This window comes from Pseudoliparis swirei, chromosome 20 (assembly GCF_029220125.1).
Source record: "Pseudoliparis swirei isolate HS2019 ecotype Mariana Trench chromosome 20, NWPU_hadal_v1, whole genome shotgun sequence".
NCBI classification, from domain to species: Eukaryota; Metazoa; Chordata; class Actinopteri; order Perciformes; family Liparidae; genus Pseudoliparis; species Pseudoliparis swirei.
The window spans coordinates 25,141,713-25,256,971 of NC_079407.1; the positions used below are offsets into that span (position 1 = coordinate 25,141,713).

Genomic DNA, 115,259 nt, shown 5'->3' on the forward strand with positions numbered 1-115,259 from the left:
CTAAGAGGCAGTTGTTCACAATCCTGATGGCCTAAGAAACTCCGTCTCAGTCTCTCTGTTAAACAGTCTGTTGGGGTGGTGAGGATCCTTCATGATCCTGCGGCTCTGGTTCTGCACCTCCTGGTGTACAAGTCCTGCAGGGTGGAATAGTGCGTTCAGCTTGCCAAACCAGGCTGCTTCCTGTCAGGGATCCTCTGAAATTTCCTCAGCTGCCTGGCCTTTCTCACCAGAGTGTCTGTGTTGTCAGATCCCCTCTCCACAGTAGTCCCGTTAATCCCCAGTGGTGTCCTCTGTTGTTGTACCCTCCTAAGTCACAATCAGCTCCTTAGTTTTGGTGACATTCATGAGGAGGCTGTTGTCCCGGCGTGACAGATCAGCCTGTGGCGGTCAGGCCACAGGTGGTCACTGTGCTATGCAAGCTACTGAAGGTATAAGCAATGTACACACACTGCTTTGGCTTTTTAATGATTATTAAGTTGCAGTAAGTAATCCTCCAGTTCCCTAATTTGTTTAACTTTTGTCTTGATCACCGTTATCTGTTTTATCTGTAACAGAGTTTCTTCATTTTTGGGCTAGTTTTTATGTAGTTTTAGCTAAAAATGCTACATTTTCCAAGTAAAAGCCTTTTTTTAAGCTAACGTTCGTTGAGAAGTTAGCACATTAAGAACTAGCGTTAGCACTATGCTATGCAAGCTACTGAAGGTATAATCAATGTATACACACTCTGCTTTGGCTTTTTAATGATTATAACATGCAGTGAGTAAACCCCCACTTCCACTAGTGTTTTCACTACTCGAAACTCACACACACACACGACAAGAAACCCAGCCTGAGGTTTGGTAAACGCAAAGTTCTCCTAACGTTGCTCTAAAAGAACACTTCCAGAGCGCCCGTCAGTCTAGAGGGAGCAGCAACGAGACTCCACAGGAAATAGTCTGGCACATCTTGTGCTCTCACACTCAGTAGGAGACATAGCTCCGTGTCTTTGAGCTGAAGCCGCAGGGGCAGTAACAACGCATCCGTGTGTGTGTGTGTGTGTGTGTTACCCAGACACTTGCATACCTGTAACCTAACATTACACACTCAGAAATATCAAATAACACCTTTTTTGTGTGTGCTGCGAATTGGGATTTCTTGTTATTTCAACTCTGTTCAATTAATTTAACATGATGTGTTGGGATCAAATGTATTTTTCACATTGAATGCGGTGTACAGTATTGAAGCTACAGTGTGGTCAAGATGTAGTAAAGCTGACGGATTGTAGTTTGGGCCTAAAAAAAAAAAAAGTACTCATCGTTTCAAACTTTCACTTTAGCATGAAAGTCCGACGGGCTCATCCACTACGCTGATGTAGGCATTGTGCATACATCATGTACTGCAGGGGTCGGGAACCTATGGCTCGCGAGCCATATATGGCTCTTCCGGTGACGGCATATGGCTCCCAGACAATTTTGAGTTGGAAAAAAAAAATCTCCGCCCGCCCCCCTGTAATTTTCTCTATCGCGCCAGATGACAGCAAAAGTAATTTAAGGTCCTTTTCTTAAAGACGTCTTTGTTCTTTTATGAAACTAAACGTCTGTTATTGATCGTCTCTACACAACAGCATGTCATTTCTGTCTCTACGTGTCACGTGAACACTTCTCGGCTCGCCGTCTCGCAAAAAAAAGAGTCACCTGCACCCCCCCCCCCCATAGCATCATGCAGCACCAGAAGTCGCATTGAAAACAAGACATATTTAATTTATTATACGTTAAAAATACTATATGGCTCTCAATGAAATATATTTAGAGATATTTCTCTTTTATGGCTCTCCCAGTCATAAAGGTTCCTGACCCCTGATGTACTGTGTATCATCCAGTATGAGTATAATGTCTAGGGAGGCTGGGCTGTCCTTAGTGTGTCTGGTCACTCGGTGTGTGTGTGTGTGTGGGGGGGGAGGAGTTTAAGCCCACAATGCTGAGCATGAGCACACTGTTAATTCCCTCAACCCCACATGCACACTCACTGTGACTCCTTGAGGTCAGCTGCTGGATCCACCACGGCTGAGTCATCGCGCCTCCAGTCAGGTTGGCTTTGTCCTTAAATACTCTTGACTTCAGCCGACGTCTATGAACCCATTTAACTCACTGTCACTCGAAGAACAGGGGAGGACGGCGGTGTTGGAGAGGATAAGAGTAGAGTACTGCGAGGGAACGTGTTGTTTTGAATTGTTTTGACGTTCCCCCCCCCGTATCTTACGAACGGAGGCGAAAGTAAAGACGTACGGCCGCCTGGGAGCCGTGTGAGTCGGCTTGGTGGTTAATCCACCTGCTCGTGGTTGTGTAGCGCAGGTCATTAGGTTAATTAATAAGCACTCAGACATGTGAATGCACAAGCTGCAGGGCACATCGGAGCTGCAGCTTTTAGGTGACCCCCCCCCCCCCGTTACATGAGCCGACTGCCCCGTTATCTCTGCTACACTAAGATGCCCGAAAATCTAATGTAATAAGGAATTATGAGGACAAAAATGGAGCTTACTTCAATTACCAGGGTTCGTACGGTCGTGGAAAACCTGGAAAAGTCATGGAATTTTGAAATGGTTATTCCCAGGCCTGGAAAAGTCATGGAAAAAACTTAAATCATAAAAGTTTGGGAAAAGTCATGAAAATGTGTTATGGTCACCTGTTCATTTACGCCGAGTTTGAAATAATGAATACGTTTTTTAAAGAAAGACGCTCAAAATATAAGCCGGCGTACGCTCTCAATATGCACAATTTTCAAAAATGTTCATGTTTATACCGAGATTTCAGTTTGGTCATGGAAATTTGGTTTAAAGTCCTGGAAAAGTCCTGGAAATCCATTGGTCAAAATGTGTAAGAACCCTGAATAACAGTGTGTGTGTGTGTGTCCTTTGTCATCCAGGTTGAATGGTTGCTCTGGACTTGATGGGAGGACATTGTACTGATTGAGTCAAATGGAGCACATGTAGAGGCAAATCTCTACTCCGGCATCATCGGAGATCATCACATTCAATTCAATTAAATTCAGTATATTTTATACAGCCCAATATCATAAATTATGGATTTGCCTCAGTGGGTTTTACAATCTATACACATACATGCACGGCAGGAGGCATCAGACACCGCCAGGTCCAATGGACCCTCTGAGACGTGAAGTCACAAAGACTCCTGGGAGGAAGCAGAGTTAATGAGTGATGGAGAGATGAAAATTCACACATAAAGAGAGAGAGAGAAGAGGAGAGAGGTGCTCAGTGTATCCTAAAACGTCCCCCAGCAGCCTATAAGCCTATAGCAGCATCTCTAGGGGCGGGACCAGGTGAACCTGATTCAGAACTAACTATAAGCAGAATTAATAATGTGTGATGAAGAGATGTAAATTCATCTATAAGAAGAGAGAGAAGAGGAGAGAGGTCAGGGTTTTTCCTGCATAGAGAACATTTGGGCGCGCGCCTACGCCGTTTTCCCGAGCGCCTAAGGCAAAAAAAGTCCGCGATGGGAAAAAACAGAAAAAACAAAAACTGTGTTCATCACGTGCATGTCAGCGAATATGTTCTCAATAGTATGTTTCAAGTCGGCTACAGCCGAACCCTCGTTCTGTTTTGATCAATAGTAATCGAGTTAATAAGCGTGTCTTCTTGTCTGGTCAATACGCAACTGTGAGGTGCGCGAATGGACAGAGCGGCCAGCTGTTGATCACTCAACAGCCCGACCTGCACGAATACACCTGGACTATATAGGGATGCACCGATCTGATCGGCGCCGATCCATATCGGCCAATATTCCCATTATCGGTTTTTTTCGGCGCTCTCAAAACGGCGTATCAACCTTGGCCGATCAGATGACGTAACATCTGCGAGAAAAACTATCAGAGACGTTTCAATCGCGGCGCACCGCAACGGAGACGATGCGCCCGGCGAGGGCCGCAGAGTGAGAGGTCCAGGAGGGGATCCTCACCACCGAGCGGCGTCCCCGTCCCCCGAGTTGAATCTCTGGGTCAACTCAGCCGACTCTCACATGTCTGAGCCCCTATAGACTGATGTTGACGGTAAACACATTCGATCGGGAGCGAGCGAGGGTTTTGATAAAGTTAGCGGAAGGATTTATGTGACAACATCCGGTTTTGCAAAGTTAGCGGAAAGAACCACGTGAAACAACATCCGTTTGTCAAAATAAGATGTCGACAAATCATACACAAACTTATAAAAGTAAACAATGAACTGATTTTGTATCTTTAGAGATCGTTTCTGAGATTTAGCTTAAATTATGCTAACATTAAAACATTTTTACTGGACCAAGGAAGAGTTTATAAAAATAAGTCAGACTTTTGTATGTTAAGAAAAGTCCTGTATATAGATCACCCCAAGAGTTCCAGGAAATGAATGATGCAGATGTGTTCCATACATATCTGAAATCCCCTACAATAGCAATCAAACAATTTTAATGTATCAATTTGGAAATTTTTCAAAGTAAAAGTCCTAAAAGTTTAAAGAAATCTGTAATTTCTTTAATGTTTGAGGTGCTTTATATATGTATTTCCTCATATTCCTAGGCAATAATGCTACACAATAAATAGAATGCTTCAATCAACACCGTGATCGGTATTATCGGATCGGCAGATACTGATTTCAGTGATCGGCACCAAAAAACCTGATCGGTGCATCTAATTGTCAATCTATTAGCCTATCTATTTTAGCAAAATGATTTCCTCAAGCATTGCTTCCATAATTTATGGGGAAAAAAAAAAAGACATAGATGTCTGCTAATTACGGTGAAACGGCAACACAGACCGTGCGCGCATAGCGCGCGAAATTTTTTTTTGGGGAGCACCGAAGACCGATTTTGACCCAGGAAAAACCCTGGAGGTGCTCAGTGTATCCTAAACATCCCCCAGCAGCCTATCAGCCTATAGCAGCATCTCTAGGGGCGGGACCAGGTGAACCTGATCCTATAACTATAAGACTATCAAGAGGAAACTCTCTACTCTTAAACGAGGGGACTGTGTCGGCCTCCCGGACTGATTTTTTTGCCTCAGAAACATTTGACCGGCGGGTCCGAGTGTCGGATCCCTTCCCCTCTCTCCAGATGGAGAACTCCGATGTGACTCGGGCCCGTCGACCTCAGAGGAACATCGTGACTTGTGCATTCACTCCACATCCCTCGGATGCTTTTAAGACCCTCGCTGAGGCAACGCATTCATACTCCGCCCCCGCATTGAAGAAGCGGGGAAGGTTTTTCCTCCGTTTGTTGATTATTAATCGTTCCACATTTGCATCTCGCAACACTGCATCACCCGTGACAGGGACATCGATCCGCCCCTAGCAGGAGTTGCTTTCGTGCAGCTGATCTCGCCGCTCCTCGTCCATTACAGTCGGCGCATCGTGGAGCGAGCGACGCTCTTAAAAGGAATTAGAGGAGATGATTTGATCAGTCGTGATTGATGCCAAACAAACACCGGTAATGTATTTCCCCCCGTCGAACCATTTTACACCTGCAAGCGTGCGTGTGCACCGCTGCCGTCAACAACATCTTTTCGTCTCAAAATAACTAAATACGCGTTGCCACGGCCAACCGCGCAAACTCCATGAACTTGCGTCAACACATCTCTATTAATGCTGAAAATGCTGTGTTGTTTTTCTTTTCCTGCACACAGAACACTTAACGTGCCACCTGGAACCGAAAATGGTTCTTCAGAGTGATGCCAGAGAAGAACCATTTCTGGTTCCACAAAGAACCTTTCAAACCAGGGTTCTTTAAAGAACCATTTCCTTGAAGAGTTCTTCAAAGAACCTATAAAGGTGCCTCAAAGAACTTTCAAAAAAATTGTTCTTTAAGGCACCATTTGTGGTTCTACAAAGAACCTCTCAAACCAGGGTTCTTTAAAGAACCATTTCCTTAAAGAGTTATTCTAAAGAACCTATAAAGGTGCCTCAAATAACGTTTAAAAATTGTTCTTTAAGGCACCATTTCTGGTTCCACAAAGAACCTTTCAAACCAGGGTTCTTTAAAGAACCATTTCCTTGAAGAGTTCTTCTAAAGAACCTATAAAGGTGCCTCAAAGAACCTTAAAAAATAGTTCTTTAAGGCACCATTTCTGGTTCCACAAAGAACCTTTCAAACCAGGGTTCTTTAAAGAACCATCTCCTTCAAGAGTTCTTCCAAGAACCTCTAAAGGTGCCTCAAAGAACCTTGAAGAAATTCTTATTTAAGGCACCATTTGTGGTTCCACAAAGAACCTTTCAAATTAAAGTTTTTTGAAGAACCATTTCCTTAAAGAGTTCTTCTAAAGACCCTATAAAGGTGCCTCAAATAACGTTAACAAATTGTTCTTTAAGGCACCATTTCTGGTTCCACAAAGCACCTTTCAAACCAGGGTTCTTTAAAGAACCATTTCCCTAAAGAGTTCTTCAAAGAACCTCTAAAGGTGTCTCAAACGAAAGAATGGTTCTTCAGGATGTTTTTTCCCCGTAGAAACCACAAAGCCTTTTAAAGAACCATCTAAGAACCATTTTTTTCCTGTGTGTGTGGAGAACAGTTTCCGTTGACTGTGTTTTGATGAGAGCAGAACGACGCCACATCAACGGCTTCTAGACGAATGCCCTCGCTCGTGAACCCTCTCTCATGCATGGGCAGCAACATCAACGGGTACTTTCTCTATCGGTATATTTTCAACATGTGTTTCAAGTAAACAGAAGACACGTCTGCTGATGCGGCCGCTCGTTACGGCGCCGTGAACCTTTTGATTCGGCGGCTGCATCATTAGCGACGGTTCCTCTGTGTTCTGCGTCGCTTGAACACAACATTACTTCTTGAAAAGCAGAACGTGGACATCGTCATATATACGGCATTGGGTTTGAAGAAAGCTAGAATAGAACCGATTCATGTTCACATAATGTCACTAACATCAATAAAACAAGAGATATATGTATTTCCTATTCAGAAACAACAACAAAAACATAGCATTTCATGTGTTTTAATGGAGAAAATAGCAAATAGCAATGCACCATTTTTACCTTTGCATTGAAAATGCGGAAGGTTATGTTTTGATCGGCGTGTATTGTATGCGTGCGTGTTATTGGCATAAGTCAAAAAGTATTAAACCGAATCGCATGAAATTTGGTGGGATGATTGGTTATTATCCGGGGACCATCTGATTAGATTTTGGGATTGATCGGGTCAAAGGTCAATGTCAAGGTCATGATAAGGTCAACATCTTCTTTTTACCATAGCACGTTCAATTTTTATCCAATTGGTATGAAACTAATGCCAACATGTTCATAATTCAATGCCCAATCTTGTGATATGCGAAGGTATGCGCTCTACCGAGTGCCCATTCTAGTTTTAAATGTTTTCATTCAATTCAATTTACTTTGAAATGTCAGTGTGGTCCTGCTCACCCAACATTTCTCAAAAGCAAAGGTTTTTTTTTTTAACACCTTTTTGGCATTTGTAGAATTGTAGGTGATGATGATATTGCGGGTGGTTCTGTTCAGGGATGACAGGGGGGCAGGTTGGTCACATACGTATTTTAAACTAAATTAATAGCCTTTCGCCCTTTGAGATCGGAGATGTTCACGACTCAATGCATTAGTGGAGTGTAGGGCAATTATAGAAGCCGCATGTGGGCTCTAATGATGTCATCTTATTGAGTTAACTGGGACTCTGACACATGGTGGACATTACGGGGAACCAGCTCTGTCCAATTCATTCTAGCGAGCGGTCTTCTCACACACACACACACACACACACTTGCAGCGCATGCACACATTGTCCACGTACGGCTTTATGGCTCCATTTGATGGCAGCAGGCTGGGAGCAGCACAGACACTTTGTATGGGATTTGCTCCATTAGTGCAGAAAACCCCCGGTAACGGTTGAGATTAAAGCACCGGGGCCAAGCAGTATCATTCAACTATCATCATGGATGTTGTTTTTCTCTGAGGGGGGGGGGGGGCTGGGAGCAGGTGCACGGATGGGAATTGTTATTATTTATCTCTGAAGTGAAGCCATTTTGTTTGTTTTCTTGCTTCCTTCTCCCAATTTTTGTGTTTGCAGTGTCTCTCTCGTGCTCCGCTTGACCTGCAGAGGGTCAAGATGGTCAAGTCTCTCCTCCAGTTCATCTGACGTGGAGCTTTACAGAGATTCATTGTTCCCCCCCCCCCCCCCGGGTCCCAGGCACCCTGACCAAAAATCAATTTTGCTTCCAGCTGGGTGTCTTCAGGTGGGGTCAGATACTGTGGGCCATGTCCAATATCCGCCGGCTGTGTTTTTACAAACTTCAATAACTTAGAAGACAACGGACAGAACGAAAAGATACGTTCTACGACGGATAAACGCGGCAATATGAAGACGACTTGTGTCAGTTGAGAGTACAAAACTATCCGATTAAAAAGCAAAGGCTTCATATTGAGGAGATGCAGGGTGCATTACAATTTTTAAATGCCAAGGCCGTTCTCTTCATGTATTACAGTCGCCTGAGGCTAGCTCAGTGTTTCGTAAACGGGTGTTGGCTCAACAACAAAAACAACAAAAACTGTCTTCTGGAGCATTATGTTTATTGCTGGTAGCACAACCTCTGAATTCAGCCCGCTACTCTGGCGCTTTACTAAATTCGATTACATTCTCCATCTCGGGACCTTTGTTTGGTAACTTACAATCGATCGCGCACGAGCGGAGTTCACAATTTACATTCATAATCAACATTTTATCAAAGCATTCCTGCTGGATTTAACATTTCCTCAAACATCTATCATCAGAAGAGATATCCTCGCAGTGCGTCGGCCCTTTGAGTCCGTTATTGCCGACCTCCTAATAACCAGTCGGCTGATTTGATTTGCTGGGCTCTGCTGTCAAATGGCTTTTCTTATCTCATCCATCCATTTTGTACCTGCATGAGCAAATTACCACACACACACACACACACACACACACACACACATGGAGACCCCTCTCCCACACACTGCTCCCTCGACGCCACCGTTCTGCCATTCCCACTCCATTGCGCCACATCTTTCATCGTGGCGAGCGGCGAGTCCTCGGAGCGACCCGAACCAGCTGTCGCCGGGGCCCTCTGCCATTACCCAGCATGCCCCAGCTCGCGGGGCCGATGCCAGCCCTTTGCTCTCGAAACACCAGCCCTGTCGAACACGGATGCCTGTTTGTGCGCCTCGCCGCTCGCCTCCATCCGTCTTTGTACCCGCGTGCCCGTCGATGGCGTCGGCCTGCTGTTTTATTTGAAATTAATCTGCCAGGTGCTGACGGTTAATTCATCAGACTCTTTGCCCTGGAGGCGGGACGGCAGCTCGCTTGATGGTTTACTCACTTTTAGTTTTTCCACCGGATATGTTTCTGTCTGTGGGGTAAACAGGAGACGGCACTGAGCTCACAGAAACATCGGGAAGCGGAAAAGCCGGAAAAGCTTCAAGATAAAAGGACCTAAAACATACAAATGCATTTACAAAATAAAGGCTGACGGGAAATAGTCACCAGATTAACAGAACATTTTCAGAGTCATTTACAAAGCGTACTGGTGTTTCCAGATGTGCCTTTATTCATGTTCAACCATGAGTCTTGTTGACAACATACATTTAAACATTCTCTTTAAACATTTTAATTTCCAGATATCACTGTAAGAGCTAATGGAACAAATACAACAGAAATGAGCTCTTATGAGTGTAAACATTAATTAGATGACATTCATACATACATGTGGACATTAATCACATCTTAATCTATTTCTTAAAGGGAACATAGAGCTAAGATCTAGCATTAGCATCTTATCACAATGCATTTTATGAGTTAATTAAAGAATAAAGTCACTAAACATGAAGTCAAAGCCCAAATAAAACACAAAGTACCTTGTTCCTGTTCCAGCTCGGTCACTTATCTACTTCAGAAGAATACTCATGAACACTTTTTCCTTCAGTACACCGTCAGCTAACGTACTTTTAGCGAAGTCAAGTTACGAGATTTACATCTACTTCCTGTCTCGCCGGAAAAGCTTCAAAATAAAAGGACCTAAACCATACAAAGGCACTTACAAAATAAAGGCTTGCTGGAAAACGTCACCATATTAACAGAACATGTTCATAATAATTTGTACTGATCAATAAGACTCCCGCCATGAGGGACGATGGTCGTGAGTTGTCAGAAACAATCGGTGGTTTATGAAAAGGCGAAACATCTCCTGTTGTGGTGTCAATGCTTTTGTCACCGTTGCCTGGCAACTACATCCAAGTCTGTTTAGTGTTCATATTGTACATTAATAACATAAGATTGTTCAAACTCACAATAGAAATGACTGAATGATCCATCGGATTTCAAATTCAATATAGTTTCCGTAAGTATTTAAGGTTATAAGTAAAAAGGATGGAGATGTATGAAGAATATGAATGTGTTAAAGGGACTCAGGGTTAGGCCTCGACGTTTGAATACAGGAAGAACAAAATAAACATGAATAAAGGACGCAGTGGATAACAAATCAAAGGAAAGGAAAACAATAGCAAGACTAAAAAAAGACGTAGATTGCGATGAACTCGGTGTGACGTGGACCAGAGTGCAACTCGAGTTGCATGCTTCAGTTTAATTATGGATATTTTTAGCTGACGTGGGCTTATCCTGTTGTTCATAAACATTGTTTCGTGAGTTGTTTTGCCTCGGCAGTAAATACAGTAAAGACGAGTAGGTATTTTTATGAAAATAAACTTAAAGTAGGGAGGACTTTTTTCTCGTCCCATTTTATTTTCCATTCTTTTTGGCCGTAACATTTTACAGTCAAAACAATATGAAGAGTGAAAAATGTCATTAAGCTTTACATTAAGTTCTTTGCTAAATCTGCTCATTTTAATTATATTAAGTGCATATAGTACTTTATGCTGCGTTCACAGCAAAAAAATGTAACATCTATTCGCAGCACTTTACTCGCTTGACTATTTGTTTATTTTCGTAATTCGCGCCTCAGAGGGGGCGGGGCTTATCTCTGTCGCTTTACTCCGTGGAAACGGTTATCATTCCCTTCATCCACCACGGAAGAACTGACCACGATTTGTGCTTTATACTTGTTGTGGACATCTAATAACATTAATATCATATCTGTTTATATATATTTATACATAACATCTCTTTTGGTGTGAATGCAGCATTAGTCATCATACTTAAATAGTGATGAGCTCGGATCAGAAAACAGCAAAGAACTAGAACGGGCACTCGGTAGAGCGCATACCTTCGCATATCACAAGATTGGGCATTGAATTATGAACATGTTGGCATTAGTTGTATGCCAATTGGATATAAATTGACCGCGCTATGGTAAAAAGAAGATGTTGACCTTTTCATGACCTTGACCTTTGACCCGATCAATCCCAAAATCTAAACAAATGGTCCCCGGAAAATAACCAATCACCCCACCAAATTTCATGCGATTCGGTTTAATACTTTTTGAGTTATGCGAGTAACACGCATACAAATAAATAAATACACGGCGATCAAAACACAACCTTCCACATTTTCAATGTGAAGGTAAACAGATGGAGTATACGGAACAGGTGCCGGAGGAATGACAAATGACATGGCAGGACATCATGGACACTGTTGGATAAGATAACACAATTAAACACACACACACACACACTCGACTGGGACCGTGTCGCAGTGTGTTGGCTGTGTCCAGGCAGGATGTGTCCACCGGGCAGCCGGCTGTGTCATTAACTGGCTCTGCACTGAGTCCACTGACAGGTCTCCAGGTGTCACAGTGCGTTAGCGTTGCTTGTTTGCGTCGCTCTCCTCTTCCCCTCTTTTCCTCTTCTCCTCTCCGGTCTCTCCATCACCGGCTCTCTGACCGCTCAGGGTCAGTGGATGATATCGTCCCTCTTGTATTTTTCTGCTCTCTCCTCATCTGTGATTACACAGCAGCGCTGCACTGCCGGGAGCGCCGTGGATTACCGTCCACTCCCACTCACTTGTGTCCTCTGTCCTTGTCCCTTGGCTCCTCACCTCATCAGCTGCATACACACCGGCCCACTGGTCCTCTTACAACATTGTAATAATCGCATTATGCCCGTCTTGAACTTTGTTTTTCAGGCTTTTTTCAGACTTTCTTTTGGGGTCGTTAAGAGACTCGGGGGACGGCCGGGAATTAAACGCTGCACGGTGGTGTAGTGGCTAGCGCTGTCGCCTCACAGCCAGAGGGCCGTGGGTTCAATTCCCGGTCGGGGCGGTCCTTCTGTGTGGAGCATGTTCTCCCCGTGGCAGCGTGGGTTCCCTCCGGGTTCTCCGGCTTCCTCCCAAAGGCACTCAGGTTAATTGATCTCTAAATTGCCCATAGGTGTGAATGTGAGAATGAACATGGTTGTCTGTCTCTATGTGTGCCCTGAGATGGACTGGCGACATGTCCAGGGTGTCCCTGCCTTCGGCTCCAGCGCCCCGCGACCCTAATGAGGATAAATTTAAATGTAATAATAACATTTGGTGTCCCTAATTGACTGTTTTGGTTTCTTTTGGGTCAGCAGGGACTCAACACTCACTGTCAGATCAGCCCATTCCCCTTAGCTTTAGGTAGGAGGGAGACTTGTTACACCCGTCTTACTCCTACACTGACGCAGATCTACACACAGACACACACACAGTGTGTTTACCCTCACATATTTACACTGTCAACTCTCGTCTCTTCGCCAGGGAAACCTCTGTAGATGACATCTGACCGCGGGTCAGTGATTCAGTCAGAGGGTTGGCGGTTCAATCCCTGCCCTCGTCGATGTGTCCTCGAGCGAGACACTTTTGTATTATTGTGTTTTTTACCGCACCATCTTTTACTGTGTATTGTACTTTTGGTCTTTTAACTGTTGAAATCTTTACTGAAGTGCACTGTGTGTGACGCGTTGTCTGTGATAAGTCCAATGTATGAACTAGAACGGGCACTCGGTAGAGCGCATACCTTCACATATCACAAGATTGGGCATTGAATTATGAACATGTTGGCATTAGTTGCATGCCAATTGGATACAAATTGCGATGGTAAAAAGAAGATTTTTACCTTTTCATGACCTTGACCTTTGACCCGATCGATCCCAAAATCTAATCAAATGGTCCCCGCATAATAACCAATCATCCCACCAAATTGCATGCGATTCGGTTTAATACTTTTTGACTTATGCGAATAACACGCATACAAATAAATAAATACACGGCGATCAAAACATAACCTTAGGTAATAAACTTTACTTACTTACTTAACCCTGAATGTGTCCCTGTGGCTGTGTGTGCGGTGTATGGCTGTAACATGTAAGTGGCGTTGGACAAATGCATCCGCTAAATGAAATGTCATGTAAATCCGACCCCGACTTTCAGGACTCGTTTGTGGAGCCGCTCGTGTTCACGTGTGAGCGATGGGGAGGCGCCGCGGTGACCCGCCCGGCCATCTGGGTCCCGGGAACTGTTGCAGATATAATGAGGCTCGACGTGTCGCTCGCGGTTGAAGAAGCAGGTAGCGGTAACAGGAAGAGAGAGAGAGAGAACCGGTGGTTACAGTTTCTCGGGGGCGGGGGGGGTATAGAGGTGGGGGGGGGGACACGGAGCCCAAGGGCGGTTCTCCTAGGAGCTTGATTAAGAGTGAACTTTGGATGCCCTCAGATGCATCCTTGGGATGTCATTTTAGTCGATTCACTTGAACTGCATGTTGATTCCTCTCATTTCGTTCAAGATATCCGAAATCCTAACCCGAGTGCGACCCTGGCCTCTTCTCAATCTGACATTGGGTTGTTTTTAACGTGTGAAACATATGTTTTTGTCTCCAGCCAACGACTTTACCATAAATCGCTTCATGTTTATCGATCGGGTCAGGTGGTAAATGGCAAATTGGCGACGAAGCATATTTTCTTTTGTCTCCTTGAAAAAGCAAAAAGGAAACGAGAGGAAGAGGGGAAGAGGGCAGAGATGTATGACGGTGAGCTAGTGTCAGGGCATATCCAGTGTGATGCTGCTGAAGGTCTAAAGGAGCTCTGGTTTTGTCTCTGCAGGTGATGGATACTCACAGAGTCACATGACTTAAGCGTCCGATTGCAATGGTGAGACAAAAAGCTCCTTTTCAAAGCCAGAGGATGAGCGTTGACCCCCCCCCCCCCCGGGGGCTCTTAACCCACTGGAGTTGGTCCATCTTAAACCAGACTGTCACATTAAAGGCTCAAAGGTACAGGAAACATCTGTATGGCAGGAACGGAGAACTGGAGACTGGTCCAGCATCTTCTTCCCCCTTTGAGAAGGTCACCAGACTTTAGGTGTACCTGTTTGATTCAAATCACAATATAGAGAACATCTTTCTCATCTCACAAGACATTGTTGGCATATAATATATATATATATATGTATGTGTGTGTGTATATGTATATACACTACCGTTCAAAAGTTTGGGGTCACTTAGAAATGTCTTTATTTTTCAAAGAAAAGCACTGTTTTTTCAATAAAGATAACATTAATCAAAAATACACTCTATAGCCTACATTGTTAATGTGGTAAATGACTATTCTAGGTGGAAACGTCTGGTTTCTAATGAAATATCTCCAGAGGTGTATAGAGGCCCATTTCCATCAACGATCACTCCAGTGTTCTAATGGTACATTGTGTTTGCTAATCGCCTTAGAAGACTAATATCTGATTAGAAAACGCTTGTGCAATTATGTTAGCACAGCTGAAAACAGTTATGCTGGTGATATAAGCTATACAACTGGCCTTCCTTTGAGCTTGAAGTTTGAAGAACAAAATTAATACTTCAAATATTAATCATTATTTCTAACCTTGTCAATGTCTTGACTATATTTTCTATTCAATTTTCAATTCATTTAATAAATAAAAGTGAGTTTTCATGGAAGACACGAAATTGTTTGGATGACCCCAAACTTTTGAACGGTAGTGTATATATATATATGTATATATATATAAATACATATATATGTATATATATGTACATATGTACGTATGTACAAATATATGTATATATATATATGTACATATATACGTATGTATATATATATATATATACACATGGCAAGTTGCAGGTCCTTCAGCACAGTGTAAAAGTTTGATTCAGGCTAATTAAACAAACACTGAAACATTATCTTAAATCTCACAGTTGAGTTCAAATGTACCGTTTCCTGCCGACGTCTGAATCTGCCCAACCAGTGGTCGAGGAAGATGCCGGTGGGCTGAGCATGGACTAGAACATACCGTGACCTATCACATGGGTGATCGTCTCGTTAAACACTCGCCTCCCTTAAACAGGGAAAAGTCTGCACACAGCTGTGTGCCTTCATGAGTTGGGGAGCAGCTGCTTTCAGAGAATGTTTCACCATCTTGTCATTTGGCGTCCTGCAGCTCAGTGATCGGGGCCGCTCCGTGAATCAGAGTTCTGTGAGGTCTTATGAATCAGGTGCTTCCGTCATCCCCCGTACGTCATCAAGGATAAAGGTCACATGGCTGCAGGTTAGAACCCCAGAAGCTCTTCTCCGCCTGCACCTCGCCTATTTGTGCCTCTGAGGTTACATCAGATAATACATGCTTTTACAGTCCATGCACCAACTTGTTACTTCAGGCTGTGACTGTATATATATATATATATAAAAAGTATAGTCTAGAAGTTTCTATGGAGTTGAGAAGCACTTACTGACTTTCTGGATAACAAGAGCCGATGTCTAACAATAGAAATCTCTTTTCATCATCATCGTGCTCTTATTTTCTCTCTCTCTCTCTCTCTCTTCAAACTGACCGCTGGTCTCCCTTGACCTTCCACACGATTGCATGCCAGTGGCTCTATCAGCGGGCCTGTTGAGGGAAGATATGCCGACTGACGTCCGTCCTCCGCCCCCGTCGGCTCCGGAAGTCGAGCCGCCGCCATCACGCGCTTTCTTTTAATCGTAATGACCATCCTCTTCCTCTTCCTCATCCTCATCATCCTCGCCGAGATTGCCCCAGTGCCGTCGCACGCCCGACGGCGCGTCTTTCTCGGTCGTTTGTCTTTTCGTCTTTTTGTCTTCTTCACCTCTCTCCATCAGCATCTCCGTCACCACGGCTCTCCTTTTCTATCCATTTCGGCCTCTTAAGTATCCCCCTAAATGTCTCGTTCTGCTCCCGAATCCGTCGCTCTGACTCCTCCGGCCCAAACCGTCGTTCATCTCCACTAATTTAGACCGACGGGCCGATTTAAAAGGAACTCTCGCCGCTCCTCATCTCTTTCATTTTAGTCACAAAAGGTCCATTACGTTGACTTTAATTCCTCCTATTGGCACCAAGACTGAGGAGGTGTGTGTGGGGGGGGGGGGGTTAAAAGGACCAGAAAGTAAATGTATGTGTGAGTTGTATGAGCCTGAGAGATGTGGAAGGCGTGTCCTCTCTGATTGAAGATGCCCTGAGACCACGCCGATGCGTTCTGCCGCATCGTGAGAGCCGAAGGAGTGAAGGTTTTCCGTCTCTTCCGGGTCTATAAATCCTGAAGGTTCAATAACGCCACCACGCAATAAGTAGATATCCTTTTTACACCTTCGCGGTCGTACTGTTTGTCATGCGTTGCCGGCGCTGTCGGGGGTTCAGCGATAACTTTTTCTTCCCGAGGCCACAATTGGACCATCGCTCAGGCAGCTGTTACGATTAATGTTCCCAAAAAAAGCCGTTTCCCCGACTTGTTGTTTTTTTTGCACCAAAAAGTGTGGAGACTTTTTTTCTTTCTTTTTTCGTTACCAGCTGTTGTTTGTGTTGTCAGTTGTCAATTGTTAGCGTGGCGAACGGGATTTCAAAAACGTTATTGTTGCAGAAAGTCTCAATCTGTCTAATTAAATGAAGCTTAAAGGTAATTTCTTCTAAATTTTTAAATGAAAGAAGCAGTGGCCCCGGCCTTCGTTTTCAATTATTACAAAAAAGACGCATACTAAAGTTACAAAGTTCCTCTACTCGTCGATTCTAATGCTGCGTTCACACCAAAGGAGTTCAGAATTTAGTAGATCTCACAAAGTCAACGCACGGACGGCAATGGTTGCGATTGACGTGAATTTTCGCCGGGCGGCACGAATGATGAAAATTGAGCGAAGTGAAAAATGTGCGTCATTCGCCAAAGTTGAAATATTTGAACTCATATATATATATATACTGTATATATATATATTTATATATATACTGTATATATATATATTTATATATATACTGTATATATATATTTTTATATATATGATATTAATGTTATGAACCTGAACACCAGGGCGTTAGATGTTCTGACGTCTGTAGGATGTCGTCAACGAGTATAAAGCAGAACTCGCGGTTAGTTCTCCCGTGGTGGATAGCGGAAATGATAACTGTTTCCACGGAGACAAGCCACTGAGATAAGCCCCGCCCCCTTTAAGGTGCAAATGACGCGAATAAACCACAAATAGTCATGCGAGTAGACTAGACGCCCCGTGCGTTTGAGCTCTTGGAGACGAATCACACGTGCGCCCCGTGAATCACACAAATCCCCTGCCCCTCCCCCGCTGTCCTCCCAGGATAACCGTTACTCATTCTCTATCACCGCGCCCGGCAGAAATAACTCATTCCTCCTCGTTGAACCGTTTGCCGTACAGTACTCAGAAGGGATGTCCATGAAGACGTCGACGGTGTTCGGCTCAGCTGATTCCAGAGAGTAGAAATAAGTGGGCCGTGCGCTGATGAATTGCTTTTTCCGAGTTGTTCAACCCCCCCCCCCCCCCCCCCCGGTGGGAGCGAAGCGGAATTGGACAAAATCGCAGCATCAGTCTGTCAGCGGATGAGATAAAGAGATGAGACTGCACTCCTCTCTAAATGGGTGAATCTGTAGCCCCCACCAAAAAAATAATATATTAATGCGATTCCCACCGCGGTAGCTTTTTATCTTCTTTTTTTCCCACCATCGTTTTTTTTGTCATCATTTGGCAAACCGCCACTCCCTAACCCACCTCGCCACGTCGGCGTTCATCAATCCGAGCGCTCCGCTGACACGAGTCACTCGTCGTGGACGTCCTGTAATGGAGAAGAGAAAAAAAACTTCGGAAAAACTTCGGTACTTTCGGTTGATCAGAAGTCATTGTGCGGCGAGACTTGGGAAACACTCTGCTGCTAATGTAGGAACGACAACAACAACAGGCGGGGAATCTTAGCGGTGTGCGTCCATGGGTCTGTCGTACTCCGTGAACATCTGCAGCGCGTGAGACCATCTGCAGAGTCTCTGAGTTGGTGCCAAATACAACCGTTGCCAAATATTTCATTTTTTTTTGTCTTTCATCTGTGAGCTAACAAGCTCAAGCCCTTAGCGTGCGGCATCGCTCCATCTTTGTGCGTATTTAGTGAAGAATAGCTGCTTTTTAAAATACTGCTTTTGCAAAAAAAAATATCGCGATCGAGAAATGATTACCTGAGCTGCTCCTGAACGCATCATCTCGCTCTTCCGGTAAGACATTGCACCTCCTCTGTTGCTCTCCTGAAGGTTTCTTCCCTTTTTTCCCCCCGTGAAGGGTTGTTTGGGAGTTTTTCCTGATCCGATGTGAGGTCAAAGGTCAAAGGTCAGGGATGTCTATGTGTACAGATTGTAAAGCACTCCGAGACAAATGTGTAATTTGTGAAAAGGGGCTATACAAATAAACTGAATTGAAACTGATTATATGACGTGACTTGATTATTCACCGCTCATTAAAATGATATTTCGCATTATGCTGATGTCAGAGGTTTTATCGAAAACACAAATGATCTCAATGAGGAAATCTTCCATAAGTTATCCACTAATCTTTGATCATGCGCTCTACAACCAACGTATTGGCGTGATCCTCAGTTTCATTTGATTTTGGGTTGAATAATAAATAGTGAGTCGGTAAAACAGTTTTCTGCATGAACCTCCTGGAGTCTCCGTGTAGTTGCACTTATCTGGCTGTTATTATATGATTATAAAGCTACGTGCCAGGTAATGAGGTGAAGAGGAGCAGAAATTAAATGGTGAGCATTATATAAACAACTATTCCCTAGACACAAATGCATTCAATACACACACACACACACACACACACACGGCCTCACACACACATGCTGGATAAAAACTTTTGCTTATTATTGCCGACTGTAATGAGCCTCCAACTCGGATCATAAATACATAACCTGTATTTAGATACACTTCATTTGAAAATTTGCAAAACACAACATAAAACATGAGCAGATATCATTATGATTCATGACCGTCTCTCTCATCCACAACCACGTTGCCGTGTATTCAGGCTTACTGCATGCTTTTTTTGTGGAGAATTTGAGAAATACAGTAGAGACCACTGATGCTTTTAAAAGTTGTCTTGATTTTTAAAAATAAATATCATGTTGGGGTTCGTACAGTCATGGAATTTTGAAATTATTCATTTTCAAGCCTGGAAAAGTCACTGAAGAAAGAAAAAAAATCACAAAAGTTTTGGAAAAGTCATAGAAATGTGTTATATTCATTATTCATTTACACGGTATATATACTGTATGCTTTGGAATTTTTATTGTTAGTTTAAATACGAAATTTTCTCACTTTTTAATGTCTACACCTGAGATTTCACAACATTTTTGGTCATGGAAAAATCCTGGAAATCCATTAGTCAACATGCGTATGAACCCTGTTCTTTTTACAGCCACATTAATGATGATTTAGTCTTTAAAAATCAACTATATTTCCCGCGCTACTCATGTTGGTGTGAGGGTGTGATTGCGTGATGGTGACATGACCCGGCTACTGTGAGCGCAACACGAGACGCTTTGATTCTCTGATTGTCCCTCTTGTCTCAGACAATGTGGAGAAGAAGTCTGCTGAGACGCTGTCACAAACCATCAGGAAGAGAATACAGCTTTATAATCGGCATCTCTTTATTTCACTCTTTTTATCGTCGGCCTTTGAAAGTTCTTTTGTTCAAGGACGTCGGAAAACAAAAGGCTTCTTCGCGCTCATAGGCCCAGAGGGACTCTATGAAAAGTCTTCTCCTTTATTCACAGGAATTGTGATTTCAACATCTATTATCATAATTACCTTCGCGTTGAAAATGCGGAAGGTTATGTTTTGATCGCTGTGTATTTATTTATTTATTTGTATGCGTGTTATTCGCATAAGCCAAAAAGTATTAAACCGAAACGCATGAAATTTGGTGGGATGATTGGTTATTATCCGGGGACCATTTGATTCGATTTTGGGATCGATCGGGTCAAAGGTCAAGCTCAAGGTCATGAAAAGGTCAACATCTTCTTTTTACCAATTGTTTTCCAATTGGCATGCAACTAATGCCAAAATGTTCATAATTCAATGCCCAATCTTGTGAAATGCGAAGGTATGCGCTCTACCGAGTGCCCGTTCTAGTTATCGACTGCGTATCATTGTATTAGATGCTTATGGATTTAACTATTTCTCCTATTCACCTCCGGTCACAACACACGATGAATAAACTGCATTAAGTGACATGTCAGACGTTGTAGAGTCGGCCTGAAGTTAATGAGACCCGATATATACGTCCATATTATTATGATAGGTGTGTGTGTGGGCTGTAATTACATTGTCACATCAGGAAAAAATCAGTTTCTTTTCGACGGGTCCTCTGTGAGAAAAGGTTTTTATAATGTGTGAGAGCACCTCTGCGTCCTCGGAGTGCACGCGGCGGGGTTGCAGGATGAGATTGATTAAAGTGTGGAAAATAGCAATCGTGTTCGCCAGGCAGTAACACAAGCCGGCGGATCGGCCGCGGCGTAGTTCACAGTCACGCTGCTGCGAGTGAATCAAAAAACATCTGTTAGACGAGCGTGATGCACGGCACAGTGATCCTCTGATGAATGCATGGGTGTTAAGGTCAACATACACACACACACACACACACACACACACACTCAAGTAAACAGGCTGCACTGGCTGTGTAGAGTTTCTACTAATTAATGTCAAAGCAATCAAATAAATGAGAAATGTTGTTTTCTAGAATGTTGAAAATAAGACGTTAGTTGAGTTTTTGATGTATAATCGTTATTTTCCGTGGATAAAAAAAAAGAAAATCACATTTGAAGTCATGCCCCGAGAATGTCTTTGACATTAAAGGGAAGTCGGTGATTTTATAATCTGTGAATTTCAACAGTGGTGTTAGTAAAGCGCGTGTTTTTTAGTGGATAACTTTCATGACCTGCGTGTAACTGCTGAAGGAGAGAATCCCCCCCCCCCCCCCCCCGACTCCTTTAACATCCCTCAATGAAAAGAGGGCCACATGTACAGACTCACTCAATTAATAGGTAGACTTCTACTTTAAATTGAGGTCTTTTCATTTGATTGCCTCCTTAAATTGAGCAGAATAGTGACAGTTTAAATCAGACACGGTAGCACCTGTAGGATGAATGTTTAGTTACATCAACCAGTGAATGGAATCTGGTACTTTAACAGCAAGAAGATGGAAACGCTGGCGTTGGTGATGATGATGGGCAGAGGTGAAGTAATGGGTCAACGTGCTACGTGAGGGGTTGATTAGCTGATGAGCTGCTGTGTTATTTAAAGACATGGGCCACAGGAGCTTCTTTGTGATTTTATTCTTTAAGCCCTATAAATGAAACCTGCGCTCTGTTTCTGTGTGTTGGCGCGAGTCCAGTAAAAACACATCTAGACACATGACAGGAAGGAGTAATCAGACACAACAAAACAAGCCGACTTCTAATGAAGTAGAAGTCGATGCCAGGAGACGGGGAAGGAGCGTTTAATCCAGTTTGTCACGTTTACAGATTCAAAATGAATTTGTCTGCTCCTCGTCCAATCAGATTACTCACCTAAAGTAGCACCACATTAAAGGGAGGGTTTTGACAAATAAAATGAAATATTTTGACAAAGAAAATAATAATTTATAATATATATATATAATTATAATTGTTTGAATTATTGAAAATATTTTTGGAAAAAACTTTTTTGGGAAATAAGTTTTTTTGAAAATAATAATTTTCTTCATAAAATGTTTTGACCCCCAAAAAAAATAATTTATTATTTTTGAATATAACAAAATAAACAAACACTAAAACAACTTTAACCTGACAAACAGATTTGAAAATGAAATAAAATTGCATCTTCATTATTTTACGGCTGAAGAGGCTCGGAGTGCACACGTCTCTCTCTCTGTCTCTCTCTCATTCACAGAAAGAAAACACACACAGGAAATAGACTCAATTAACGAATTATAACTTATAAGGAGGATTGTTATTTAAAGATTATTATATTGTTTTCGATAGTTTTGGTTGAATTCTCATAACATTCGAAAATATGATGTTTTGATGTTCTAAAAAAAATATAGCGAAAATAATAATGTTTTGATCCCCCAAAAATGTGATTCTATTATTTTAGAATATAACGAAAAAAACGAACACAAAAAAAACTTTAACCTGACGAACAGATTCGAAAATAAATCAAAATTGCGATTTCGTTTTTTTAAGGTTGGAGAGAAACTGTCCGGGACGTCCAGCTGCTGGAGGACGTTCAACTATTCAAGAAGAAAAAAATCAATCAATATATATATATATATATACACACACACACACACACAACAGTGGACCTGCTCTCACTGTCATGGGGGGATTAGGGTGGACCCAAATGGACGACTCGGGAGACAATAATGCAAATAAAGATCCTTTACTGAGAGCGTCGTCAGTAACGGAACAGACAGAATAATCAAACACACTGTGGAACGCTCGAGGGCTCGGTCTGAGAAACACAAGACAATCTGGCAGAGGACAAGTGAGGGAACCTAAGTAGACAGGGACTAATGAGGGAATGGGCAACAGGTGAGACGGGCATGAAGACCAGGTGAAGGTAATGAGGGACTAACGAGGGAGTGACCAGAGGCAGGTGAAGGGAGTTGGACTGACGAGATGGGAAGCAGGATGTGGAATGACGTGATAGTTAGTGAGACAGGATGAAAACTACTACTACAAAAAGGAAGGTGTGGAGCTAAACTGTTACACTCACGCTAGAGTTAGCAACTTTTGAGCGAGCGCTGCTTCCATTGGTAAAGAGTTGACGACACTGGGCTGGTGTTGTCGGGTTGAATACTTGTTTGAGTCTTACTCAAAACGAAAAGAGGAAATAATGTCACCATTCAAAGGAGCTTTACTCAACATTCTGAACATTAATAAAGCAGCAAACAACTTTGTGTGATGTAAATGTCTCATGGAGTGCTGTCTGCCTGAGTAAAGAATGAAGTCGCTCTCCCTCTCCGTGTTTTGTTATGCCAGCTTTTCCTTTCTTTCTGGCGTTTTAGTGCCCGATGGTGCGTGTGCGCGAGCCCCACTGGCTGCCTCACGCTCCGCACGCGGCTCATTAAAGCCGCCCGACCGACTGCATCGACACGGAAAACGTGGCACCCGTCCTCCGGCTCCCCCCTCAAGTAAACACTGATCGCCCCGTCAGCACTTTTTAACGTAGATATGTACCGTTAACGCCGCCGTGAGCCACGGACGCGCCATTGCCGCGTCGAGAGGCAATCGAATCCCTCCCGATCTGCTTACCTTGCACCTTTTTTATGTCCTTCAAGGGATTCTGGAAATATGCTTTCAAATCTAAACCGTCTCGTCTCTTCACTGATCACGTTTGGAAGAGGAAGGCGCGGTCACGGCCTTTGCGGCTTCCGGCTGGTTTTGGGGTTCGGACGGTTAACGAATCAGATCGTGTTTGAGATCTCTTTAAACGCGTCTCTTCGTTATGATCATCATAAATTAAAAAAACACACACACTCACACGGAGACACACACTTCTTGTCGAGCTGAGAGGAGAAAAGCGAGGAGGCGCTGGGCAGGAAGTCTCCATTAACGGGCAGGAAAGCCGATTGGATGACGGATGTTCTTAAGCCCCGCCCCTTTTTCTAGAGCAGAAGAAAGCGAGGAAATAAAGAGGATTAAAGTAGTGTAATTAATCTTTATACATCTGTTTTTAAGGGCCAGGGTATGATGTGAGAATGGCACCGAAAGGTCTTATAAACGCAACAAGACACTGGATGGAGCATCCTTGGCCGACATGCATGTTGGGCTTTGGTATCAACATCATCTTCTCACAATGATTTTTAGAAGGCCTCATATTTCCTCGAGGGTCTGGTTTTGAAAAGAAAGTTGATATATCATCGAATACTATAGAAAAAAACTAAAGAACAAAGAGGCTACGGCGTGGAATAAAACATGAATTTGTCTTTGTCACGGCATGATAACTCATCCCTCTACTTCATGTCGATGGATGAGTTATTTCACCTTTAGACAAGAGAAGCCGCCACAAAAGGTTATAATAGTCATTGAGAACACGTATACATTAATTTTCAATTAAAATGACTGCGATTCCAAATGACTTAATTGCTTCCGTACAGCTCGACTTGATCAAAGGTCCCTTGTCCCCATGAACTATTTGCCCCCACTTCTCCTATCAGATTACTTTTTTTCACCCCAATTAAATCCCTGACGTAGTCGGGGAGAACATTACCATTAATTACCTTGTACAGTGGGAGAAGCACACTAGTTCATTTGATCTGCGTTTAGCACCCGGGCTGATGGAAAGAGAGACGCGGCCATTTAATTAATAGAGAAGCCGGCAGATCTTTAAAAAAAAAAAAAAGAAAGGATGATGAGTTTTTTACCCTTGGCTGCCTCTTTTCAGAGACGTTTCAAACTGCTATCACACAAAAAAAACATCTCTCGCTCAGTAAGTCACTGCGAGCCTCTGGACCTGTAATAGTTCTCCATTACCAACGCCCACGGAGCAGAGACCCTTGACACAGGTGGTGGTCCGAGTGCTTTGATTCTGACGGCAATAGCAATTCTTTCTTCTGTCCCACATACCTCAAATACCTCACATACCTTACATACCTAAAATACCTCGCATACCTCGCATCCTTCACATACCTCACAGACCTCACATACCTAAAATACCTCATATACTGTACCTCACATACCGTGGCGTCCATTTATACAATTTTTAACCAGGGGCGTCTCTAGGATTTTGATACATCTGGGGCTTAGCCAGTGCAGCTGCTCGCCATGTTGGTGCCCTAAGCATAACTCCTTCATGATGCCCCCCTGAGATAGGAAAGTGACCCATGGCGAGCGTTGTCGACGGGGGGGGGGGGGGGGGGGAGAGAAAGGTCACGGCATACATTTAGTCTTTTATTATTGTCTAGGAAGTGCATACAAATGTACCAGTGCATAGTTATCATGCATCATTTAGGGATTTAAATAGTTTTTTTGAATGAAGAAGGAATGGAAATACTTATTAACTACATCCAGTCTATTTATGATTGTCATGGCAACACATGACCGGCATCAGATTCCCCCATGATCATACTACATTGAACAGAATCATCATTTCATACAGAATGTGGATGACTCACATCTAACTGTCATCAGGGTTCGTACGGGCATGGAAAACCTGGAAAAGTCCTGGAATTTAAAAATATTTATTTCCAGGCCTGAAAAAAAAAAATCACAAACGTTTTGGAAAAGTCATGGAAATGTGTTATATTCACGTGTTAATTCACGCTGTGTATATTCTGTATGCTTTGGAATTCTCATTGTTAGTATAAAATACGACATGTTCTCACTTTTTCATGTATACACCGAGATTTCACACAATGTTTGGTCATGGAAATTTGGTTTAAAGTCCTAAAAAAGTTATGGAAAAGTAAGGCTTGATTTTGACGTTATTGTCGTCTCAGACGAGCGCGTCCTCTCGGTGCCGTCGCGTCTGGAGCTTCCAGACATGTTTGAGTGCTTTCACTGCAGTGAATGTTATGAAAGTATATTCATGCTGCGCTCTTGAGAATAAAGCAGTCTGTTAGGAATTCATATTTGTGCAGCACTTATGATATTTCGAAGCTTTTTTTTAGTTTTCTGGCTTTTTTTTTTCTTTTTTTGGGAAATTAAATAAGCACTCACCTTTTAAAAGATAAATGTAGATTCGACCCACTAAAAGCCGTATGTATTTATTATCAACAATTCATGCCACGGGGAGCAATCTAGTGTAATGGAGGGGAGTGAGCACAAAAATCTATTAATATTATTAAATCTATGCAATTTAGGAGAAGCTTTCAGACTAACTTTTGTTGAAGATATATAAACCCAAAAAAAGGCTTTAAATGTTAGATTTTATGTGCGTATCAGCTTTTTGTCTTCCTTTTTGTAATTTAAAACTACATACCAGCACCTTCCTTGTTCTTGTACATATGTCGACCTTCTAGTGATTTCTTTATATTTCTTATTATAGTGTTATTTCTAAACCGCTGACTCGGGAGAGCCGTGCACCAGATGTCCAATGTGTCTGGACCGTTGGTCCAAAGGCACAAATGACAAATAAAAACTTGAATATTTAATCCCCTCACACGCATCGCTCCTTTCCTACGCCCCTCCCTCCTCTCTCCTCAGCCGCCATCCTCGACGACCCGATGGAGTGCAGCCGGGGCGAGCGTCTCGCCATCACGCTCGCCAAGGACAGGATCAACAGGAGCAGCAACCGCTCCACCACCGGCAAGCTGGAGGTGGACATCTTCGAACTGCTGAGAGACAGCGAATACGAGATGGGGGAAACCAGTAAGTAGGGAGGAGGGGGGGGGGGAGTGAATTAGTCAATGTGTGCAATGGAGAGATGAAAAGTCATCCATAAGCAGAGAGGTGGACTCGGTTTGCGATGGTGTCACGACGGGATTAGGATGGACCCAAATGCACGACTCAGGAGACAGATAATTCAAATAAAGAATATTTACTGAAGGCGTTTGTCAAGATCGGACCAGACAGAATAATCAAACAATGGAACGCTTGAGGGCTTCGTCGGAAAAATACAAGACAATCTGGCAGAGGACACGTGGACGTGAGGGAGCTAAATAGTGAGGGACTAATGAGGGGATGGGCTGCAGGTGAGAAGGGCGTGAGGACCAGGTGAAGGGAATGAGGGACTAACGAGGTGATCAGAGGCAGGTGAGGGGAGTTGGACTGACGAGATGGGAAGCAGGATCTGGAATGACATGATAGTTAGAGACAGGATGAAAACAACTACTACAAAAAGGAAGGCGTGGAGCTAAACTGTTACAGATGGAAAGGGAGGCATTCATCTCGACACCCGTTACAATCAACACAAACAACGCCACGAGTCAGTGTTCTCATTCTAATGTGTTCACCTGAAAGAGGACTGCTGGAGCAAAAGCTGTTTTTTATTTAACGCTTTTGTTCCGCACCGTGGTCCTAAATACCTCGTCTTCACCGTGGGCCACATCGGCATCAAAGGGTTAAAACTGAAACATATAAACTAATCCCCGACATGTTAAATAACTATTTGCATTTAATTATTGTTTATTTGAGTGTAGAAATTTTGTAGATAAGAACATTTCTCTTATAGTATAACATACATCCATTTCATTTGAAACCTTCAAAATAAGAGCACAGGGTATTTTTCTTACATTTCTTGAAGAAAGGGTGATCGTGTGTCTTTCAAGATGTCAGGGGCCACATGAAATGACGCGGCGGGCCCGGATTCGGCCCCCGGGCCTCGTGTTTGACACCTGTGGTCTAGAGGGAAAGAGGCTGAATCTCCCTGTGTAAAGAGGTGGGAGTCGACCTGTAACTGTGTTGTGTTCAGGGACTCTGAGCTCAGCTGGGACTCTCCACTCAGACCACAATCTGAAGTGGAGAGTTTATGTCCTTTGCAGACGGGCCTCCAAACCGCGACCCAAAGAAGGATTCAACAAAAGCATAAAATAAGGAAATATCATGTGGAAAGACGACAAAACAACGCCGGCGCCCCTTTTTGCACACGGCTTCACAGTTTGCGTCAAAACTCAGTTTTGGGGTCAATAGTTGTCCCAAAATATTTGTAGGATTCCACACATTCCACACACTGTCCCTTTAATGGAGACAACCTCATGTGTGCAGGGCACGCTCTCTAAAAATCAATCATCACGTCTTTTAGTTTGGGATATGTTGAATTTAAGAGAAGACTCAAAGTTTGTGAGATGAGACAAACTCAAGATGGAGAAAGAAATGTCTTTTTTTTAAACAACCAGCTTGTCACCCCCTCCCCCCCCCCTTCTTCCCTCAAGTGCACCGAGATAAGAGTCTCTGCTTTAACATTTCTATGGTCAAGAAGAAATAATTGCATAATAGATGAGATTCAAGATTCAAGATGTTTTATTTGTCACATACACACACAGGGTGTGCAGTGAAATGAAAGTGGCAATGCTCAGCAGGAATGTGCAAGGGCAACAAGTACACACTATTTACAATAAAAAACAACACAATATTTACAGTAAGTGTGTGTGTGTGTGTGTGTGTGTGTGTGTGCCTAAGAGGGGCAGTTGTGTGGGTCTATGTGGGGGTCCTGGTGAGGTCGGAGTTCACAGTCCTGATGGCCTGAGGAAAGAAACTCCGTCTCAGTCTCTCTGTTCTTGCAGCGTGACTACGGAGGCGCCTGCCTGACCGCAGCAGCTGAAACAGTCTGTTGTTGGGGTGGTGAGGATCCTTCATGATCCTGCCGGCTCTGGTTCTGCACCTCCTGGTGTACAAGTCCTGCAGGGTGGGAGTGTAGTTCCAATAGTGCGTTCAGCCGAACGCACTACTCTCTGCAGAGCCTTCCTGTCCTGAGCGGAGCAGTTGCCAAACCAGGCTGTGATGCTTCCTGTCAGGACGCTCTCTACAGCTCCAGAGTAGAAGGACTGAAGGATCCTCTGGGAAACTTTAAATTTCCTCAGCTGCCTGAGGTGGTAGGCGCTGCCTTGCCTTTCTCACCAGAGTGTCTGTGTTCGTTGACCATGTCAGATCCTCGGTGATGTGGACTCCCAGGTATTTATACCCGCTCACCCTCTCCACAGTAGTCCCGTTAATCCCCAGTGGTGAGTACGTCCTCTGTTGTTGTACCTCCTAAAGTCCACAATCAGCTCCTTAGTTTTGGTGACATTCATGATGAGGCTGTTGTCCTGGCACCAGAGTGACAGATCAGCAACTTCCTCCAGGTAGGCCTTCTCGTCGTTGTCGGAGATCAGGCCCACCACCACTGTGTCATCCGCAAACTTGATGATGGTGTTGGAGCTGAACCTGGCCACACAGTCATGTGTGTACAGGGAGTACAGTAGGGGCTGAGGACGCAACCCTGGGGGGATCCTGTGTTCAGGGTGAGGGATTTGGAGGTGTGTCTGCCCACCCTGACCACCTGTGGCCTGGCGGTCAGGAAGTCCAGGATCCAAGCACACAGGGGTGTTCAGTCCCAGCTCAATCAGCTTGCCGGCCAGTCTGGAGGGACTATGGTGTTGAAAGCTGAACTATAATCAATGAACAGCAGTCTCACATAGCCCCCCCTCTGGCTGTCCAGATGAGAGAGTGTGGTGTGCAGTACCTGGGAGACAGCATCATCTGTGGATCTGTTTGGGCGATAAGCAAACTGCAGCGGGTCCATGGAGGAAGGGAGGAAGGCGCAGATGTAGTCCTTTATCAGCCTCTCAAAGCATTTCATGACCACCGAGGTGAGGGCCACCGGTCGGTAGTCATTCATACATGCTGGAGAAGCATTCTTGGGCACAGGGACAATAGTGGACTGGGGATGCAAAATTAGCGTCATCTTCGTGTTGAGAGCTGAAGTGAAATGATTTGGTTGTGTGTGTGTGTCTACTGGGTTGTGTGTGTGTGTGTGTCTACTGGGTTGTGTGTGTTTGTGTGTTTTGTTCTCTTTGACTGTATAGTGGATACTTTGACTCACACACACACGTTGTTTCTCCTGAGGAGGATTCGACGTACAGTTTGTCGGAGCGGGCGACCTTCAGGGGACGAGGTGGTCGGAGCTTTTTAATAAGTGGGTTATGACAGGAAGAGGTTCCGAGTCACGTGACCCTGGCTTCACTGAGGGCGACTCCATTAACAACACAAGTCTATATATATTTAATATCTATCGACGCTCCCACTTCACTGTCCAGCGTCGGTGTGCCGGTCGATGACTTGTCGCCTCACACACACCTCGCGGCGGTGGTTGTGTTTGGTTGTTTGATTTTTTATGAAAACGATCCACGATCAATACAGAAAACAACCGATACCGACCGGTTATGACAAAGAAGTGTGAGCATTGGTTTTCAATCCGACAAACTCCCACAAAAGCCGAGAGCTCCAGCGCCGCTTCACTTCCCCCCCCCCCCCCCCGACTGAATTCAATTCAATTCAATTCAGTTTATTTGTATAGCCCAATTTCACAAATTACAAATTTGTCTCGGAGTGCTTTACAATCTGTACACATAGACATCCCTGCCCCAAAACCTCACATCGGACCAGGAAAAACTCCCAAATAACCCTTCAGGGGAAAAAAGGAAGAAACCTGGAGGAGAGCAACAGAGGAGGATCCCTCTCCTAGGATGGACAGATGCAATAGATGTAATGTGTACAGAAGGACAGATTTAGAGTTAAAATACATTCAATGAATATGACAGAGTGTATGAATAGTTCATAGTAGGCATATTCCACGATGGAGACCTCCACGATCCATCAGGCAGATGGCGGTGGGGAGGAGGAGTGGGCGGAGTCTCAACAGGACAGTGGCGTAGTCATGAGCAGGAATTCCACCCAGACGATCCATCAGGCAGATAGATCTATGCTGCTCATAGGGTCCGATGACCCCATGAGACGTAAAGTCAAAAGGACTTCCGGGGAGAAAGCAGAGTTAGTAACGTGTGATTGAGAGATGAAAATTCATCCTTAAGGAGAGAAAAGAGGAGATAGGTACTCAGTGCATCCTAAAACGTCCCCGGCAGCTATAAGCCTATAGCAGCATATCAAGGGGCTGGACCAGGGCAAACCTGATTCAGCCCTAACTATAAGCTCTGTCAAAGAGGAAGGTCTTAAGTCTACTCTTAAACGAGGTGACTGTGTCTGCCTCCCGGACTGAAATTGGAAGCTGGTTCCATAAAAGAGGAGCTTGATAACCAAAGGCTCTGGCTCCCATTCTACTTTTAAGACTCTAGGAACTACAAGTAGTCCCGCATTTAGTGAGCGTAGCTCTCTAGTGGGGCAATATGGTACGACAAGCTCCTTAAGATATGATGGAGCATCACCAATCAAGGCTTTGTAGGTTAAGAGAAGAATTTTAAAAGTGATTCTTGATTTTACTGGGAGCCAGTGCAGAGCAGCTAGTGCAGGAGTGATGTGATCTCTTTTCTTAGTTTTAGTGAGAACACGAGCTGCAGCATTCTGGATCAACTGGAGGGACCTAAGAGATTTATTAGAGCAGCCTGCTAATAAGGAGTTGCAGTAATCCAGTCTCGAAGTAACGAACGCGTGAACCAACTGAAGGCGCTTCCCCCCTCTGTCTGAAGGCGCTTCCCCCTCCCGTGTCCGTTTCTCTGGCTTCCTGCAGACCTTTCATGTGGGTCCTGTGTGTGAGAGTGTGTGTGTTTGTATGTGCGAGAGGGAATGTGTGTGTGTGTGAGAGAAAATGTGTGTGTGTGTGCGAGAGAAAATGTGTGTGTGCGAGTGTGTGTGTGTGTACGAGAGAAAATGTGTGTGTGTGTGCGAGAGTGTGTGCGAGAGAAAAATGTTTGTGTGTGCGAGAGAAAATGTGTGTGTGTGTGTGTGCGAGAGAAAATGTGTGTGTGTGTGCGAGAGAAATGTGTGTGTGCGAGAGAAAATGTGTGTGTGTGCGAGAGAAAAATGTGTGTGTGCGAGAGAAAATGTGTGTGTGCGAGAGAGTGTGTGTGTGCGTGCGAGAGAAAATGTGTGTGTGCGAGAGAAAAATGTGTGTGCGAGAGAGTGTGTGTGTGTGTGTGAAAATGTGAATGTTCAGCTTTAATGGACACCGTGAACATGCGTGTCCAGGTAGTACCAACTAAATGTGGCCGTGTCGATGCGTGCACATTCTCTCACACACGGCAGCTGTGCAGAGGGGGGGGGGGGGGGGCATGTCGGCCGGCTCATCATTCAGCGTTATAATTTAGTGAAGCCATGCAGACAGGTGCACGTGTGTGTGTGCGTGCACTCTACACATGTGTGTGTGTGTGTGTGTACAATGTCAGCGAGACCACGGGATTACTTATTAATCATTCGACTCACTGCCCCTGGATCCACCCCCCCCCCCCCAATAACACACACTCACCGAGGTATCGTCGCGCGCTAGTCGTGTGCACACGAGAGCCGCTCGTCTCGTCTGAACTCGTGTCTCTGGCCTCGCGTCACTTGACTGTCGCGGTTTAATTAGAATCCGGGGGATGAATAAAGTCACAATGCAGTCGCAGTGTGGGACATATTAATGCAGACGGCTGCATGAGTCACAGGCCCTGAAACGTCTACAGATATGCGTCGGTACTCGAGGGGTGAAGCTTCCAAATCACTTGTAAATGTAGAATGTGAAAAACAAGGATGTGTGTGAGTGTCATTATGGCATTCTCCTTCATGTTTTAAGCCTCCGGTTATTGCCGTCTGTCACTATTTACTCTGTTCATCTCTTCCCATGTTGGTATCTTATATAAAAGTACGTTATATGAATATCAGGTCCTCCCGCAAAGCTTTCTAAACCCTCTCTAGACGATGTTGTCACGGTGCTATTAGAGTGGACCCAAAAGCACGACTCAGACAGGAGTAACAAAGAATACTGTCTTTGGTTGGAAACAGGCTGGGTCAAAACCGGGAGATCAGTCGAAGAAGCAAACAAGTCCAAAAAGGGGCGGGGCAGAGAATCAGAGGTCAGGGCAGGCAGGTCAGGAATATACTCTAATAACGCTGGAGAACTTGGCACGAAAACACAAGACAATCTGGCAGAGGACACATGGAAGTGAGGGAGCTAAATAGTGAGGGACTAACGAGGGGATGGGCTGCAGGTGAGAAGGGCGTGAGGACCAGGTGAAGGGAATGAGGGACTAACGAGGGAGTGATCAGAGGCAGGTGAGGGGAGTTGGATTGACGAGATGGTGTGACAGGATGAAAACAACTATTACAAAAAGGAAGGCGTGGCGCTAAACTGTTACAGATGTTTTGTATTTTCGTTCTATGTGAGGCTTATTAAACGCGTTTCGTTGAGGCGTGTCGACTCGGTTCCCCCGAGGCGGTGGAGGCTGCTCTCGGTGCATCAGCGTGTGCATCATCACCAGCTGGCTGAGGATGACTCACATTCTCTAATTACTGTTATTATTATCTGCGCTCATCAGGGCTCGAACACGGTCATGGAAAACATGCAGAAGTCGAGACATTTGTAAAAGGTTCTGGAGAAAATAAAAAAAATAAAAAGTTTTGGAAAAGTCATGTCAATGTGTCGTATTCATACGTGCTCACGCTGAATTTTAAATAATTAGAATGCTTTTAAAAGAATGACGCTTACAAATATAAGCCGGCGTACGCTCTAAGTAAACGCAGCGCGCAATTTTCATCACTGAAAAGACATAAATGTGTTATTCTTTTAATCCAAACTATTGTCTCTCATTCATTTGAGTCATTTAAGGTTATACACTTTATGCTTCTCAATTCTCAGAATTAGTTTAAATACTAAATGTTCTTAAATATTTGTGTATATACCAAGATTTCACAAAATGTCATGGAAATTTGGTTTAAAGTCCTGGAAAAGTCTAAATCCACTGGTCAACATATGTAGGAACCCTGTTTGATCTTTTCTGGGTGGAACTGGCGGACTGACCCTCCTCTCTTGCCGTCTCTTCTCAATCCTCGCGTTAACTCTTCATCCCTCTCTCTCTCTCTGTTTTCCATCAGTGTGCCAGATCATGTCCAAAGGCGTGGTGGCGGTCCTCGGTCCCTCCGCCAGTCCGGCCTCCAACTCCATCATCAGCAACATCTGCGGGGAGAAGGAGGTGAGGTTCACGCACACAGCTGGCAACCAGGCGGGGCAACGTGCTGCTGGGCAACCACACCGACGCAGTGCTGGGAGGAGGATTATGAAAAAGGGGGATGACCGCCTCCCTTTTCACTCGGCCCCCGTTTTCAGAACCTGTAGAAGGCTTTGTAATTCAGCTCTCTGTGTCGAGCTGCAGCTTCTCATACCACACACACACACACACTCTTACGCACACTCTCACACACACACAAGCTCACAAACACACACTCTCACACGCGCACACAAACACACTCTTACGAACACACCCCCTCTCACACACATACTCTCACACAAACACACACACAAACACATACACACAGACATGCACACACACAAACACGCGCACACACACGCACACACACACTCACTCTCTTACTAACAAACACCCAAACACACACACAAATACACAAACACACACACACTCATACACAGACATGCACACATTCTCACTCTCACACACACACTCTCACACATCCCCCCACACGCACGCACACACACACACTCTCTCTCACACAGACACGCACGCACTCTCACACACACACACACACACACTCTCACACACACACACACACACACACACACACACTCACACACTCACTCTCTTACACAAACACACTCACAAATACACACACACAAAAATAGACAAACACACTCACACACAGACACGCATTCTCACACACACACTCACACACACACACTCACACACAGACACAAACCCTTGTGTGAATTGAGAAGTAGATATGACACAAGTGTGTTTATATACTTTGTTGTTGTTGTTGACGGAGTGGATTTGACTCCACAGCTTGACTCCCAGTCGAAGCCTGATTGGCTCGTCTGACGTCAGGAGACGAGAGCGCCTTTTGAATTAAGAGAAAAACAGAAACCAGACAAAACATCGATTAGGAATCAGAAACAAACATCTGAGATGTTTCTACTGCAGCGCGTTGGGATGTTTACTACATCTGATACACGGTGTTTACACCACTTAGAAAATAACTCTTATGATTCTGAAAGTCAACGCCTATTGAGATCGATTATATTTATATATATATATATATATATTTATATATATTATCGACCATGTGCTAACTTCTGCAGGTTTGAAAGACGACCTGCCAGCTTTCTCTCAGTCCATCGATCATTTAGTTTTCACTAGTGTGTTGTTCCATCTGCATTAAATACCATTAAATAATTCCATTATTTAATTCAATTAATTAATACCATTAATCAATAACATTATTTAATTCCATTAATGAATACCAATAATGAATACCATTATTTAATTTCATTAATTAATACCAATAATTAATAGCATCATTTAATACCATTAATTAATACCATCATTTAATACCATTAAATAATACAATTCATTAATACCATTAATTCATACCATTATTTCATACCATTAATTAATACCATTATTTAATTCCATTAATTAATACCATTATTTAATAACATTCACTAATATCATTATTTAATACCATTATTTAATACTATTAATTAATACCATTAATTCATACCATTAATTAATATGATTATTTAATACCATTAATTCATACCATTAATTAATACCATTATTTAATTCCATTAATTAATACCATTCATTAATACCCTCATTTAATACCATTATTTAATACCATTAATGAATAGCATTACCCTTCCAGTCTCTAAAGTCTTCTTCTGAGACACCAGGCGGTGGGACTCGTACACAGACCAGGACTCCATGCTGCTAAAGGTCTCCGGTGCCTTGTGTGGCTGACTGCTTCTGATTATACCTCCATAAGAATAGAAAAGACTCATAAAGAGAAAGAAAAATGAAGTTTTGAGTCGTGAGTATAAGTGATGGATCCCGCCTGGTCATACATTCCTCTCAGGAGTTGATAAACGGACCCGAAGGATTTGCAATTTCCCCAAACGTTCTTTTATATCTATGAATATCTATCTCCAAACTGTCAAATCTCAGCCCGTCTTCCTTATGTTCCACAGATAGAAGTATTATAACGTCTGTCGTCATGGTGTTGAATCACTCGTCGTCCTTTCCCCACGCATCACTTCTATAAGCAGTCGTTTCCATCTTCCATCTCGTTCGTGTTTAACTCTTAATAATCAAGAACTGCTGCAACGTCTGGAGAAAAGTCTGCACTGTCGTTCCCACTCATAACCGCACAGAAACATTGAACCAGGGCGTTTGATATTACTTAATATTTAGTTCAAGACGTTGACCTCTGAGAGTCCTTCACTGAAGTATATGCCTTTTCAATGATATGATTTATGATTGAATAACTCGTGTCTGATATGAAAGTATCATTTAACTGCTGTAATGGTCACAGCGGAACTATTTCGAACAATTTACAGTCGTCAACATATTAAAACATATGAGGTATAACTTCAAAATAACTGACTCTCCTAAATGTTTGTGACTCATATTTTGCAATCACTTTCAATTCAACCACATTGCTCCATCAGACAAAAAAACGAATCTGTTTTCAATCACTTTAATAGAATACCAAGACCGTATGTGCAAAAAATAACATATTTGGCAAAAAATAGCTTATTTTGCCTTCAATTAACCTGTTTTGCACTGAATATATTTTCAAGATAATAACAATAAAGTTCAACCTGTGAAAAACTTAGACAAAACAAGTTCAAATACTTGGCAATAAAAAGTTTTACTGAGTTTTACACTGCATATCTTTTCAAAACAATAATGTGCAACCTTTGCAAAACAAAACCAGTGCAGCTATGTGCGAGTCATCACGTGTTATCATTATTATATGTTGCAATGAGCTTTCCACTACACCGCTTTTTAAAACGGGGTTTCTGGCTTGATAGGCGACTCTCAATAAAGCTCAATGTTGAGCTCTTATTTTGAAGGGGAAGAGCAGGAAAGCCAAACTCACGGAGATTCTTGGCAAATCATTTACACTAAAGTACATGCATTTCGTTCTTTATTTATTAATGACTTATTTTTATGTCCGTGTACTTTGTAATATGTGAAGTTCTCAATGAAGTTCTCGGACTAAAAAAAATCTGCATTAGTAATAAATAGTTAAACGAATACTTGGTAAAGTACCTCAAAAGTCTACTGCAGTAAATGTTCTTCCATATTCCATCACTGCCTTTCGCGTATAAAAAAAGAAGAAGAAAGTCCTCTGTGCGCCGACCTCCCGTCTGCTGCAGCCGCGCTTCTCTTTGAGGCGTCGCTATCGGACGTGTCGAGGTGTAGAGCTGCAGCCGAGCAGGTTCTGGGGAACGTGTCTGAGAGAAGTGTGAAACGGTGGAGAAGTGTTTCTCCTTTGATGTGATTTAGTTGGACAGCGTAAAGTTGAATGTGCCATGTGACACGTCTCTCACCTCCAGAACACAACTTTAACGCGCTTTAGAGTTGGAGAAGGACGACACTCACTGCACGTCTGAGCCTTTTGCAAGTGGAGAGAATATTATATATATGTATGTATATATATATGTGTGTATATATGTATATATATATGTATATGTATATATATGTGTGTATGTATATATATATGTGTATATATAGTATATATATACATAAATATATATATATACATACATATATAATATATACATATATATGTATATATATGTGTGTATATGTGTATATATATGTGTATATATTTATATATGTGTATATATTTATATATGTATATATATGTGTGTATATATATATAAGTGTATGTATATATATGTATATATATAGTATATATATATATATATATATATATATGTGTGTATATATAGAAGTATTGAAATATGTTGGGAGGGAATGTGTTGCCAACATCCCAATATGCTATAAATATATATATATATATATAGCATATCATATGTACATTATATATATGTGTGAACAAATATATATATATATATATTATATATGTGTGTATGTATGTATATATATGTGTATATATATATACATATACTGTATATATAGAATATCAGGATGTTGGCAACACATTCCCTCCCGACATAATTCAATGCTTCTCGTGTTGTTTACTAGGTCTGCAGCTTGTAAACATACACAGAGTCGGTGGTGTTGCCCCCAACAACCATCATCTCACAGTGTTAGATGAGTCATGAAAGATAACAAGTCACTTTACAGGAAGAAATGTGGGATTTTGATATGAAAAAAACCCACACGAATGCATATTTGGACACATAATTGTCTTGACGATAGAAAACAAATGAAAACGCCCGGAGGAAGAACAACAAGGCGTCCGGTAATCCTCTGAGCTGGTTCTGAGTCGTGTGACGCGCACAAGAACTATTTCTAGGTCGGCAGGTAATTCACGGATGTAATGAAGCCCGATGGGCGGCGGCGCCCTGCCGCCTTTAATTATATACGCCGAGTCGACGGCGACCTGGAGGCCTGGAAGAGCAGAAGGAAAACAAGCAGCAGAAGTTTAATGAAGGATTAAAAACCGACGCTTTGAGTGTGACGCTTTCTATTCCAGACGAAACGCAGCAGCAGCTGATTCACTGATTGGCTCCACGCCTGAGACCCGAGGGTCTGCAATCAGGGAAGTCAGCTGCTGTGTGTGTGTGTGCGTGTGTGTGCATGCATGTGTGTGTGTGTGTGTGAGCATCTGCGTGTGTTCACTTGCGAATGAGTGAGTGTGTGTGCATCTGCGTGTGTGTATACTTGCGTGTGTGTGAGTGTGCGCCTGCGTGTGTGTGTTCACTTGCGTGCGTGTGAGTGTGTGTTCACTTGCGAGTGAGTGTGTGTGTGCACTTGTGAGTGTGTGAACCTGTGTGTGTGCACTTGTGAATGAGTGTGTGCACTTGTGAGTGAGTGTGTGTGCACTTGTGAATGTGTGTGTGTGTGTGTGTGCACTTGTGTGTGCGTGTGTGTGTGTTGCGCACATCCTCATTGTTATTCGAGCTCTCTCATTGGTCGGGTGTTTCTAACAGAGCAGCACGACTGCGACACGTTACGATAACTGTGACGTTACGATAACTGTGACGTTACGATAAGTGTGACGTTACGATAACTGTGACGTTACGATAAGTGTGACGTTACAATAAGTGTGACGTTACGATAACTGACGTTACGATAAGTGTGACGTTACGATAACTGTGACGTTACGATAAGTGTGACGTTACGATAACTGTGACGTTACGATAACTGTGACGTTACGATAAGTGTGACGTTACGATAACTGTGACGTTACGATAACTGTGACGTTACGATAAGTGTGACGTTACGATAACTGTGACGTTACGATAACTGTGACGTTACGATGGAGGAGATCCTCTCGAACAATTAATCTGACACTGCAGATATTCATAACGACAATCAGCGTTATCTATTTATTTATTTAATGCATTTGAATCATTTTTAAGAGGAAAAAAACAAAATGTATTGACAAAGTGTGTTGAAGACTTTATTCAAGTCTTTGGTCCAGCAATCATAATCAAAACAGACGTTTGTATTCGTGCACATTTAGAAAGAAGTCTCTTAAAAAAGAACCATAGATCTTTCATTTGGCTCATTTGTGATAGAAGTTTGTCTTCATCAGTACGAAGTGTAACTGTGACTTTGATATCACATCCGTCCATAAATGACGAAAACGTGTCACCCTGAACTGCAAGAGCCTGAGAAAGTGTGCGTGTGTGTGTGTCTCTGTGTGTGTCTCTGTGTGTGTGTGTGTGTCTCTGTGTGTGTGTGTGTGTGTGTGTGGACGCACAATCCTCTGACCGTCTCATCGCTCACTCTGAGGGCCACAGATGCTGGATCTCCGGTGGACGGTTGCCCGGGACATTGGCAGCAATATTGCGGCTGACAGACCCGACGAGGCGATCAGCGCATCGTCCACCAGTCCCGATCAATCACTCCCCGAGCTCCTTCCACCGGTGGGGGGGGGGGGGGGGGGCCTCATCTGGGTTCCACACTAACGGTGACTAGTATGAAAACAGCCACTACGGAGAAGGTTTGACAACGTGTGTCATCTCAGTCGTCTGTTTCCAAGGATGAGGAGGAAGGATGAGAAGGAAGGATAAGGAGGAAGGATGAGGAGGAAGGATGTAGATGAATATGGACTAGTGGGAAATATTGACTGAATCAGGTGCTCGTCTTCTTTTTGCTTTGTTTCCTGTGAAGAAATAGGACTTATTAGTGACTTAGATATGAGGGAATAGACCAAGGGAATGTTACCCCCCCCCCCCCCCCCCCACACACACACACACACACATGTATATTGGTTAAATTGACAATCTACTTCTTCTTATTTCCATACGGAGCTTTCAAACTGAATTGAATAAACGTCAGTGATATTTTAATTGTCTTTCTCTTTTTTTTCATTCTTTTTTAAAATTATGATTGAAAGTAGGCATCAATTAGACATTTACAGATGCGCGTGCATATTTTTTTCAGATGATGCTCATTTTAGTTTCCGGTACATACATTTTTAGAGCAAGAAGTGTAAAACATAGGATGTACAGATGAAAAATAGCCTCTTGGCTAACTAGCACATTTACCGAAATGTTTTTATCAATGTGCACTGTCCCTTATTAAACTAGAACGGGCACTCGGTAGAGCGCATACCTTCGCATATCACAAGATTGGGTATTGAATTTTGAACATTTTGGCATTAGTTGCATGCCAATTGGATAGAAATTGACCGCGTTATGGTAGAAAGAAGATTTTGACCTTTTCATGACCTTGACCTTGACCTTTGACCCGATCAATCCTAAAATGTAATCAAATGGTCCCCGGATAATAACCAATCATCCCACCAAATTTCATGCGATTCGGTTTAATACTTTTTGAGTTATGCGAGTAACACGCATACAAATAAATAAATAAATAAATACACGGCGATCAAAACATAACCTTCCGCATTTTCAATGCGAAGGTAACAAACCCAGTTTAAAAAAAACACACACAAAAAACACAAAAGAGACAAACACACATGTTCATGTTCATGTGTCAAACATTTCATCTGAATCCCGTTTTCTTTCTTCCCGCTGCTCTTCAGCTCCGTTTAATTTTCCGGTCACTTCTTGTTTCCCAGCATAACTTCCTCTCCATCCACAAAGGATGAAGCGGTCGCTCCGTGTGCCTCCGCCAGAGACGGGGAACGCGGTCCTCCGCGATTCAAACCCGGCAGAAAGCGATCGTGAATATTAACGTCGGGTGTGATGTCGCGGGGGTTTGCTTTGGGCTCGTGGAGCCAAGATTACAAACGTGGATTTGAGTGAATGTGGTGTGCAGGTTGGATTTGGAGGTGAACTCGGGCTCCACTAGGCAAACAAAGAGCATGTTGGATTGAGGTCGGGGGTCACCGGCGGAGCTCAAGCCCTGCAGACCGGCAATAATGAGACGTGTGCTTTCACACACACACACACACACAAACACAAGTCCTACCCACCTTTCCCGTGAAAATATATTTTAACAATCTAAAAAAGCTGGGGCAAACATATTTTTGCTTTTAAGGTTCTCCATGTTGTTCTCCTCTCTCCATCCTGTGCTCCGCCTCTTTCTCTCCTCTGACACAGTGTTCTGCTGAGTGCTTGAGGTCACGCTGACGAGGGTCATTCACGCCCACGAGAAAATGCATCCGCCGCCTTCCTCTCAGAGTTTGAGTTGACTTCCTAGATAACTCGGGAGGTAAACATATTTCCTTTTATTAGTAGGTTTGATCTCTGCGAGACTCCTCCGCACGGTCAGACCGAAGCAACAGAGCCGCGGAGTCGATCTGCTCGTGAGATGGATGCCGCGTTCGTGAGCTCGCCCACTTCACGGCGCCCATAGATCTGTGTTCATTAGCGAGTCCATTCACATGTCCAGACGCTCGGCCTGCTGGGTTTGTGTGTGTGTGTGTGTGTGGAGCTGTGCGAGCTGATTTAAATGGGTTAGTTGTCCAGCAGCTCAGTGCTACGCATGGTGTGGAATTGTATTTTGCCAAACCAGCCAATACTCTCCAGGGAGAACCCATTAGCACGGTTGCTATGCTACCTGTCGACCAGCTCCCTGTCAGATGCTGCACTGTGGTTGCTATGATACCTGTAGAAAAGCTCCGTCAGACTGTAGACCAGCTACCTGTAGACCAGCTACATGTCAGACTGCTGCACCGCGGTTGCTATGGTACCTGTAGACCAGCTCCATGTCGGATATTGGTCACGGCACATCTCCTTTTTCATGGTCAACCAACACACCATTATCATCTCCATGTTGCACCTGGAAGGATAAAAAGAAAGTACACAAAGCATAGTCTTATTTTTTTTACCTTGATGACCTTGCTTTCATCTCATTGAGAAAAAAAACTTAACATTGATGGAAAAAATGAAATAAAAATGAACGAATCGTTTCACGGTTGAATGAAAATTGCTGCAGTGAAGGAAAACACTGCATCTATAAATTGTGATATGATAGTAAATAAATAATTCATAAATCCTTTGATTCTTGATTGGTTGATGATGTCATGAGTTTCAAATGCCATGCAGCGTTACACATCATTGCATGAGATGTAGTTGTCGTTTTTTTTAATCATGTATAGCAATCGTTGCGCTTAACGTTTAATCAGTTTCAGAATAGCTTTATTTGACTGGAGGCAATGCAATCTCTAGCAATTCAAGTGAGTTTGTTTAAAATAAACCAAAATGATCCCTTAACACCGCCTGTGTGTTTGAATTTCTAACATATTGCTCCATGGATTATTTTCTGACTGATGTTCTTTTCCTTCAGCTTTTAACGATGTCTCATCTTTTCATTATAACGAGCGGCGGCATATGAAAAATGCTACTCAGTGGACCTTAAATTGAAATTTCTTATTATATATATATATAGTCTATATTTTAAAATGTGTAATGTCCATATTATTTGCGGTAAAAAAAACTACTATTAAGAATAATTGTCTTTGTCTTCATCTCTAATAAATATTCTGCAGGCTTGTGATTTGACATCCTTTTATTAAGTTGTCACGATGGTTAGTTACGGTACATCAAAAACAAATGGGACAAAACTAAAAAGTAACCCTTGTCAAGAGTCACCACTCAGGTGGCACATTGGTCACTCGCTAGTGAAGATGTATATATTAGTTTGACGTTAAGTACATAGAACTGGGAGGGAGCAGGTAAAGGTGGAAACCAAAATATGCAAGGAATTAAGATGTGGAATAAAATCAGGACAGAGTGCAAAATAAAAATAAATATGTTCCAAATAATTGCGCCATAGTCGAGAAAGAATTATTTAACTAGAATTTAAATTACAACACAAAACATGGCGCTCTATGGGTCAAGAGCCACTGCCCCGATCCATCATCACAATGCAGGAGATATTACGGGCTGGGTAAGTCCATAGTTAATTGAAGGGGAGACAAGTCCTCTGTCCTTAGTGGTATAGGTAGACTGCTGTAGAGGACACCCCTCTGGTTGTGGGAACATGGTATAGTCCACTTTCCCAGCCATCCCAATCAACCATGCTCTTTCCCTTAAATTAACTAAGTTCTCCAAACCGAACTCCTTGGGAAGTTTACCTTAAGAACAACTCGCATGAAACAAGGGTCCATTGACACGTTAGAAACTTACCGCTAGAGGGCCAACGGCTTTAAAACCTCTCCAAGCTTTCACAGCAACAAGTATCCGTCTCACGGAACCTTTTATACCTCGAGAACTCTTCTTGGGTAACGGAGAACTGTTATAATTTCGTTATAATCTAGTTTTCTTCCCAATGCGAATGAACCCGATCCAAGAGATTTACGGAAATTAATTGAGGATTTTTACACCCGTTTTCTTCAGACGCCCCTAAACCAGTTGGTAGTCTGACTATAAAACAACGTGACACGCTGAGATGGATGTGGGCCGTCTTCCGTCGCGTGCTTGTCTTGTGTTCGCACTTCCACTGGCAGCCAGAGTCGTGGATTTCCACCGGTCGAATGACCACGCGACCCTCGACGAGTTGGGAGTGAGAATCTGTTGGAAACTCAACCAGACGAGCCAAAGACCACAACAATGGGTCTGACGCCCGTTTATTATCTCTTAAGAGATAATTCCCATGTTGGAAATTTCATTTTCTTAAACCGGGCACGATCTTGATACGGCGTCAACGGACAACCTTCATTCTTCAGTCGATATTACAACCACCTGTCCTTTAAATTTACACTATTCTCCTCTTTCTCCTTCCCTTTCACCCTGAACCAATTTCCACCCCTCTAGCTCCTGTCCCTCCTCTAATATCTGTTATTACTGCCCTTACACGAGCCTCTCATCACTCTCGTTATCCTTATTCTAACCTCTCTCTCCTGTCGCCTCATGTTCCTTATTTTCTCATTTCACCTCCTCCACCTGTCTCTTTACTGCCATTGTCCAACTTTTACCCAGACACTCAGCTATAGACGACTAACGGGAGGGTCAAGATCTGCCATTGTTAGGAAAACTAATAGGAAAAAAAAATAGTCTTCAGAAACCTGCTCCATTCTCTCTCTCTCTCTCTCTCTCTCTCTCTCTACCACTCCCTACAAATAACCCTCCATCATGCTGGATCTCTCCGTCTGAGTGCTTGGTGGTATTAGTTCTGCTCCGGGGGGTCGGCATGCAGCCCTCCGCTGTAATTGGGCTTTAAAGCCACTATATGGAGAAGAAAATGCTCTTACAGGCCAGAGAAACGTGTTGTCAGCAAGTGGCGTGTCTTTGATTCAGCCGAGATGATTGCATTCATTTTCTCTGGAAGAGCCACATTAGCATGTGATGGAAATTTAAGTTGCAACTCGCTTATTCGTACAGTAGCAGGACCTCGGAAAATCTCGATTTTTGCATTTGTTAGACGGCTTAGTCGGCTTCGAGGTTCCTCACTCGAAGACTTGAGATGCAAATGAGCTTTTCATTTCTACTCCCATCACCAAATGAAGCGGCTCACGTCCCAACACTCACGCTTTCCTTCGTTCAGTTACACTTCTCTTAAAGCTTCCACTCAACGTGCGTTATCATTCGGATTCATTAGGATCGATCAAATGTGTCCTCCAGTGTTGAAAGAAGAAAAATGGTACAAAGACGTTCTCCATTTAAAACCAATTGCTATTTTATCGTTGTGCGTTTGTCTCCACTTGAGGTTGAACGTCTTCAGAATTAAATTTTAAGACTGGAGTGAAATAAAAAGCGTTTTTAATGGCGAGTACTCACACATTTACATCGCTTGTACATGTCTAGTGCTGCTTAATGACCGGTCAGTGGAGTTTATACGTCTGCTCCCATTAGCGTCATTAAAACATTCTCACTGTGTCATCTTCCTGGGAAAAAGGACGACATGGAGAGTGGTTGAGAAAAATTAGAAGATAAATAAAAGCCGTTTATATATCATTCGTCTTCGGGGTCACATTGACGCCACGTCCTCGATACTTATTTAAAAATGCAACCCAGATGTTGTGAGAGCGCGTGTTGATCTCGTACAGCGCTTACCTTTATGAGACATCGTCCAGGAGATTACGACGAGACCCAGCGCTGCATTAATATTGCAAGAGCGAGCGCCCGGATCAAGGCTGGCAACAGAAAGAGACGCCGCACACAGATCTTTTATCCATAAACAGTTTAATCACAGCTCTACAACTTCAATCAGTAGACGTAGAACGAGGAAGTGCTGCCTTTAATGCCTTCTGGGAGCCTCCAATCAGCAGGTGAAGGTCCTTTAGCTCCTCCCACCAGGAAGCCGTCTCATAGGGTCGTCACACGAGTTAAAATAACTCTTTGGATAAAGTTGAGAATGCTTTTGATTTTTTACTTTGATATCGATATTCGATCCAACAAGAAAAATCAGCTGTCATGCAGTTTAATTTACTCAATCGGACAACAATCGTTCCTTGATGATAACAAAATTCTTTAAATGTGCAGATTTTTAAAATTGTGACCAATTTACATAGTAAGCGGGACATTCTTACAATTAAAATAAAATAACTTCTGTCCGTCTATGTAATGACAATTGTTGGAAAATTATCATCTTTGACATTTTCTGTACTGCAGTTACTTACTGATTGGCAGAAATGTGCATATTATTTATAATATTATGTTTGTGATAAGCCAATTGGTAAATGTACGTTAAGATTGTTGGAAAAGTCATGCACCCTTTTTTGCACATATATTAAAAGACATGCACCCTTTATTGCACATTTATTAAAAAGTCATGCACCCTTTATTGCACATTTATTAAAAAGTCATGCACCCTTTATTGCACAGATATTAAAAGACATGCACCCTTTATTGCACATTTATTAAAAGACATGCTTTATTGCACATTTATTAAAAGACATGCACCCTTTATTGCACATTTATTAAAAAGTCATGCACCCTTTATTGCACATTTATTAAAAGACATGCTTTATTGCACATTTATTAAAAGACATGCATCCTTTATTGCACATTTATTAAGACATGCACCCTTTATTGCACATTTATTAAAAGACATGCATCCTTTATTGCACATTTATTAAAAGACATGCACCCTTTATTAAAAAGTCATGCACCCTTTATTGCATATTTATTAAAAGACATGCTTTATTGCACATTTATTAAAAGACATGCACCCTTTATTGCACATTTATTAAAAAGTCATGCACCCTTTATTGCACATTAAAAGACATGCACACTTTATTGCACATTTATTAAAAGACATGCATCCTTTATTGCACATTTCTTAACAGACATGCACCTTTCATTGCACATTTATTCAAAGTCATGCACCCTTTAATTTCTTAAAAGACATGCACACTTTATTGCACATTTCTTAAAACACATGCACCCTTTATTGCACATTTATTAAAAGACATGCTTTATTGCACATTTATTAAAAGACATGCACCCTTTATTGCACATTTATTAAAAAGTCATGCACCCTTTATTGCACATTTATTAAAAGCTTTGTCGAAGTGTTTTTTCGACACAGCACCTTCAGGCATGAAATGACACATAATTAATTAAAGTTTATTTCAGGTGATGACTCATTCAGAATGGCACCATGACCTTGTTTTTACAGGTCTGTGTCGTGGCTGTGCAAACAAGCGGCGACATCTGAATGTGCATTTGATTTACAGAACGTGGGCGTGAAGTTGAGTCTCAATCTGTGCAGGATTTCTCCGTTCAGTCTGCTTGCAAACAAAACGCAGGTGCCCTCGTCTCCGCCTGATCGTAATGAGACGAGCGCAGCTGTCGTCCGCATCTCCGCCGACGCTCGTCTCACGACAACGCTGTTGACCCCGCCTCCTCAAAGGCCGCGCCGGCCAGTGTTGCCAGTTCCGCGGTTTTCCCGCGGAATTGGGCGACTTTTGAAGTGTTGCCACGGGTTGAATTTGTTGTCCGCTGGTTCGGGTAGACCTATTTTGCATGCAAATTACATGAATATCTTTAAATAAAAATCCATATTTTAAATGAAATAATTAATTTATACCCAAATCTTACCAAACTGACTCCAGATCAGCACGTACACACATGGACATGGACTTTAAAAGCAGTGTATATGGTTTGGCACGGGCATATTTTGAGTTCTGATATTGGGCTGGTTTTGTCACACAGAACCGCCGCGTGCGTATCCAAACCCACCGTCTTGTCGTCGGGAAGCCGTCTCTGGATTTGATCAGTGAGATGAAAGCGTGGAGGAAAAAAAGAATAACAAAACGACTTCAGCTGATAGTCGCCGTGAAAAGGTCCGCGCGTTGCTTTTGCTTCATGTGGGTCAGCTCCGTGGAGAGTTGTCCTCTTTTGTGGAAGGGGACAATACTCACATCAGCTGACTTTGCTCATCTCCTTTCTTCCTGCCAGCTGCTCACTGAATTAATTTTCTGCCATTCTTCAGTCTTTGAAGTGAAACATATTTCAGTCTGTGTGTAAAGTTCAGCTTTGCTTTGTTTGGGGGAGTGTAAGTCCAATATTTCGCTATATTCCCAGATCTGGACTCAACCCACTGTTGAATTAAAAGAAGAAATAAATCTCTCTCTATATACTGTATATGTATATATATATATATATATATATATATATATATATATATATATATATATATATATGTATATATATATATATATATATATATATGTGTATATATATATATATATATATATATATTTATATATATATGTATATATATATATGTTTATATATATATGTATATATATATATTTATATATTTCTGTATATATATATATATATATTTATATGTATATATATATATATATATATATGTTAAAAAAAGACTTAAATTAAAGCTCCCAATTAAATATTGCGGTTGCAACAATAGAAACAAATACAAACGGTTTTTCCACGCTTGATGAGCCCAGATAGCATATATTCGCAGAATATTTATGTTTATGATTAATTGTTTCTTAATTTAATCAGAAAGGAGGCTCGAGTCAACTCGCCAAATCAAATGAGTGGCTGCTGTCCTCACCCCCTTCACTGCAATAAATACACGACAGTAAAACCAGCACAGCTGGTCGTCAAACGGGGGAGTTGTAAAAAGAAAGTGTTTCTTTTTATCACGGAGACATTTGGTCTGGAATAGGACCGTGGGGCGGGGAACCGGCTTTTGTCTCCGTCCCTGAACCGGCCGATCAATGAGATAGAGATCTCGAGGTCAATGTTCCACTCTCCTAAAAAAAGGCACCGTGGGATCCGCAGCACCACTTCATCTTTTATCACTCGTCCGCTACAGCGGGGACCGGATGAAGGGTCATTACCACCGCTAATAGAGATCTGTCTCCAACGGGCAGGGACCGGCACGGAGACCGCTGGGCGGTCCGTGTTGACGCTCTCGTATCTCTGGTGTCTCTTTCCCTTACTCTCCCAAAAAGATGTTCCTGTTCCTTCTCTGAATGCCAACAGCTGGTCTCCCAAATCCCCCAATAAACCCTTTTTGGTTTTGAACGGGTTGGGATCAGGTCGACGTAATAAGACGGCCACCTGCCCTCCTCCGTCTCCCGCCACCCGGCAACACTTTGCCAACCCTTGGCATCGCCGCTTGCTGACGGATGGACGATGTCTCCGACAGCATCTGCTCTCCGACGCTCAGCGGCCAACACAATCATTTGGTTGTGCGGTGCCATCCGGCCGTGTTTCATACGACGGGTTTTTCCACAGCTGACGGCGTCCAAACAAATACGCCACGTCTACCTTCTGATGGTAAGCAAGCGGTCCTCCGTCTGGCCGTCTGGCCCCTGCATTCGGCTCACGGGGACTAAGTGGCCCTTCACCGTCCCTGCTTCCCAAGGACAGTTAAAAGTCTCTCTGCCAAACGAGCTAATTAATCGCCATGTCAATGTGCGTTAATGTAAATGAGTCTCTTCAAACGGCGCCGATGGCGATTCCCTCCGCCGGGCCGATCGCGTTCCGAAGCCGACAGACGCGGTTGCTCGTTACGCCTCCGCCCTCCACGTGGAAGAGTGTCGCACATCCGCCCCGCCGGCGCCTCCTCCGGAGACCCCCGTTGGGGTCACAGGGAGCGGATCGACTCGGGCTTGTCAGATCGGCGACCCGGAGCTCGTTGTGCCGGACGGAAAGGAAACGAGCTTTCACCTTCCAGCTCGGAGCAGAGGCTCCTCCCTCACCACGCTGCTCCGACGCAACCTTGACTTCCCCCATTGAAGAGAGGTTATCTGAAGTTATTGGTTCGGCTTCTAGAATGCAATGAAATAAATGCCACGTTTCTCCCAGCCGTGCTTCTCCGTCGTGGCGGTTTGAGAATGTGCCGGTTACTTTGAATTCACTTTTTTTAACGGCTAATCAGATCAGAGTTCAGTCTCAGGGTAATTAAGGAAAGTATATGATAAGCACATTAAAAATGAATGCTCCTCCTTTCCCCCCCCCAATGCTCAATATCTGTGAGTGAGTGTGTATTTGTGTGTGTGTGTGTGTGTTGTGCAAAGCCGATGTCCTGTGAGAGCTTCCTCATTAAACGCCTGTCAAACTTCTGTTTGCCGACCTGCCAGCCTTTCTGTCATACTGCAGCAGGACACACACACACACACACACACACACACACACACACAGTATACGGACAAGAGTGAGCAGACCTCTTTTAGGCCACGTTTACACAGAGCCGGGTATTTACAGAAACGAAGATTTCTGCCCCTCCGTTTTCAAAAATAACGTCGTACACACAAGGTCGTTTTCAAAAAAGTTTCTGTTGATATGAACCCGCATAAACGCCCGGCGCTCATAACTCTGCCAAACCTGTAGTCGGCAGTGTAACGAGAAGGATAAACACATGCAAACCAATCAGAATTCTCAAGACTCGAGACCTCCGAGGAGTATCCTCATGTCAAGGAGGAAATAACTCGGGCGCACCTGACAACGAAAATGAAGGCAGTCGACACTGGACGTAGGAGCCAGTGTTGCCAGGTCGTGGTTTTCCGCGGAATTGGGCTACTTTTGAAGTGTTGCCGCGGGTTGAATTTTTTGTCCGCTGGTTCGGGTAGACCTATTCTGCATGCAAATTACATGAATATCTTTAAATTAAAATCCATATTTTAAATGAAATAATTTATTTATACACAAATCCTACCAAACTGACTCCAGATCAGCACGTACACACATGGACATTGGACACGTCCACATACACACACACTTTAAAAGCAGTGTATATGGTTTGGCACGGGCATATTTTGAATTCTGATATTGGGCTGGTTTTGTCACAGACCTGGCAACCCTGGTAGGAGCGGCCAAACTAACTGTAAACAGGACGCTCACATGACGTGAAGCATTTTTAGTCGCATACTGTGACGTTTGACAACCTAAAACTCCGTTTGACCTCGTTCACACGCAAACACAAAAACTGAGTTTTCAGAAATCTCCACTTTGCCCGGAGTTTTGAGAAATGATCGTTTTCCGTGATAAAACCTCCGTTTTTGTGTAAATGAAAGGCCAAAACGCATGAAAATATATGCGTTTTCCCATCGTGTAAACGGGGCCTTAGTGTCATACACACACTCTGTTGACTCCAAGCACAGAGTTGTACCTTTGTGTTTTGGGCTCGACAAAAAAAATACAACGCTGTCCCTTTAATTCTTCGTCATTACGCTCCTTATGGGGTATCGTTAGAAAAGTTTCACGGCCGGTGACAACATGCTTCCGATGTACATCAGATTCCTACTGTTTACCGTATGATGGGAATGATAAAACATGATCGGATTGCTGCCTCGATGCTCTGCAGCGTCTCGGAAAGACTTCCTGCCGGGGCCATAAGTCATAGACTGTGACGCAATTGTTCTAATGTTGCCGATAGTAACGAGACTGCAATTCATTTCTCTGAAGTAAGTGAAAAGCACGCTCACTTGGGTTGAGATGACTTAGCTATCGAAAAATATTTTCATTCCTTTAGCCTTGAGAAGTTCTCGGGCCGTCTCCGCGGTGCGTCTCGGGTCATTAGCCGTCAGCACTCTGAAGCGCCAACCCATCGGTTTTGTAGCATTAGGCGGAGTTTGAGCAGATAATAAAACCCAAAACCTCATCAAGGAACGCCAGTGACCCAGTTCCATACGAGCCCACGCCATAGCGCCACCCCCACCATGTTAAAGAGGTGACGTGGTTCCTTTCCTTCTCCACACTCCTCAGTGTTCATCCTACGAGGGTTTGTTCTGCTACGTCTACTTCACATGTCTTCCGTGGTCTTCCGGGCCTTGTTGGTGTCGGTGAGCTTGCCACTAGATGACATATTTCTTTCAGGAATGTACCAAACTGTTGATTTGGTCCATCCTCATGTTTCTGCTATCTGCCTGAGAGGTTTGTGTAGCTTATCAAACCTTTTAATGGCCTCCTTCACTTTGCATCGACACCTCTCTGGTCCTCATAATGAGAGACGAGCTATCATGCAAATTCAATATATTGAATCCTCTCCAGACTTTTTTTATCTGCTTTAATTTGTCATGAAATAACGAGGGAACGCCAAACCACAATTGTTCGATTACTATTAAGCCTCTGAAAATGTGGGGGACTGGCTGAAAATGGTTTTAATGCAAGAGTTTTATCCTATCCATTGAATTAGAGTTAAAAGTCTACACTTCAACCACATATTGACTGCGCCATTTCAAATCTATGCAAAGAAGAAAACATAAATATCCAAATACTTATGGGCCTGACTGCATTTCAATGTCTACTTACCGGTACCCAGAAACCGCCACCACCAATGCAGCACCTTGCTCCAGATACACACAGTGGGTACGGGAAGTATTCAGAACCCCTTTAAAATGTTCACTCTTTGTTTCATTGCAGCCATTTGCTAAAATCAAAAAAAGTTCATTTTATTTCTCATTAATGTTCACTCAGCGCCCCATCTGGACAGAAAAAAACAGAAATCTTTGCAAATTTATTAAAAAATAAAAACTGATACTTCTGACCATGTGATATTTCAGTTTTTCTTTTTTAATAAATTTTCAAAAATGTCTACATTTCTATTTTTTTCTGTCCAGATGGGGCGCTGAGTGAACATTAATGAGAAATAAAATGAACTTTTTTTGATTTTAGCAAATGGCTGCAATGAAACAAAGAGTGAAACATTTTAAAGGGGTCTGAGTACTTCATGTACCCACTGTATATCCAGTTAGCATCCAAAAAGTCCAGTGCTCATCATTACTTAACGACTACAGCCTGTAGAACTGTTATGAAGCAAATAAGTGCTGCATCTTCTAAATAATAAATGAGAGAGCCACACTATTTGTTGCTTTAACTTTAAATGTATTAGTCGCCCCACAGAGACCCCGAAAATCATGCTGATGTTGTTATTAAATCCCTCTGAAACAACTTGAGCAAAAAGACAATGAAGTGTTGGGGGGGGGGGGGGGGGGGGTTAAGACAGATTGCTTTTGACAACAGGATCAAATTTCATAGCGGACGAATTCAATGAGACCATTTTAGATAGATAGATAGAGATAGATAAATACTTTATTAATCCCCAAGGGGAAATTTGTCGTAGCAGAAGCAGCACCAATAAACTAAACACACGAGAATACAAATATTTAAAAAATATATAAAAAACTAGGGTGAAAGATATAGATGTATACAAGAAGTATACAAAGTAAAATATAAAATAAAATATATATGTATATATACAACATATATGCATACACAATACAATACTAATGACTCAAATTAAATATAAAATATAAAAATATTAAATATAGACAGTGTGCAAAATGCAAAGTGTGTGTATGTGTGTAGTGTAAATAAATGAAATGTGTGAAGTGCAGATCATTTTAATGAGCGCCGATTGTCGTCCGTTGCCACTCCTCCCTCGTCGTCGATGTCCATCGTGTGTTTGACCTTTTCCCATTCCCCCCGTCTCAGCCTCTCTGGCGCTCACTTCATTGCTCTCTTCTTCTGTCAGTTTATCTCTGTCTTTTTCTCTGTTCCCTCTCTTTATTTGTCCTTTTCGTTCCCCCTGGCACACGCCCGTCCTTTTCCACAGCCGTAACCATAATTTAGTTATATTTACAGCGGGAGCGGACCAAATTATTAAACGAGGAGCAAGTTACCTTGGGCTTTTGTTTTGTTTTGTTTGCCTGAGAATGTCCTCCCCTCACACTTTTCAGATGTAATTAGTTTCACCCCGACGCCGACAGAAGCCCTGAGCAGACTCTCCCATCTCATTTTGAATTAAAGCTCGTTCACTGAAGTATCTACAAGTTGTGGAGAGGAATCCTCTTCTGGGCTTTAGTCAAATAGATTCACCCTAGAAAAACATACCTGACTTTAACTGCTGTTTCTCCTGATAATGAAGTAATGTAATACTATTTGTGAAGCACGGAATGGAGGGTATATTTATATTCTGAGCACCTTTAACTGCTTCACATGAATGTAGAATAACACTAACACAATGTGTGTACAAAGTAATTATGGAAACCTGTTACTGGTGTTAGACCTCCTGAAGATTTCATGGGGAAAGGTTCACTGTAGATGTTAATTGTAGGAAAATAAAGCACTGAAGCATGAAGAAATACTGGCGGTTAGAACCTTTTTTTTCAACGGCAATTATTGTTAAAACAAGCAAGTGAACACAACATTGACATATCGTCACTTTTGAAAGGTGTTATGATGGAAGTGTTAGAAAAAGGTTATTTTAACACCAAGTAAGCACGAAGCAATATTCACACGTTTCTGGCTCAATGATTTTACGTCCAATATTCACTCTTCTTTCCGGTTGCCAACTCCTGATGATAATAAAAAAAGGCGTATTATCTACTAATGTGTCACATTTTCCAGCCAGTTGCTAACATTGTCTGCCTTTTTGTGCTGGGCAGGTCACACACACATTTGTGGGTGACTTTAAAAAAAAATCAAACAGATGCTGTGATGTTGTGTTGGAAACGAGACGGATGAGAGCTGTGAGGCTGGAAAAAAACGTGTGGCTGGAAAATTGCGAAACTCGGATAATAATATTTTAGTTTAATGCAAATCATAGTTAATTTGATCCATTCTTGGGCGACTGGGTCAGTGGTGGTGGTTCAATCCCCGCCCGCCCTAGTCTATGTGTCCTTGAGCAAGGCACTTAACCCTGAATCGCTCCCTGTAGCTGTGTCTACGGTGTATGAATTGGAAAAATTAAATGCATTTATTCATAAACAACACTGATGACCGCAGCTTTATAAAATTACCACAAACCGAGAGCTATATTGTCCAGAACAGTGAATCAAAAAGTCGTAATTTGAGATCAGATGTGCCAGTTTGCCCATTTAATTGATTCTCTGATTCGCACCTAGGATTCCTGGCAGAGCAAATGTGTGAATCTCCTGCAAAGCTGAACAGCTGTTCAGAGTCTTTCAAACGGTGGCGCACAGGAAAGATTCTTCTCTTTTTATTTTTGTGAAAATTGACCAGCAGAGTGACTTACACTCGCTGTCGGCTGCAGATAGGAATACGTCTGCCGAGCGCCTTTGATGTGGCAGAGAACTCGCCGTTGGTAATGCGGAGATTGATTCTCTTTGCTTCAAGCGCAAAGTCTTTGCTTTCTAACTCAAGCCTCGACTCCAAACACTTTGTCACTTCACCACACAAGGAGCAGCGACTGCAACAGTTTAACAAGCAATTAATCATACCGCCGCAACCGAGGGGGAACTGTGTTAAGACGTGATCTATAGATACCGTCCTCTCTTTCCCGAGCCTCGCCGTCGGCTACATTGAGCTCCCTTGTTGATGCTAAAAGTCGGGCGGAATGGGAAAGGACAAAGAGTGTGTGTGTGTCTGTGAATTTGTGTAAGCTGCTTTCTAAGCCCCCTGCTGCCTCAGATACAGCCTATCGAAGCGTGTCAGGGTTCTAAGTGAAAAGGCGGTCGGGTAGCGCTCGTCTGCTGAGCTGAAAGGGAAGGAAGGAATGCATCGGGAAAATGGCACAGGTGGAAATAAAGAGTAAACAATCTAGGAAACCCACAGAAACGCCAGAGGAAAAGGGGGCAGAAATGAGAGAAGGAAATGGTCTTGAGAAATTGTACGAATGTCAAAGGGAAGACGAAGGACATACCTGAAGATGGACACATTTCCCTGGTGGGCTGTACGGCTGTCACAAAGGTTGGAGAACTCCTTGAGGAGACTGACCGGTGGTCCGGCGGGGCCTGTCGGTCGTGTCCTCGCCTCTCATCTGTCCAGACACCTATAGGGACTCCATTACACCCGGATGGGCAGGGATGGAAAACCAACCGAGGGGATATGGGGACGAAGTGGGGGGGGGGGGGGACCACTGTACGGTACACTGGGAACCGCGCAGACAGGCAATCTGCACCGTGATGAAGAGGCTCCTTCCTCCTGGACCCAGCACGTCGTCCCGCATCCCCTTCAAGCCCCACTGCGCCGTACTGCATTGGGCGGCTGACCGGCCTGACCGCTACCACGCCCCCTCTCCCCGTGAGCACCGGCACACGGTTCACCTCATCCCGACGGAGAACCGGAGCACGGATGGATTTCATCGGAGGGGAATAGATCGGAGACGTGTTTGAACGTTGGCGTGTTCGGTCCGGATTGTGTTGCCGTGGTTACCTTGACCTTAACCAGTGCTCGACGTCCCTGTTTAGCACCGTGAGGGTTGCTATGATGAATTCATTCGACGTGGCTAAGGACGACGGATATTCGTACCGCTACGCAAAATCTACGCTGTGAAAGCGCGGCAATCGATCCGACCGAAGCTTCTCTGCCTCCTCAACGAGGCTCGGAGAGCAGTACTTTGCGTATTCATGGGTTCTTACTTAAGGCTTGGCTGGCTTTCTTTTTAACTTGGTTCTGTGTCTGATCTTTGCTGAACCCGTGAACCTGATGACAGACGGTTCTGCTCTTTGTCCCATTTTAAAAGACCTGTGTTCAACATTCTAGATTCATGTTGCAGCAAACAATGAAACGTTGAGTATAGATATAGTGGAGTAATGTCTACCCGAGCATAGCATCAATTCTCACTGGTTAGCATGACCCACTGGTTAGCGTGGCCCACTGGTTAGTGCCCCACTGGTTAGCGTGACCCACTGGTTAGCGTCATCTTTAATAGTTTATATTGAGTTTAAATTGTATGTTGAGGATGTTTTTGGACTGCAATCCATTAGAGACTCGTTGCCCCCTTTTTGATTGTAACAAGGACTCTGAGGATGAGATGCCGACTTTCACCTTTTTACAATCATTTAAATATTGACCACACATGATAGGACCAAAGTTACTAAATGTGATACCTTCATGGACTTATAACATGAGGGGATATAATGTATGTTTGTGAGTCCAATAATGTTCGTCCGATATGGACTAGCAGCTACCAGATGTACATAGTATTGACTTTCTAGCTAAGTGGGACGAACAGGAAGTTCTTGGACCCATTTAGTGATAATATTGACATCCCCAATGGGACTGTGTTGTGTAATATTCTAACAGCGCCAGTATTAACAGTGTTGATGTCACAACTGTTGCAGCCAGAGAGAGAGAGAGGACCCAGACGCCGACAACTGTGCAAAACAGACTTTATTCCTGGGCCGACAATCACAGAGACAGGAAGTGCAGGGAAACAGAAGACACCAGAGGCAAGGACTTCAAAATAAAACCGGGGGAAAAAACACAAAAACTCAAGACCGTGACAATTATTTCCGAAAATATGACAGATATTGTGTTACTGTGATTGTGTGTGTGTGTGTGTGTGTGTTATCAAAGTTCCATCAGCAACAGACTGAGCCGGGGAAACAAATGTTGTGTACCAGCGGGTGAGGGGGTGTTGTACTGAAGATGTATCTAACAAGGGCTTGTTCATGTGGGTGGAACAAAAGTACGTTTTTAGATCCATTTTCATACATAATATATTCCTCTATTCATACTTCACATGAGCTTCACTGTCTCAGCCACTGTGTATTCTGAATATGCGCATCGCTACAGGCGGCTGAGGTTATCCTCGCTTGTTATTCATTACACAAGGTTACACACAAAAAAAAAAGTCTGGCTTCTCTTGATCTATTTTTACGGTCAGTTGTTTAAAAAAAAAAAACGTGAACATGAATGCAAAAAATGTCAACCTCCTGCATTTCGTGGTCGTCTGACCATCGGCGTCTCTCCGTGCGCAGGTGCCCTACATCAAGGTGGCCCCGGAGGACATCCTGAAGGTTCAGTTCCCCCGGTTCACCACGCTGGACCTGAGGCCCACCAACACCGACATCAGCCTGGCCGTGGCCGGCCTGCTCACCTTCTTCAACAGCACCACGGCGTGCCTCATCTGTGCACAGGCTGACTGTGAGTAGAGGACACACACACACACCTGGGGAGGATGTGCAAAAAAAAAATTTTTTAATGTCTGCTCTCCTTTAACACGTGTTTTCACACGCACACAACAAACGCATCGCTCGCCACGCCGCCCGCGCTCCGACAGATACGTCGCTCACCGGCGTCTCACCCGGCGACCTCCTCCCTCCCGAAGCAGCTGCCGCTCTCCTCGGTCGGAACTCCCTCTCGCGGCAACACAAAAGGCTGCGTCCCCAAAAGGCTGCGTCCCCAAAAATAAATCGCATTCGCCTCACTCTTCTTCCAACATCTCGTCCGTAAATTAAACAGGGTTCGTACGGTCACGGAAAACCTGGAAAAGTCATGGAGTTTTAAAATGGTCATTTCCAGGCCTGGAAAAGTCATGGAAAAAACTTAAAATCATAAAAGTTTTGGAAAAGTCATGGAAATGTGTTATAATCACACGTTCATTTCCGCAGTTTTTTCTTTTGTCACTTAATTTTTTTTATTTGTTTCGTGATATAAACATAAAACAAGTACAAAAATGTCAGACATAAACATAAACATACATATACACACATATACATACCCATACACACACACATACATACATACACATATACACACAGACATATACACAAGCATACATACACACACATATATACACGTACACACACACATACCCTCCCCCCCTCCAAAAAAACCTCAACAACAATAAAAAACAACAAAAAGACAACAACAACAACAAAAAACAACCCTGGCACCCCCTTAATTATCTTTTACTTGTAAGTGTGTTTACACCACCCTGCATCTGTGTTTGCAATCCCCTCAAAATCCAAATCTTACCCCCGAGTATTTGACCCCTCCTCTATTTTGTAATAAACGCCGAGTTTGAAATAATTCATATATATTTTAAAGAAAGACGCTCAAAATATAAGCCGGCGTACACTCTCAATACGCAACATGTTCTACATGTTTCATGTTTATACCGAGATTTCAGTTTGGTCATGGAAATTTGGTTTAAAGTCCTGGAAAAGTCATGGAAAAGTCATGGAAATCCATCGGTCAACATGTGTAAGAACCCTGATTAAAATAACGACGCAGCGTGTTACGCCGCGTGATGTACGATCTTTCTTTAACCTCCGATCTCTTAAAATACAACTCGTACGTGATCAAAACGCATCTTTAACGACGATGAAGCTCGATCCGACGGCCTCCGTGGCAAACGCACTCGCTAGATTCTAAAAATGCTAAAACCGGACGACCTTGAAGCTTGAAGAATCTCCCGCGGGAGGTTATTTTTCGTAAACAGAGTAGAAGATTCCAATCACGGCCGGTTCCCACCCTCTCGCAGTCCAGCGACGACTAATTACAACTTCCCAGACAAAGGCGGCGTGACCCCGAGCGGCACCGGCCGACCTTCTTTTTTTTTTCTTAATCAGCACACGGCTTTGAAGAGAGGAAATCGACTCGAGACATCAACCGTGTGAGTCAGACGGCCAGAGAGGGACAAGGGGCCACCGCCTATCTCAGTGCTTAGTTCTCCTGCCTTTCAACCTCCTCTTTGATTGGCTCTTGCTCTTTTCACTTTGGAGTCTCATTTCATTCATAACATTCAAGAAGAGATTTATTTGATTCAAGTTTTGTATTTTAAACCTCAACTCGTGGGTGTTTGAGGACGGAAAAAAAGTATGTTCCGGTAAGTTTTTCTGCAGATGTGAGGCTTCCTTTGTTTTAGACCAGTGGTTCTCAAACTGTGGGGCGTGTCCCTCTAGTGGGGCGCAGTGGTACTACAGGTGGGGCGCAAGAGGAAATGCAGAAAGACCGTTTTTGAGAACGTCACATATTACATAAGTTCAAAATACACGGACATACATAAATACATGACTCGCTGATTATTGCCGTTTCTTTTACCAAAAGCCAGATCGGCTTTTCTGCTGTTGCCCTTCAAAATAAAAGCTCAACATTGAGTGTGAATTGAGGTGGGCTTTTCTGCTGTTGCCCTTCAAAACAAAAGCTCAACATTGAGCGTGAATTGAGATGGGATTTTCTGCTGTTGCCCTTCAAAACAAAAGCTCAACATTGAGCGTGAATTGAGGTGGGCTTTTCTGCTGTTGCCCTTCAAAACAAAAGCTCAACATTGAGCGTGAATTGAGGTGGGCTTTTCTGCTGTTGCCCTTCAAAACAAAAGCTCAACATTGAGCGTGAATTGAGATGGGCTTTTCTGCTGTTGCCCTTCAAAACAAAAGCTCAACATTGAGCGTGAATTGAGATGGGCTTTTCTGCTGTTACCCTTCAAAACAAAAGCTCCACATTGAGCGTGAATTGAGATGGGCTTTTCTGCTGTTGCCCTTCAAAACAAAAGCTCAACATTGAGCGTGAATTTAAAAAAAACAGAATAAAATATTTCTTTGCCTGTGTGAAACAAAGTTGTGCGGGATGGAAGAACTAACTTACGAAAGTAAAGATTTGTAAGTAATGATCAAATGAAAAGTTCAACTAAACCCTACTGCCCTACATTATAACTGCAAGGATCAAACACAAAGCATGAGTCGACTTCCCTCTCGGTGCTTCTTTACCTGCCAGTCATTGTTCCAATTCAAGGCCTCAGATCTCATTTCTATATTTGTCCCACGAGAGTCGTTTAATAAAGTCTGGAGAAAATAAATATGATTTTGGAGGGAAAAGAAACTGATTTTAACATTCCTTTCTTTATTTTTCCCTCTGGATGTGTGTGGGTGTCCGGGTGACTGATTAGAGGTTCTTGCTTTAGTGTGAGAGGGCTTAAGAGAGGACTGGAAAGGAAATGAAATGAGGGGAGATGAGAGGTATCGATCGAAGAAACGAGTAAGAAGAAGGGAGGGAGTGTGATTCGCTGCAGGCGAAACATAGAGATTGGGGTGAGTGGGGGGAGGGGAATGCTGGAATTATACATCGGCAACGAGACGGTCCAGGAAATGAAGCGGTCGTATTGGTCGCACCCTCTCATGTGACCCTTCTTCATTCAATAGAAAATGCGGCAAAGTGGCAACATGCCTGGATTTGTGTGTGTGTGTGTGTGTGTGTGTGTGTGTCTTTGTGTGTGTGTGTAAAGGTTTGTATTTGGCAATATCATCAGCTTGAAGCCCCGGCTCAGCTCCGCCCTCCCCGTCAAGCGTGCCGGCGGGCAGCCCGCTGCTTGTCGGCGGCTCGTCCGCATGCGCCGGCCTCATTAATCACCCGAGTCCGGCGACAGCCTAATAGAGCGTGGCCGATTTCATGAATATGTTCCAAGCCACGGACTGAGGAGGCGAGAGAGAGCGGAGGGGGAGCCGTGCCCCGGAGGCGCAACCCGGGGACGGACATTAATCCAGCTAACCCTCCACTATCCACGGCGTGTGCAGTCCGTGCGGTTGAATTTAATAGCACCGCTGCGTGTTGCATGGTGTAGAGTTGAAGTGTGTTTTATATATACTTGCACATGTGAATAAGAAAGTCTGGTTTAAATTAATACATAAAGAAAGATACGATAATTAGTAAGGGATATTATGAGGAATACATTGTAGAGCATGAGAGAATGAGATTATCATTGTCACGGTGTGATGCATGAGAGTGAATGAGATTATAATTCAATTCAATTTCACAAATTACAAATTTGTCTCGGAGTGCTTTACAATCTGTACACGCAGACATCCCTGTCCCTGAACCTCACATCGGAAACCTCACATTATAATGCTTCGAGATGATAGTTTGATTGAAAACCCGAGAGTTTTATTTTGAAGGCAAGATATGAAGTTTTATTCTGAAGGAACTTCCGCTCCTTGATCGGAAGTGTGGCGTTTGACGCCGCCATCTTGACAATAATTAGCTTCGCGAAAGAGAACGTCTGCATTGTTTGCATGAGCCCAATAAGTTTATCATCTTTTACATTCAATATTGTTAAACTCTAAATCATTGGATCCTGAATGTTCCTGCGGCCACGAGAGGTCTGAATTATTCTTTCAGCGGCTGCGGCCTTTTTGTAAATTAAATGACATGCGCACACTCGCCTGCGTGCACACACACGTGCACTGTGTGCAAACCACGTGCACTCTCACGTGCACTTTCCTCCGTGAGGTGACGGTGCCGCCGTCAGCGATCTGAAAGGAAACATCCCAGTGAAGGTGCACTCTCTCTCTCTTTTGCTTTTTTTTCCTGCCGATAATTCCCTTCACGCCATCACATGAATTACAACCCTCCATTACTCGCTATTTCTCTGCGTATTGACGTGGAATCGCCGTCTCTAACCTTTATTCAGTGGCAGTCAGAAGAGAGAAGAGACTTCTCAGCGACTCGTGGCCAGATGTTTGGACACACAGGTGAACCGATGACAGAAACATAATAATTGCAGTGGGTGGGAGGAATACTATATCATTATATTGATGATTGTAATTACGCCATGGCTGCAAATGATCCTGATGTGGAGGCCATCGATGATGGTGGGATTCTAGTAGGAGCCGCACTCCGTAGTTTTAAAAAGCTTTTCACTGGAAAGACGTGGGCCGGTCGACTCCGCTGCTGCCGCTTTATAAAAAGCAAATAATACGCTTGACGTCGTAAATTTGACAGTTTGGATTTGTGGGTGGATTTTTTGGGGGGGAGTTTTATGAGCAGGTGTGCAGTATTTTTCTTTAAAGTCAAATGCAAAAGCCTGTAACTATGCTGCCAAAAGGGATACAGGATGATTTCTGGATCAATAACATGTGGTTGTTTTCATCAAGAGAGACATCTCCTTATAATAATCCCGTACGTTGGTCAAGAGGAGAGTGATGTAATACTGACAGCCGTGATGACCTCATCTTGTTTACCACGCTCGCTTGTCATTTTTCTAAATTATCGCTGTTTAAATCTATTCAACCAATGTTTTTATGATTACATTTTTTTATTTTAACACAACATTATATACATGAGCAACACATTTCTTCAAAGATGTAGTTTCTCTCAGCATTTAACTTTAAAATGTACAACATTTTAATCCGGGGGTCAGCGGAACCTCCAGATACCCCTAGTGGAGACATGCGTGTATTAGTATTAGTGGCTGCAATGAGCCTGCTTTCCACTATAAATCTTTTTAAAACGGGCTTCATACGACCACTCTCAATTCTTGCTCAATGTGGAGCTCTTATTTTGAAGGGAAAGAGCAAAAAAGATGATCTCACTGAGTTGTTGTTTTGGCAAAAACGCCAAGAATCAGCAAGTCGGCAATAATCTACATGTACAGAAAGGTACAGGTATTCCACCGTGTATTTATAAATACTTATACTCAGACTTAATGTTATGTCTGTGTACGTTGAACTTGTGTAATACTTGAAGTTCTCAGTAAACGTCTTTCTGCATTTCCTCCTGTGCCCCACCTGCAGTACCACTGCGCACCACTAGAGTTTGAGAACCACTGCTCTAGAAGGTCAAGCTCCGCCCACCAGTCTGACAACATCCTCTGGGACAACAAGCGTGTCGCTCTCATTTGATGCAGAGGAGTCGTGTTAATAATTAATAATCAGGCTAATAATCAAGAGCAGCAACAGTGAAGTGGTGATTATCAAAACCTCAACATAAATCTGAGGCCATGTGACAGCTGGGATTATAGTCGGAATTGATGTCGGTGGTTGTGTGTTATTTATAGACTCAGCCACACTGTGAATGTTCGACGACACATGTTCTCGCCATACAACATATGCAAAAAATGCCCCCAATGGTCTAAGAGTCATAAAATAAGCTTTTACTCTCAGCTCAAGGTTAACTGTTGACTCGTAATAATGTCGAGCCGCCGTCCAGCTGCTGTGAAAAGATTGGTTTCATTCTACATAATCCATAATAATTCACCGACTGTTCACCTTCATTCATATTCCACGGCCGTGTTTTCACAGGTTGATGTGTTTAGATGCTGGTGTGTCTCCGTGTTGTGGCAGTATTCGCTTTGAGGTACTTTGTGTGTCTGCAAAACAACTGTGTGTGTGTGTTTCCGTGTGTGTGTGTGTGTGTGTTTCCGTGTGTGTGTGTGTGTGTGTGTGTGTGTGTGTGTTTGACCTCGCATTACATCGTGGTCACAGTGTGTGAAGTGTATATGAGGAGTTACCGGACCTGATTGACAGTCCTCACGGTTCTCTATGTGGCTGAAAGAGTCAGAGCTACACACGGAAACATGAAGGTGCCACGTGGAACCGAAAATGGTTCTTCAGATTGATGCCACAGAAGAACCATGTTTGGTTCTACAAAGAACCTTTCAAACCAGGGTTCTTTAAAGAACCGTTTCCTTAAATAGTTTCTCAAAGAACCTATAAAGGTGTTTTAAAGAACCTTAAAAAATGGTTCTTGAAGGCATCATTTCTGGTTCCACAAAGAACCTTTCAAACCAGGGTTCTTCAAAGAACCGTTTCCTTAAATAGTTCCTCAAAGAACCTATAAAGGTGTTTTAAAGAACCTTAAAAAATGGTTCTTTAAGGCACCATTTCTGGTTTCTCAAAGAACCTTTCAAACCAGGGTTCTTTAAAGAACCATTTCCTTAAAGAGTTCTTCAAAGAACCTATAGTAGTGCTTCAAACGAAAAGAAAAAAAATCTTCAGTAGGTGATGGTTCTTCATAGAACCACAAAGCCTTTTAAAGAACCATTGAAGAACCATTATTGTTCTGTGTGTATGAACACACACGTTTGCGTTAACCGTAACTCTAACTATTGTGTTAAAGGTCCTTAAAGAGTGACCTCATACCTGGCAGTCATGTGATAAGGTCCTGGGCTCCATCTAAGTTGTGAGGAGTTAACCAGCTTCATATTGTTCTTCTTCACCTCTGGAAGGTTCCTTTGGTTCTCGCCCAGTGTGACGCTCCCATCTCCCCACGTGGAGAACAGAATTAGAAACACCTGACTAAGAAGTTAATAAACCCGGCCCTGTGTTAGGAACGCTGCAGCAGGTGTCTCTGAGACGAAGGACTCACACGCCGACTAACAAGGCTAACTACAACACGGAAATGGAACCGATGCAGGATTTAAAATCCCAACAAGAATTGAATTTGCAAAATGATTTATGAAGAAAGGGAAATTCATTCGACGCGTTTGTTAGGCCTCGCGGATAATAACTCGATGTAATTAAAACCTGAAAGGTGCAAAGCGGGGAACGTTTCTCTTGCCTCTCAACAGCTCTCAACGTGTTTACGGCTACCGGGGGGCTCGTAACTAACGCCGCTAACAGCCTTCACGGCGCCGAGCACGCCGAGGGTTTACCGGAGGGAGAACCGGGAGGGAGAACCGGGAGGGAGAACCCGGAGGGCGGGATGCCGTTGCTCGAGATGGCTGTATCTGCTGTGACTGTGATGGATCGACTATGCAAAGCCAATCTGACAGTCGACCTGAAGAAGACGAGATTCTGCGTACAAGAAATCTGATTTTCTTGGACATATTGTCTCTGGAAAAACAGTCGGTGTCAATTCGTTCATAGCCTGAAAGAAGTTCCGAGGTTCTTGGGCCTCGCTGCTGGATGGCGACAGAAGGATGTACCCGATTCCTACAAAGATTGCTCAGCCTCTGAATGACCTAAAGAAAAAGAGGAAGACCTTTTTCTCTGGAATCGACCACGTCGGCAGGACTTTGACCGACTGAAGTCTTGCTTGATCTCGCCCCCTATCTTGGGTCGCCCACATCCTGATTGACCATTTCCTGGTCGACTCGGATGCAAGTGATGTGGCACTTGGAGCTGTATCGACCCAGAGAACAGGAAGTGGAAGTGGAACGAGTTCTCGCTCATGCCAGTCGGACACGAAGCAGAGCTGAAAGGAATTACTCCGCAACCGAAAAGGAACGTCTCGCCATCATTTGTGCTCGAGTGACCGGCTGCGAGCTAACCAATCGCCTTCAAGTCTTCAAAGAGTCCCGTGAAGTGAGGACTAGCCGGAAAATATCGCAATTTGGTCCAAAGTTGTCCAAATTCTCAAGGCTTTTAAAACGTCATAGAAGAAGAGTTACCTCACATTCTGTGGTCAAGGAAGAGACAACAAGTACACACAACAAGTACACAACCCCACATGACTGGTTTTTCCTCGGCACAGGTGCAACATAAGTTATTTTTATTCATTCAGCTGCCCGTTTTTTTAAATTTGATTGTAGTACCCCAGTGGGAAAAATACGGATTCTGACTCCCTTTTTGAATCCTGTGCAGCCAAAACTCAAAAAGGGAATACAAGCATTTCGTATGTCTGTCACTCTATTTGTGTGTGTGTGTGTTGTTAAGCCAGCTGCATCTTGTGCAGTATCTCACGTCACGAACGAGAGAGTGGATGCAGGAGGCTGGCGAGGATGGCGGCGGCGGCAGAAGCTACTTCAAACCCATGGGAAGTTATCCCTCGTTTCTCATACAGAGGAAGCCGATCTCACAGGTCGGGGGTCGCACAGCCAGGAGAGCCAGTGGCGGTGATGTCATCACTGTAGAGACACAGGAAGCCCGTCACAGGAAGGGAAGTCACACCGCCGTGCAGACAGATTCAACAACAGGCCGGCATTGAGACGTGATGACAGAAGCTATTAGACCCGACGCAGGTGACTCGTGGCAGCGCCGTCGCTCGTGTTAATGTGAAGCAAAACCAATCGGCTCGATGGCTGCGCCCCAAATCGGTCCTCCGTGTGATGGATGAACTACGTCATGGCAAAAAACTCCCCATCAAAAAGCTGTTGACGATCAAAAGTCCGAAGTGCAATTTCCGTATTGCTCTATAATGGTGGGAAAGCACGTAAAGGCTGAGCTAACGCTCATAAAAGCCTGCAACGTTAAGTCCTTTTCTCATGACTTTCCATGTCATTATATATATATATCTATATGTTATACGAGTGTGATAAGATGTGCCAAATTGCCAAAGTGAGGCCAATGTAACTATCGCATCCATTACCACGAGGTTTACTTCTCAAGAGTCTCATTTCGGGTTGTAGTTTTCTTCCTTTGACACACCTCACAAATTAGTTTAATAACTCCGATGTGGAAAATCAGTCCAATCACCTCCTAGGGCCTTTTTAAAATGATGAATGCCGAGTGATTTGTAAAAATGCTGCCGGGATCCTTTTGATGCTTTAATTAGGGCCAATGCCACTTAGCTCAGTGGAGTCAAATGGTCTGTCACCATGGAGACGTCACTGTGAGATGTCCCCTTGTGTTTGATGGCTTTGCAATTATTGTAATAAAAGGGGAATATTTCCACTTGTTCTGTAGGGAACGTTGTTATGATTCATTGTTGTTAAAAAAAACTAAAAACAGAGGCACGTGTGTTTCAACCTGATGACGTCCTTTTATGTGGCCCCTGACGGCTTGAAAGATATATGATCATTTAATGAGTCCCTAAAGAAATGTAAGAGAAATATCCCGTGCTTTTATTTTGAAGGTTTTGAATGAAATAGAATAGAATAGAATAGAATAGAATCAGCTTTAATGGCCATGTAGGTTTGCACATACATGGAATTTGACTCCGGTTTCACTTTGCTCTAACGTACTTATACACACACACAATATACAATAAGCGGGATAAATATAAAAAAGACATTAAAGACAGTAGTCAAAAAGTGCAGATGGAAGAGTCTGATTAATTGTTCATCATGGTGACGGCCAGTGGAAAGAAGCTATTTCTGTGTCTGGTGGTTTTGGCGTACAGTGCTCTGTAGCGCCTACCAGAGGGCAGGAGTTGGAACAGCTTGTGTCCAGGGTGTGAAGGGTCTGCAGTGATCTTTCCTGCCCGCTTCCTGACTCTGGCGGTGTACAAGTCCAGAATGGAGGGGAGGCTGGAACCAATGGTTCTTTCTGCAGACCTGACGATCCGCTGTAGTCTGACTCTGTCCTGTTTGGTGGCCGATCCAAACCACACAGTGATGGAAGAGCAGAGGACAGACTGGATGATGGCGGAGCAAAAAAGGATCAGCAGCTCCTGAGGCAGGTTGAACTTCCTGAGCTGGCGCAGAAAGTACAGCCTCTGCTGGGCCTTTTTGCGGATGGTGTTAATGTTGGAGGCCCACTTCAGGTCCCGGGAGATTGTGGATCCCAGAAACTTGAAGGTCTCCACCGCAGAAACAGTGCTATTTTGAATGGTGAGCGGGGATAGTGTTGGGGGGCTCCTCCTGAAGTCCACTGTCATCTCCACAGTCTTGAGCTTGTTCAGCTCCAGGTGGTTCTGTCCACACCAGAGGACCAGCCGTTCAACCTCCTGTCTGTACGCAGACTCGTCACCGTTCCTGATGAGGCCGATGACCGTTGTGTCGTCTGCGAACTTCAAGAGCTTAACATTTGGAAATGGATTTATGTTATATTATTTGAGAAATGTGCTCATGTACAATATTTCTACACTCAAATAAACAATAATCCAATGCAAAGAGAGTTATTTAACATGTTGGGGAGAAGTTTATACGTTTACGTGTTTTAGTTTCAACCCTTTGAGGGCGGCCATGATGCCGAAATGAGTTTGACACCCCTGACATAAATCATCATTTTCTGAATGCACTTGCCTTTTCTGTAACTTTTAAACTTAAAGTCATGCGTCTCATGTGCTGCGTTTTTTTTCTGTCTTCTTACCGACAGGCTTACTGAACCTGGAGCAGCTCCTGAGGCAGTTCCTCATCTCCAAGGAGACGCTGTCGGTGCGCATGCTCGACGACAGCAACGACCCGACGCCGCTCCTCAAAGAGATCCGGGACGACAAGACGGCCACCATCATCGTGGACGCCAACGCCACCATGTCGCACGTCATTTTGGAACGGGTCAGTTCGGCTCCTTGTTATCCACGCTCACAGAGACATGGAGGTGGCATCTGGAACCGAAAATGGTTCTTCAGGGTGATGCCAGAGAAGAACCATTTCTGGTTCCACAAAGAACCTTTCAAACCAGAGTTCTTTAAATAAACATTTCCTTAAATAGTTCTTCAAAGAACCTATAGAGGTGTCTCAAAGAACCTTCAAGAAATGGTTCTTCAAGGTACCATTTTTGGTTCTTCAAAGAACCTTTCAAACCAGGGTTCTTTAAAGAACCATGTCCTTAAATAGTTCTTCAAAGAACCTATAAAGGTGTCTCAAAGAACCTTCAAAAGATGGTTCTTTAAGGCACCATTTCTGATTCCACAAAGAACCTTCTAAACCAGAGAACCAAATACTTAAAGAGTTCTTCAAAGAACCTTTAATGGTGTCTCAAAGAACCTTTTAAAATGGTTCTTAAGGCACCATTTCTGGTTCCACAAAGAACCTTTCAAACCAGGGTTCTTTAAAGAACCATTTCCTTCAAGCGTTCTTCAAAGAACCTATAAAGGTGTCTCAAAGAACCTTCAAAATATGGTTCTTTAAGGCACCATTTCTGGTTCCACTAAGAACCTTTTAAACCAGAGAACCATATCCATAAAGAGTTCTTCAAACAACCTTTAAAGGTGTCTCAAAGAACCTTTTGAAATGGTTCTTAAGGCACCATTTCTGGTTCCACAAAGAACCTTCCAACCCAGGGTTCTTTAAAGTACCAGTTCTTCAAATAACCTATAATGGAGCCTCAAACGCCAAAATGGTTCTCCAGTAGGTGATGGTTCTTCCTAGAACCTCAAAGCCTTTTAAAGAACCATTTAAGAACCATTACATAACTTCATTTCATCTGCTTCGTGGCTTTGAACCGATCTCCAACATCCATCCATTTCCAAAAGAAGAAAGAACTTGAAAAATGCCGACCGGCAAGAAGCGTTGAAGGCTTCAACGTAATTTAATCCACGGAGAATGATTTATTTAACTGGAAGAAGAAGTTGCAGAGTCATCAGTTTTCACCTGTAAAAGGAAACGTGTTGTATTCACCAGACGATAGAAAATGTGCGGAACGTATACAACATTTTATTATTCCATTTTCTGTTTTGAATGAGAAGACAGGTTATGGGAAATCATCGAATTTTTTGACACCGTTACAGAATTTAGGAATTGAGGCAATCTTGTCGAACTCACCTGTTGCGTCACATGATATGGATGAGAGCAATAAGTGGAGTTTCCCTCCAATGATTCATCTCCCGTGTGGAGAGCTAAGTGGATTAATAAGAGTGAGATGACTCATAACATGAAGGAGCCCATTTCGTCTAGTTTATAGTTCGTGTTGTGGAACTCAAGAGCAGGATGGCGTGTGTCATATTCTTTGTGTGAATCGAGGACTTAGGCGGCGTCATTTCTCTCTGCAGCATAAAGTACCTGTCCCTGTCTGCCAATGGCTCATATGAATACTAAACATTACTAAAACCGCCATGCGCCTCCTGAGTGGAGCCGTATGTTCCTAACGAGCCTCGATGACATCATGAAGGATGATTTTGGGAGCGTGGACGGTGAGGGTGTGAAGGCGGCGGCATATGGCGTCTCGGTAATCAGGACGCGCCTCATTTATTTCTGGAGGACGGTGGACGGATGGCGGGAGCGGAGGGGACAATAGACGGAGACGGAGGGATGGAGGGCTGGAGGCATGGAGGGATGGAGGCATGGAGCGATGGAGGGATGAAGGGATGGAGGGATGTTATAGTCTCTGGCTCACAGTGGCCTCAATCTCTCACCTCAATCAAGTGTGCAGGCTGCCATCAGTGGCCATTCAGTCGCCATGGCAACCATGGCAACCCTGGGCTAGAGAGCAACGGGAGCCCTCAGTGGGAAGTCTTTTTTGTCTTTCTTTCTATTCTTTTCTCTCTCTCTCTCTCTCTCTCGTCTGTCTCTTAAGGCTGAATATGGAGTTGCTCTCTGATCTCTGGCCTCAGAAGAAGCGTTCACTTTGTTTCCTCACACCTGCCTCCTCGCCTGGCCTCGTACGCCCTCCTCTCTCCCTCTCTCTCTCGCTCTCTCGCTTTCGCTCTCTTGCTCTCTTTCTCTATCTCTCTCTCTTTCTCTCTTTCTCTAGCTCTCTCGCTCTCTCGCTTTTGCTCTCTCTCCCGCTCGCTCTCGTTCTCTCTTTCTCTCTCGTTCTTTGTCTCTCGCTCTCTGTCTCTCTCATTCTCTCTCTCTCTCTCTCTCTCTACCTCTCTTTCTCTAGCTCTCTCGCTTTCGCTCTCTCCCGTGCTCTCTTGCTCTTTCTCTCTCTCGCGCTCTCTCTCACGCTCGCTCTCGTTCTCTCTCTCGTGTTCTGTCTCTCGCTCTCTATATATGTCTCTCTCTCGCCCTCTTTCGCTCTCTCGCTCTCTCTCCCGCTCGCTCTCGTTCTCTCTTTCTCTCTCGTTCTTTGTCTCTCTCTCTCTGTCTCTCTCGTTCTCTCTCTCTCTCTCTACCTCTCTTTCTCTAGCTCTCTCGCTTTCGCTCTCTCCCGTGCTCTCTTGCTCTTTCTCTCGCTCTCTCTCGCGCTCTCTCTCTCGCTCTCTGTCTCTCTCATTCTCTCTCTCTCTCTATATATATGTCTCTCTCTCTCGCCCTCTTTCGCTCTCTCGCTCTCTCTCCCGCTCGCTCTCGCGCTCGCGCTCGCTCTCGCGCTCGCTCTCTATCCCGCTCGCTCTCGCTCTCTCTCTCGCTCTCTCTCCCGCTCGCTCTCGCGCTCGCTCTCGTTCTCTCTTTCTCTCTCGTTCTTTGTCTCTCGCTCTCTGTCTCTCTCGTTCTCTCTCTCTCTCTCTACCTCTCTTTCTCTAGCTCTCTCGCTTTCGCTCTCTCCCGTGCTCTCTTGCTCTTTCTCGCTTTCGCTCTCTCGCTCGCTCTCGTTCTCTCTCTCTCTCGTGTTCTGTCTCTCGCTCTCATTTCTCTCTCTCTCTCTATATATGTCTCTCTCTCTCGCCCTCTTTTGCCCTCTCTCTCTCTCTCTCTTGTCTCCTTTTATGTCTCTCTCTCTCCTCCTCGCCGTGACCCCCCCCCCCCCCCCCCATCAGTCGTCTGTTTACAGCAAACATCCAAAGCGGCGTCGGATGAAAGCTCTCGCCTCTCGGAGGTTTGAGCATCCAGAGGTTTCCGGTCGGCGTCCTGAATGTAAACAACAACACAAAGAGCGACACCAGTTGTTTACTTCAGAACACTTTATCAGAGTGAGCTGAGTGACGCACACACCGACACACACATGACAGATAAATATCAGCCGATGCTGCAGGACCGTGAGGAATACGCGGTGAAAGCTATTCCTGATGTAAATATGTAAATGTCAGCGCAGCCAGGTGTGGAAGGATGTTTGGGTTAATTCATACTCAGGAAGACTTCCACTCAGGGGTTGAATGATGAGTTTTGGTGTAATATATAATCTACTTGACATTTATTGATTTTAATCATAATGTGTGATTAAACAGGAGCGTGCGGCCCGAGCTCGATGGTTTTCTTTTCTTTTTTTTCCGCTAACGACTTTAGTGAAATGGAACTATGAGAAGTTCAGCGCGTCCTTCACGACGGATCCTCGCCGAGACTTTGATTTAATCGAACTGAAGACGGCGTCGAGCGGCATGCTAATGCGCCTCAGAAGTGAATCGCTCCATTGAGGGCCGTCTTCTGCAGAGTGGAGGAGATCGAACCTCTCGACTTCTCTATCCTGCTTTCTGTTTCTTTTACAATTTCTTTCTCTTCCGTTTTCATTTGTCTTTTCCCTTCCCTTAGTCAAACCCACCAATAGAAACTCCTCGCTCATTCAGCAGCGTATGCCCGGCCCACTACGTCCAAACTTTTTATTTTTTTGAAAGCAAAAGTTTTTATTTTGAGAGTGAATATGTTTTATTTGAGAGCAAATATTTATATTTTTTCAGTAACAAGTTTTTTTTGAGAGCAACGATTTTTCATTTGAGAGCCACAGTTTTTATTTTGAGAGCAAACGTTTTTATTTTGAGAGCGAATATGTTTTATTTGAGAGCAAATATTTATATTTTTTCAGCAAACGTTTTTATTTTGAGAGCGAATATGTTTTATTTGAGAGCAAATGTTTATATTTTTTCAGAAACGGTTTTTATTTTGAGAGCAACGATTTTTTATTTGAGAGCAAAAGTTTTTATTTTGAGAGCAAATATTTTTATTTTGAGAGCAAATATTTTTATTTTTAGAAAAATATATATTTTTTAAAGCAAAACTGTATTTTGAGAGCAAAGATTTTAATTTTGAGAACAAACGGTTTTTTTAAGAGCAAAGATTTCTAATTTGAGAGCGACGATTTTTCTTTTGAGAGCAAAGATTTACATTTTTAGAGTGAATATTATTAATTTTAGAGCAAATTTTTTTTGTATTTTGAGAGCAACGTTTTTTATTTTGTAGTCGTTTACGTAATAAAGACACAAATCTTCATATCCTTGTCCCCTCTTGTCTTTTCTCCCCGCAGGCGTCGGAGCTGGGGATGCTGTCGGTCTACTACACCTACATCTTCACATCTCTGGTGAGCAATATAGACTTCACACCTGCAGGTGGACTACGGTACTGCACTTTAATTGTTGCTCTTCATTTGATTGAATGGATCAAATTAAGAAGTTAAAGGTTGAAGTGCCCTTCTGGACATACTTTATTATTGGAATTATGATCGCAGAGGACAATTATTGTTATTGCTGCAGCTTTTTTCTTTTAGTTAGGATTGTGGGAAAAGCCTAGCCAAGGTGTTATTGAACGAGCGATGACGTCATCATCTTCCTTTCTCCATTTTGTTTTCCTGTTTCAATGAACTGAACAATATATATATATATATTTATATATTTATATATATATACATATATGTATATATATATATATATATATATATATATATATATATATTTATATTTATATATATGTATATATATATACATATATATATGTATATATATATACACATATATATATTTATATATATATATATATATGTTCTCGTTTACTCAGTTCAATAGTAGGGGCCTTAGAAAAAGAAAACAATCTATTCTCTAATGCTCATGAACTGTTTCATAATGATTAAATCTCATTGCGTTGGTTGAAGTGCACTTCTGGACATACTTTATTATAATTATGATCGCAGAGGACAATTATTGTATTGCTGACCATTTTTCTTCGGTTAGGATTGTAGGAAAAGCCCAGCCAAGGTGTCAGGGAATGAGCGATGAGGTCATCATCTTCCTCACGCAACATGCATTTAGTCAATGTATTTTTGCAGGTGATTTATGATTCACGACGGTTGTGGTTGGTTCGCCGCTCGGCGTGCAATCTGAGCTCACACTCTGTAACGTGTTCTGCTCTTGTTTGCTCAGTTGATTGGAGGGGCTTTATGAAAAAGAAAAAAATTCCTCTCATGAGCTCACAATGATGAAATCATATCGCGGACCAGTGCACATTTGTTTAAAGCGACTCGTTAACCGTGTGAATCAAGCTTAATGCAGCGTTGTAATACTTCATACTGGATGTTGCGTGTGGTGACAGAAATCGGTTGAATGAATGCTCCATTAATAGCACATTTAGTTAAAATAATACTGATTTACATCATATGTTGTGCTGTGTGTGTGTGTGTGGTGCAGATTTTGGATTCTAGATCACACAGATAGGGGGCTTGAGGGAAAAGTGACGCAATAGTAAACTTAGCAGATATATCTGCTCCCTAATGGACATGAATGAGATTGGAAACACTTTGCTCTAACAGCGCACAGTGGAGATGATTCATATCAAAGATTGATTTAGGAGTCATAAGAGGGGGGGGGGGGGGCACACTCATGTTTTCCTCCACAGACCCTTTGACGTCGTCACTTCTTGCACGTCTACTTTTATTTAATCTCTTTCTTGATCCCCTGCTCGTCCTCCACTCGTCACTCTGCTCTGCTGTCTGTGCTGGAGGGCAACAGCAGAGGAACTGTAGGTACTTTACGTGTTCTACACTGTGTCCTAGTTACACTGTGTCCTAGTTACTCTGTGTCCTAGCTACGTTGTGTTCTACACCGTGTCCTAATGTCATGTCCTCGCTACGCAGTGTCCTAGCTACACTGTGTCCTAGCTACGTTGTGTTCTACACCGTGTCCTAATGTCATGTCCTAGCTACACTGTGTCCTAGTTACACTGTGTCCTAGCTACGTTGTGTTCTACGCCGTGTCCTTCATTGTGTCCTAGCTGTGCCGTGTCCTAAACAGTGTCCTACGTCACGTTCTAGCTACACTGTGTCCTAGCTACGCAGTGTCCTATGTCGTGTCCTAGCTACGTCGTGTTTTTTGCCGTGTCCTGGGACCTGTGTCCTAGTTACACTGTGTCTTAGCTACGTTGTGTTCTACGCCGTGTCCTTCATTGTGTCCTAGCTGTGCCGTGTCCTAAACAGTGTCCTACGTCACGTTCTAGCTACACTGTGTCCTACGTCGTGTCGTACATCGTGTCCTACGTCGTGTCCTAGCTACGTCGTGTTTTTTGCCGTGTCCTGGGACCTCGTGTCCTACATCGTGTCCTACATCGTGTCCTACATCGTGTCCTACATCGTGTCCTACATCGTCTCCTACATCGTGTCCTACATCGTGTCCTACATCGTGTCCTACATCGTGTCCTACATCGTCTCCTACATCGTGTCCTACATCGTGTCCTACATCGTGTCCTACGTCGTGTCCTACGTCGTGTCCTACGTCGTGTCCTACATCGTCTCCTACATCGTGTCCTACATCGTGTCCTACGTTGTGTCCTACGTCGTGTCCTACGTCATGTCCTACATCGTGTCCTACATCGTGTCCTACGTCGTGTCCTACATCGTGTCCTACGTCGTGTCCTACGTCGTGTCCTACATCGTCTCCTACATCGTGTCCTACATCTGGTCCTTTTTCCATTCAGTTTGACAGAATGCTGCGTCTCCTCTCCTCGTGTTGTTGTTTGTTCTGGATTTCTAAAGATATTAAAATCTTAACCAGGTGTGTGTGTGTGTGTGTGTGTGTGTGTGTGTGTGTGTGTGTGTGTGTGTGTGTGTGTGTGTGTGTGTGTGTGTGTGTGTGTGTGTGTGTGTGTGTGTGTGTGTGTGTGTGTGTGTGTGTGTGTTCATATCTGCTTCAGTGGATGCTCTCAGACACAGGTGTCAAACACGAGGCCCGTGGGCCAAATCCGGCCCGCCGCATCGTTTTATGTGGCCCCTGATGGCCTGAAAGACACGTGATCCCCTTTTCTCAAAGAAATTGAAGAAACCTTTCCCGTGCATATATTTTGAAGGTTTCAAATGTAATGGATTCATGTTGTAATATAAGAGACATTTTCTTATGTACAAAATGTTGCAATCAAATAAACAATAATCTAATGCGAAGAGAGTTTATAAAGTGTTTCCGGCCCTTTAAGAGGGCGGCCATGATGCTGATGTGGCCCACGGTGAACATGAGTTTGACAGCCCTGCTCTAAGACATGCAGGAACACATATTAAATAAATACTTTTTTTAATGCAGTGACAAAATGCCAGTTTTTTAAATGTAGGACATAATTGATTACACTCAAGTTTAGACTGTAGTTTGATTGAAGTAATATTTTTTTTAATAAATCGCAACTATTTTACAATTCATAAATAATAATACTTGTAATACGTATAATAAACAACTAATGTAAAATCCAGTATATATATTCTAACATTTTCAAAGAAGATAAACATTCATATAATGTGTACAATATCACCAAACTCAATTGCTGACAAAGCTTTAGCTTGAATTAATTATTTCCTTGCACCAAAATATGAATACATGGATGTTTTAAGATAGTTTTTCTGTTGCGTTCACTTAAATTCATCCAGATGTTTCTGTTTTTAAATTCTTCGTTCAACGAGCATAAAACCATTTATTCAAACCCATTATAATCAGCTAGAAAAAAGGTCCAACTAGAATGGGCACTTGGATAATCCTGAAGCTCGTAGGAGGCCTAAAAAAAAACACCACACGCCATGAATATTGCATACGGAGGCATACGTTTGGACTCTGAAGCCGTCGATGTGTTCCAGTTATTCAGTCACATCCCAGCTGAATATTAACGGGAGGAATAAACAGCTGAGAGCACAAGAAAAAGGGCAAAAAATTATTATTATTTATTTAAAAAGAAGCCTTCAAAAGTAACAAGCTGCGTTACTTATGTGTGGTTGTTTTGATTGAAAAGAGAGAGACGGAGAATGAGAGCGAGAGAGAGAGAGGGGGGGGAAAGAGAGAGAGGGGGGGAGAGAAAGCGAGAGACGGAGAATGAAAGCGAGAGAGAGGGGGGGGGGAGAGAAAGAGAGAGACGGAGAATGAAAGCGAGAGAGGGAGAGAGGGGGAAAGAGAGAGAGGGGGAGAGAAAGAGAGAGACGGAGAATGAAAGCGAGAGAGGGAGAGGGGAAGACAGAGAGAGAGGTTGGGGGGAAAAGAGAGACGGAGAATGAGAGCGAGAGAGAGTGGGGAAGAAAGAGAGAGAGGGGGGGGGAAAGAGAGAGAGATGGAGAATGAGAGCGAGAGAAAGGGGAAGGAAGAGAGGGGGGGAGAAAGAGAGAGAGGGGAGAGAAAGAGAGAGAGGTGGGGGAAAAGAGAGAGACGGAGAATGAAAGCGAGAGAGAGAGAGAGGGGAAGAAAGAGAGACGGAGAATGAGAGCGAGAGAGAGAGTGGGGAAGAAAGAGAGAGACGGAGAATGAAAGCGAGAGAGAGAGAGGGGAAGAAAGAGAGAGGGGGGGGAGAGAGAGATGGAGAATGAGAGCGAGAGAAAGGGGAAGGAAGAGAGAGGGGAGAGAAAGAGAGAGAGGGAGAGAGAGAAAGGGAGAGAGAGGGAGAGGGAGAGGGGAGAAGAAGAGAGAGAGGAGAGAGAGATGAGAGAAGAGAGAGAGAGAGGGAGAATGAGAAGAGAGAGAGGAGAGAGGGAGAAAGAGAGAGAGATGGAGAATGAGAGGAGGAGAAGAGAGAGAGAGAGAAAGAGAGAGAGAAGGGGAGAAAGATAGAGAGGGGGGGAGAGAAAGAGAGAGAGGTGGGGGAAAAGAGAGAGACGGAGAATGAAAGCGAGAGAGAGAGAGGGGAAGAAAGAGAGACGGAGAATGAGCGAGAGAGAGAGTGGGGAAGAAAGAGAGAGACGGAGAATGAAAGCGAGAGAGAGAGAGGGGAAGAAAGAGAGAGGGGGGGGGAGAGAGAGAGAGATGGAGAATGAGAGCGAGAGAAAGGGGAAGGAAGAGAGGGGGGGGAGAAAGGGGGAGAGAAAGAGAGAGAGGTGGGGGTAAAGAGAGAGACGGAGAATGAGAGCGAGAGAGAGAGAGTTAATCTATGAGGTCGCAGAAAACAGAAGAAAAAAACCGCTTATTCAAAAATGAATAAAACAAGTGATTCAGAAGAATCTCTTCTTCCCGGCGTCGGGCCATGCGGACGTCAACGGGCCGTCAGGAAAAGCTTTTTTTGAATGACTCGTTTTATTGTGTCCCTTTTTTTAATCTCCATTTTGTTTTGTAAGATAAAGTTTTTAGTGTCGTCCTGTTGAATTCTCGCGCTCCGCCCGTAACCCGGTCGACAACGTCGCCGATTCTGCCAGCGCCGGCCCGGCGATGGGGGCGAAGGCCGCCACCACGACAAAAACTGAAAAAAGAATAACAAAACAGGATGATAATTCATATTCGATTGCCAGATCATCTGCAGCGCAGCTCCTTTTACGGTGGAAAGAGCAGCTGGCGGCCGGCGGCGGCGGCGGGTGGAGCGGGTGGAGCGCTAACCACGAGGTTGGCGGTTTGATTCTCTGCGTGCCGAAGCCCCTTTGAGCAGCAGACCGATGGGCCAGCTGCTCCCGGCTTTCTAAAGCGGCCGACGATGGATTCATCAGAAACGTTTATCGCCATTTATGTTTTCACATACAAGGCCTTTGTCACAGCGGTAAACAATAACAATAACGACAATCAACAACAGTGTGAGAATCAAGAATATAAATATATAAGATAAAGTGCACAGACGGGCAGGTTTCAGGACTTTAACCGGTGGACGTCAGTTTAAAGTGACAAGTGAATTTAAAGTGATGAGTTGCGTGCATTTAAGTATTTTTAAGTGTATTTAAGTATTTGTAAGTGTATTTTTAAGTGTATTTAAAGTTAAGAGTTGCTTGTATTTAAATATTTTTAAGTGCATTTAAGTGTATTTAAGTATTTTTAAGTGTATTTAAGTATTTTTAAGTGAATTTAGTGCATGTAAAGTGAAGAGTTACGTGTATTTATGTGTATTTAAAATGAAGAGTTACAAGTATGTATGTGTATTTAAGTATATTTCTAAGTGTATTTAAGTATTTTTAAGTGTATTTAAGTGAATAATTAAGTGGTATCAGGGGATACCAGAGACGAGAGGTCACGTTTCCTGTGTGTACCCCTTTAAGTAAAGGGCTGGGGGAGGGGCACGGTCCAGCCAGAAGGCTCCACCCACTCTCATTAAGGGGAGGAGCCAAGCACGAGGGGCAGCGCGGCTGCTTCCCTCAGATCTCCAGCGTGGAGGCATTGGTGGTGTAAAGCTCTTGGAATGAGCTGGATTTAAAAAAGAAATATTAAATTTTTTATTGAATATCGTAAAAAAAGAAACGGCTAACTTTCTGTCTGGGTCCTCCGTCATTCCCGTTATAATCGGAATCAATCAAAGTTTGAGAAGGACAGCAGAAGAGTCGGCTGTAGGTGAATCTCCTCATTAACATAACGCAACGGTTATTGATGTCTTAGTGTCCGAATGTTCTTAACGACGTCGTTAAAGTATTACGACTTAATAGCTCGATCGGGTTCGACTCCCGTCTGGATTCCTTCGGTCTGGCCGAGTCGTGATCAAAGACAATGATCGGGCTGATTAGAGCTGCAAAGACACGATGGGGCTCAACACATCGATGATGTCACCGATTGGAGGCCTCTGTGTTCACAACAGATGAACCCAATAAACGACGTTGAGGGTTAGTTAAAGACGACGTGAGTCACCGATCAATACGCCATCACACTTCCTCGTGCTGATTTAAAAATGGTAATTAATTGACAACGTATAGAAATTGTTTCCCTTTTCTTCTGTATGTTTTTTGTTATCTGTTAATTATTTGCAAACTTTTGTGCATTTGATAAATATGGACTCAGCGTCCAATCAAAACTGATCATCAATGAGGGGGGGGGGGGGCTCGGCTGTTAATAGACGTCTGGGAAGGCTGCTAATGTATCCTCACCAATGGCTCCTCAGAGATCCCTCTTATCTCCTTAGAGATCCCTCCTGGTTCCTCGGAGATCACTCCTGGCTCCTCAGAGATCACTCCTGGCTTCTTAGAGATCCCTCCTGGCTTCTTAGAGATCCCTCTTAGCTCCTTAGAGATCCCTCCTGGCTCCTCGGAGATCACTCCTGTCTCCTCGGAGATCCCTCCTGGTTCCTCAGAGATCCCTCCTGGCTCCTCGGAGATCCCTCCTAGCTCCTCAGAGATCACGACTGGCTCTTTAGAGATCCCTCCTGGCTTCTTAGAGATCCCTCTTAGCTCCTCAGAGATCCCTCCTGGCTCCTTAGAGATCCCTCCGAGCAGAAGCTAGAGCTTTTGGGGCGGCCAACAAAATATGGCGGAGCAGAGGAGCGAGGAAATTACCAAAAAAGAGACTTGAGATGTATCGGCAGTTGTTGTTGTTGTGTGTGTGTGTCTGTGTGTGTGTGTGTGTGTGTGTGTGTGTGTGTGTGTGTGTGCCGTAGGAAGAGAGCGGTGTTGGCAGCGGGACAGAAGAGAATTATTCTAACGGTCCTAAAAAAAAAAAAAAGATTTTTCTTTGGTACAAAAACCATAAAACAGCTCAAACGTAAAAATAAAACATGTTTCCAACGTACTAATCTGATGTTCCTGTTCTGCCGGTGTCACACACGGTTCCTTTCATCATGAAATGAAACAACCTCGCGAGTGTGAAAGGAGCACATCTGCTCACACCGGAGCATCTGCGTCCTCTGAAGCCACGGAGAAGCATTCCAGTGTAGCTTCTAGTACAAATCCCCACTTTAATAGAAGCGTGCATGTAGGTGTTATTAGATTTCACATTAAGCGGTGTGGAAAAAGCCAAATGATTTTTTTGGGCTTGTGATTCTGCGTTGCCGTGGTTTCAGTTTATTACACAGTTACGGTTTATGGCGGGTTCACGGTGGATTAGAGAGAAAAAGGGCAGAAAGAGGAAGAATGGATGGAAAGGGGTGGAGCTTAAAGGGGCGAGTGGCAGCAGGTGGACACAGGATTGCGAGAGGATGTCGAGTGGAGAAAATTGGCAAAAAATTGGCGAGCAATTTCAACTTTGTGAAGGAGACCCGACAGTGAGCTGCAGATCAAGCCTGCGACGTGGAAGATATTAGGCTGGAGTACAATCGTCTAGACATGGGGGGGGGGGGGTAATTTTATGGTAATGAAGCCTTCTCCAGCGTTTGTTTCGATATCGCCGGAAAGTTCTGACAAGGAAGGAAGCTGGACTCGCTTATTAAGCGTTAGTCGCTGCTCTCTCCACGAAGGCGGCGCAGAAAATGCTCGATATTAAAATGCATTTTTATGACGTTTTTCATGAATTTCAATCAATTTCTAATGTTGTGATGTGTCAACGTCACCACCTGTTAACCCTCAGAATTACACGTACATACTCTATTTTTGTGAGAAAATGTCAGAAGTCAGAACGCGACGTTCAAAAGAAAAATTTCCCTTTTTTTGTGAATACCAAAAGTATTCCGCGTGAGCATTTTACAACTTATTCAACATGTACATGCGTTGCTTTGAGTGGCTTTCAGCAGCAGTGATGCACCACAGCTGCTGCGCCTCATTGTGTACAAGGCAACAGATAAATGATGAAGACATGAGCGACACTCGGGTTGTTAATCGTCTGTGCGATCGGATATAAAGCGTAACGAACTGTGTCAATGGAGCGTCGTCCGTAATATTCTCTCATTAGAAAACTCTTCACGCGCGTGGAGAGAACACACACACACACACACACACACATAAACACACACACACGCAACTCTCGCTAATGTGGAAAATTTCGTGTTAATGTTCTGCGCGTGTTTTGTGAACTGTGAAGCTGCGTTCAACACCAAAAGCGTTGAGAATGTTTCTCGCGATTAGGTCCCGTGAGCAAAGTCAACGGACATGAGTGGTTGCATTAGATGTACATTTTCGCCCAAGAATTAGCCTCGATTTGAAATATTTCAACTTTGGCGGAAAATCCGCCCGACGACGAGTCGGGAAAGCCAATCAGCGTTGAGCTGCTCCTCCGTAAAGCGTTGCGAGTAAAGCGTTGTCAGTAAAGCGTTGCAAATACAGCGTTGAGGGTAAAACGTTGCGAGTACCGCGTTGCGAATACAGCGTTGCGAATACAGCGTTGCGAGTACAGCGTTGCGAGAACAGCGTTGCGAGTACAGCGTTGCGAGTACAGCGTTGCGAATACAGCGTTGCGAGTACAGCGTTGCGAATACAGCGTTGCGAGTACAGCGTTGCGAGAACAGCGTTGCGAATACAGCGTTGCGAGTACAGCGTTGCGAATACAGCGTTGCGAGTACAGCGTTGCGAGTACAGCGTTGCGAATACAGCGTTGCGAGTACAGCGTTGCGAGTACAGCGTTGCGAGAACAGCGTTGCGAGTACAGCGTTGCGAGTACAGCGTTGCGAGAACAGCGTTGCGAGTACAGAGTTGCGAGTACAGCGTTGCGAGTACAGCGTTGCGAGTACAGCGTTGCGAGAACAGCGTTGCGAGTACAGCGTTGCGAGAACAGCGTTGCGAGAACAGCGTTGCGAGTACAGCGTTGCGAGTACAGCGTTGCGAATACAGCGTTGCGAGTACAGCGTTGCGAGAACAGCGTTGCGAATACAGCGTTGCGAATACAGCGTTGCGAGAACAGCGTTGCGAATACAGAGTTGCGAGTACAGAGTTGCAAATACAGAGTTGCGAATTCAGAGTTGCGAGTACAGCGTTGCGAGTACCGCATTGCCAGTAAAGCGTAGCGATTAAAGCGCTGCGAGTAAAGCGTTGCGATTACTCGCAACAAACACAGCTTTAGATTTAGACTCTTGTAGGCGACCAGAGGATCTAACAAAGTGTTCTGCTTTTTGACAAGTTGGCTGAGGAGTGAGCGATGACGACGACGAGGCGATGAACCGTGAACTTGAGCACTTTTACATTTAAATCCGGTGACGGTTTATAATGGACGTAAACACACTGCAGGTGGATCAGAGGGTCAGCGGCAGAGCCGGGGCCCGAGGGATACACACCTGAGGATACACACCGTGTCCTTATCACAAACCTGGACTGGCAGGGCAATAAACTATAAATCCTAATTCCAGATAACAAGTTTCCTTTCCAACTCCTGGGGCTCAACTCGGTCTTGAAAATACTTTGAAATGACAAAATCAAAAACGTACATTTGGTGCAGCAATAATAATAATAATCCATTTGAATGTATATGGCGCATTTCAAGGGACTCAAAGACACTTTACATGTTACATCCACACACAGTAGAGGGAGCAATTCAGGGTTATGTGTCTTGCTCAAGGGCATGGCGGTAATTGAACCTCCGATCCTCTGACTGAAAGACAAATGCATCAAATACTAGAACGGGCACTCGGTAGAGCGCATACCTTCGCATATCACAAGATTGGGCATTGAATTATGAACATGTTGGCATTAGTTGCATGCCAATTGGATAAAAATTGTAAAAAGAAGATTTTGACCTTTTCATGACCTTGACCTTTGACCCGATCGATCCCAAAATCTAATCAAATGGTCCCCGGATAATAACCAATCATCCCACCAAATTTCATCCGATTCAAGACTAGTTTGACCTTTTCATGACCTTGACCTTTGACCTGATCGATACCAAAATATAATCAGATGGTCCCAGGTTAATAACCAATCATCCCACCAAATTTCATGCGATTCGGTTTAAAACTTTTTGTGTTACGCGAGGAACACGCATACAAATAAATAAATAAATACACGGCGATCAAAACATTACATTCCGCATTTTCAATGCGAAGGTAAAAAACCTCAAAGTTAGCCGTCATCCAGCTGCATTCCAGCTGTGTTCATCGCAACTAGTATTCACAATAAATCTAATTCTCAATTATGTAAATGTGCATATTAAATGAGGCGTTATTTGGAAAAACACACACTTACGCGACATAATAAAGACGATAATAAAGTTGATATACTCCGTCTGGCAGCTCTCTGTTGTCACGTCCACGTAGCCGATTACCTTTTCTATTACTCAGTTGATTGATTCTTAAACTCTGTGTCTAAACAGGGAAATATGAACTTTACATAAGCCGTGCAGGGGAATTAATTAAACCCCAATCGGTTTCACGGTCACGGTGGCTGCCCGCTGGAGCAGTTTGACTGACAAGACTTTAATTTTAAATGTTTTAATACATCTTCTTTACCTTTGCTTTATTTTTAATTTAATTTATTCAGTAGTGTTTCTTACATTCGTTCACAGATAAAGAACAAGAAACTTTACCGGCACGAGAAACTTTAAATTGAATCCCGTATTAACGAGACGCCGTTGTAATCAACATCAGAGGCGCCCAGAGGTATATTTTGGGAGTGAGGAAAGAGGGATCGATAAAGGAGAGGAGACAAAAAAGTGAAAGAAGCAAACTTGTTGGAATAAGACACAGAGAGAATATTTGGGGCGTTATTTTGAGCAGGTCCTGGAGGCAGGCATTCATTCAGTGGCACAGTCAATTAAAAAAGTATTTTTGTGTGTATGTGTGTGTGTGTGTGTGGGGGGGGGGGGTAATTGGAAGCATCTTGCATGTCGGACCTGAAACTCCAACTGGCCGAGAACAAATGTCGGTGGAGCGCAGCGGTGTCTGTGAAATAATTGGTGTTATCGAGATTAGAATAACAGCGTCGGCCATCACAAACCTGACATCAACTCAGACTAATATGAGAATAAATATTTAAATATGTAATGGTGATGATCAGGAATAAAAAAGATATTAATACATATTATATATATATATATATATATATTTATACACGCATAGTTGTAAAATATAAACGTATATATATATTTATTTATTATATATATGTATATATATTATTATTATATATACTATAATATATATATATTAATATATATATATATATATATTAATAATATATATATATATTAATATATATACATATATATAATACATATATATATACTTATATATTTTACAAGTATGTGTGTATAAATAATATATATATATACTGTATACAGACAGACAGACAGATAATAATGTTCCAACTGTATGTCTGCATGAGTGGAGTAGACAATTGGGATGTTATGGGTGAGCATGTACTTGAGTTTATTCATTTAAGTAGTATCATCCATATATGTGTGTGTGTGTGTGTGTGTGTGTGTGTGTGTGTGTGTGTGTGTGTGTGTGTGTGTGTGTGTGTGTGTGTGTGTGTGTGTGTGTGTGTGTGTGTGTGTGTGTGTGTGTGTGTATCTGTGTGTGACAGTCAGGAAGTGTCGGCAGCTCTTCAGGCACAAATGCATGACAATAACTGCCGTGACAAGAGGGATCACGGCTGCGTGGAGAGGAAATGAAACATGAAGAACAAAACAAACAGATGGAGGGGTGTGTGTGTGTGTGTGTGTCTGTGTGTGTGTGTCTGTGTGTGTGTGTGAGTATGTGAGTGTGTTGGTTGTGGGGAAGGGGTTCAACTGATGCCCCCCGCTTTTGCAGAGAGGAATAATATGTCAGCCGGCACTGTGTGTGAAAGCGTGTTTTTGACTGTTTTCGTGTGTGTGTGTGTTTGTGAGAATTAGATGGAAGAACCCTGCACGCTGTCTTCAAGACTCAAAGTGACATCACGAAGGGAAAGGCGCCGCCGGGCCCGATGTCGCGCTGACCTGACCTTCAAACGACATCCAGTCAAACGCACGACGAGTCGCCCGCCGAGCCCACGTGATTTATGCAACCGAGTGGCTCGGATCGCCGGATTCAAATCACTTAGACGGAGGAAGCCATAGTGCAGAGCTAACGTGGCTGCCCGCGCGTGCGTGTGTGTGTGTCTGTGCGCGTGTGTGTGTGTGTGTGTGTGTGTGTGTGTGTGTGTGTGTGGACGAAGCCGTCAGACGATTACGTGCGGCTCTTTTGTGAGTGTAACATTAAGTTTTCGGAGCTGGCGGGTTTCCGTGCTCTTGTTTTCCTTAATCTCTCTGTTCTGACCCCGAAGGCCACGGTACATCAATTAGATCGAGCAATTAAAAAGCCGGGATATTAACGTCACGGTACTAAGTGGATTTAATTTAAGGTAGAGAGGAAAGATAAGCTTTTATCACACGGAATAAAAAAAGAACACAACGTTTGATAGGATCTGAGCGATGCCTGTGTTCTCCTCCTCCTCCTCCTCCTCCTCCTCCTCCCCCGATCAGCATCTAAAGGGATCCCTCGTTTTTTTTCTAGCATGACATCACCGCCGCCCGGCCGATCATTAGCTCTAATGAGGGCCAATTGATCTTCTCCATGGAGACCATGGTGATACATGGACTATTGGCATGTATTAGTTAACGCAAACAAACACAGCGTCACCTTCCTAAGATAACGGCATCCGTCATTTTTACAGGTTTCTTCAGAAAACACAAAAAACTTGACCACATGTCTATATTTTTCACTTTTACTTTTTACATTCTTTTAGATATAATAACTTTAAACAAATACAAAAATGTCAGATGTAATTATCTAAAAAAATCCAATAAAACAGGGCGAAGTTATATATGTATATATGTATATATATATAGATGTATATATATATATGTACATATGTATATAGATATATGTATATAGATATATGTATATATATATATATGTATAAATATATATATATACATAACATTTATTTATTTATGTTTTGGTCTTTGGATGTATATGTATGTATGTAGGTATATATATATATATATTTATATATATATATTTCCATAGATACATACACAAATAAACATCCAAAGACAAACATTTAAAATGTTTTACAGTTTCTTCAGAAAACACAAACATATTTATTAAATTTTTGTATGTGTTTCGATATCTTAACATATATATATATATACAAACATATATATATATACATATATATACCTACATACATACACACATATAGATCCAAAGACAAAAATAAATAAAATAAAATGTGTTATATATATATATATATATATATATATACAAATATTGATCATATGATATTTTGATATATTATACTACAGGGGTCAAATTTACCAGTGGTGGCCAGTATCATGAGGAGAGGATTTAGGAAGAGAAAAAAAATAATGTTGTCAAAAAATGACTTTTATGTTAGGTAGGTGACGACGGGCAACATGTGTACAGGGAAGGGAAGATGAAAGAGAAGGATGCAACATGAGACCGTAAATCACGACATCGAGATGCAGTAATGCCGCTCGTCACGGGAGGACACCGACTCCTCCTCGCCTGTGTTCTCCACTCCAGATTTATAGTATCAACATATGACGGAAGAGACAAACGGAAGCCTGAAAAGCTGTCAAATTCATAAGCGGGTATGACAACAACAACAAAAACGAAGACGGGGGGGTAAAGCTGCGTGATGATGCTGATGAGAGGCTTGAGACGATTCGGGGGAATGGGATCAGGCAGCGGAGCGTTGTGGCACCTCGTTAGTCAAGGACGTCAGGACCAGAGATAAATGATGTGTCAGCAGAAAAGAGGAGCGGGTGGAGAAGGTAGTGGGGGAGGGGAGGAAGAGGAAAAAGTTGAGGGAGAGAGAGAGGATGGAATATATGAGGGAAAATGTAAAGTTCATAAGTCGTTAAAAGCTTTACTTCTATTGTGGAATTGCGAACTCGTAAAATCGCGATGGAATCGTACGACGTCGGCTTGGTTTTGTATTTCAATAAGTGATTCACGAGTATGGCATAATAAATCGTACGTAACCTTCTGAATACTGAATACAAATTATGCCCGTGAGTTATGCCCAGCTTCACGTCTCTGTTCGGTCTCATTTGACATTATTCTGAGTCGACGCCCTCATTGACGGCAGTTCACCAAACTTCATTAACTTTAATGCCGCTGCAAAAAAGTTCTTCAGTCACAAAGTCGTTGAAACACTGAGTATTACATATTCACAGTAAAACTAAAAATAATGGGCCGTACTATAAAACTGCATTGTCATTCATGTTTTTTGAGGAAAGTCCATTTTTCTCCTTTTTTGTGTGTTTGACCTTTTCACAAATATTTGTCAGAATAAAACTCAGCGGAGGCCCAAGTGAGGAGACGGGTGAGGTCGATGGAGGTGTCACAAATACACAGACGACGGCTCCAAGAGTCGTTTATATTTCAACAGAACGATAAACATTTAAAGTCACGTCGGTTTAAAACTGCAAACCACAATTTATAAACATTAATAGTGCATTTTAGTCGTATGGGAACGTCATTTTGAGGAGACAGGGATGCCTTTTGGACAAGTAAATATATATTTCTACTTCCATGCGCACAAAAAAGAAGCATCCATACAATGTCAACATATCAACAGTGGTTGTATTTATGAATATAGATGGTTAGCTAACGGGAGATACCAGTTGTGACCTGCGGGGGAGCCGGTGGACACAACAACTCAAACAGTAACGGATCCCCGTGTATGAATTGGCGTGAAACGTCCTGCTGGTGAAACTTCTTTATTTTCTTTCTTTCGCTGAATAAACATGAACCCAAACTCTTAAATAATCACCGCCTTGTCACCACCGTAAGAGCGTTAGCCTCACACGGGTCCATTAAAACTATTAAACATTAAATAAGATGCGCATCCGTCCGTAACATCTGTAGCCGTAACGTCAAGTTTGTATTTTAAGATTTTTTAAAAGTGTGCTTCCTTTTAACATTTCAAAACAAAAGTCCCATGGAACTCGAAAAGTAGATTAAAACATCTCTAAAATTATTCAAACAACCCAATATGAAAGGCACAAAACAATGAACATTTTATGGGGTTATTTACACAGAGGAAGAGCATTTCCTCTTTTCTCCACTATATTTGTACAAAGCGAATAGACATTTTATGTTATAATAATGCTCTAAATGTCGTATATATTACTTCTTTAAGCCGTTAGCAACAACCTCTCAGAAACTTAGTTACTTATCGTAAGAAACCGCACATAAAATACAGGGATTCTCCTGATTGGTCAATCAAGGTATTCTGATTGAGACATTATGGGGTAGAAATACATGTTTACCTTCGCATTGAAAATGCGGAAGGTTATGTTTTGATCGCCGTGTATTTATTTATTTATTTGTATGTGTGTTCCTCGCATAACTCAAAAAGTATTAAACCGAATCGCATGAAATTTGGTGGGATGATTGGTTATTATCCGGGGACCATTTGATTAGATTTTGGGATCGATCGGGTCAAAGGTCAAGGTCATGGAAAGGTCAAAATCTTCTTTTTACCATAGCACGGTCAATTTCTATCCAATTGGCATGCAACTAATGCCAAAATGTTCATAATTCAATGCCCAATCTTGTAATATGCGAAGGTATGCGCTCTACCGAGTGCCCATTCTAGTTTAAATCTGTATTTATTCAACTAGACAGCCGAGGAACGAGCGGCGTGTCACATGAAGACATTCGGTGTTTCTTGTTCGTTCGGTCCGGCGGGGCGAGTCCATCTTTCTCCCATTTGCCTGACGATAAATCCTTAATATCGAGCCCCGGAGAGTCTCGGCTATCGGCGGAGCGTCTCTGGTTGAGACGTCGCCGGTGTGACAGGAGGTTGCAGAACGTGGTGAATTAGATAAATCCCTCTAATCTCGGCATCTCTATCATATTCAGGGGGACGATGAGGTCAATGCAGAGAGAGAAGGGCGGGTTCATTTCTGGATATTTTAGGATGGTGGATTCTTATAGAGGCTGACACTGGACGAGCTTAATGTGTGTGAGTATGATGTGATGATGGGGTACAAGGTTCATGACTATCGTGAACCAGCGTCACCCCCATCCTCCTCCCGGCACCTCATGACTCACTCCTGGAGCTCCATAACACACCAAGCGGTCACACGTCGGGGCGGTGCTGTCCGTGTGAGTGAGTGAGTGAGTGAGTGAGTGTGTGTGTGTGTGTGTGTGTGTGTGTGTGTGTGTGTGTGTGTGTGTGTGTGTGTGTGTGTGTGTGTGTGTGTGTGTGTGTGTGTGTGTGTGTGTGTGTGTGTGTGTGTGTGTGTGTGTGTGTGTGTGAGTGAGTGGTCCGTGTTTAGTAAACTGGACGGATCTAAAGAGACGTTGAGGGAATAGAAAAGGAGACGATGGAATAAAGAGAGAGAAGTGACGGGGGACTCCAGATCGTGAGGCTGTTACAAAGAGTGAGAGAAGAAGAGAGGAGAAGAAACAACAGTTTTTTGGGTCGCTTGTGTTTTTGGCTCCTGATGCCGACGACCTCCACCTGAACAGCAGATGACTGGCACTCCCTCTCCTCTTTGTTCTCTCTCTCTCCCTCTCTGTCCCTCTCTCTCTCTTTCTCCCCCTCTCTCTCTCCCCTTCTTTCTCCCCCTCCCTCTCTCTCTCCCCCCTCTCTCTTTTCCTCCCCTCTCTTTCTCCCCTCTCTCTCTCCCCCTCTCTCTTTCTCCCCCTCTCTCCCCCCTTATTTCACGCCCTCTCTCTCTTTCCCCCCCATCTCTACATATCTCTCTCTTTATTTCTCTCTCTCTCTCTTTCACCCCATCTATCTCTTTCTCTTTCACCTCCGCAGCTTTTAAGGTCTGTTTTAATCTCTCACCCTTTTCTCTCCATTTATTCAACTCTCTCTCTCTCTCTCTCTCTCTCACACACACACTTTCTGCCAATCTCGCCATTCTCCTCCTCTTCCATCATTCCTTTCCTTCACCCTGTCTACCCCAGTAGGTTTGACAGTTGGTTTCTCCCATGCTCTTTTCTACCCTTCAACTTTACCTTTTTTTCATCCTCTCTCCCCCCTCCCCCCTCCACACACACACACACACACAAACCCACACACACACACACCGCTGAGGAAGCAACTCACCTCCGCTCATACTAACTATTTAGTATGCAAGAGAGCATATTTCTCACATGTCTCTGTTTGAGTCTGACCGTGTGTGTGTATTTAAAATGTGTGTGTTTTAAGTGTGTGTGTGTGTTTTAAATGTGTGTGTGTCGCTGTGCAAAGCCGAGGAATCGAAAGCCGAGGAATTCAGCATACATTACAGTAGTTTACTTTAGAGAGAGCCTCAGGATACTTGGGTGACCTTAGTCTTTAGTGTATGTATGTGTGCGTGTGCATGTGTGAGTGTGTGTGTGTACACTGAATTATAAGGATTACATTTTCACATGCACTCTGCAGTGCTTGTGTGTGTGTGTGCACATGCATACGTACGGGCACCCTTGAGGGACACACTTAATGAGAAGCTCATTTGCTCTGCCTCTAATGATCTATGAAAGGACACTTAGCCAGTAATTATATGGCCGAGTCCCAAAAGGCTTACGGGCCCACAAGGAAAAGCCAAAGACACAAAAAGGACACGACAAAAAACGTGTTTCATTTGATCCACGGTGTTGAGTAATATTACGTTCTTATCCTTTGAGCTTATGAACAAAGAAGTAGAATTAAAGGATATTTTATCAAATGATAATTGCAGACTGTTCACTCTGAAGTAAACTCAAATAATTTGTCTTTTATGCGTCACATGATCACGCACACATCACCGTCTGCCTGTGTGTGTTTACTGCTACTACTACTACTACTACTACTATGACTACTATTACTACTGTTACTACTACTACTACTACTGCTACTGATCACTACCACTACTACTGCTACTACTACTACTACTACTACTATGACTACTATTACTACTGTTACTACTACTACTACTACTGCTACTACTATGACTACTACTACTACTATGACTACTACTACTGCTACTACTACTACTGCTACTACCATGCTACCACTGCTGCTACCACCACCACCACTACCATGCCACTACTACCACCACCACTGCTACCACCTGCTACTGCCACCACCACTGCTGCCACCACTGCTACCACTGACCACCACTACTACCACCACCACCATCACTCACCACTACCACTACCACTATGACCACACTACTACCACTACCACCACTACCACTACCACTGCTACCACTACCACCACTCACCACTACCACTGCCACCATCACCACTGCTAACTACCACCACTACCACTACCACTACTCACCACTACCACACTGCCACCATACCACCACCACCACTGCTACTACTACTACCACCACTCACTGCTACCATACCACTGCTACCACTACCACTACCATGATGCTCACCACTGCTACCACTGACCACTACTACTACCACTCACCACTACTACCATGACTACTACTACCATGACTACTACTACCATGACTACTACTACCATTACTACTAACTGCTACCATGACTACTACTACCATGACTACTACTACTACTATGACTACTACTACTGCTACTATGACTACTACTTCTACTATTACTACTTCTACTACTACTCCTACTACTACTACTGCTACTACTGCTACTACTACTCCTACTACTACTACCGCTACGACTACAACTACCGCTACGACTACAACTACTGCAAGCTCGCAAATATATATAGATATATATATAGATATATTTCCAGTTGCTTTCCTCTCTCCTCTCTCGTGATGTCCTTGCAGCTCCTCTCGTCCATCTCCACACTCGCCCGGAACACATTTGTTCCCAGAGTTTATCTTCTTTTCTTCTTTTCTTCTTTCTTTTGCGCGAGCATCGCGGAGCATTTGGGATTTCCAGGTTTTTCTTCTGCGAGGTCGGCACAGACCTCCCACTCAGAGTCCGGCCCCCGCTGCTTCCTCCTGCTCCTGAGTTTCCGTCGGTGCAGTCACCCGCGGGTGTCTCCACAGTCGAGTGACCCCTGCTCCTCTTGGTCTGAGAGCCTTTTCCCCCCTAAACCTGCTCATCAGTGGTTTGATTCACTGAGCTACTCATGTAGTTTGAATGTCCATTATCTGACCACAATCTCCTCTCTCACAAATGAAAAGACATGTTTCTCTCTTTTTCATCTCATTTGCAGCGCGCCTTAGATGTTGTAAGCTAGGAGACGGTCGACACGTTCCTCGAGCTAACTGTAGCATGTGTAACGGATCCCCGTATATGAATTTTACTGCTGGTAAAACTTCTTTATTTTCTCTCTTTAGGTGAATAAACCTCGTACGGGTCCATTAAAACTATTAAACTTTAAATAAAATGCGTAGCCATACCGTCAAGTTTGCATTTTAACATAAAAGAAAAGTGCGCTTCCTTTTAACCTATCAAAATAAAAGTCTGAATTAATTTTAAAGAGGAAGTAGATCAAAACGTCTATAAATTATATAAATAAAGTTTTTATTTCATTTAACTTTAAATAAAATGCGTAGCCATACCGCCAAGTTTGCATTTTAACTTAAAATAAAAGTGTGCTTCCTTTTAACCTATCAAAATAAAAGTCTGATTTAAATATAAAGAGGAAGTAGATCAAAACGTCTATAAATTATTCAAACGATACAATATAAAAGGCATACATCAAAACTAATAAGGGAGATACAAAAACAGGCAATCAACACAAAACAATAAACCTCTCATGGGGTTATTTACAACATGTGTTTTGGGTTTCTACCTGGCGGAGGGAAGGAGTTAACAGCTTTGATTATTCTTTTCATTTGAAAGAGAAAACTATATTTTACCACAGATGTGTATAAACACCTCTAACTTCTTCTACTTGTTCGTCCAGCCTGTTGACCATGAGTCCCGATAGTCACAAAACCAACATAAAAAGAGGGAAAATATTACACATATACGAGGTTTATATCCAATATTGACGCTTTTCAATGGGTACACAAACAATGACCAGTGAGAATAGTGAGTCTCCTCATTCAGGAGACTCTTAAGACATCGTCAAGTACTAACACGACTATTCTATTCACTTTATTTTGTATAGCCCAATATCACAATTTATGAATATGCCTCAGAGGGCTTTACAATCTGTACACATACGACATCCCTGACCTTTGACCTCACATCGGATCAGGAAAAACTCCTGAGAAAATTAGTAAATAGACCTTTCACGGGTGAAGAACCCTTCAGGAGAGCAACAGAGGAGGATCCCTCTGCAGGATGGACAGAACAATAGATGTCATGTGACCAGAATGAACAGCATTCAATGAGTATGACAGAGTGTGTGAATAATTCGTAGTAGCCGTGGACGACCACGATCCAGACCTACAAAATCCATGCGACTCGTCTTACAGCTCCCCCGGTGTCACCTGTCGCCTCTTAACTCACTCCGTTTTTTATTTTCTACCGCTCCGTCCCCTCTTATCAGTCCCTCAGCCTCGGCGACAGACGGGTAGACTGGGCTCGGTCTGGTTGTCATAAGCCGGCCCACTGAGGGAGTACCACTTTCTGACACCTCTATTAACCTTCAAAGGAAAAACCTTCATCCCCCCCTCCGTCTATACTGTTCTCCAGGCAGTAACACATCATTGTTCCCTGGAGCCAAAAAGCAAAAATAACCAAGTATACTTTTCTCTCCTCCTAAACTTGGAGCATTCCAACGTGCCATGTATTTTATATCTCACTTTCTCAATTATCTATCGGCCTGTTTGTTTTTTTACCCTCCTTCCTGTCTCAGTATCTCTCTCTCTCTCTAATAATATCCCTTTAGCACTGCCATCTAATATTCACAGAATTAGGACATGCATGTCAGGAATATCATATGGTTTTGTGCAGTGATGCGTCGCTAAATGGTGTGAATGAACAAATGGAGACGGCTTTCTCACGGCAATCAGCCGGAATAATGGGAGTTGATGAAAGCCGAGCGAGGCGGATTAAATCGGATGTAAACACATTTGACACGTGCCCTTTTTTTCTTTCTTTTTTATACCTTTGACATCGATTCGATGAACCGATCGGTGTCATTCAAAGTGAATTATGACAGCTCCGATGTCTCTCTCTCTCTCTCTCTCTTTCTCTCTCCCCTCGTTGGGCCCTGCAGGAATTCTCTCTACTCCGATTGGACGACGTGGCGGACCAACGGGTCAACATCATCGGTTTCTCCGTCTTCAACAAGACTCATCCCTTCTTCCAGGATTTTGTGTTGAGCCTCAACCGCTCCTGGCAAGAGAACTGCGACCACATACCCTTCGCCGGCACCCCGGTGAGTACACACACACACACACACACACACACACACACACACACACACACACACACACACAGAGACACACACAGAAAAGACCAATGTAAATGCAAATAATGGACGATGAACCCCTTTAAAAATATTTTTTTTTCTAAAGTAATATTCTTCCAGATACACACAGTGGGTACGGAAAATATTCAGACCCCTTTTAAATGTTTCACTCTTTGTTTCATTGCAGCCGTTTGCTAAAATCAAAAAATGTCATTTAATTTCTCATTAATGTTCACTCAGCGCCCCATCTTGACAGAAACAAACAGAAATGTAGAAATTTGTGCAAAATTGTTAAAAAATAAAAACTGATATTTATGTGATATTTCAGTTTTTCTTTTTTAATAAATTTGCAAAAATTTCTACATTTCTGTTTTTTTCTGTCCATATGGGGCACTGAGTGAACATTAAGGAGAAATAAAATGAACTTTTTTTGATTTTAGCAAATGGCTGCAACGAAACAAAGAGTGGACATTTTAAAGGGGTCTGAATACTTCATGTATCTCAACGTCCCTTAGAAACAACAGTTGCTTCTGGACTATACAGGGACGACATTTATTCAGTTAACGCTTGTAATTTGCAGGTATTGCTGTTTTCCCAGATAACTCATAAGCAGCGTTTTGCCCACCGTGCTTATTGCATTCATAATGCCATCCTGCTCGTTAAGTGCGGTTCAGAGGAAGTGGCGGCTTCCCCTCGGGGAGGAAGTGTTCCTCGTGCTGCTGCTCATATCCTCTCAGCGTAACTCTGGTTTTATGAGAGAGGCTTATCGAGAGTTTTCTAGGACCGGTTCAGACTAATAAATGTCGTGAATGAGCTGCGTGAAGACGATGAGAGCCGCCTGTTCGTAAATGAGCTCTTTATTATCTCGCCTCCTTTCAAAAGCTGAACTCTCTCTCTCACATTTGTCCAGAAGTGTCACTTATAAAAATCTCATCTGAGAATATTAAGAATAACTTTACCATTTATTCAGATGTAATACTTACTTTGCTTTACTCATTATATATGAATCAGTATTTAACCAGAAAAACAACAATATTTAAGTGTTGTTTTCATGTTTTAGTGTTGCAACTAACCAGGAGAACAGTATAAATGTGTATACAGGACTGTCTCAGAAAATTAGAATATTGTGATAAAGTTCTTTATTTTCTGTAATGCAATTAAAAAAACAAAAATGTCATGCATTCTGGATTCATTACAAATCAACTGAAATATTGCGTTTTTATTCTTTTAATATTGCTTACAGCTTAAGAACACTCTAAAACCCTATCTCAGAGAATTTTAATATTTCCTCAGACCAAGTAAAAAAAATATAACAGCTGAGTGTTTGTCAAGGCTCAGGAAACCCTTGCAGGTGTTTCGAGTTAATTAGACAATTTGTTTAATATAGTATACTATTTAGAGATAGGATATTTGAGTTTTCTTTAAGTCATAATCAGCAATATTAAAAGAATAAAAGGCTTGCAATATTTCAGTTGATTTGTAATTTTTTGTTTATTTAATTGCATTACAGAAAATAAAGAACTTCATCACAATATTCTAATTTTCTGAGACAGTCCTGTATTGTTTGTCTTATAATAAATAAACAATATATATTATGACAATAGGAATATAAACGTCTTCAAAGTGATTACATTTTAAATTCTACTGTCTCTTTTTCATTTTCAAAACATGTTGTAAATACATTAGATTTATAAAAATTTATTATATCTTGTTTTAAATGAGAATGTCCTGTCTTAATGTTTTTATTCATGTTTTTACTGCTGCGCTGACTTGACGAGTCGCCAACTTAATTGTGTTACATCGACGACAAACGTCCTTAACTTAAATAGAAAAGACAACAAACACAACAATAACCAATTAAAAAATGAATATTTAGGTGCAAGTGTTTCACTATAAATTAATAAAAGGGGATTATTGAATGAATTCCTCGAGGAACCAAATATGGTAACTTAACTTCGTTACCTAAAAACTATTTTTTTTAATGTCACAACAGTAAAACATTATTATTATGTCCTCAAATAGCACTGTAGTGTTGACATTGTTAATTTCAAAGTATAAAGGGTTTAAAGAAAAGGACAAGCACCCCCCCCCCCCCCCCCTACACACACACACCACCGGTTCAGAGTATTTTTTAACACAGCATGACATGTGTGTGTGTGTGTGTGTGTGTGTGTGTGTGTGTTCTGCACACAGCTGGCTGCCCCGACACTTCTGAGCCTTAATTATGACTTTTTGAATAATGAGCTAATAGCTAGAGAGAATAAAGGCCGATGGAGGCAGCGCCGGAAAGCGATTAACTCATTTCCACGCGCATATAGATAATACGCTGCCATTTCTTCTCTCTCCATAAACAGTAATTAAGTCTGGAGGGAAATGTAACACGTGACCTCTTTATGTCGAGATGAGACGTTTACTGCTGGAATAGAGATTAAAGATGTGCGGCGTGCCAACAGGTCATCGGAGGAGAGGCGACCAGGCGGCGTTTAATTAGCTGGCTGCAGGTTCACGAGGGAGAAGACGTGTGGGACGAACTCCGCTGATATGAGCAGTGGTGTGAAGATATTTATTTGTTCTCGAATCGGCGTCACGGAAAACCTGGAAAAGTCGTGGAATTTTTAAATGTTTATTTCCAGGCCTGGAAAAGTCCTTGAGAAAAATGAAATCACAAAAGTTTTGGAAAAGTCATGAAAATGTTGTTATATTCACATGTTCATTTACGCTGAGTTAAAAAAAGAAAGAAAAGAAGCTTAAATTATAAGCAGGCAATTTCCGTTGGCCATGGCAACAGCAGTTGAGGGATAATCCACGATCGCGTATACAACTGAGATTTCACAAAATGTTTGGTCGTGGACATTTTTACTGCTGCGCTGACTTGACGAGTCGCCAACTTAATTTTGTTGAATGTTTTTACATCGACGACAAACGTCCTTAACTTAAATAGAAATGACAACAAACACAACAAGAATCAACACAAAAAAAATATTTCCACTACCGTTCAAAAGTTTAGGATCACTTAGAAATGTCTTTATTTTTCAAAGAAAAGCACTGTTTTTTCAATAAAGATAACATTAATCAAAAATACACACTATACATTGTTAATGTGGTAAATGACTATTCAAGGTGGAAACGTCTGGTTTCTAATGAAATATCTCCATAGGTGTATAGAGGCCCATTTCCATCAACTATCACTCCAGTGTTCTAATGGTACATTGTGTTTGCTAATCGCCTTAGAAGACTAATGTCTGATTAGAAAACCCTTGTGCAATTATGTTAGCACAGCTGAAAACAGTTATGCTGGTGATATAAGCTATACAACTGGCCTTCCTTTGAGCTTGAAGTTTGAAGAACAAAATTAATACTTCAAATATTCATCATTATTTCTAACCTTGTCAATGTCTTGACTATATTTTATATTCATTTGATGAATAAAAGTGTGATTTTTCATGGAAGACACGAAATTGTCTGGGTGACCCCAAACTTTTGAACGGTAGTGTAGGTGCAAGTGTTTCAGTATAAATTCATAAAAGGGGATTATTGAATGAATTCCTCGAGGAACCAAATATGGTAACTTAACTTCGTTACCTAAAAACTAACAGTAAAACATTATTATGATGTCCTCAAATAGCACTGTAGTGTTGACATTTTTTATTTCAAATTATAAAGGGTTCAAAGCAAGCCCCCCCCCCATGTGACTTGACGTCTGTGATCCAGAAGGACGACAGACGCGCTTCCCGGCGTTGTTTGTCGTTCCCGTTGTTAATGCCGATTTAACGACCTCCCTCCACATTTATTCCCACTTGTCAAAAACACCCGAGCTCGTCGCCTGCTGGTTGTCATGACGCCGCGGGCTGTCGGTGCGCACGCCGTATTGCTCTTAATGTGCAACCCGCCAACTGGAGGTTGTGATGCGTCACATCGCAGGTTGTCAGGGTAACGAGCGATTGTCGCGTGCATCGCAATCGCTCCTCTTCTCTGCGTTGGGATCCACCAACGCCGGGAGGATGAACGCCTCCTCCGTCACACCGGGGTCTCCACGGCGACTCTCACTCGGCCCTGTAGCTTCTGTGTAACGCACGGCGAGTCGAGAGGAAGAGAGGAAGAGAGAGGAAGAGAGGAAGAGCTGCCTCCCCCGGTGTGCCCCCGCTGAGAGAGAGAGGCGGGCGGTAATTGTCATGGCCAGGGTGTGCCAGCTTCATGGGGGAAGAGAGCGGGAAGGACGGAGAGAGAGAGAGAGGAGGGGAAGAAAGAGAGAGAGGTGGGGAGAAAGAGAGAGAGGTGGGGAGAAAGAGGGGGGGGGAGAGACGGAGAATGAGAGAGGGAGAAAGAAAGAGAGGGGGAGAAAGAAAGAGAGAGAAAGGGGGAGACAAAGAAAGAGCGGGGGAGAAGAGAGGGAGAGGTAGAGAGAGAAGGGGGGAAGAAAGAGAGAGAGTATCTGCGAGGGGGAGAAAGAGAGAGGGAGAAAGAGAGGGAGGGAGAGAGAGACAGACAGAGAGAGGGGAAGAAAGAGAGAGAGGTGGGGAGAAAGAGGGGGGGAGAGAGACGGATAATGAGAGAGAGGGAGAAAGAAAGAGAGAGAGAGGGGGAGAAAGAAAGAGAGAGAGAGGGGGAGAAAGAAAGAGAGAGAAAGGGGGAGACGAAGAAAGAGAGCGGGGGAGAAGAGAGGGAGAGGTAGAGAGAGAAGGGAGAAAGAAAGAGAGAGAGAGAAAGAAAGAGAGAGGGGAGACGAAGAAAGAGAGGGGAGAAGAGAGGAGAGGTAGAGAGAAGGGGAAGAGAGAGAGGGAGAGAGAGAGAGAGAGAGAGAAAGAGAGAGAGAGGGAGAGAGAGAGAGAAAGAGAGAGAGAGAGAGAGAGACAGAGAGAAAGAGAGAGGGGGAGATTTTTGATTTTGAAAACACTTTATTTACATTTTTCCATTACACCATTCGTTTAAAAATGAAGTGTTTTAAAAAACCAAATTGACTAAAATACAAGCACACAAACAAAACAAACCAAAACATTAAAACAAAAAGAAAAAATGTTTTATCTAATAAAAGTGGCGCAACCCAGCTCCTCCTCTACCACAGAACAAACAATATCTTTAAAACACCAGCGTTGTTTAAAAGCATCCAGGTCTCCAATGTGTTTGTAAAACCTGAACTCCAGCCAGAGTCTGGCTCTGATGTTACAGAGCCACACTGCCTTGGCCTCCTGCCCCTCTCTGTTTTCCACCCGGGACTTCCTAGTTAAATAAATTGCCATTTTTGCTTCACCGGATAACAAATTTAGGAGCTGCCACTTTTCTTTTTCTGTTTTTGTAGGCAGCTCCATGATAAAACCTTCTGTAAAACCACATTAAAAAGACTAAAGACCACTGTTAAAAGAGCGAAGAAACTCAAAAGTCTCTTACACTCGTTAAAAACATGGTAAATAGTCTCCCGGAGGTCACAGAAGGGGCACTGGCTCAGGACAGCGGGATTGATTACCGAAATAAAAGCGTTGGACGCGACAGCACCGTGTAAAATCCGCCACTGGAGGTCAGCGGTCCTTTCTTTAGTGGAGGCTTGTATAGGACCCCCACTGCGGGCCAGGGCCTCCATGCCCAAGTCTCTCTGACCACACAGTGGGCGGTCTGTTGCACAGTCTGGACCTGTTGATGCTCTTCACGAGGTTAAAATACAAAGTCTTCTTGTCTGCTTTGTTCAGTGTGCAGTTTTCTGGGTGGCTCGTTCTTAGCAGGGGGCCGGTGAGTCCCCCTAGCCCCGGGCTGAGGGAGATGTTTGGGAAGGGGTCTGCAGGGTCCGGCTCTGCTCTCCGCTGGCTGTAGTCGTTGAGGAGGCTCCTCTCCAACCCGGTCAGCCTCTGCCTCCACAGCCCAGGAGCCTCCTCGCCACCCGGTCGGAATGCAGACCCAGCAGGGAGCCCAGGGCCGGGGGGTCGCTCAGCGTCGGCCCCACTGCATCCACCAACTGCTGCAGGGAAAGGGTCTTTGTTCGCAGCAGCCCGTTAGTCCAGGGTGACGCTGCTGCTAATGTCTAGTTTGCCCGTGAATTAATGGTTCTCTCAACAACCAGAACAGAGAGTCAGACTGTGGGCACCTTCGTGCTTAAAAGGGCCCACGACTTAAAAACACCCTGATAAAAAGGAGGCAGCCCACTTAGTTTTAAAAAGCTGGGGTCTATTAAAAACAGAGCAGTATCCAGCCCTAGGTTGTCAGCACGTCTGAGGATGCAGCTGGCCACGCTCGCCACACTAAAAACCCCGGACTCGTTAAAACTTGAACAAACTGTAATCTAAAAGTGGCCGTCCTGCTGGCCAGGTGGACAAGGCCCTGTCCCCTCCTCTCTGGCTAAAACAGCACCCCTGTGGCACCCAGTGTAGACCCTCCCAAAAGAAATCTACCATCTTCTTTTGTATGTTGGCTAAGAAGCCCGAGGGAGGGTCTAAAACTGTCAACCTGTGCCACAGTTGGGATGCAATAAGATTGTTTAAAACCAGGACTCTACCTGTAAAAGACATCTGGGGAGCAGCCACTTCCACTTGGAAAGTTTCCTCTATCTTCTCTGTGACGCCCTCCCAGTTCTTCTGGACCATGCTCGGTTTCCCCAGGTATATTCCTAAATATTTAAAACCGTCCGTCTTCCATATGAGTTTTTGTGGAAGAACCGGGAGGCCGCCACGCCACTCCCCCACAGCGAGGGCTTCGCTTTTCTTCCAGTTCACCCTCGCTGATGATGCCGTGCTAAAATCCTGTACTATTCGATTTAAAAGGTTTACATCATTTTGATTCTTGATAAAAACAACAACGTCGTCGGCATATGCCGATAAAATCATTCCTTTACTAAAACCAGGTAAAACCAAACCATGTAGGCTAGAGCGTATTTTAATGAGGACGGGCTCGAGGGAGAGTCGTAGAGCATCCCGGACAGAGCACAGCCCTGCCGGACCCCTCTACCCACTCTAAAAGGAGCACACAGCCTGCCGTTTATCTTCAGCACACTCTCAACATTACTGTACAACACCTTGATCTTAGCTATGAAACCAGCGCTGAACCCAAACTTCCCCAGAACTTTCCAGAGGAAGCCGTGTTCAACGCGGTCAAAAGCCTTTTCCTGATCTAGAGAAATCAGACCAGTATCCATACCCAACAAGCTGGAGACCTCCAAAACGTCCCGAATGAGGTGGACGTTGTCCACCATGGACCTGCCGGGCACACAGTAGGTCTGGTCCCGATGGAGGACCTGCCCATAGCTCCCCTCAGCCTGGAGGCCAGACCCTGGACAGAAGCTTGTAATCCACACACAGCAGAGACACAGGCGCCAGTTACCGATGTCCTGCGGGTTTCCTTTTTCGGCAGTAGGCCAGCACTGCCCTCCGCAGGACATCGGCATGGAACCAGAGGCCAGACTCTCATTGAAGACGTCTAGGATGTCCCTTCCGAGGACATCCCAGTATTTCTTGTAGAATTCAGCGGGGAGGCCGTCGATTCGGGCGCGCCTCCCTGCATTCCTGCAGGGCAGCTTTCAGCTCTTGGGGGTTATGGGTCTGTCGAGCTCTCATTAGTCTCCTCGAGACCTGAGGCAGCTCCCCACAGAGCCCCTCCGCCGACTCTCCCTCCTCCCTATACTCAGTGGCATAAAGGGAGGAGTAAAACCCCACCGCTCGCTTCGGATCTGGCTTGGCTCCACAACCGACTGCCCTGCGTCCGCCAGCAGTGAGTGGATCACTCGCCCTGCCCACCCTCTTCTCCAGGCCGAAGAAGAAGCTAGAGGAGTGTCCATCTCCGCGATGGTCTGGAATCGACCTGACCAGTGCGCCTTGCACTTTTACTTGAACAGGTCGCAGAGCCGCTTTTACTTTTGAGGACTTCAATATGTCCTCGATCTCCTGTGGACTCGCTTAAACTTTCTAGGTCCACTATCTCAGTCTCCAGGTCCTTCATAGATCTGGTGACGTCTCTAGTGACGCTGAAAGTGTGCTGCTGACAAAGGAGCTTAATTTCCACCTTACCACGGTCCCACCACTGCCTAAGATTATTAAAATCACTCTTCCTCAGCCTAAAATGCCCCAAAATAAAACAACACCTCTCTAAAATTCCTATCGAAAGTTAAAACTGTATTAAAATGCCAATATGCACCCTGGGTAAAAATTCCTAATAAAACATGACATAAAACCAAAGAGTGATCAGTAAAACCAGCGAATAATGCTGCACATTTTAAAAATATTAAAATGGTGCTTAAAACATAAATACGGTCTAACCTGGCTGAGGAGATCCTTCCCTCCCTAACGTGGGACCATGTGTACTGTCGGCAGTCCGGATGCATCCTTCTCCACACGCCCACCAGGCCGTGAGAATGGACCAGCCTCCTCAGCACCTGCTGTGAAGCTGGATGTGGCTCTGTGTGGTTTCTGTCATTAAAATCATCCTCTGTGCAGTTAAAATCCCCCAAGAATAAAAATCCTCCGAGGCACAGTCATTTAAAACATCATTAACTTTGGATAAAACAGCTGCCTCTCTGTCCCAGTTGTTGGAGCATAGATATTTATAAAACCACGTTAAAAAGGTCGAACTGCTTTCACAAAGAACAGCCTCCCCTCCACGATGTGTTTGACCTCCAGTGACCACGGGCTGAAGGCCCTGGAGAAGAGGAAGCCCACTCCTCCGCTGAGGTTGGTGTTGTGGCTCAGGAGGACTTCCCCCCCCCACTCCCTCCTCCAGTCCGCCTCGTTGGTGCTGTCGCTGTGCGTCTCTTGTAAGAAGAGAACATCGTTGGCCTTCATCTTGTTAAATTCATAAATAGATGTTCTCTTCTTACTGTCCCTCGCTCCATTTACGTTTAAAACTCCGACTCTGAATGTGTTCATTAAAAGAAAAGAGTTTAAAAAACAAATAAAACTTAAAATCAACAAATCAAATAAAACCCACATTGGAGCTCTCCACCTCCCCCTGCTGGATGCACTCCTTTACTTTGAGTAAAATCTTTTTAATCCTAAAAACCTCTTGCTTTTCAAACTTTTTCTTTTTCATATAATATCGGCAAGACTGTACAAAGGTCACGAGGTCAGGGAAGTGATCCCTGACCTCCACTTTCCTTTTGTTTTTTGTTCTGTGTAAAAACTGGCTTATTTCATCCACTGTGTGAAGTTTTTGAGTTTGACTGCTTGTTAAAATTAGAGGAGAGTCGCTGTCGTCTGCCCCCTCCTCATCACTACTGTCCTCCACCGGCCCCGCCCCTTGACTCCTCCTCCTCTCCTCCACCCTGCTGGCCTTGGCCTCGCTGCCGGCACTCTGGCCGCTCTTCTTTCTTTTTGGGGCCCCTTTCTGCCCCCCTGCTTCCTCCTCATCCATCTCTACCTGCTCCGCCCCCTCTTCCTCTGCACCGTCCTCCTCCACCTCTTCGCCTCCACCCACCTGTCCTACCGCCTCTATGGGCTTCTCACCACCCTTGTCCTCGTCTTTTTTTCCTTTTCCTCCTCTTTCCCACTTTCCTTTTATTCTCCACCCCACTCCCCACTTCCACCTCTAAGCCCGTGCCACCATCACCACCATCACCAATATTTTTGTTTGTTTTTTTAATCTTTTTTGTTTTTGTTTTTCCCCCCTTCTTTTCTTTTTTCCTTCCTCTCCCACTTCCCACCTCACCCACAGCCTCTACCCCACTGCTCTTGGCAGATCCCCACATCCTCCATTTTCTTGGTCCTCACTGCCCTGTCCAGCCTCCCCACCCTCTTCCCCCCCCTCCCCACCCCTTACCCCCCCCCCCACCCCCCTCAAAATTCACCCTGGGTAGTCGCGGGGCCCCCCGGGCCTCCCGGAAACGGGGCCCCGCCCCGGGCCCCTCCGGGCGCCCCCCCCTCCTCTCAAAGGTTTTTAACCCCGCCCCCGACGCGCCCCCCCGCCCCCCCCCGGGGGGCCCGCCCCCCCCCCCAGGGGGGGGGGGAAAAAACCCGGGGTGTCCCCCCCCGCTGAAAGCCTTCATCCCCGGGAAAGGGTGGACGTTTATTAAATTCATTGCCTAAACCTTTTAACTCCCCCCCTTTTTTTCATATCCGTCTCGGTTCATGATGGCTTCTCTGTTCCCTTGAAGGGTTTTCCCAGGGAGAATTTTCCTCCGGGGCCCTGCTAAAAATATAATACAAGAAAAAGGGCCTTACCCCCAAAACCCTACAAAAAACTAAACCCCCCTTTCCCCCCTTTTCCCCCAACCAGGAAAACCCCCGGGGTTCTTTTCCGGCGGATTAGCTGCAAATTTTTGTCCCCACCTCCCCCACCTGCCGAGGAGCCCCCCCTTTTCCCCGTGCCCTGTGACGGGGGGAATCGGGAAAACTTTCCCCCCCAGCCCTGAGGCCCGCCAAGCACCCGGAAAAAACCCAAATCCCCCTTTAAACTCTTGCCCAATAAAAACCCAAAATAAAAAACCCCAAAAAAAGGGAAAAAAAACACAAAAACCCCCAGCTCCCCCCCCCGTGGGGGGAAAAAAAAAGGGGGAAAAGGGAAAGGGGGAAAAAAAATTTTTTCAAGATTTAAAAATTCCAGTACCCAGGGCTTAAGCCGAAAGAACACCCTCGTGGGTTTTGGTGTTGTGGGGGGGGCCCCCCCCTTCGCCCCCCCCCTCCCTTCCTCCGCTCTGGCTCTTGCCCTGTTTTGGGGGTCCTTGCCGGGCCAAACGTCCCCTGTTCTTGAAAATTTTCTCCAAAAAAAAATCTAAAACCACGGACCCTCTCCCCCCCCCCCTGGGAGGGAACCCCTTTGGAAAACCCTCCTCGTTTTAAAAACAAAAACGGAAGAGACAAAGGAAGGGCCGGAAGGATCAAAACCCCAAAATTTCCGGCGTAAAACGCTTTTTTCATCCACGGGGTTTAGGCTGCTTTTTAAAATTAAAGAGTCCTTGTCTCCCCCCCTCTTACAAAACTTTCCCCCCGGCCCCCCTAATCCCCTCCCTCCCCATTCCTTCCTGGCTGCCGGAGGTTTTTTTGAGGTTTTCCTGCCCCTGTTCCCCTTATATTTAAGGCCCCGCCCCCCTCGAGTTCCCCACCCCGGGGTCCACCACCGCCCTAATCATGGGCCCAAAGCCTGGGCTTCCCCCTTTTTTTCCTCAAACCCCTCCCATTTTCCACCTTCAAAGGCCCGGGAAAACCTAAAATTTTTTGGGGTTTTTTTTTAAATGGTTTTCCCCGGGTCCTATCCCCCTTAAATCTAAAAGTTTTGGAAAATCAAATTTTTTTCTTTTCATTCCCTGTCCAGTTACCCACCCCTTTCCTTTTGTAGTATTGTTTCACCCTTTCCCCCCTCATTAACTACCACTTTTTAAATTCCAGATCCCGCTCCCTCCCCGTGGTCCCCCCCACCGCCTCGCCCCTCGAGCCCCTTCCTTAAAACGGGTCCTCCGCCTCCCACCGGCAGCCCCCCCTCTGCCCCCCCTTTTAGGGGCGGGACGGCAAAAACCGGCCCAACGGGGCAGGGCGGGAAGTGGGGGCCCCTTTGGAATGAAACCTTATGCCGGATGAAAACCTACTTAAAAAAACATTGGAGCTAAACGCATTTAAACCCCCCGGTTTGAAATAATTAAAATTTTTTAAGAAAGGACCGCCCCCTTTAACCGTACTCTCTAAATGGGGAACCCAGTTTCCTAATTTTTCAGGGGGGGTTTTACCGGGGATTTAGTTTGGCCCAGGGAAAAATTTGAAAAAACCCCCCGAAATCCCCCCCGGTCAAAATGTGGAAGAACCCGTTCATTTCGGGGTTCAGGGTGTTCCCGATTTTCCCGCGGGAAGAATTCCCTGCCACGAGTCCGGTTTTCCTTTTTTCCCCTCTGAGGGGGGAATGGGGAAAAAATTTCGAGCGACCCCGGTCCCCCCGGGGAAACCCAAAAAAACAAATCCAAAACTTAAATCTGTGAAAACCCCTTTTAACCCTAAATTTTAAAAACCCCTTGGAATGAGAAGGCCACGCCGCTCCCACTCCAACCCACCTTCCTCTGAAGGGGCTTCTGAGGAAAGGAAGGGGAAGTGTCAGCGCAGTCCATGCATGGTATCTCGAACTCCCAGGCTAATGACCACAAACTACACGCACCTGCAGTGTGGTGTGTTGTGTGTTGTTTACCATGTGCCGTTCGTCCCTAGCTTCCTCCAGCACTCTTGCAAATCTCTTCAACGCCGGTAAAATCGCCTTGCGGTCATGTTGAAACCAGAACGTCACGCATTTCAAAGTTCTGCTCGTCCAGATCTGACACAGACCATGAACATGAGGAGGTAACCCCGTGAGAAGTGTCGTCCACACAATACAGGACTAGAAAGGTGCTGTGCATGTAAATTTTCAAAAATAACATCGTGGCTTACGTTAAATCTAGCAACCTCGTCTTCTGTAAATTCAAAACTAACTTTGCTCATTGTTATAAAAGACAGCTTTAATCGTAAACTACAGCAACATATCTAATAAACATGGAGCTCACAATTTGATTTTCAGAGATTTTTAACCTAAAACTCTTCTATAGTAAATTATTTGCAAAATCATCAGTTCAACAGCCGAGGCAGCGAATCCCTGATGGATCATGATAGCACAAACCTAATTTATCCGCTGTATGCAAAGTACATTATCTTTAGTAGGAGATCTGCGAAAATCAGATTTCTTAATGTCATCCAGGCCGGGAATCATGCAAAAACTATCATAGAAAGTTTTGGCAAATAATCTTTTATGGAAATTTGCAAATCAAATTTTCATTCTTAACATGCTCCACCCTCTTTTGATGTGTTCATCCTGCTCCAACATCTCTTCCACCTGTTATTCTCAGCCAACCCTCCTCTCTTATCGTTATCCCTCACTTCATCTTCTCACGCCTCATCACCTGCAACCCTCATCATTGTCCCTCACATACTGAAATTCAATCTTTATAGTACAATTGTCTGATGACATAATACTAAAAGAGATTTATACGATGAAACACCACACATGCAACACGCTCCATTACAGTTATAATAGAGTTTTAAATGACCCAATAGTACCCAATCGTCACACATTGCACATCAGATAAGTGTCAAGTGTCATGGAATTGGAACAGGTGGAACAGCATCTCATTTAGACCCGCTGTTACTGCTTCTAGAGACACAGTGTACATATTTGAGGAGTTCCGATTCGTTTCGCGAGTACGACAATTGTGCTATTTGTCAGCGCACGAAGCACTCGATGTAAACGTTCATGGGGTATTATGTAATACTAATCCAGGTTTCGTGCATTCTGAGATGTACCGCTCGGTTCTGTCTCTTAATCACTCCCCCCTGATGGTGCAGCAAGGCATTTCCCCGGGAAGTCCGTCGCCGAACCAACAAAACGGAATTCACGCCGGGCCATCGGACTTCTGCCTAGTCTCACCCCGAGGTCTACCAGCGCTCTCTCCAACCTGAACACACTTCCTCTGCGCGGAAGTTGAACCCGATTTCCAGGTCCAGCAATCCTGAAAGTCGACCCAGTAATTATCACTTGTCTGCGTGGCGGTCGGTCCGACATGCAAGCCTGGTAGCACACTGTCCGGAAATCAATCTAAAAATGAGGTGTTCCAATATAAACATCAAAATTTCCACACTTCAAAAATACAGCAAACCGTCTGAAGCAACTTGACAAAACATTCAGGTCATAAAAGAAAAGATAAGTGTGTTTCAAGCAGATGTTTTTATAATATTTCAAACTATTATTTATGGACAGAAACATCTCAGTAATTTGCATTTGTTTTTAGCTGTTCACTTGATTAAAAAAACATCTTATTTTTACAGTCCACTAATTTACGTCAATTGAAAACAAATACGTTTTAATCTGCAAAAATACTATAGTATAGCAAATAAATCTTTATGAAACTATTAGATTTTTAGGGGAATTGAAACAATTATTGGTAAAAAGAAACTATCAAAAATTGGCACATTCCTAATTAGGACTCAAAACATCTCTTAATAAATTTTAGCACTAATTCTTGAACACTAAGTTACTTTTATTGAAATATGTACAGATTTTTAAATTTACACTGTTCTTTATGGTGATTATCTAGCCAAAACACACCAGCCAGCGTTAATAGCTGAGGATCATCATATAATATGATTGCACATCACGCGTTCTAAATTATAGGTTAGTTAAATAAATCATGGAGCTTTTACTGTCTTCAGGAGGAAAAGTAAAATTAACTATTTGTAAAGATATAATTTGCTTTATTTTTAACTGCAAATACTCCGTTTAGAGTTTTCATGTTTTAATGAGCAAATCTATTTCCTACCGTATCAACTCGTCATGTCTGAACTGAGCGCATCCTTGGTTACGCTCTTGCATTAGTATACAAAACTTAATAAAGACAACAATTGAGCGTTAGCTATATGAAATACTAGTGTGATACTAAAAGGAGTGGACTCTGACTCTAGTTGTTTTTAAGAAGACGCTCAATAACATCCTCAATACACTTTCATTTATGTGAACCATTTCGTTTCAGAAAACAAATCTCAGAATACACATCATGAAGAAACGTCGCTGTACATCATCACTCGTGTATCCTCTCATCGATTGGTCCATCGTTACGAACACACTCAGATACTCACTATCCATCTGAAGCAACATCTTGAATTACAGGATACACTCAGAACATATCATTTTGGCATCGCCAACTATTCTGTCTACATACAGGGATTCAGGGAGTCCACCTGTTTGGCCAACCACCATAAAAATACCCCCAGCCACAGCTACCCTTTGGGACGAAAGATCGTTATAAGAAACAATCTCTCGTAATCCAATATCATTTTTAATATATTATTTCGGATTTCTGTCTTCATTTGAGCAAGAACTATTAAAAACTATCATATTACAACAAAGCTTAAAATTAGTCAATATAAAAAACTGTTTTATTAAAATCCAGTTCTTATGTATTTTTTAAATAATCTTAATAATTATAACTGCTTTCTAATGATACTATCTGAAAAAATTGGCCTTCAGAATAGCTTATATGGAAGTTACTACTTTTCGATCTGCAAATTTTTATTTTGTAAACAAATTAACGTATCAGCACTTTCTTTGATGATTTGAAAAATACTTAAAATACTGAAGAGGATATGTTTTTACATCTGTCTGCAACACATGTTTTTTTTGAAAATGCAAAACTTTTGGGTATTACATATAATTAATTGAAATCTCTTACATCAAAAACACATCAGATACACTACTTAAGAAACATCTGTATAAATATATAGACACATTATTAACATTGTCGTCAAACAATCAGAATATCATTAAATCATCTGTATAAACAGCTCAACATCATTGAAAAAAGTCTTCCATCACATAGACAAGTTCATGAGAACGTATACACAACCAGACACTTCTATCTTGAGAACTGCTGTGATACAAACCATCGCACCTTCTGAGACATCTGTACGACATCAAGCAGATTGGATAATTGCTAAAACATCGGGCCTATATTGAGCTAACATATGTATACAACGGACTAGACACACTATCATAGGGATAGAGGGATTGTTAGACTACACTCGCCCTCATTGAAAATCTTCAATACTAGAGTACAAGGCCTTCAGAGCAGAATTCACCACATCAAACACACCCATGTTGTGCGTTAACTACCATGAAACTGTTTTCCGATCAATGCCCATTTTCACTCCATATTCAGTATAAACGCCATCTTCAGTTTCGTGTGGCCCGATTGCGTGCGTGGGTGACCAGCTCCTGGGGCCCATTTTAGCTATTCACTTAAAATATTAATCTCTCTGCGGCTTTGTCTTTAATATCGGTACAAATACAAACACTGTTTTCTCTCTGCTTGCCCTGTATGGGTTTTCTCTTATCTATGGTATCATGCATTAATTGATCTTATTTCAGTCATAGCCTCATCCTGTTTAAGTCCCTATTGCATAATTGTTAACACAGTTATTTCCCGTGATTAAATACGAGATCACTCTTTTAGTTCAGTGAATTGATTTTATTGCCTACAGCTGTGACGCAGTAAGAATGAGCCACTTAATTCCTTAATTAACTTAATCATGATAATTGTAACTCTTAATCTGGCACGATAAGATAAATAATGCTAAGCCTAATGTATCTTGCAACCAATTAAAACACGCCATTATTAATAGGGATAAGCTGAATCATGTTAACAACGCCTCCTTGGATAAATATAGATACGAAGGCTTGGAAATAAAGTAATGAAAACATACACATTTGTAAATACCATGAAACTGCTTAAACTACATACAAGGCACATCATATCACACTATATAGCACATCTGCAGAAATACCGTGGACACACAATAGAAGATCTGAATAAATGAGAACTTCAATGTAAACATTTTCATAATCAGCCTGTTGAGATAATTTATATTATCATCCTGTATTCTTTTTAAAATTTATACATCATTCAACGCATTTATCTATTCTATTATCTAACATTTCTAAAAGCATCTGTACTCTTATTCACCTAGCCTTCCTTAAAATTTATATCGAACAATTGGCAATTGTTTTCCCAAAATATTTGAGCACTTAAAATACTAGACTCATTAGTAAATTCTCTTTCTTTGCTCCCACTATTCGCTCAAAACGGCGTAGAAATGGTTTAAAATGTTTTATAGTATTATATATTCATGACCTTTTAAATATGAATAAATCATCAGAATAAGTAATACATGCTATTGTATAATTAAAATAAATACAATACAGCGATAAATAAAAAAGAATGGAAATACATTTGTAGAAAGTAACTAATGAAATAACAGTTACTCTTATTATGATGAAAATTTATAGTTGACTAGAAACACTCTTCATAAAAACATGCGTTCTCTTCCATTGTCCGCAATCAAGAGGAAACGCGTAATCAGGCAAGATTTAAACAAGAATTAAAACGATGATATTTATTTGTGATGTGTGTTGATTATAACTTATATTGGTTTAAACCTAGAGTTTGAACTTTCAGAGATATTGCACAACATAATTTATACATTAATACAGAACGATTTTTCCTATCCATTTATCATATTCAGCTTTAACTATATTTTCTTGGCATCCTCAGCATTTATGTATAGTCTGGTTCAGACATTCTTAATCCTCAATATGTTCATTGTTGCGGCTTAAAGTACAATTGTCCGACATTATTTATCTACGTACCTTATCTGACTTAGAGCTGTGTACCGTGACTATGATAAATTTGTCTGGTGCCCGATTATGAGACGCCGATTCATCTTATTCAAATAACTCGAATGGTATGGTTACTCTTTTTATAATAATGCTATATTGGCATAAAACCCAAACTTGATAAATATAATTGCGTAATCTATCATCGGAAAAAGAACCACGACTACTCAACCCTAATGTAAAAGTTAAATGATATCGCGTTCAGCGTGAAAATAACCATTCGGCGGCACTGCTCAGCATTATATAAACTAGAACACGACGCGGCGGCATTGGCATAATATTCTATTTATCCGAAGTTTGCCAAAGTAAATTTCTGGCACCTCAAATCAACACAAGTCCACGGTGAAAGAGAAATAAGGGTGCGAAGACGAAAGAAGAAAACGGGTGCCCTGTGGAAGAAGAAGAACTATATTTCTGCATGTCAAATAACAGCTGGGGCTCTTACCTTCTTGTCACCACATCTAATTCCTCTCGCAATACCATAACTACATAGTATGAATGGCCGTAATCCCTTCTTTATCCCGTTTGCCATGCTATCTGCTGCCGTTGTATAATGAGCTGGATAACGAAGACTTAATACGAGGAACTATATCTGGGCTTGTATGTGTTACCGAGTGTATATTTTCCAGATGGTGTGACCACCAGGGAGACGCTGTAAAACAGTCTGGATACATACAGATGGATAATACATCTCAACAGCAGACGGCATTCTCCTCCTTTAGGAATATTAAAAAGCAGGATTTTTTTTCTCCATACTGCTAAAATGGATTTCAGCATCTTCTGTTCAGGAGGGGTTCAGAAGTATGAGGAGAACTTTATTGCGACTCTGGGGACGTGGCAGCCGGAGGACCGCCGGCTGATCCGAGATCAGTTCCCGTCCTTTGCCTGTGTGCGTTCACCTGCATGCGCGCCCTTCCATGGGGCGCTCGCTTCCCGGGTTCACATACCATCCCCTGCTGCGTTCTGTAATGTCAGTGGCAGAGACTCGGGAGCAGAGGAACAACGGGAGCCTAGGAAGGTGGAGAAAGACACATTTTCTAAATAAGTCGCATGAGGATGAGGAACACACGGGAAGTAGACACAAAAACACACCTGGCACAGAACAAGGAGAAGACAGACTAAACGAGACACAGGTGGAGGCAATTAGGGCGGGGCTTGCAATCAAACAGGAGGCAGGGGAGTGGCTCAGGGCAGTTGAAGGGAATGACCAATCAGAGGACAGGGCAGACTGGCAAAGGGACCGGAAGTGCAGGGAAACAAGAGGACACCAGAGACGAGGACTTCAAAATAAAATAGGAATTGAGACACCAAAAACCCAGAACGTGACAATCGCATACAAAGAGGGCAGACGATCACAGGGAAACAGGAAGTGCAGGGAAACAAGAGGATGCAAGAGACAAGGATTTCAAAATAAAACAGGAAACAAGTCACCAAAAACCCAGAACGTGACAATCGCATACAAAGAGGGCAGACAATCACAGGGACAGGAAGTGCAGGGAAACAAGAGGAAACAAGAGACCAGGACTTCAAAATAAAACAGGAAACAAGACACTAAAAACGCAGACCGTGACCATCGCATACAAAGAGCCCGCCGCCATCTATGCTTGTTTACTTGCGTCTTTCCCAAAGCGACCACACTGGCCGGCCGGCCGACCCCCACACCGGCAGAGCCGCCCATCTCTCTGCAGCCGCCTGGCCCCCCGTGGTCTGACCCTCATATTCTGCATGGCGCTCATTGGAGGAAGCTTTAAAATGAGTCATAATTGGTATTTGGTGGGAGGCAAGCTGTTGCCTTTCACAGCGCTGGACTCTGAGGACGTCGTATGTGTGCAGACTGTTCAGCCCTCTGAGGCTAATTAGGAATTTTTCTATACAAAATATGTTTTATCTGAATTGTTGTCCGACAGTGTGTGAGAGAAAAGAAAAGAGGGTGATATGTAAAGCTGCATTAGCGGGTCTCTTTGTTTATTTGTGTGTGTGTTTATATATGCACACATGTACGTTTCGGTGCATTGCAGGGGGTGGGGGGGGCAAACTCCTCTCGGCCGACTCCCGGAGTGAAGAGAAATTGCTCACTCAGTTTTATAATGGAGGCACTTAATCACAGCCGTGGTTTAGAATACACCTGAGACGGAGAGAAGAAAGAGAAACACTGGAGAAAGAGAGAAATGTCTCGAGTTAAATGGTCAGTGAGAGGAATCGTGAGAGTCCACAGAGAAAGTTATGAGATCCGTCGGCCAGAGGTGGAAGAGGCCGAAGGTCGACTGCAGCGTGACTCGACGCAAATTGCTCTCATTATTGAGTCCGCAGCGGCTTTGCTAACTTCATTACTCAAGAATAGATGCGTCTCGGGCAAACAGGCATACTGGTAATGTGATATTATGATGCCTGCCAGAGTTGGAATAGAGTTGGAACGGTCATAGCTGTAAAAGAAAGATGCATGAAAGAATTTGAGACTTCCAGTATCACATTTCTTCCCCCCATCTTGTCATCCTTCCATCTTTAAGTTCTTCCTCCCCAATCATAAAACTGCGATCCCATCAACGTGAACTTGAAACGTGTTTATTTTGTTATCATATAGTTCTCATTACTTCCACATAAGTAATAGAAATCCATCCCCGAGCAACCCCTGGGATATGAGCTGGAATAGAAAGAGTCCCAAACGGTCCCATTTGTGTCAGGGTGGATTACATGTGATGCAGCATTAAGGGTCCATCCATCCACTCTCACCGCTTAGGAGATCGGGTCGCGGGGGCAGCAGACCTAGCAGGCTGACCCTGGATTCTGGGGGATCCCGAGACGTTCCCAGACCAGCTTGGAGATATAATCCCTCCAGCGTTTCCTGGGTCTTCCCCGGGGCCTCCTCCCAGTTGGACGTGCCTAGAAAACCTCTAATGGGAGGCATCCGAATTAGATGCCCGAACCACCTCAGTGGACTCCTTTCAATGCGAAGGAGTAGCAGCTCGACTCCAAGCTCCCTCCTGATGTCCGAGCTCCTTACTCTAGGGTAGCTGAGGCCGGCCACCCCACGGAGGAAACTCATCTCCTTACCCTATCTCTAAGGCTGAGGCCGGCCACCCCACGGAGGAAACTCATCTCCTTACCCTATCTCTAAGGCTGAGGCCGGCCACCCTACGGAGGAAACTCATCTCCTTACCCTATCTCTAAGGCTGAGGCCGGCCACCCTTTGAAGGAAACTCATCTCCTTACCCTATCTCTAAGGCTGAGGCCGGCCACCCTACGAAGGAAACTCATCTCCTTACCCTATCTCTAAGGCTGAGGCCGGCTACCCTACGAAGGAAACTCATCTCCTTACCCTATCTCTAAGGCTGAGGCCGGCCACCCTTTGAAGGAAACTCATCTCCTTACCCTATCTCTAAGGCTGAGGCCGGCCACCCTACGAAGGAAACTCATCTCCTTACCCTATCTCTAAGGCTGAGGCCGGCTACCCTACGAAGGAAACTCATCTCCTTACCCTATCTCTAAGGCTGAGGCCGGCTACCTCTGAGGAAACTCGTCTCCTTACCCTATCTCTAAGGCTGAGGCCGGCCACCCTACAGAGGAAACTCATCTCCTTACCCTATCTCTAAGGCTGAGTCC

At 43.5% G+C, this 115,259-nt stretch overlaps 1 protein-coding gene across 1 annotated transcript; it reads left to right on the forward strand.

The window, feature by feature from the left end:
• Positions 1 to 15,901: 15,901 nt before the first annotated feature.
• Positions 15,902 to 105,983, forward strand: LOC130211330 (glutamate receptor ionotropic, kainate 4-like). Its single transcript, XM_056442069.1, has 8 exons — positions 15,902 to 15,989; positions 26,406 to 26,570; positions 33,702 to 33,799; positions 57,327 to 57,492; positions 68,043 to 68,221; positions 72,726 to 72,779; positions 94,323 to 94,484; positions 105,921 to 105,983. The coding sequence occupies exons 1-8, from the start codon at positions 15,902 to 15,904 to the stop codon at positions 105,981 to 105,983; spliced, it is 975 nt and encodes a 324-aa protein (XP_056298044.1).
• The last annotated feature ends 9,276 nt before the right edge of the window (positions 105,984 to 115,259 follow it).

What these genes read in the sequence shown, in the direction of transcription:
- LOC130211330 (XM_056442069.1), top strand. Translation starts at nt 15,902, where the DNA reads ATGACCATCCTCTTCCTCTTCCTCATCCTCATCATCCTCGCCGAGATT. An exon ending in CCGACGGCGCGTCTTTCTCG is followed by an intron (nt 15,990 to 26,405) that starts GTCGTTTGTCTT and finishes CTCTCTCCTCAG; the next exon opens with CCGCCATCCTCGACGACCCG. An exon ending in CCTACATCTTCACATCTCTG is followed by an intron (nt 72,780 to 94,322) that starts GTGAGCAATATA and finishes TGGGCCCTGCAG; the next exon opens with GAATTCTCTCTACTCCGATT.